The sequence below is a fragment of the Microcaecilia unicolor genome, chromosome 1, assembly GCF_901765095.1.
Source record: "Microcaecilia unicolor chromosome 1, aMicUni1.1, whole genome shotgun sequence".
In the NCBI taxonomy this organism is placed as follows: Eukaryota; Metazoa; Chordata; class Amphibia; order Gymnophiona; family Siphonopidae; genus Microcaecilia; species Microcaecilia unicolor.
Window position 1 is genome coordinate 668,903,493 of NC_044031.1, and position 144,179 is coordinate 669,047,671.

The 144,179-nt window shown below is 44.2% G+C and overlaps 1 protein-coding gene across 1 annotated transcript; it reads right to left on the reverse strand.

Moving 5' to 3' along the window:
* Positions 1 to 1,228: 1,228 nt before the first annotated feature.
* SLC28A1 (solute carrier family 28 member 1) lies at positions 1,229 to 118,980 on the reverse strand. Its single transcript, XM_030190357.1, has 18 exons — positions 118,801 to 118,980; positions 69,944 to 70,023; positions 67,846 to 67,928; positions 60,361 to 60,452; positions 53,783 to 53,972; positions 52,907 to 53,048; positions 48,648 to 48,761; positions 46,173 to 46,250; positions 41,970 to 42,050; positions 32,918 to 32,998; positions 29,297 to 29,422; positions 28,099 to 28,229; positions 27,611 to 27,779; positions 20,569 to 20,766; positions 13,836 to 13,917; positions 13,615 to 13,713; positions 4,374 to 4,485; positions 1,229 to 1,391 (listed from the first exon to the last, which is right to left on the reverse strand). The coding sequence occupies exons 1-18, from the start codon at positions 118,817 to 118,819 to the stop codon at positions 1,280 to 1,282; spliced, it is 1,989 nt and encodes a 662-aa protein (XP_030046217.1). The 5' UTR covers positions 118,820 to 118,980; the 3' UTR covers positions 1,229 to 1,279.
* Positions 118,981 to 144,179: the final 25,199 nt, after the last annotated feature.

Here is a 144,179-nt window from a genome sequence, read left to right on the forward strand (position 1 = left end):
AATAGAGGACTGTATGTAGTTCGAGCTCAACTGACAGACTTCTGAAACGAGGTAACATCATATTCAACCATTGGAAGAGACTTGGGGAAACATAGACTGATTTCTTTACTAAGGATTAAGCAATTCCTAAAAACTGCTGTAAGAGAAACTATTGTATGAGTGAATGTTTGTGTGATAGAATTGTGTTTGTATGTGTTTAAGGTTTTAAATATATGAGCAGCAATTTGAGTGAGATTTTTGTAAAATTATAAGGTAACAAAGTATTTAATAAAGTTTGATGATGTATAGCACAATAGTTGTTGAAGAATTTGTATAAAGAATATACATGAGATAAATTTGTGTGCACGCCACCTCATATTCACTGGGATATCCTAATAATCTGACCTGTTTGCACCCCTTGAGGACCATCAATGAATAACTTTGTATATCCATACGCTTGATTCTTGACACTGTTGCATCCCCTTTAAGTCTTATCCTAGGTCTTGTTCCCTTTATCCTGAATTATTATTTCTTATTTACACATGTTTTGAATATTAGTTCTGCTTCTTTCATTAGAGGCAGGCCCCTTGTTTTTACAAATCTCATTATTTGTTCAGTACCCATGCCTGTTTTATCATTCCCACCATAAGTTATTTCCCTTATCACTTATTTATCCTGTTTGTCTGTCCCCTGATTAGATTGTAAGCTCTGTCAAGCAGGGACTGCCTCTTACATATTCAAGTGTACAGTGCTGTGTACGTTTAGTAGCACTATAGAAATGATAAGTAGTAGCAGTAGTAGTAGTAGTAGTATTTTTCGTGTCTTCTCTTCAGTTATTCATATCTTTAAGCACTGACTTCAATATTCATTAGAAAATGCAGTTTAAGGTGCAGTGAAAGTCTAGTGTTCAGTCTGACAATTTCCCACTTTGTGTTAATTGCTGTGTACTGCTAATTTACATATTCAGAGTGCACAGTTTCAGCACTTTAATCAAAAGCCATAGCAGCCTTAGTTGTTCAGTGTGCATTTTTTGCATACAGTTTATCTGAGCAGGGACTGGGGGGGGGTCTCCTTCAGACATGGTTTTCACTGCTTTCTGTCCATGTAGCAGACCGGTGTGTTGGCTCATTCATAGAGTTGACTAGGTCCAGTAGTATCTCAAGTACAGTGCAAAGCAGAAACTTGATAAAGCTATCTGACCCTTCCCTCCCCTTCCCACCCTCACTCTTCACTCCCACTGGAGATCCAGGCTGCATCTGCTTTTCCATGCACACAGGAGTGGAAGGAGTCAGGGCTGGGATTAGCAGGAAGTGCTGTTGTAGACATCACAGCATCTTTGGAGAACCACAGCACTCTGTGCAAGTCCTTCCCAGCCTCCAGTAAATCCTAGGGTCCCGTTGTGTCGAACAGTGCTGAAAAGAAAGGGAACACACGATAAAACCAAGGGTCTGATCCAAAAGATCTATTTTCTTCAGCACCTATTATAAGCTGGTGGACAGAGCTGCTCTGGATACACTACAGCACTTCCCTCCCATCCTGATTTGGGTTATTTTTATTGCTTACTACAGATTTACAAATAATCCACAATACAGGCCAGTTTATTCTGTGAAGGTTTTGCCAGAGGTACAGGGAAGGAGAGTGATTCATCTGATATCTCACAGAGAGTCAGAGAGAGGAGCCTTGAGCTCCTGTCTCTGACATTTCTTTTCCTCCACCACCTCCCACCTAATAACTGTCAAGTGTTCTTACATGTGAAGGGCGTGGTGGAAAGGATGTGTAATGGCAAAAGAAGATGGTACAGAAGCACCAGGATAAGAACATAAGAATTGCCATGCTGGGTCAGACCACAGGTCTATCTAGCCAGCATCCCGTTTCTAACAGTAGTCAATCCAGGTCACAAGTACCTCTCAAAATCCCTATGCGAAGGGATGCAGGACATACAGAGATGCAATGCATGGCCTCATTTGCATAATTCAGTAGAGGCTGAAAAGAGGGGCCATCTGTGGAAAATAGACACTCAGTGGTAAGGCCTGCCCTGAGTCCAGGACTTAAGAGAACTGAATTGTGCATCAAAGAAGTCCAAAGTGAAGAATTCTTCTAGTTTAATCAGCTTCTACGAAGCCTTTACGAACTTCTCTCTTTTTTCAAACCTATGAGCTGCTGCATCTATGTTGTCATTCTTTATTGCTGGTGGCATATTTATTTAATTTAACTTATATTTTCAAATATGATGGTTTGTGCAGCATATGGATATAGACAGAGGAAGTATAATAACGGAATAACTTTTCATTGGTAGAGTAGTAATTTATTATAAATTGTAATCAGTGTACCATTTGGAGTGGCTGGTTATAGGGACACCCTAGCACTGTTGTATTTATGCAGAGATTTTTTTTTCTCCTGGTAAAGGCCCACTAAAACAGACATCATGTTATGAGTATCTGGTGCTCAACAATCAGAGTTTCTATCTATTTACTTATTTATGACATGTATATCCTACATTAAACATTAATTAGGTTGAAACCTGGGAGCATTTCAAATCTTTTTTTTTCCCTGTGCCTACATCAAAGAAAAAGATGGCATGTGGGAACTTGCTCCTTTTTTTGTGGATTGCAGTGGTATATTATACAAATGCATTTGCCTTTTTAATTACTACTTTTTCACAGCGAGGTATTGAATAATTAGCGAAGGGCTTCCTTCATGCAGAAGTTTTGTCCAGCATCAGTCTAAATATGCCAACATTGTCCAGTTCAGCATACTATTAGCCACCAAGTTCATACAAAGCTAATTATGTTCAGTAGAAAATAAATCTGTTGCCTCAGGCTGCTTGCTATGTGAATATGCCATCACTGTTTCATCACTGCTACCAAGTATTACATATTAAGGACATTTGCTTTAAACTTTGTTTTAATTCATTTATCCTGTCCTTACAGTGGTGGAAGGCTGGTGAAAGCAATCAGCTGCAGAAAAGGTCAGGGACAGTGGTGGCAATTGCCTACTGGGGAAGCCTGGAAAAGCAGCAATGATTGGCTGCAGGGGAAGTCCATAGAGTAACAATAATTGGCTGTTGGGGAAATGAAGAACCGGTGACTGGCTGCAGGGGAAGCCCAGGCCAATGGCTGTGTGCACTTTCTGGTAATTAGGGCTGTGCAGCCCCCAAATTTTAATTCTCTGTGTCATTTCTGGGAATTTTCATTGTTCAATGTGCTTGTTTGTTATGGAGGCAATACTATTAAGAGTACACATTGTTTCATGAAGTGCACACTCTTTCCATACTCTTCTGAAAGAGAGTGCACTTTTTTATGAAGCGAGCACACTATTTTGGAAAGTGTGCAATCTTTCCCAAAAGGGCATGCATGTGTGCACTATTCAGTCATGTACATGGACACCCAAATTCGGCATTCTTTGCAAGTCATGCACACTGTTTTGGAAAGCTCATACTATTAATGAAACCAAAAAAATTTAATTTTTTTCCTCTCATTCTGGGGAAAAATGACATGAATCAACATGGGAAATGTCATTTCAAATGAATGTACGTCCCTAGTGGTCACATGCTGCCAAATGTACAATATGACTGGCTCCTGAATGAGTGAGAAAGGGTGCTCAGCATGTGTATTTCTGCTATAGCAGTCCCAAACCAGCACAATCATTTCCTGTTGGTGGAGCCTGATATCAATTCCTTCCCCTTCTGAGTCATGGCTGCCATTGGTACATGACAGCACTGTGTTAACAGGGGAGAGAATAACAGGAAACATATCCCTCCCAGCCCCTTCCACAGCTCTTCACTTGAAGAGGGATCCTGTCTGATTCCCTCTGGGTCTCACATCTTTCTAGAATCAGCACTGAACACTGGACTCTCAGGATCAGAGTACAGAGTTGCACAGGGACAGAGATTTCACCCATTCCCACCCATCACCAATAGAATCTAATCCATACCCACCCATACCCACTGAGATCCATTTCATTCCATCCCCACAATTAATCTCCTCTATCCCCACCCCTACCAGCAGGAGTCAACACTATTATTTACTTGCTCGCAGCCCTCTGTTTCCTCCCAACCCCAACAGCCTCCAATGTTTTTTTGGATGGTATTCACTATTCAACCAATAAGTGTTCCAAGCCTCATTCTAGTGTTCCAGCTGCCTCTCTGGGCATTCCAAACCTCATTCTGGCACTCCAATTGCCTCTTTCAGTGCATTCCAAGCCTCATTCTGGATTTACTAGAGATTTGATTACACTCCTGCAGAAATCCCATGGCAACTTTTTCTATTCCTGCAGGAATCCCATAATAACTTCTCGAATACCTAAAGGAATTCCCATTCCTGTGCAGCAGGGTCTCACCCATTCTCATGAGGGCAGAGTTTGGGAATGTCACTGGAGTTAACAGTTGAACTTACTTTGCAAACAGCTCTGTGCAGCAGACATAAACGTTGTAGTCAGTGCCATTAAAGAGTGTTGAATTGAAGAAGGAGAGACACTGCACCTGACCCCGGGGAACGTATAGGATGCCTAAGAAGAAAAAGAGAACAGACAATAGGAGCAACATTCAATTACACCAAAGATTGTACTTGTGTTTCTTTGGTGGAAAACTGCCATTAGACAGTGTTACTCCCTTTCAGTCCTCAAGGGATGTGAACAATTGGGTTCTCAGGATATCCTTAAAAATATATCGGATAAATTTGCATACAATTAAGGCAGTCTTCATACAAACCTAACTGATGTTTAATTATTGTGGATATTCTGAAAACCCGATCCGTCTGTGGTCCTCAAGGACTATTGTTGAGTACCACTGCTATAAGACATCCTTTTACGTGCCTAGGGCTGGTTCCAATTGTAGTGAGCTGTGTGTATCATCTGCAAAAATGATTTTGCCTGCCAGAAACATTGTCTGAATATAGTTTGCAGCAGATACACATGAGAAGAAAAGACTAGAATTGATCTGTCTACTAGTACGATCAACGATGTTCCAATTAAAATATTTTAAAAATCTGTGATAAAGTATTTTTCCTATAGTGTGAAAATTTAATGATCTGTCTAGAAAAAAACCTAGCTGTAAGGAAATACTACAGGAACAAGAGGATTTGGTCCCTGAAAAAGCAGGAATGTAAATTAGGGATGATGCTACTGGCCTCTGCACCTCTCCACATTTGACTAGCCAGCAGTGGGACAAGGTGTCAAAAATGTCAAAGAAAAACACACTAAAATTATATATATGAAAAATACATGTACAATTTGGCCGATGTTCAGAAAAGATATACAGTACATTCCCTGGCAGTCAGTGAACATCTATATTATGTGTCTGTAAACTTTTTAATTTTATACAGATTGTATTTGGCTGAAAATATGGCAGAACGACCTGATACTATCCAAAAATGAAAGGCATAGATGGAAGGCCGAGTGAGGGCAGAACAAAAAATTATCCAGAAAGAGGTGACATTCAGCCACTATTCAGATAGCTTATATATATAGTACCAGTGCAGTGACAATGTGACATCTATATTCAGTGCCGATACTGAATAAATATATTAGGTTTGATATTCAAAGTGATTTAAGTGGGTAGGAGAGGCTCCTGTATGCTTAAACTGCATTCTGCAGGTTGCCCATCAATAATCAGCAGCACTTAACCGGGCAGTGCCACTAAATATCAGTACTAAGTGGCCATTTTTAAAGTGGGAAAGAGAGAAACATTGTGAGGATGGAATTGGGGAACAGCTGGATGCCAAGTGGGTGCAAATATTCAGTGACATTGCTCACATAACTAAGCAACTGAATAGGACCATATAATCTGCAGGTCCTATCTTTGGTTGCTTAGCTCTGCGGGTGCCAGCATTTAATATTGGCCGGCGCCCGCATAGCTTCCAAGTAGCGCCAAAGATGAGGATGCTCTCCCCCCCCCCCCCCAACATTGACCGACCCCACTCCTGAACCACTCCTTCACCCACCCACTTGTAGACCCTCACCTGGTGGTCCAATGGGGTTGCCTGAGCAGGAGCAATCCTCATTCCATCTGGTAAAATGGCTGTCCTCTACTGCTAGTACAATTTTATCAAATGGAATTGCTAGTGGCAGGAGTGAGTGGAGATTGCTCCTGCCTGGGTTACCCAACTGGACCACCAGGGATGTAATGTAAGCTCTGGGGAACCCTACAGATGGGTGGGTGAGGGGAATTGGGTGGGGGGGAGATATGATCTCACAGGGAGGGATTGATAAGTCTGATCTCAGGGGGGGGGGGGTGTTGAGAGGAGGGCGTCTGTTTAGGAGGCACGAAGGGGATTCAGAAGTGGCTGGTGAGGGGAAGAAATGGACAGATCCACTTATGTGGGTCCCAGATGATATTCACCTGAGGACCACTTAGATTTTGGGGGTTAGCAGCAGTCCAGTCAGGCCCAGATATTCAATGTTGCTGCTTGTACATGGCCTGGTATTGAATATCTGGGTCTAACTTAGCCAGCGACTGCCGGCTGAATATTGACCAGATTGATTTAAATGCTGGTTGCCAGCTTTTAAATTATTACAGTCACCATAATAGTGAATATTCAGTCTAAATTTACTTGAAAACATAAAACATGAAAACCAGACATGGTCCAATTTTGGCTCAAGCCTGAATCGGGGTAATAACATACAACCATTGGGTTGGCAATGTATAAATATACCAGGAAATATTCAGCCAGTGGTGGTCAGCATGTTTTTAAATGCTGACCACTTCAGGCAGAATGAAGCCTTATCTGGGCCGCTACATTGAATATCTGGGGCCATGTGAGCATGTGCTGGTCACTGGATTTTATGTGGGTCCCGCCAGTATCAAGCTGGCACCTGCGTAAGACACTTATGCGGGCCCTAGCTGAATATTGCCTGGGACCAACATAAGGGAAAGCAGGTCCCCCTCCCTGATTCCATCTTGAATTTGGTTTTCCCACATCCCCTTCCACCCCCCAAAAAAGAACTACATATCCCAGCTACCCCCTTCCACCCCCACTCAAATTTGTAGCTCCTCCATGGCCTACCTTTAAGATCCCTGGTGGTCTAGGGGTCCAACAGACAGAAGTGATGTCCACTGGCTTCTGGCCATCATAGCTCTAGCCTCAAAATGGCTACCACGACTTCTAGTGGCAGCCTCGTGGGGTGTATTCTGTATATGGTTTGAGCAGAGTTTAAGGGGGTAATTCTAGAACTGGTCACCACTATTTTGGTGTCCCAAATCACATGCTATAGAAGCCTATTCCATAACGGAACCAAGGTGTCTAAGCTAACCTGGTATTAGCATACCTATCATCTTAAGTGCCCGCATTTACACCAGCCATAGAGCTAGTGAAAAGGCAGGCACTTAAATATGGCAACAGTGAATAAGTATCATTGTTGTGTGAGTTATATGCATAAATGGGTGTTCCGCCTGTGTCCCGCTGTAGTAGTATTTCCCTGTGTGTCTCACCTTGCGGGCCTTGGCCTGTATAATCCTATGACAGCAAAATGGAGGCTGTACACTCTGACCCACACATCTCTGTGTCAGCAAGAAACAGCTTTGCAGCTTGTGGAAAATTACAGCAGAAGCTCAACACCAAGGACATGCTGTGGGCAAACCAGGCCCCCTTATCTCCCTGAGAGGCTGGCTCCAGCAAGGCGGGTGAGAAACAGAAAATGCATACCAAAATGTAACAACTTGAAGGTCAAGAACAATGGACTGTTCTTGCCAGGCAGTGAGCTGAGGAAGATCCAGATTGGTTCCTGCAGCCACCGGACCAAGAGGTACGGGGAGAGCAGGAACAAAGAAAGGAGTTATTCGGAAGCCTTGGAAGAAGGTGGAGGTGTAAAGAAGACCAGTGAGACCTAATAAGGTCCACCAACTGATGAACTGTGTATATGGAGGAAAGTATCGTGGTTCAGCTGTACCTGCCCTGCGTGACCTGTGACCTCCTTATCTGCTGCAGAGTTCCCTTCCAGCTGCGACTGAGACTCGCTGTGAATCCAGCTTGAGTCTGTGAGGTGTCCCGTGCCAGCTCCCGAGAGAGACGACCCTGAGGTCTAAGCCTGGTGAGAAACACGGTGATTAATTTCCTACTAGTCGGGGGCTAGTTAGAGGTATTTACCTGAGCAGAAGGCTGGTGCTGTCGTACTTGTGATCAGGAGAAGCTGCTAATAACTGTACTACCTCGTAACATAGTGTGACTGATCAGTGGTGTAATTTTATCTGGTAACCAACAAGAATTAGTGTTTAGTAGTGTGACGCTGTTTATGCACATGTAATTTTTTAAGTGAATTTTTTAAGTGAATAAATATAAAACAGTTGGTATCCTCATCCATTCTCCTCACTTTTTTGTTTCATCTTCACGGTGTCGTGAGGATTTTTTACCTCCTTTTTTGCCTTCGCTGTAATTTTTATCAGCCAGTAATTTTGTAATCAGCCAAAGCTTGCAGAGTTCTATTTTGTATACCTTAGCTCTATTTTCTTACCTGACATACTATAATAAATCTAATATATATATCTCAGCCTAAAGTCTCAGCTACAGTTCTTTCTAACAGAAGTATTTGGCTAGGTTCCAAGGTTTCCACCCCTAGACCTAATTCAGGATTATTTGCTTGCAGATAGTTCTGCTTAGGGGAACCTGGACACAGGTAATTTATTATCTGTGATTTATCCTACACCGCCCATATGTACACCCCCTTGCAAACACCTGCTATTTTTTTGATGGTTTTATGTGTTGCTTTTGTTTTTAATTGGTTTGTTTTATTTTTGCTTTGATTCATGTTATTTATTGTCAATATTACTTTGATTTTATTGTAATTTTAATGTTTTTGTTGATATTGTATATAGTCAAGATTATGTATGCATTTATTGGAACCACCCTAAATTGGAATATAGAGCTGGATATATATTTTTAAATAAACAAAAGTATTTAGAGAATAACCCTTAGAATATTGGCATTTATTGCTCCCATATGTGTGCGCACACACACACACACACACACACACACACGCATGCATGCTAGTATTCTAAACATTTAGACACACATAAATGTCTGCACTTCATTTATAGAACTGCTCTTTAAAAGTAGATGTGTATTTCCTACCTTACAATTCAGGACACAGCTTGGCTAAGTGCCACCCTCTGTTTAAACCCCTTTGAATATCAGGGCCTAAAGGGGAACTTACTTCTAGAAATTAGGTGCCGGCATTTACATGTCTCCCTTGTGTGTAAATTCAGTTAGTAACGTGGAGGGGCATAATCGAACGTTGCCGGCGAAATAGATCGCAGGCAATCTTTTTTTGTGGCGGCGCAACAGATGGCCAGAACCGTATTATCGAAAAAGATGGCCGGCCATCTTTTTTTCGATAATACGCTTTAGCCCGGCCATATGCCAGAGTTCGCCAGGTTTGAGATAGCTGGTTTTGTTTTTCAGCGATAATGGAAAAAAATGCTGGCCATCTCAAACCCGGAGAAATCCAAGGCATTTGGTCATGGGAGGAGCCAGCATTTGTAGTGCACTGGTCCCCCTCACATGCCAGGACACCAACCGGGCACCCAAGGGGGCACTTTTAAAAATAAAAACAAAACATTAAAATACCTCCCAGGTGCATAGCTCCCTTACCTTAGTGTGGAAGGGGGTTGGTGACCACTGGAGGACTACAGGAAGGTCATCCCCCATTCCCTCCGGTGGTCATCTGGTGAGTTGGGGCACCTTTTTGAGGCTTGGTCGTGAAAATAAAAGGACCAAGTAAACCCGGCGAAATACTGCTTAATGCCGCTTTTTTTTTCCATTATCCGCGAAAGCCGGCCATCTGGTAGCCACGCCCATGCCCGCTCATGTCCCGCCTTCACTATGCCGCCGACACGCCCCCTTGAACTTTCGCTGACGCGGCGACAGGAAAGCAACGATGGTGTCAAAAAAGCCGCTTTCGATTATACTGATTTCGCCGCTTTTGAGAGATCGCCGGCCATCTCCCGATTTATGTTGGAAAATGGCCAGCGATCATTTTAGAAAATAAGCCTGATAGTCCATCCAGTCTGCCCAACAAGATAAACTCATATGTGCTACTTTTTGTGTATACCTTACCTTGATTTGTATCTGCCATTTTCAGGGCACAGACTGTAGAAGTCTTGCCCAGCACTAGCCCCGCCTCCCAACCACCAGCCACGCCTCCCCCCACCGGCTCTGCATAAGGGTATATTTACTCAGCAGGGTTCTTAAGCACTATTCTGAAAAGGTGCATGTAACATACACTAAAGTTTAGCATGCTAACAGACATTAGTGTGCACTAACTGCCACTTGGACCATACCCAGCATTTAGCATAATCTAAATGTCCATTATCGCAAGCCAAGGTTTAGGGGCCTATGAGCGCCCAAAATAGGCCAATTCAGAACTACCGCCTGCCTACCGTGTGGCCCGGGTGGTAATTTCATTTTTTATGTGCACCAGAAAATATATTTTATTTTCTGGCATGTGGCACTAACCGAGCAGTAATCGGCATTGTACGCGCACAGATGATTACCGCCTGGTTAACGCGTTGAGACCTTACAGCTAATTGAATGGGTGGTGGTAAGGTCTCGGGCCCAAAATGGATGCGCACCATTTTTCCTTTTGCCACACGTCCATTTTTGGCCCAAAAAAAAGGCCTTTTTTGCAGGTGCGCTGAAAAATGGGCCTGCACACACCCAATACACTCGTCTATACCAGCGCAGGCCACTTTTTGGTGCACCTTAGTAAAAGGGCCCCATAGTGTGTAAATGCAAGGGGGGGGGGTGTACACATACGTGGAGCATGGGTGGGGCTCCCACTGATGTGCATAACTTATGGAATCTTGTCAGTTACCTGGGTCCATGCAGCATTTAAGTGCCCACAGTTATGCCAGGTCTATGGCTGGTATACCTCTGTTTGCATAAATATAAGGCGCAACGATACCGGGTTACACTAATATTCTAGACAGAATTTTGGGCGCCCAGATACCGATATAGAATAGGGTCTCACTGCATGGCATTAGGGCAGCTAAATGGAAGCACCAGTAGTAGAATTGCCCCTGTTAAACATTCTTTTTCCTTAAGTCACTGCTGAGGGGATCAGACTGAGTTCACTATTAAACACGGAATAAATAAACCCATTCAGGGAGATCAGCGATTGTCAATGCAACTAATGATGGATTAATGTATGCTAATAGAATTTTGGAGTATGGAGCTATTCTGCATTGAATCCTGGAATACTTTCCCGATATGACACTGTGGTAATGTGGTCAAAGGTATGGCTTGGATTGGGTACAAACTCAGTCAGACACACAGGGTTGCAAGAAAAAGAGAAAATATTTTATTATTTGATACCTTCCCCCCCCCCCCCCCCCCCCCCCATTACTTCACAGGCTTTCATCCAGCACAAGTCCAGTTTCTAATTAGGGCTAGCTCCCATCCTACCTTGCCACTCTTCCCACACAACTCTGATATCAATGAAGCCACACCACTTCCCTGGTTGTCTCCTCAGGTACAACAGCTCAGCTTGCAGTGGAGTCCTCTCCTCTCTGGACCCCTCCTGGAAACATCTGTATCTGTTCAGCCTCAGAACTTTTAGCTCCAGCCTGATCTGAGCCCTGCCCCTCTGACTCAGCATCAGACTCAGCCTTGGCAGACTAGCGCCACCCGCTGCAAAGTGGCTGAACTGTATCATCAGTGAGGGAGTGCTCTTCCCTATACCATCCACTCCTTTGCAGACACAAACAGGGAGAGATGCTATATTAATTTAGATTCATTTAGAACTAAATGCAGACATAACTAATAGATAGAAGGGCCTATGCATGAAGACACTATGCATGAATCAAGTACTGCTTGGCTGATCCTTCTCAGAGCTCAGTGAAAGGATCTCCCTGAGACATACAAAGCTTGAATGCTCTCTTGGGGGAATTCTGTGTAGGTCCTCTGAGAAGGATCAGCCGAGCAGTACCTGGTTCACTGATACAATTCAGCCATCATGCAGCAGGTGGTGCTAGTCTTCCAAGGCTGAGGCTGATGCTGAGTCGGAGGGGCGGGGATCAGTTCAAGCTTGAGCTAAAAGCCCTGAGGCTGAATAGATAAAACAGGAGGGAGGTCCAGCCAGGAGAGGAGAGGCCTGGATGATCAGCGCTAAGCTAGTATTCTATAAATGGTTAGTGGCTGTGCCACATGAACTTTATCTTACCACAACATCACTTTGTATTTGTTTACACTGGAGTCTGTAACGTCTCTCCGGTACTATGTAAGCCACATTGAGCCTACAAATAGGTGGGAAAATGTAGGATATAAATGTAACAAACAAATAAATAAATAAATAAATAAAGGCTGTTCTGTGCAGACCAGTGTTTATAGAATACTAGCTTAATGTGCATTTTGCACATAAATTTGGGCATAAGCATCTATGACTGCCAAAGGCAAATGCTCACACCTAATGCATGGCAGGTAGGCATGTAAATGCAGGTATTGTATAACACCACACCTAAATTCTAGGAATGCCCCTGAGCTGCCCATACCCCTCCCATGGCCACGGCCTCTATGGAGTTGCACAGTATGAAAATTAGGGATACAGGTTATAGAATAAGATTGGCTTCCAATTAAGGAAAAGGGAAGGGGAATTGGATTTGATACATCACCTTTCTGTGGTTACAATCAAAGCAGTTCACATATTATATACAGCTACTTCTGTATTACCTGGGGCAATGGAGGGTTAAGTGACTTGTCCAGAGTCACAAGGCGCTGCAATGGGAATCAAGCCTGGTTTCCCTGGTTCTCAGGCCGCTGCACTAACCATTAGGCTACACCTCCACTAATGATCAATAATTGGTGTTAAGTGCTTGTTAAATGCCAATTATTATTATCACCAGTTTAGCCCATTACTTTGAATGTGGATCTTTGATCAACTAACTTTGGATGACCTATACAGAATTCCCCCCCCCCCCCCCCTGTTGATTTGGATGGATAGGCTGAATAGGCATATAATTCTTTTTCTGCCATCAAGTTCTCTGTTTCTGTGGATTTGGGGGTGTGATTATAGCAAAAAGAGGTACCAATAGTCAACAAAATTAATATTATTTCTAACCAAAAAGAAACCACACATACAATACGCAATGACTTAATGAACATACTCTCAGAAATCCAAAAACACTACAGATTACATAGTAGAATTAGTATCATTCCAAAATGGGTTCTTCACTTTTTAATAACTGTCTAAACCTTGTTGCAGAGAATGAGTGACGTTCTCTACTGACGCCTTGTGTGTATTTCATTTGTGAATTTCTGTTACCACTGCATCAACACTGCAAACCTGGCAGCATGCAGTAGCTAAGAAACCAGCTGCCTAGTAGAACGCACCATCTGTGTATTCTCCCAAATTCCCAAAAAATAAAATTATGGGGATTATTTCCAAAATCCACTAAATCCATATTACATGCATTGGACTTGGAGTGTTTTGGAAATAAGCTCTTCAATTGTTGTATAAGGTTAATATGTATTCTTGATGGCTTCATTATCATTGCTGGACTGCCCCATAGCTATAACAGTGACAAGGTTCCTGGATTCCTGGGCTCCACTCACTGCATTGCATTATCCATGATACCTTCTGACATCCCTCCACCACCATCACACTGTCTCAGTTTCACAAATTCAATAGTCAAAAGTAAAGAGAACATACCTGCAACGCATGCATTGACCATGGAGACACAGGCACCGGTCATGAGGGCATAGGAGACAATCTGCGCAAACTCACTTTTCCGCTGAGGAGCCATAGCAGCTGCACAGAAGAAAACACAATGAAGACAAGACTTCTGGTCTTAGCAGGATACTCCTGCAACCACCTAAGGTAAAGTGACATTTTCCCAGAGAAATAATAATTTTTTTCACTTCTCTACTTACTTAAGCCACCAAGCATGATGCCAATAGAACTGATATTGGCAAATCCACAGAGGGCAAAGGTGGTGATAGTCTCAGCTCTCATCTGGAAGACAAGCAATAAACAGCTTCACACCTAATGAATCAGAGAATGTGGAAGCAGCTAGCTCTAGGTTTTTTATTTCACTCTAATCCAATTCAAATGACTTTGATGCAGTGGCGTACCAGGGGGGGCGGTGGGGGTGGTCCGCCCAGGGTGCACGCCACTGGGGGGTGCCACGGCGCGCGCCTGTGGGCTCTGAGTTCGCTATGCTAACTTCGCTGGTTCGCTGCAGCTCCCTCCCTCTGCCCCGGAACAGGTCACTTCCTGTTCCGGGGCAGAGGGAGCTGCAGCGAACCAGCGAAGTTAGCATAGCGAACTCAGAGCCCACAGGCATGCACCGCGGCACCCCCCCCCCCCCCAGCAGCATGCACCCGGGGGGGGTCATTTCGCCGTGGGGGGGGAGGTGTCATTTCGCAGGGGGGGGGGCGCATCGGCGATCTGCCCCGGGTGTCATCGAGGGTAGGAACGCCACTGCTTCTATAAGCCAGTGAGCAGGAAGGATTTGTATAATTAAACTGTTCTTCTGACTAACTTGTGTTTGCCATCAGTGATTTTACAGACTTTATCCAAAATTGGCCATTCATGGAACAATACGTAGAAACATGGGCTCATTTTCAATGGTGGTGGTCACTGGTTTAACTTAAAAGCCTGCTGCAATGTTTAAATTAATAAATATATTTACCATTGCTATGTATAGCGATGGCACAAAACATATGTGCAATAGTGCTGTCCGATTCAGTCAAAAATGTTTCGATTCAATATGATTTGATTTTTCAGAAAAATTGGTTTTTTGATTCAATTTGATTCGATTTAACTAGATTGAAATAGTGAGGCCCACGTGCTAATATTACAACACAAAGGGTAAAAAAAAAACAGGCAGCAGTAATTGAACAAAGGCAAACTTTAATGTGAGTACGCCATGCTATGTTACATCATGTGAAAAGTGAAATTTGGTGAAGTCCTACATCTTCCAGTTTTTATTAAGAAAAATCATTTTGTCCACTTTGGCTGGCTTCAGACAACTGTGTCTTGCAGCTATGATTTGTCCAGCAGCAGAAGCATGTTCAAAAACAGAATAATCCTTTTTTTTTTTGTTACGTTTGTACACCGCTAAAAGGTAAATGTCTACAAAACAGATGAAGATGTGATTCCATGTGCCCCAAAGAAAGGAGAGTTTAATTCTACTTCCATTTAATTTCAATATATTCTATCACCTGTATAACACCAGGCTTCCCAAGGCAGATTACAACAACAGTTAAGATGAACCCAACAGGAAACAGGATATCCTCACTAAAATCTGAACATCTGTATTGTATAGAACAGTGAAGAAAAATTAGCACAACCAACAGAGTTTATAACTGCTACAATAATTCTTGAAGCTGTTTTAGTGATATTTAATTATTTATTTTCTCTGCCAGCTTTTAGGGCACTGCCTATCCAACTGAAACAGCTTTAGACTCGTTACAGATGAAACAACAATATAAAATGACAACGTGGATGCAGCAGCTCATAAGTTTGCTTGCTTTGTTCTGAGTGAAGGCAATGACGGCTGCGCAGGGGAGTGGGAACAGATCAACGAAATTGGCTTCCTTGCTTACAGTGGACTAGATAGATTCACTTCCACTCCAGTCTATTAAACGTCCTTGGGCAGCTCTTTCTCCCTTCTCCCCCCCCCCCCCCCCCCACCCCACCCCGAGTCTTGCATCTTTCGCCGCTCTCTCCCGTCCGCATGGTCATTTTCACTGTTCTGAAGCGTTTTCCCTCCGGCACCAGCAATTCACAGTCAGCCTTCTGCCAGCATTTGAGCCTCTTCTCAGGCGCGTTCCTGTTTTCCGTAGAGGTGGGACATGCCTGAGGAGAGACTCCGATGCTGGCAGAAGGCTGACTATGTGAATCTCCAGTACTGGAGGGAGAATGCTTCAGGGCAGTGAAAATGACCACGTGGATGGGAGAGAGCGGCGAAAGATGTAAGAGACCTCGGGCACTGCTATGGTAAGCGACAGCAGCTTGGGTGACAGCAGGAGGGAGGGAAGCAGTGGCTTGGGTGACAGCGAGCGAGCGGGCAGGAGGTGGGGAAATCCTGAATCGAGACCCGATTTTTTTACAAAACGAATCGATTGGAATGGATTATTTATTATTATTTACACTGGTTCCAGAGTTCCAATAGTTCAAGCTTTCTTTTGCATACTGTTTAAGCATATTAGGTAACTCAGCATAATTTCACACCGATTATGCAAATAATATCTCTTTCCACATTAGTACACATTTGATGTATTTTTAAATTTGCACACCCTTTTGCATCATGTTATTTGCACAGTTTGTTCTTTATTTAGCATAAATGTCTGCATATATTCTGTGCCTACTTCTTTTGAATTTTTTGTGCATTAATATATTCTTTGTTTACATCATTTTAGACATTACATTTTAACTTTTTGTATATATGTACACAAGTCTTTTACATTTTATTTCTTGTATATATGTGTTAGTTTTATTATTTTTATTTTTATTTGTAGACTCCTGAGGCACGCATCTTGTGTGCCGAAATATGGTTGCCGTGTCGAGTCTTTTAATACGTTTGAAGCATAAAGTGGATTGGTTGAACCAGAGGCTTGCCTAGCTGTCCTTCATTTTCCACTACTGCATTTCCAATCAAACTTCAGTGCTATAAAAAAAATCAGTGCTAAGCATCAAACATATAAATGGCAAGTGACCGACTCACCTGCAAATACGCAGTAGAGACTTCCCTCTCTGTCCCGCCCTCGCGTCAAGATGTGATGACGTCAGAGGGCGGAACAGAGAGGGAAATGGAGTCGGACGTTGCTGCTGCCGCTGCCGCTGGAGCTTGAAAACGAACCTCGCACGCACCAACCTCCACCCCCCCCATCCCAACCGCCGCTCCCGCCCTCCTCCGCATCGAGCCCCCTGCACTGACCTGACAGCGCCTCTCACCTCCGTGTGGAAGCGCTGCAGGCAGTAGCAGAGCGATCTGCTGCTGCCTGCAGCGCTTTCACACGGAGGTGAGAGGCGCTGTCAGGTCAGTGCAGGGGGCCCGGCACGGAGGAGGCAGGGAGCGGCGGCGAGGAGGAAAGCTGGAAATCTCGCCCGTTTTAACGGGCTTAACGGCTAGTGATTCTATAAAGGATATGCGCCCTTAATACAATTGTGTTTAGCAACATGAGGGGAAAAGCAGCCAGAGGGCAGGCAATCCAGCAGAGAACAGCGCTGGAGGAAGGCTTCTGCTGGCCAGGGCTTGGGAATCCCCATCCAGTCAAACCAGAGGCCCCAAAGCCTTGTGTCTGCTCCTCCCCAGCCTCTAAGGGGGGCCCAGCGCCAGAGTTTTCTCTCTCCTGCTCCTAATGCGACGTGTCAGGAGCGGGAGAGAGACAAACTCGGCATCGGGCTCCCCTTGGAGGCCGGACCCGGAGTAATCTTGCCCCCCTGCCTCCCCCTCTTGGTGTCCCTGTCCTTCCTCCACCCCTCCCTTGTACTGATAAATCTGGGAGCTTAGACATATTTTCTACCAGATACTATCCACCAGATTCTGTATAGGTTGCCCAAAGCTGGGTGCACAATTTTTGGTGCAGATCACAGATCTGCATGTAAGCTAGTTAGCTAATTAAGCAATAATCAATTACTGGCATTATCAAGCACTTATTTGGCAGGAATTAGGAGTTATGCACACATCTGCCCTAAACCTTATTCTATAACGTGCACCCCTATATTTCAAAGCACGCAACCCCAAAGAGGATAAGGCTATGGGAGGGGCGTCGGAAGGTCAGGGCTGTTCCTAGAAATTAGGCGCGATTTAACAGAATACCTGCATTTGTATGCCTTACTGCCGTTAGTTGGGTACATGCATTTATACCAGTCTTTGGCAGGCATGAATGCTTGTGCCCCCAAGTTAGACACGAAATGCATGCTGATCTAGTATTCTGTAAAGGCTGCTGTCTAGTTACTTCCACATAGGCGTCATGAGGCCTAAGCACTACAAGGAACATCCAAGTCTCAGACCTCAAGGCTTTCATAGATGTATACTCACCCAGTGGTGTAGCGAGGGTGGCTGCCACCCAGGGCGGTTTGCCGCTGCGCACCCCCCCCCCCCCCGGGTGCAGCATGACAGCCCCCCTCAGCGCATTAAGCCCCGCCCTTGGTGCATCACCCAAGCCCCCCCCCCTTGGCACATCAACCCCCCCCCCCCCTCGGTGCATCACCCAAGCCCCCCCAAGTGCATTCTTGCCTGCCGTGTGCACAGCACTGGGGGGGGGGGGGGTGTCGGTTCCGCTGGTTCCCTGCTCCCTCTGCCCCGGAACAGAAAGTAACCTGTTCCGGGGCAGAGGGAGCAGGGAACCAGCGGAGCCGACATACCCCCCCAGCGGCGTGCACCCAGGGCGGACCGCCCCAACCGCCCCACCCTTGCTACGCCACTGTACTCACCCATCCTCCCAGGGATTTCATGAGTCTTTAGGACTAACCCCCAAATTCTGTATATGGTGCCTTAAGTTGTTCGCACTAATTTTGCCATGCAGCCAAATTGCATGTACAACTTAATTGATTAACAAGCCAATCAGTGCTGATAATTGGTACTTAACCAATTAGCAGCACTAATTGACTTTACTTTGAATTTACGTGCACACCTTTTTATGCGTACTCTATAATGTGGTGCACCTAAATTCTAATGCACACAGTCAAAAAGGGGGTGTGACCATGGGCATGAAATGGGCGTTCCTAAAAACTATGTGCACTGTTATGGAATACACCCGATGTGCGCCTAAGTTAGGCACAGGTATTTCAGCCTGGTTTTAGGTGGTCTAAATGGGTGTACCTACATTTTTGGTGCATGAATACCACATGCGCATACTCTATAAAGTGTGCCTAACTTTAGGTGTAGTTTATAGAACAGCGCCAAAGGCATGGTTTTTCGGCACTAATATTTCAGTGCCATTTATAGAATTTGGCCCTAATTGCATGGGTTCTTGGAATAATGAGTAAACTCAGAAAAGGTGGGAAGTGGGTCCAGAAGCCCATGGCACCTGGCTGGCAGTTTCCAACTAGCTACTTTTTCATTAACGTTAACAGCAAATCTTGGACAACAGAGCACTCTTTACAGAATATTAACTTCTCATGGATCATCCTGGTGCCTAACTTTGGTCACCATTTATTGAATCTCCCCTGATCTGTATAGTGCCTGAAAATACATGTTTAGGGATGTTACAAGGGTAATTCTATAACAGGATGCCTGGTAGGAGCCTGCTCTATATATCAGTTTGAATTTCAATCCTATTGTCTACTTCAAACCAAAATGAGAGACTCCCAGGTCCGCCAAGAGACACAGCTGGGCCCAGGGCAGGACCGATCTCTCCCCCTCCCCTCACACACACTTACTCAGGCCGCACCCTTATCTTCCTGCATCTGCTCCTCTCTTGGTCTGTAGTCTTCTGCTCCTGGGTGCCTGGACAATCGTTCCAGATGCTGGCACACAGGAGCAAGAAAGAGACAAACCCGCCCCTGGCCTGCCCTCGTCTGACGTAGTTCTGCGAGGGCGGGACACAGGGAGGGAAGGAGGGAAGTCCAAAGGGAGGCGATCTGCTGTTGCCTGCTGCAGCGCCTTCACATGGAGGTGAGAGGTGCTGTGAGGGCCCAGTCCAGTGGCAGATGGAGGGGGGGCGAGTGGAGGGGGAGGAGCGGCGGCGACGATGACCTCGACCTCAGGGGGGGCGGCAAGGGTGGGGCCCCGGGGCGCGGAGGATGGCGGGAAGGCTGGGGCTGCAGGAAGCTGTGATTTCAATGCAGGAGGAGGCGACGGTGACCTCGAGGGGGGGGGGGGGTGGCGGCTGAAGGAAAAAAAAAAGAAAGCCAAGTGCTCGTCAGGGACGTCCATAAAGAACGTCCTTCACCCCCCCCCCCCCCCCCCCGCAATAATAAAAACATCCTTTTTGGACGTCCTTCACTTAGCTGAGAGATCAGGAAGTCTCTGAGCCAATCACAGCGTGTTTAGCTCAGCTAACGCATTGTGATTGGCTCAGAGACTTCGAGGTCTCTTAGCTGAGTGAAGCACGTCCAAAAAGGGCGTTTTTATTATTGGGTGGGGTGGACGTCCTCAACTGCACTCTCCGGCATCTTCCTTTCGGGTGGCACAGAGACGTATTTGGAGTGGGTTTTTTTTTTCAGGTGAAGGACATCCAAAAAGGACGTCCCTGACGACATTTTTTTCTTCTGATTTCCCCAACGAGAGGTGTAGACCTCCCGTTAGGTTTTTTCACGGTAGGGGGATCGGAAAACCGTAGTGCATCTCATTATAATAGCCTTGCAATAGCCTTTGGATCATCTGCACTCTTTTTTCGTTAGCTGCTACCGTGATCGGAAAATGGCCTTTAGTGTATGCCAGGGTTTACTACTTGCTCGTTAATGGCTCGTTAAGTTTAGTGCATCTGGAGAAGTTATCAACATGGGCTACCGTGAAGGCGGGTTATTTTACTACAAGTCGTGCTATTTTAGCACAGGGTCTCATTGTATAAAATGAAACCCTGTTCTAAAACAGCACGACTTATGGTAAAATAACCCATTTTAATGGTAGCCCACATTGATAACTTCCCCCTGCATTTGCAGTAGAAAACCAAATGCCCCTCCTGCATTTGCAGCCATCATCTTACTTACCGAAATCCATTGCTTGTCGCCATTTATCCATTCTTCCGCTCCAGAGAGACGTAGTTTCTTGTAACTTGAAAGCTTTTCGTAAGCCACAAACTCATTGAGAATGATCTTTGTGCCTAACATTTCAGCTACCATTTGTGCCTCGTCCCACTGTACACCCATCATAAAGGCCACAGGCATGAAAATATAGGATATGATCAGCTGGTAGAGAAACAATACAAGAATGGAGAAGGGTTAAGAAGAATATAATGATATGCCTAGAGAAAGAAAAAGAAGTACCGGATTAGAAAGGAAAAATGTCTTGAACAAAAGAAATTTCAAAGCAGTTTTATAGTAAGGTGAGATATATCAAGAATTAATATATTTTATGTTTTGCTTTTTTTTGTACTATTTATGTTATTTAATTCATTTTTATGAATATTTCTGCAATTTTTATGGCTTTAACTAAAATAGGATGTGATTAATAATTTGAATAAATTGATGATTTTAAATTCATATTTTAATCTTTGTAAACTGCTTAGATCTAATTAACTCCCCCCCCCCCCCCCTTTTACAAAGTCACACTAGTAGCTGCCGATGCAGTAATGTCGACACAGCCCATTCAAACTGAATGGGCTGTGTTGGCATTGCTGCACGGCACCTGCTAGCATGGCTTTGTAAAAAGGAGGGGGGAAGGGGGTAAGAAAAGTGGTGTATCAAATAAATATAAAATTGAATAAATATCCGAGTAGGCAGCTACAGCAGGAACTTACATAGTAACATAGTAGATGACGGCAGAAAAAAACCTGCATGGTCCATCCAGTCTGCCCAAGACAAACTCATATGTGTATACCTTACCTTGAATTTGTACCTGTCCTTTTCAGGGCACAGACCATATAAGTCTGCCCAGCAGTATTTCCCGCCTCCCAACCACCAGTCCCGCCTCCCATCCCCGGCTCTGGTACAGACCGTATAAGTCTGCCCTCCCCTATCCTCGCCTCCCAACCACCACCCCCTCTTCCCCCCAACTGCTCCGCCAACTTGGAGGAGAATGTGTAAAAAATATGAAGGAAAAGCCTGAATACAACCTGGAAGAACAGAAGTGCAGAGAGAGAGACCTTCATGTCAGTGACCTTGCAAGGATGGATGAGCAGAAAGAAATGTTGATGGGTTTTGCTCCTGCATTAATCCCCATCTCTCTTTCCTCCCTCCGCAGAAAAGGCAAATAAGTGCATATGTTTCAACTTTTTTTTATAAAATCACATATGTGCCTACGTGCTTTTAAAAAGCTACTTCAGGGAAAATAGGGGTAGTTCTCTATAGGTCGCCTAAAGTTATGTGCTGGGATGATGTGCGCTAAGCATGAATTCTGTAATGGCAATTGCAAACGGGATTGTTATTATAGAATACAGTTATATGCCTAACCTTCGGTGCAAGCACTTACACTAGCTCAATGGCTGGTGTAAATGTTCGCACCTAACTGTAGGCCAGTGATCTTCACTAATTTTTAAGTCAGGAGCACTTTGGATACAAATCAGCTGAAGGAGAACCGCCAAATGTCTTCCCATTCAATGTGTGGGTCAATGACATCCATCCCACCTTCAAACTCTTCATTGAGCAAGGAGGTAGGCATTTCCAAATGCAATGTCTTCTATAGAGAAATGCCTTGTCTTTCAATCATGTGGCTCTTCCCGCCCCCCCCCCCCCCCCATCCACTTCCTGCTTTCAGTCACAAGCTTGAAAAGACTGGCAGAGAGTAGGGAAGATAAAAGCAGAATGCTGATGGAGGCCGCCCCAGATGTCTCCAGAAGCCGTCTCATTGGAACCCTGGGCCATGCATTGAAGAGCACTGCTATAGGCAGCAGTGGCGTACCAAGGGGGGGGGCGGGAGGGGCGATCCGCCCCGGGTGCACGCCGCTGGGGGGTGCCGCGGCACGTGCCTGTCGGCTGCGAGTTTGAATCGCTACGCTAAATTCTCTCGTTCGCTGCAGCTCCCTCCCTCTGCCCTGAACAGGTTACTTCCTGTTCCGGGGCAGAGGGAGGGAGCTGCAGCGAACAAGAGAATTTAGCGTAGTGATTCAAACTCGCAGCCGACAGGCGCGCGCCGCGGCACCCCCCCCCCCCCCCCAGTGGCGTGCACCCGGGGGGTGTCATTTCGCTGGGGGGGGCGCTGCACCCGGGGGGCATATCGGCAATCCGCCCCGGGTGTCGTCGACGCTAGGAATGCCACTGATAAGCAGTTAGTTTGAATATCACTGGTCTGTTATAATGCAATCTATGTTTTGTTTTGTTTTTTTATTTTATTTGTCACATTTGTATCCCACATTTTCCCACCTATTTGTAGGCTCAATGTGGCTTACATAGTACCGTAGAGGCCTTTGCAGGCTCCGGTGTGAACAAATACAGGGTGATGTTGTGGTAAGATCAAGTTCATGAAATAATAAACCAGTATAATAACTAATGCAAAAGATGGCTTTTCTTTTTTTTTTCTTCTTATAAATGTTTGCAAAATGTGAAATGCCCTCAGATAGTATATTCACACATTAAGCATCACATATTTTGACGCCTTAAAGTGAATGTGAACTGAGGGTCTCTTTTGCAACGCCGCAATACCGATTCTCGGTGCAGCAAATGAGAGGAAGCCCATTCAATTCCTATGGGCTTCATCTCATTTACCGCACGGGAATTGCTAGCGTGGCTTTGTAAAAGAAGCCCAGAGGCTCTGCCTGGATGCCTGGTGACACTTCAGCCCTACCTTGAACGGCGTGCCGCTGGTGATCCAGTGGTATCTGCAGGGGGAGGGGGGGAAAGACACACAACATGTTCTTTCCTGTCTGGCCCGCTATGCTGCCGCTATTCCTTCTGCCCGGCACCACTGTATTTTAAAAATGGTGACCGAGACTCCCTGCGGAAGTCTTGTGAGACTAGCAAGACCTGTGAGACTACCGTTGGAAGTCTTGGCCACCATTTTGAAAGCACGGCAGGGATGGCAGGCGGGGGTACAGTGGCAGTGCAGCAGGCAGGAAAGAATATGCCCTCTGCAAAGGCCACCAGACCACCAGGGCTCTTTAGGTAGCAGCAGGGGCGTCAGCTGCGGCAGCAAGGATGTGTTGGGCAGCGGCCAGGCAGGGGGCCCAGACCACCCTCAGTCTGCCTCTGAAAGCCCTTAATTTTTTTCATCAGGTCATTTCAATGATATAGTGTGCTGGTGATGCAAACAACTTCAATCAAATATCCAAAGGTTCAAATGTTCAATCAATGATATTCAATGTTCAATAAACAATCAATCACCATCTATCCAATTTAAAATAAAATAGAAAACCATTTATCTTAGTAGTGCTCTCCATGTCATGCTGCTAACGCAAACCAAACTGCTTTTAGGGGATAAACTCCAAGAAGAAGCCTCCTCCCATACTGGGCTGTCTCCAGATGCCCCACCACAGATTTTGTCGCTAAGGACTGTATCAGGGACTCAGGTGGCATCAAACAACTGGAGTAGTCTTCGAGTAGCATGTAAGTGCTAGGCACACCCCTGACCCATCCATGCCTCCCCCAGGTCCATGCCCCCTTTTCAATTGCATGCAATGGATTTTGCATGCACAGTTTGCAGAATCCCGACTAAGTGCAGTTATGTGCGTATCTGCTAATTAGTAACTCAATAGAAAAATAACCTTTAATAAATATGATAAGTAGAGCTGAGGGATCATATTATCTTCAAAAACAGAGTGGAATGAGATTAAAAATAGAGGTAAAAGCCTCAGAACTGTAAGCACAGTAACTGTATAGTGCTCACTCTTTCAATCGTTGACATAAAAAAACCTCCATTAAATCTCTAAATTTTATTTAATTCCAATCTAAATAGTAATGCTTTGTAATGTAGCCAAAATATTTTATAACTTATGCTTTCAATTAAAGGACTTGGCTGTTATTAAATGACTGCTAATTAGTGCCCATTAACACCAATAATAACTAATAATTGATAGTTAAAGCCAATTAGCAGCTAATTATTATATTAGGTTACCTGCACAACTGACACTATTCTATAATTTGTGCTCACAACTCTGTGCACTAAGCTTAAAATTGTGCATGCAAGGTTATAGAATTAGAACATAAGCGTTGCCATACTGGGACAGATCGAAGGCCCTTCAAACCCAGTATCCTGTTTCCAACAGTGACCAATCCAGGTCAAAAGTACCTGGCAAGACCCCAGAACAGTAAAACAGGCTCTATGCTGCTTATCCTTATCCAAGTCCATCTTAATAATGGCTTGTGGACTTTTCTTTTAGTAAATTATCCAAACCTTTCTTAAACCCTGCTAAGCTAATTGCTTTTACCACATTATCTGGCAACAAATTCCAGAGTTTAATTACACATTGAGTGAAGAAATAATTTCTCTGGTTTGTTTTAAATTTACTTATTTGTAGCTTTATTACGTGTCCCTAGTCCTAGTATTTTTGGAAAGAGTAAACAAACAATTACCGCCGGGTTACAGACGCAGAAGCCATTTCCAGGGGTTTTCTTTTTCCCTCAGACATAGTGCTTGCTCGGAGCAGGACTACCACTGGCAGCCATGTTGGGCCAGCGGTAGACCTGAAAGAGTGAGCGATAAGCCCGCGTTGGGCTTACCGTCACTCTGTAAAAGGGCCCCTCACTGATTAGTGCATGATTATCGCGTACGCCCTTACAGCCTACATAACAGTTGGTGTTAAGGGCCCACGTGCTAATGGCCACTTTACAATACGATTGAATGTCCACTCAAAAATTATGAATGGTCTTTACTAACAAAAAAGTGGAAAACAAACATCTAGTAATCATACCTTCAGAAAAACTTCTGAAATCCTCTATACATTAGCATACAAAGGAAAATGATCTCAATAAACCAAGTGGCACTTTTTTCAGAAATTATCTGGTAAACATTCACCACAGGTAATATGTCATCATTGTCAGGTTCTCAGGTTCAGAGCCCGCGGGGCCGGGCTCTGGAGCAAACGTGAGCCCTTGGGCTGCTGACGAGGAGCGACAGCAGCAGGCAAAACCCACCAACCAACGCTGGGCAAGCACACCGGCACCGGCAGGGACTGCAGGCACCATCCAGCGAGCCGGAACACACGGGCTGGAATCCCCCAGACTGGAGGACACAGGACTGGAACACTGGACTGCAATCCCCCAGACTGGAGGACACAGGACTGGAACACACCAGACTGGAACACACACCGGACCGGAACACAATGGACTGGAGCACACTGGACTGGTCCGTACAGCTTCACCTGCGCTTGGCCACTACCCCCCCAAGGGTTGAGCCCTTGGGTTTGAGTGGCCGGCAGGACTTACCGGATACCGGATGACACAGGGACCAGGACTAGAAACAGAAGTACTCCTAAACCTAAACTGATCTAAGTGCTCCCAAGCCCTAAACCAGCAGGAGTGTTCCTAACAGAAACTGACAAAAGGACTTCCTAAGCCCTATACTAAACAGGAGCTCCTAAGCCCTGCTCAACAAAGGGACTTCCTAAGCCCTAAACTAACAGAGCAGGGAACTAGATACACAAGCAAGCAAAGGAGCTTCCTAAGCCCCCACGCTACAGCAGTGCACCACCGTACTAACCTAACCCAGGTGCCACTAAGCACCAAGCTCCAGGAGTACTTCTCACAGCGAACTGAAGTGCCTCTAACAGCACCAAACCCAGAAGTACTTCTAACAGCAAGCTAACAGTGCTTCTAACCATACCCAAAGGGAAAGCAGGGGAGCTACAAGGGAAAGACAGGGAAGCTAAACACAAACACAGGTCAAATGTGCACACTGCACCAACACTAACCTGGACCTAAAGCAAACGCAAGCAGGGAAGCCAAACACAACAGAAGAAGTGCCCACTACACTAACCCTACCACAAGCACGCGCAACCGTTGCAAAGGCTCTGAAGGAAAGAACACTACTTCCTTATCAAGGCCCGACCTGATGATGTCACACTCCCTAGACCCAGGCAGCACCCTGAAACACAGAGAGCACACTGAAACCCGTGAAGCACTTGAAGCCAGTACACCCAAAGAGAGTTAGAGCTAACTCAGTCCACATACACAGCTGTAGTAAAGTGAAACAATTAGCCCCATGCTGCTGGAAGCTGCCAGCACAGAGAGAGAGAGCCAACTTCTCAGAAAGGACAGACAAAAGAAACAGAAACCAGCTACGCTGACCACCAGGAAAAAGGTAAGTTTGAGAGGGGTTATGACCACAATCATAACAATCATTAGTCAAAAAACCTCCGATTTTTTTCAATTACTTTTTTCAATTTTACCAATGTGTCAAACTTCACTCAACGATTATGTCACATAAAGTCTTTTGTGTAGAGCATGAAAAAATAGTTCAAGACCATTAATGGTGAAAATAGAAAATCAGCCATTTTCCGGCCATGGAAAACGTGGCTTTAGCACAAAGGAAAGAACCATGTAAGGGCGTGTTAAGACCACTTTTTGCCCCAGCTTTGTGAAAGGGCCCCACAGAATTATCACTTAGCACGCATCATCCCAGCACCTAACTTTAGGCAATTTATAAAGAATTACCCTCAACTTTGTGTCTATAGAAAAAATGCTTAGTACATCTGGTCTTATGTGCGTTGCAGGAATTCAAGTTCAACCAGATGTTACCGAGGCTTACACTTTTAATCCAATCTGGAATAAAAGTTGAAATAAAACTATACAATTAAATCAGCATTAAATATGGCGATTGCCTGATGAAAGCAAAAGAAGCAGTGGGAGAGGGAAAGAGGCGCAAGAGTTCATCTGTTTACCCATGCCAACCCCCCCTCCCAAACCCCCCCCCCCCCCCCCAAAGAAATAAAAAATGAAAAAAATAAAAGAAGTTTGTATATCTCTCTGCTTCTGGATATATTTCCAAGGGTAGCGGCAAGTGAAGTTTCAAGTTCATTAGCATTTGATATATTGCCTTAGAGAGACCTTTCAGAGTAGTTGACAAAAATCAAAATAGTCTATTCTGAGCTTTGCAAATGTCTGTCTTTAATAATTATTTCATTGTTAATTTCTTTGTTCACTATTGTTCTATATGTGTTACCTGGAGTGTCAGCTGTGGATAGTTCACCATCCCCCCCAGCCAAGAGAAGGCAGAGTTGACGAATGCCAGCAAGGCCATGAACGCAATCAAGTTAGCAGCAATGTTGGCAACAAGTCCTATAGATATGGATGCCCCATTACTGGCGGCCTCCAGAAAATTCTGTTCGTCTCTAGAGGAGAAATAAAAAGCATAAAAGGAACAAATAAGGCAGAAGCTTTGTGGCTCACTACTACTACTACTACTACTATTTAACAATTCTAAAGCGCTACTAGGGTTACGCAGCGCTGTACGGCTCAGTCTTTGAAGTCTACTGGGGAGGTATATAGAGAGGACTAATGAACACTTCACTTAAAGGGAGGATACAATAGAAAGAAAACAGTCCAAAGTAGTCTAGAAGCATTTAAACGTTTTTTTTTTTTTTTTTTAATGAGCTGGAAAAATGAGACCTGAAAGATGAGATGGAGCAAGGCTAGTCAATTACCACATACCCTTTCTCTATTTTAACTCCTTCATCACTCTTAAACTTGGATTCTTCAACTTCTGGATAGACGAGCTTGGACAGGGCAAGGGCACATGGAGCAGCCATCACCGAGGCTGCTATCAGTGAGGAGGCGTCGATCTGAAACACAGGTGCTCATACCTTACAAAATGCAGATTTTCCACATACTCCAGGTACTGACACCATACTATGAATAAACCTCCATCATTAGATACCCAGATCTTATCATCTACAGATCTCACTTCCAGGTGATTACAGGACTACAGCAACTACCCTGTACAGTTCTGATTTCTTATTGTGATAGTGGCTTCCCCAGCTCCTCCCCCATCTCTTCCTCTTTATAAGAAGCAGGAAAGGAGCTTTACGAGTGCTATAAAATCAGCTTTTTTTTTTAACATAAACTGCAATCTGATTTTAGTTTGATAGTGCTGGATGCCTCGCTTGTCCACAAGCCACTGTTAAGCTAATATATGGGCACCATATATAGAATCCGGGAGCTTCTGAATATCAAGCCCGAAGTGTTTAAAGCATTGGTAGGAACACCATTTTCTCAAAGTGTGTAGAAAGTAGGGGGCCCTTTTTCTAAGCAGCAGTAAGCCCACTGTGTGTTTACCGCGTGCCAATCTGGAGCTACTGTGGCCCAACGTAGGCACTGGTGGTAGTTCCACCCCCAGATTTCCAGTGCTAGTGGAAATACTGAAAAAATATTTCCGCAGGGAGTTACCCGGAGGTAATTGTTCAGTGCCGTGCGCTACTTGGTTACCTCCAGGTTAGCACGGGAGCCCTTACCGCCACCTGAATGGGTGGCATTAAGTGCCACCCGCATGGCCACGCAGTAAGAGCAATCTTACTGCATGGTCATGACTTTTTTGTCCTTTTTACTCGCTGTAGTAAAAAGGGCCTCAGCGCATGGCAAAAACAGCCCCCACTGCTACAGCAGGGCCCTTTTTACCACAGCTTAGTAAAAAGACCTCAAGGCGATTTGCAGTAATACAGTGTGCACTGATCACTCATGCAAATGATTCAGTGGACCTACACTACAGTAACATGAAGAAACAACAGTGCAAAGTCTACTCCTGCCTCTTACTTCAATGTCCAGACATGTTCCCGTGATTTGCCGATATTCTCTAACATAACAGGGTATTTTGGTTAGCAAAGCTGTAGTTCTTTTAAGGTGTTTGCCTTACCCCAAAGGAAATGTAAGCTCCCAGCACGCTGCCCGCTATTGTTGCAAAGCCCCCGGTCATCACAGCATGGACCTCCGATTTGGTCATGTCTGCTAAGTAGGGACGGATCAGTAGTGGGGCCTCAGTCTGATTAGACGGGAATGAAACATAAATCCACAGCAAAGATATAGAGAAAGTTCTCAGGACTTCAAATAGAAACATGACAGCAGATAAATCTGGCCATCCTCAGTAACCCTTAGCGCTTCCTTTTTCTAAGAGGAGTTAGGGGTTATATTTAGATTTTATTACATTGATTTTTTTCAATTCATATACTGTATCCTCTGTTGAGCTCCATTCTTTTTACAATTTATAATTTATATTCGCTGTTTCTTCTGAGCGAGTCATGTAATAATGGTTAGCATGTACTGATGTTGTTATGACATTTTATTTGCTGGAAGACCCATTTTATGCAGATAGGACTAGACTCTATATATCACGTCTAAAAAATCGGCACCAAACTGAAATTCTCCTAAGCGTATTCTATAAAGTTTATAAAGAACGCCTTAATTTAGGCAAACTTTATAGAATAAGCCTAAATTTCTGTGCAGTATATAGAATATGCAGAGCGCTGCTCCACATGAGTAAATTTAGTCACGGGAACTTGTGCCAAGTAAAAGTTGGTGTAAATTCTGACACCTAAATTATGCGCAGATCAGGTGTATTCTATAACAACATGCATAGATTTTAGAAATGCCCATGACCCACCCATTCTATGCCCGTGGCCATGCCCAGTTTTCAACTACACAACTTAGAATTTACACATATTACGTTGCAGAATACGCTTAGACAATTCTGCACATAAATTCTAATTAATGCCAATTAGCGCTGATAATTGGTATTAACATCCAATTATCAACACTGATTAGCTTGTTAACCAATTAGCTTATGTGCATTGTTATTGAATATGCTTCGATTCCCATGTGGAAATCTCAGCGCAATATTTAGAATCCCTGGGATAATGGGTACTAACACTATTATTGCATGCTAACTGTTGTTAAATGATCCCTTCAGTTTTTCTTTCCTTGAATAAATTTACTGTCTATATAACCAATTGGATTCTGCCTCTTTTACAATTGACAGCTTTTTAAAACGTTCTCTTAGGCTTCCATGGCTGGTGTCATAGGCATTGTGGTTGTACTGTATCCAAGTAAGTGAAACTGATGTTTCAGTCATTGTGCTGTGGCATTCTTCAAAGTGGTGTGAAGTCTGTGTGGTTGTCTGTATATAGTGGGTCCTCAAACCTGATTGGTTGGAATTTGAAATGGGTGATTTCACTGGAGCAATTTTGCTTCTTCTCGCTTCCAGAATGAAAACTGATCCAATGAAACTGCCCACCTCAAACCTCAGCCAAAGGTCTGAGGATTCACTACATCAAAAGACAGCCTTGTAGTCTTCACACTTGTCTGAAGAAAGTCACAGCATGATGGCTGAAACATTGGTTTCACTTACCTAGACGCAGTATTGCCTGGACAGCCCCAATACGCACATTTCAAATGCTTATTTAGATATCAATCTGCAACTTGTATGTTAAACTTATGAGCCAGTACAAGCAAAACATGGGGTCCATACAACTTCCATAAAAAATTCAAAAGGACTAAAACAAAGGTGGAAGGAAAAATGAACCAAAAAGACACAGGCAAAAACTGAAGTAACTAAAAGGTTTATTTCCAAAATTCACAAGCAGTAGTCCACAAAGCAGTGAAAGGATAAAGCAAGTGACCCTACACAGGCCGGTTTTGGCGTAAAGCTTTCCTCAGGGGTTGCTGATAGATCAAAATGCTTCACAGCTTGTAGGTAAATGCGAACCTAATAAATTAGAAAGCTCCAAACTAGCTTAAGTCTAGTGGATAGCTCGTGACGCTATGTATGTGCTTTCTTTCTATTTGGAGCTTTCGAATTTATTTGGTTCGCATTTACTCACAAGTTGTGAAGCATTTTGATCTATCTTCAGCAACCCCTGAGGAAGGCTTTAAGCTGAAATACAGCTCGTGTTGGGTCACTTGGTTTATCCCTTCACTGCTCTGTGGACTACAGCTTGTGAATTTTGGAAATAAACTTTTTAGATAGTTCAGTTTTTGCCTGTGTCTTTTCGGTACATTTTTCCTTCCACCTTTGTTTTGAAACTTATGAGTCAGTCATTTGCTGTTGCATCTTGTTTTGTTTATTGGAATGCTGTGTAAAAAGCAGTCCTATCTTTTTCTACTGTAATGTAACTGGTTAAGACTGAATATCAGCACTTAACTGGTTAAGTGCTCTCCATCCTTACCCACCTGGAGATTTAATGCTGGTGCCTGGACATGGCACAGCCAGTGGCAATCCTAGGCCGGCTGCCACCCGGGGCAGATCGCTGCTGCGCACCCCCACCCCCGGGTGCAGCGGCATCCGTCCCCCCAGGGTGCAGCATGACACCCCCCCCCCCGGCGCAATGACACCCCCCTCCCCGGTGCACCAAGCCCCCCCCCCAGCACAATGACTCCCCTCCCTGGCGCATCAAGCCCCCCCCCCCGAGTGCATTCTTGGCTGCTGGAGGGTGCAGAGAGCAGCCAGCGCCTGTTGGCTCCACTGGCTCCCTGCTCCCTCTGCCCCGGAATAGGAAGTAACCTTTTCCGGGGCACCAGCAGCGTGCACCCGGGGCGGACCACCCCCACCACCCCGCCCTTGCTACACCACTGGGCCCAGCATTACATATCTGGGCATAAAGCCGGCAGTGGCAAAAAAATTGCAGACCACCACTAGCTAAATATTTAGCCCCAGTATCTGTGGACTTTGCACCTAGGTAAAGCGCTAGAGACCTGCCTCCTTCTGATGTTTCTGGGGCCCTTTTACAAAGCGGTGTTAAGCCCAACATGGGCTTACCACGTGCCAATTCAGAGCTACTGCCAGCCCAACACGAGTGCCGGCGGTAGTTCCAGCCCCAGCATGCACCATTTCCTGCACTGGGAAAAATATGGCTCAATTTTTTTGCATAGTGGTTACCCAACAGTAATGGGGCAGCACCGCGTTCTACCTGGTGACTGCCAGGTTAGCAATGGACCCTTACCGCCATCTCAATGGGTGCTCTCCCCTGCATGTCCACATGGTAAGAGCAATCTTACCACATGGCCATGAATTTTTGCAGCCTTTTTACCCACTGCAGTAAAAAAAAAAAAAGGCCTCAGTGCGTGGCAAAAACGGTCACTGCCGCTACCGCAGGGCCTTTTATGCTGCAGCTTGGTAAAAGGACCCTTCTATGAGGTAGGGAGGTCAGGGGTTTCAGATTTGAGTACACTAACCTCTCACTATCACAGAAGTTGGCTTGAGTCACACACAGTTGAAGAACAGGAAATGAAAGGGATAGAGAAGGACAGATATTCAAACTTCTAGCCCAGGACTTCTTCTGATTCAAACCCCAAAGCTCTGATCAGTTTTGTTGCACCTGATTCATCAGGTTTTATTTTATTGTGCAATATTAGTCAGAGTGCCTGCACACATGGGAACACTGCACTCTTCTTTTATTCAGCACTCTGGATTCTAGAAATCAACTGGCCTTTGTTCCATTTTCAACTGATGCTGTCAGAAGAGCAGATGTATGCGATCAATTACCTGTCCAACGAATATGTTCCCTGCCACACTGAGCGTTTCAGTAGCTGTGGTGCCCATTGTGACTTGCATCAGCCAAGAGATCTGGGGAAAATTGAGGATATTATTTACTGAATAAGGCAGGATGAAGCCCCTCACCTTTTAACTTTTACCTATTTAACCCATTAGTAGACAACCTCTAGGGGCAGACAATTGACAATCTAACTAATGCACCACCAACCAGTCTATAAATAACTGTTTTGGGAAGAGGCTGGAGATCTGGCCTTTCCCACATATCCCCATAAAGAGATTCCAAACTCAAAAGTAGTTCAATATGTTGCTTTACTTTACTTTACTGTCACACTTGAATCCTACATTCAGCCTCTTAAGTTCGATGTGGCTTACAATTATTGTCAAAAATATCAGAAGAAAATAGCTAATACTTCAGTGTGGACCTATAGATAAAGCCAAAAACATAAAAAGGTACATAATACACCCCAGAAACTACAAGAAATTCATCATTTAATAATCTAACAGAGGATTGTACTTGAAGAGGGTAAACTCTTAGGGGCTCATTTTTGAACCAGAAAAACGCCCAAAAAGCAGCACAAAGCAGCATTTGGGTTTTTTGGTTTTTTTTGCTAAAACATCCAAATCACTATTTTTGAAATCCAATTTTAAGGTGTTTTTCTATGCAGTTTGCATGCAGTGTATCCAAATCACAAGGGTATGTGTCAGACGGGATTTCGGCATTCCCACAATTTGGACCTTTTTCTACCATATTGGAACAAAGCAAAAACGTCCAGGGCTAAAAGTTAGATGTTTTGGCCTAGACCTGTTTCAATCACACCTAAGTCAGAAAAAGGTGCCCTAAATGATGAGATGACCACTGGAGGGAATAAGGCATTTTAAGGATTGCTGCTTTTAACTCCTAACCCTTATTCACTTGTTCAGTACCCTTATTTTATCATCCTCACCTTAGTAATTCCCTTATCTCTTATTTGTCCTGTTTGTCTATCCTAATTAGATTGTAAGCTCTGTCGAGCAGGGAGTGTCTCTTCATGTTCAAGTGTACAGCGCTGCGTATGTCTAGTAGCGCTATAGAAATGATAAATAGTAGTAGTAGTAAGGCATGATTTCCCTCTTACTTTCCTAGTGGTCACTGACCCCCTCCCACACCCTAAAGATGTGAAAGGAACAGTACATTCCAGCCTCTAATGACAACTTCAGAGGTTATGGCCACTCCTATTACAGCAGCAAGCAGGTCTCTGAAGTAGCCTAGCAGTGGGTGCAGTGCACTGCAGAGAAGGGAACCCAGGCCCATATCCTACTCTAACTGTTCCACTTGTGGTGGAAAGTGGGAGCCCTCCAAAACCCACCAAAACCCTAATGTACCCACATATAGGGTATGCTGTAAGGGCTATTGTAGCAGTATACAGTTGAGTACAGTTGTTTTGTGGTGGGTTTTGGATATAAGGGAATAATGGTGAGATGTGTACCTGGGACCTTTTATGTGATGTCCACTGCAGTGGCCCCTAGGGTGCCCCACTGCCCTGCTGAGATGTCTGTGTGGCCAGTCTACTAAGAATGCTGCCCCCCTCCCACCCCCCTTAAATCCCACTGGCTTGGTTTTTTGCATTTTTCCCCTTGGATGTTTTTTCCCCCAAAATGGTCCATAAAGATAGATGCACTTAGCACAAAACATTTAGCAAATAGGCAATTTCGAAACAAAAATTCTTTTTTCTTGTTCAAAAATTGTTAAGTTCGCTACTTGATTTTTGGACTTTTTCAGCAAAATGTCCAAAATAAGATTTAGATGTCATATCGAAAATGCCCCTCTTAATCAACTGTTCATTTAACATAAACTTTTTAAACAAAACAGCTTTTAGTTGCTTACAAAACAAGATATAGTTTTCTTGGATCCTAATTTCCATAGGTAACAGATGCCACCATTTGGTAGATTCATAAGAAAACTATGCAGAGTAGATTGACTTTTATACTATTTTCCTGCAAATTGGATACTGTAAAATCATGAATTCTCCTGAATGTAACACTGAGTTTCTGGGGGGACGGGGCAGACATTAAATTGATCAATTTCTTCATGTAGCTCGGGGCTATTTATTTTATTGCATTTGTATCCCACATTTGCGGGCTCAGTGTGGCTTACAATACATTGTAGTGATGGAAGTACAATCTGTTACAACATAATTATGGTTACATTATGAGGCGTTAAAACAAAGTCCAGGTATCGTTAAGGAGTATAAAACAATGGCAAAGAACAACAAAACAATAGAAGAACACCGGATACCATGTAAAATAAGAAAAGCTAAAAAACAGAGTTTAAATATGGAGTGTGCCTCCATTGGCAGCCGGTACAGCTTCATAAGCAGTGGGGTCACCCTCTCATATCTAAAAATTCATTGAGCTGCAGTATTTTGAGCCATCTGAAGTTTTCTTAATAGTGCATCTTTGCATCCCACTTATAGACTATGTTACAGTAGTCGATGTGGGCTATCACCAGCAATTGAACTATAAGACAAAATGTGCTTGAAAATAGGTCCTAATCCATCTACGTTTCCACGACACCTTAAAGATTTTCATAACTACTGCCTGGACTTGCTGTTCAAATGTGAGGTAATTATCTAATAACACCCCTAATACTTTGAAACTAGATTCAACCTTATAAGTAACATCATCAGTCACAAAACTGCTGGTGGTAATAGGCCTAAAAGGGCTGCTTACAACCGAAAATTTAGTTTTGTCTCTATTGAGTTTCAGTATGAAAGTTGTAGCTCATAATTATAATGTATCTAAACCTATTTATTTCAGACAAAATCTCACCAATACTATTGCCACAAGGGATGAAAATCATATCATCATCTGCATAAATGAAAGGGTATAATCCCACAGTGGCCAGTTGTTTTCCCTAATGGTACCATCATGATGTTAAATAGTACAGGCGATATTTCTAATTTCACTTTTTACTGAGTTTTTTTTAATAGTAAACACAAACTGTTGTCCATCTTCTATTTTCACCTTAATGTCTCAATTTCTTCCCATGCAATATGATAACTACAAAACCTTCACTTTATCCCTTAATGCCTCACAGGTACTTTCAAATAACCAATACTTTTGTGGGATGCAAATGAATCACTAAACCTTTAGACTGATTTTGAGAAAAAGTCGCAGAATATACTTGAAAATTGCATGTTTTTCATTGAATATTTTGTAGAATTCATACAATGTCAGACAAACATTTTTATAATTTATAAAAAAAGTGGTCAACTCTAAAACTTTTTAGGCAATGCATGATTTTTGAAAACTATCTTGTGTAAGTTTTAATAATGTGGCATCATTTTGCAAAGGTTTTTGAGCTAGTCCCCCACTTTTACAGGTTTGCCTAGTGGTCTAGTGGGTAGAGCGCCAGTCTTGACATCCTGAGGTGGCTGGTTCCATTCCAACTGCTGCTCCTTGTGATCTTGGGCAAATCACTTAACCCTCCATTGCTTCAGTTACAAACTTAGGGGCCATTTTACAGCCAATGGTAGTCCTGCCCCAAGTGTGAGCTATTTCCAGGAGAAAAAGAAACCCCCAGAAATGGTTTGCACTGACATAACTCAGCGGTAATTGACAGGGCCGCCAAGAGGGGGGAAAAAATTCCCCGGGCCCAGGCCTCTGGAGGGGGGCCCGGTGCCACCGCAGTCTGGCTCGCCCGCCCTCTGTCGCTTCCTGGCATTGAACTTAAGCGCCTCACCTTCAAAAGCGCAGCAAGGCAGACCACTCCTTCCTTCCGTGTCCCGCCCTCACCTGACGTAACTTCTGTGAGGCACTTAAGGTCAGTGCAGAGGGCCCGGGGGTGGAGAGAGAGCCTGGTGGCGGTTGGAGGGGGGCCCCGGGGGCGGCCTTGTCCCGGGCCTGGCCCGGTCTCTTGGCAGCCCTGGTAATTGGGCATGGGTGTGCTGCCCAGTTACTGCCGGGTTAGTATAGGAGCCCTTATTGCCACCTCAAAGAGTTCTCTTGCCATATGTGTCTGGGGTCTTTTTTATCAAGCTGCAGTAAAAAGGGCCCTAGCACATGGGGAAAATAGTGCAGGGCCCTTTTTCCCCGCAACCTGGTAAAAGGACCCACCAGATCGTGAGCCCTCCAGGGAGAGGAAAATAATCTGTGTACTTGAATGTAACTCATCTTGAGCTACTATTGAAAAAGGTGTGAGCTGAGCAAAATCCAAATAGATAGATGTTTTGTGCTGGAATCAGAGCAATTTTCTTTGCTGGCTGTCATTATCGTCTGCATTAGTAATGCTATCTAACTCATCACTTGCATCTTCATTTTCATCATTATCATCCTCATGTTGTCCTAATACAAATAGGCAGATGATCAAAAGCAAACGCGGGCACTAGAGACCATTAGCGTCGTACTAGCATCTATGTTTGCTGCCGCCCAATGATCAGAGTCGGCATGCTAAAAAGGGCATTACCTATTCCTCCCCACTACTCAGCAGGAAGCACGCGAAACAAGGGTGCTGCTCCAGTGGTTAACCTTGTGCCAGCTCAGTGCTGGCATTAGGATTTGCCAGGGCATTGGGGAGGAATGAGGAGACCCTGTCCTGCATGAATGCTTACGGTCCCCTCTACCCCCAATACAAAGGGGTTGGAGGTCAGGTGGACCTCAGACCCACCAACAGCACCCAGCAACCCCTGATACAAGTGGTCTGGGGGTCCAGTGGACCTCCAGGCCCCTACCCCTACACATAGAGAAGCCCCCCAGCTGCATTCTCCTTCCTACCCTAACCCAGTGGTCTAGTGCCCCCCCCAAATCCCCCTTAATAGCTGGAAGCAGGAGGAGGGAGTAAGCACCCCCTCCTCCTCCTCCTCCTTCTGCAAGCACCACCTCAAAATGGCGGTGCCCTGCCTGGTGCCAGGGCCGCCGAGAGGGGGGCAGGGGAGCAAAATTCCCCAAGCCTGGTCTCCAAGGGGGGGGAGCCCGGGCCCAGGACCAGCACTGGCAAGCTTCTTCTTGCTGCCTGCTTCCAGATCTGTCCTCCCCTGCTTTTGCATGCCACCCAGGACCCGGATGATTGCATTAGCACGATATCGCATTAATGCAATCATCCGGGTCTTGACTCCTGGCATGGACAAGAGCAGGAGAGGACAGACCGTAGGAGAAGGCACACAGGAAGCAACTTGCTGGCACTGGGCCCTGTCTCCCCCCCCCCCCCCCTTGAAGGCAAAGACAGAAAGGTAAGGGAGTAGGCAGGCGCGAGCGGCAATGTGAGTGGGGGGCAGTGCGAGTGTGGGAGGGGTAGCTTACAGTGGTCTGGTTCTGCCCTAGGCCCAGCTATGTTTCTCAGTGGCTCTGCCCAGGGTGGGCAGGAAGCAGAGTGCAGCTAGGATGCACTTTTGTGTGTGTGAGGGGTAGGGGGGACTGGAGGTTCACCAGACCTCCATCCCCTTTGTGTCAGGGTTTAACAGATCGGACTAGTTTGACAAATCCAGGCTTTTTTTTTTTTTGACAGCCCGGACCTGTCAAACAACTTCTGCAGGAGGACTGTGCCTTGGGCTAATGCCCACACAATAATCTTCCCGCAGCAGTACCCTGACAATCGAAGCTAACATCATGCATAAGTTTGCATGCTATTAGTTTTGATCATAGGGGCATTATTTCCCTGTGCTGCTCTGGTGCTAATTTTACAGCACTGTTCAGAACAGTGCAGGGAAATTGATCATCTGTCAAAGAGAAAGCTTTCTCAAACTTGTATTCATTGTCTGTTGTTGTTCTAACAACTTTTCATCTGATGGCAAGCTGTTTGAATATTTTTGAGAACTGATGCAAGAATGTCAAATGTGTGTGAACCCTTCAATCTTCTTAAGGCCCGACAAGATGACCAGCAGCCTGTTGTGGCAGAACATATGTCTGTTCACCATTGCAGCCAGCTTCAGCTTCATCTTCAATTCAAAGTGACCCAACTCATCACTGTTTGGCTGAAAACCTATAACCAGTTCAATCAACATAGGCAACTCTACTATTTTCATAGGCTGGTGAGATGATCTACTGTTTGCGTGACAAGGTTTCCAATAGCAAAATCCTGTTCCAGGTTTTGCTGTATCATTTGATTTACTGAGGAATCATCACTTGCATCTTGCTTCCGCTTTTACTTTTTACTTTTAACTGCAAGCATCAGATGAAATTGAGTAAAAGTAGGAAAACTTGGTGAAATTATTCCTTCAGTAAAAGTAAAAGTAACAAATGTTTCCTGTACTTCACAAGTAAAAGTGACCAAACTTTTACTTAAGTACAGTAACTAGTTACATTTACTTAGTTACTATATAATACTGGATCTCATCTTCACAGATATGCAAATTGTGCTGGATACTACAGTTTTTTGCCTATGTATAGCCCCGCTGTATTAACCAATATATATTGGCACCTTTTTCCCTTTGTGCTACTTTCTTAGAAATATAAACATCGCAAATGGTAAAGATAAGTTAAATAATGAATCTCAGCATTGAGTGGTTGTAATGAGGGTAATGGGGCACCTAAGGTGCTAGGAAAGTGCCTATTTAAAGCCTATCCAATAAAGAAAAGAAGGTGCCATCCAACTGGAGTAAATGCTTGTGCCCAGATCACACATGACCACTTAACTATGCACTCAGACCGTGCTCTGCACAAACTTTGCCCTTGTAAACCCACACTCGTAAAATTCGGGCCATCACATCTAGGCGCATTCTTATACTGCTTTGCCAGAAACTGCTCATTGATGTGCGCATTTGTGTAAACGGCTAGACGAGTGAGATTTCCTCACATTCTTGCATCTATCACTAAGCAGTTCCTTACAGAGTTACCCCCAATGTGCTGAGCAACAATATAAAGCCTCTCTCTGGTTATATTGCAGGGCAAGTTATCTATTCACACTTGACCGCAACCTTACCCTCGAGAGCCAAGTAAACTCTGTAATAAAGAAAATGTTCTACTCAATGTGGAAGCTCAAATGACTAAAACCTTTCTTCCCAAGAGAAACCTTTCGAAACCTAATACAATCAATGGTCCTAAGTCATGCAGACTATTGCAACGGAATCTAAGTGGGATGCAAAGAACAACTCACAAAAACACTCCAGACCGCCCAAAATACAGCAGCCAGATTAATATTCAGCAAAACATGATTTGAAAGTGCCAAACCCCTTCGAAAAAAGCTGCAATGGTTCCCATTCAAAGAACTGATCATCTTCAAAATCTGCACTCTAGTCCACAAAATTATATACGGCATAGTTCCAGGATACATGATAGACCTTATAGATCTACCAGTAAGAAACAGAGTTGGATCATCAAGATCATACCTAAACCTTCACTACCCAAATTGCAAAGGACTGAAATACAAAACAACTCACGCATCCGGCTTCTCCTACATAAGTGCACAACTAGGGAATGGCCTCCCAAAAGCGGTGAAAACAATCCATGATCACCTGAACTTCAGGAAATCACTAAAAACCAACCTCTTCAAAAAGGACTACCCCAACGACCCAACGTAAACCTCTTCACCCAGGAACATAACATTACTAATGATCGTACTGTACATCACGCAATCTTCATCCCTTCTGATCCTCTACATATACTTCATTTGATCACTATACAACCTTGTATTTGTTATCAACCGACTGGGCAAGCGCCTTTGACGGTACTATGTAAGCCACATTGAACTTGCAAATAGGTGGGAAAATGTGGGGTACAAATGCAACAAGTAAAATAAAAATAAATAAATTCCTTCTTCTGTTGATGTGTCTGTGTGTTGTGTGCAAGTGTTCTTGGAGTAGTTGTCTTCTATATTCCGACAGAGTTCTTTTCCTTTGACGTTTCTTCTTTGATAGTCCAGGCATCGAGTTATGCACATTTCAGACAACTGATTAAGACATATTTGTTTCAGAATTATGGAAGGAAGTGATTGTGGGGCCCTTTTACTAAGGTGTGTAGGCGCCTACATGCGTCCAACATGCATCAATTTGGAACTACCACCTGGCTACTACGTGCCCCAGGTGGTAATTCCATTTTTTATGTGCATCTGATATGCGCAGCAGCAAATATTTTTTTATTTTCTACCACATGGTGCTAACCGGGTGGTAATCAGCAGTGTATGTGCGCTGATGATTACCACCCAGTTAACACATGAGATCTTACCGCTAAGTCAATGGGTGGTGGTAGGGTCTCAGGCCCAAAATGGATGCATGCCAGTTTTTATTTTGACAAACGTCCATTTTCGGCCAAAAAAAAAAGGCCTTTTTTGCAGGTGCGCTGGAAAATGAACCTGCGTGTGTCCAATACTCATGCCTACAACAGCACAGGCCATTTTATAGCGCACCTTAGTAAAAGGACCCATGTATTAGCTTTGATTTATTATTCATGTTTGTTATTGTACTTCCTAGGTTGTCCAGCTTCTTTGTGTGTTGCCCATATTGAACTGCGAGGTATTGCGGGCTATAAAGATGAAGTGTTATGTTATGTATTTTAGACTGTAAACCACTCTGGTCTTAACTAGGTAAGATGGTATAGTAAATACATGCATAAACATTAACATAAATCTCCCTGATATTCAGCCGGCGGCAGACAGCAGTTTTTTGTACTCCGCCAGCACAGCTTCAGTATTGAATTTCCATTTTTTTAAAAAGCCGGCTAGCACATGACCGGTTAAGTTAATATTCGGACGTAACCAGCCATGGGTTGGCAGATAAAGATAGTTATTAATGTGGTCTTATTTATCCGTTAAACCTGGCCAGTTACATGTGAATATTGGGACGTAACGGGACTCCGCCCCCACAAAACACCCCGATATAGCCAACTTTAAGTTCAGGGCTAACTGATCATTTTCAGTGAGGATGACTGGTTAAGTACTGTTGAAATGACTGGATAGCCATGAACAAGCAAGTTAGCCAGTCAGCGACCATTCCCAGCCAGTTAACTCGTTTTGGATATTGGCCGGAAAAATATGTTTACAGTTCTTCCTTCATGGCTGGGCCTGATGCTACATGCAGTGAAATAATACCTGCATTTGACCACAGAATACTTGTTTTAGATTCAGAGTATGTACCTTGAGGATAATCCACTGCATGAGGCCGAAGTAGTACAGAATGGACATCACACTGCTGAAGAAGACGACGATGGGCAAGGCCTGAGGAGAAAGCAACAGAGCATCGTGAATGAAGAGCAGTAGAGTCACAAGACAGGAAAATCAGCCCCATGCTGATCGCTGGCACATTTGGCACTCATTTCTCAATTAAAATTAATGGGAAAATAAACACAAAACTCCTCAATTTTTAAGGTACTGACTTTTTGACCTGGACATTCAATGCCAGGCCTAATCTGTGCAACCACTGGAAGTTATTGTGCCAGCCAATATTTCGACCAGTGCCCAAATAACACACCGCATAAAATTAGGACAGACTTTTTGCTGTACTAACTCTTATCTGGTTTGTTCTCCTGTTAACAGTCTGAAAATGGCCCTAACAGGATAAACTCCAGCTCTGATCTGACTCCACCCACAGACTGCCCTGTCATTAACTGGATAGAGCTGCGGTGGCCAGTGCTAATATTCAGCCATACTGTCCAATTAAATGTCGCTGAATATTACAGTGGGGCCAAGTAGACTGTCCTGCCTGGTTGTATTATTTTAAATATCAAACCCCAAATGAAAACAAACAAACAAACAGGATAGTGTTCCTACTACAGCCTATAAAATATTAGACTATATTTTCCATTAGTTTACTTTTGGTCTGATCACATCTATGCAAAAAAAACAAAAACCTGTAGCACTCAAAATCAAATCAATGCAATTTTGTCTACGATTTCCTGTGGTGAGGGTAGGGGTGGGGTTATTATAAAATGCAAGCAGTGATTTCCTTGAATTTACTGTAAAAAGCACCCTATGTTTTGTCAAAGTACTTGCTCAATGTACTCCTTATCAATGTATTGATAGGGAACAGCAGCAGCTAACCCAGCACTGAGCTTTTATCCAGAAATGGCTAGTAGCCTTTATTTGCAGCATTTCCTGTAAGCACTGAACTGTGTTAGCTGCTCATGCTGTTTTAGAACAGGACAGGCCCAGCTCTGCTGGTACAGTGGTGTTTACTGCTGATCATGAATTCATCATTAAAGTGTAACACACGGCAGGTTTAAGGAATGAGCCAGGTGAAGCACCAACTCAGGGCGCCAGAGCTCAGAGGCACCAAAGGCCAGCTACACCAGTGCAGCATTGTGGCGAAAGCATGTTTTGCTATCATCACTGCGCTTTCTTCTCTGTATGGTCACCAGCATCATGGCAGGTTGAAACACAAGAGCGAGAACTTCCTGTTCGTGCATTTAAACATGGGGCAGGGGCCAGCAGCCTTCATGGAGGAGGGAGGATAGCACAGCAGCAAGAGCAAAAGAGCTGCTAGAGATAGGGTTACCATATGTCCGGATTTACCCGGACATGTCCTCTTTTTGAGGACATGTCCGGGCGTCCGGACGGGTTTCGCCAGTCCGTCCGTTTGTCCAGATTTCTGGAAAAACGGGCGGGCAGGCGGCGGGCCTATCCTAGCCTCCCCTTCCCTTACTTACTACCTACTGCCCTGCAGTGGCGTAGCTACGTGGGGCCTGAGGGGGCCTGGGACCCATAGAGTTGGCCCTGGCCCCCCTGCCGATGATCCCCTTGAACCCCCTGCCGCCACCAACCCTCCCCCGCCGTCACCACCCGCCCCGCCGCCGCATCAGATACCTTGTTTGCTGGCGGGGGTCCCCGAACCCCGCCAGCCGAAGAGAGTCTTCTTCAGTGCCGGAGTAGCGCCTTCGTTCAACTAAGTTCCTGGTGCGATCAGCTGTTTCTGACGCCTTACGTCCTGCACCTTGCATGTAGCCCCGTGCAGGACGTAAGGTGTCAGAAACAGCTGATCGCACCAGGAACTTCGTTGAACGAAGGTGCTACTCCGGGGCAGAAGAAGACTCTCTTCGGCTGGCGGGGTTAGGGGACCCCCGCCAGCAAACAAGGTATCTGATGCGGTGGCGGGGCGGGCGGCGACGGCGGGGGAGGGTTGGGGGCGGGAAGGGGGCTCAAGGGGGTTGTGGCGGCGGCTCGGGGGGCGGCGGGGGGGCTGCTAAAGAGTGCCCCCCACCTTGGGTTCTGGCCCCCCTCCCGGTGAGGTCTGGCTATGCCCCTGCTGCCCTGGTGGTCTAGTGACCTCTTCGGGGCAGGAAAGAACCCCCTCTTTCCTGCCCAGAGCGCTGCCCTTGCCCTGCATCCTGTTGCTGTGACGGTCTCGGGATTCAAAATGGCCACCGAGAGTTGAACTAGCAATGGTATAAGATATTTGAGGCGTATTTTCTTTCAAAACACTTAGACTTACAAAGTTAGATTTACATAGTACCCTATGGAATTTTGTTAAGTCTAAGTGTTTTGGAAACGAGCCCCACAGAATCATAAAGAGATGGATTTAGTTGAAGGGTAATTCTATAAGTCGGTACCCAATGCTGTGTGCATAGCACCAAATCTATAACAGCATCTTGGTGCTCAATCATGTAAAGGCGCATTATTCCATGTGAATGGAAGACGCAAGTTGGTGCACCTAGGTTTGCCAAGTGATGTGCTTAGTTCATAGCATTCTACAAACTACATAGTAACATAGTAGATGACGGCAGAAAAAGACCTGCACGGTCCATCCAGTCTGCCCAACAAGATAAACTCATATGTGCTACTTTTTGTGTATACCTTACCTTGATTTGTATCTGTCATTTTCAGGGCACATACCGTATAAATCTGCCCAGCACTAACCCTGCCTCCCAACCACCGGCTCTGGCACTGACCGTATAAGTCTGCCCAGCACTATCCCCGCCTCCCAACCAACCCCCACAACCACCTCTGCCACCCAATCTCGGCTAAGCTTCTGATGATCCATTCCCTCAGAACAGGATTCCTTTATGTTTATCCCACGCATGTTTAAATTCCGTTACCGTTTTCCTCTCCACCACCTCCCGTGGGAGAGCATTCCAAGCATCCACCACTCTCTCATCTAACTAGGAGACACACCCATGGCCTACCCATGCTTCGCCCATGTGTACACCCCCCTTGCACTTAGGAATTATCTCCCCGATATTCAGCTTGTGGTACGCAGCTGGTGCTAACCCTGGATATTCAATGACAGACCGTATCCGGTGACTGGCATTGAATATCCGGTGTCAGGTTTGGCTGCAGCAACTTAACCAGCTAAGTGCATATTCAATGCTAGCCACTTAAGTTACTAGCAATTAGTGATAGGCCTGCTGATTAAGTGGCCTATCTTAACTGCTCAATGTAGCCGGTTTAGCGCTGAATATCAGCACTTAGCTGGCAAAGTGCTATTTAACCGGCCAGGAGCTGTTCTTAGCCGGTTAAATAACACTGAACATCAGCCGGTACGGCACTTAGGAGCTGCCTTATAGAATAGCACCTAATACAAATAGGGGTCCTTTTACTTAGGCATACAAGCATTTTTAGCACACGCTAATCATTAGCGCGCACGAAACTTGCTACCGCGCCTTTGTAAAAGACCCTCACATGCTCCTGTCAATTTTCATGGTGTATCTGACATGCATATGTGGCGCCTACTTCTAGATACCACTTTACAGAACAGCCCTTAGGACTTTTTTTTTCCCATTTGAGGAGTAGCCTAGTGGTTAGTGCAGTGGACTTTGATCCTGGGGAACTGAGTTCAATTCCCACTGCAGCTCCTTGTGACTCTGGGCAAGTCACTTATTTGTACCAGGGGCAATGGAGGGTGAATATACTATGTAAACCACTTTGAATGTAGTTGCAAAAATTACAGAAAGGCGGTATATCAAGTCCCATTTCCCTTAACAAATAGTGTCCTAAGTGGGGATCACTGTAAAATGGTGCACCTGAAACTAACTATAAGAACTAACTTTAAAGACCAGCTTTACTAAGTGAGCTCTAAGAAGGAACGTCTCACCTTCATGGCTACAGGCATTAGTGACATTTAATGCTGGTGCTCGCATACTGAACCGGGCAGAAAAGGCCAAATTTAAAGCAGTCCTTGTTTTAGGGGGTTAGGTATGCAGGTACTAGCATTAAATATAGCTGGCACCTACTTAACTTCCAAGTCCACAGATGACCTAAATATTCAAGGCTGGTGCCCGGGTGAGACATGACATTCAATATCCAGGTCTAATTCAGTCCAGAACTGTTGGCAGCTTTACAATGATTGACTGCCACAGGCTGAATATCACCTGCAAAGTAAATAAGTCTTTAACCTCTGTGTCTGACCTGAAAGGCAAACACATTCTGGATGAGTGCAGTCCCAAAGACAAAGCCGGAGCCCACTTTGGTATAGTTCAGGAACACCTGCAAGAAATGACAAACAGATCCATCACACTTAGGAGGCGATATTAGGAGAGTCATGGGTTAAAAAAGAAGGCATTTACGTATCTAAATAACCAAGCACATATAAGAAATGCTACTTATATTTGCATAAATGCAGCACACACCGATTTGAAGGGAGCATAGTCTAGGTGGACCTCAGAAGTATACCTGTATTCCCTGTTATGCAATGGCTTTCTACCAGGGGTGGACTGACCATTCGGGCAGCTGGGCAGTGCTCGAGGGTCCAGAGGCTCTAGGGGGCCCAGAGGCTCTGCCCAGTTGCCTGCCGCCACCGCAGCACATTGCAGCCCTCCCCAGTCCTACCTTGAAGGGTCTGTCGGGACAGGAAGGAATCCGCTACTCTGCATGGTGGTGCTATAGTTTAATAATAACTGCCGAGACTACCGCGGTAAGTCTCGGCAGCCATTTTGAAAAACATTTGCTGTCACTGGGCACAGTAGCGATAGCGGGCAGGAAACAATGGGGTTCTTTCCTGCCCCCAAAGAAGCCACTAGGCCGCTAGACCCTTCAAGGTAGGACCAGAGAGGGCAGCAGTGGTGTGGGAAGGGGCAGCAGCATAGCGGTGGGGCAGTGGGAAGTAGCTGGGGAACCCAATGACCTTTACTGCCCGGGGGGGCCCAATGACCTTTACTGCCTGGGGGCCCTGACCACTGTCAGTACGCCCCTGCTTTCTACCTATGCTTCAAATAATTTCCTCATCGGTATTTACCACCCGCTCCAAGACACACAATTGTCAGCTAACTGCTTATTTGGACCTGGAGGGGTGATTGAGGGAAGAATTATGCTTACCTCTCTGACATTTTAAACCACCTCAAAAAGCACAAATCTTAAGTTTAGGAGCTGGGATCCTTAATTGACTACTATCAGTTACGTACACTAACCTGTAACATTCTGAAACAGCTGTGATGTTGCAATTTCAAATTGGAGAAAAGCTCTCAGAAACCAAAGGAAAATAAAGGAAAATAATCCTTGGTTTTAAACGCTGTTACATTTTTTTTTAATCAGCGTTTAGTTTCTATCATCAGGCTAAAAACTCCAAAAAGCTTTTTTCGTATATTTTTTCAATGCTTTTAAATCAGTGTCCAAATAAAAGTGCAACTCTGTGCAATCTTTTCCAAATTCAAACTGTAGCTTATTTAAAGCTTATCTACAGTGAAACATTTAGTATTAAGACAGCACTTAGCTTTCATTGTTCAGCTAAGTGCTAAGGTATCTGTGACCTGGATTGGCTACTGTTGGAAACAGGATGCTGGGCTTGATGGACCTTTGGTCTATCCCAGTGTGGCAATACTTATGTACAGAACATGACTGTCAAACTGATCACAGGAGTGAAAAAAAGGAATCATGTTACTCAAGCAAGAACATTGGCCACCCATTTCTGCATAATTTTCATATAAAATCCTGACATTGTTATACAAGATTGAAACTATTGGATTACCATTATTCTCATTTAGGCTTCTAATACCATATACTCTACCAGAATATTTCACTCAGGTTAACAAAAACTTCTGGTAGGCCCTTCTTTCTACCACATAGTATTTGATACGACCCACATTTCTATGTTTAGCAAAATGGGACCTAATCTATAGAACGTTTTGGCATTATATTTATGCTTGGAAGCATCATATCAAAGATTTAGGTTAGGCCTCAAGGCATACTTATTTAGAAAGACCTTTGAATGTTTGATATTATGTAGAGCAGAGAAGGACAGTGAGAGCGGAATTCAGATAGGGATACATGACTGATGCATGCTTTCTCACTTTTAATTTCCTCTACAGAATTATGTAACTTTTCATTCTATGTATTTTATTTTAGTTTCAGTATCATATGCTGGGTTTTAAACCGCTTACAAATGAATTTTTTATATGTGGTATATCAAGAAATATAGAACATAAACTTCCAAAAACTGTTCTTCTTTCACATTAAAAAGTATGCTCTTAATACTACTTTGACTTCCAAAAATCATGAGCATATAATCAGATTTTCAGACAGAACTTTGTCAGTTCTTTCAGGACAGGGAGAGCAATGATGATTGTGGGCGGAGGGTAGTGAGGGGAAAATGTATGAGGATCATTATATGGTATAACATAATACAATGTAAGCCTTAATCAGTTTCTCAGGTTTAAACACATTATCATTGTAAATCAGAACTTAAGAGAGTTGATTTTTCAAATCTGCACTGTTTGCAAATCAGTTTCAACTTGTGTGCTGGCCCCTAGTAAATTAGCCTTTTTGGGAGCTCCATAGATGAAATGATTACCTTGGGGCTAGAAGAGAAAGAGTTTTTTTGCTATGAAACATCCCTCCAGACATCCAACACCCAGCTACTGCCTCCTGTGCACACATAACACAGTGTACCTGAATCTGATCTCCAAGAAACTGGAAGGCTTGAAATCCAGCGTCGGTTCTGACAATCAAGATTCCAAGAACAAATTCCAGCCCAAGGCCCCAGCCCACAGCCCGCCAGGACACCTGAAAGATAGAAATGTATGTGTAACAGAGTCCTAAAAGTACTTTTTTGTCCCTCACCAGTGATGTGTGCAGCTTGACAGGCATATAACACTGAAGCTAGCAAGAAAGTATAGGGGGGATTCTATATGTGATGCCTAAAACATTGGCACAGAAAAAGTGTTATTCCATAAGCTGCGCTTTAAGTTAGGTGCGGTTTATAGAATACCACTTAAGCACAGGGATCACACATAAATTTTGGTGCCGCCATTTACAACAATGAAAATGTGGTACACATGCTCATGCCTAAATTTATGTGCATAACTCTAAACCACGCCCACACTCCTCCCTGAAACACTCATGACCCTCCCATTTCCACACCCCATTTTTTGGACCAAGTGTACAATATAGGCATGGATCCCGTGCCTAAATTTACGCATATAAATACTAAAATTAAATTTGTGCCAATAATTGCTTGTTAAAAAGCCAATAATTGGCACTAATTGGCTCATTATTCAATTAAATTGTGTGTGGAAATTGGGCATACGCACAAATTTGCCCACACAGTTTTTGGCAATTTTTTATAGAATTAGGGGGATAGTGTTTTTTCTTGACTTTTCCTGTTAGGAGATGCCTAAGGTTTAGACGAATCAATATAGTGATGGAGAATAGAAAATTCCTAATTCTTTCCTTTTGTGTTCTCACCTAAGAGAAACAACAACCCAGAGTTGGAGAATGGAGTGCCTTGGAGTAGCCCATGAAGTGCTCTGAGCAGAATTTATTTCCGAGTGGATTTCACACCAAATCTGTTGAAATGTGACATTTTGCCTAGAAGTAGTTGATGTTCCAGGGAGGGTTCTGATGTGGAAGAGGTACTGCACCTAGGATAGAGGTGGCAGACATTTCTTCCTTAAGTCTATGTCAAGAGGATTCTCAGAGGAGAAATCACAGGATTGGAAGAGGATCTCATTCTTGTGTAGGGAACCGCCCTGCATTTGTTTGTGGAAAAGAAGTTGTATTCAGGTACCAAGAAAGGCAGCCCTTCATTTGGGAAGAGAGGTCTGAGAATCAGAATAACCCCCTGCTGTTGATGTGCTTTGTTGATAAACCATACTTTTATATTAGGACTTTGTATTTGCAATGGATATTACTAGACAGACATGCGTATTTTAACACACCAGTACCATTTCATGAACAACTCAATGCACTTTAATTTCATCTATTATGACTTCTCTTGGCTGTAGGCAGTATGCCTAGTCCTCGATTCATGAGCTTGGCCATATACTTGATTTTTTTGAGCATGCCCATAGTCAGGCCACCATGATCTTTTTCTTTTCATTTTTAAGGGATTCATCGTGATACTAGTTCAGGTATGGTACGGGAGATTTGATGCAGAGGAATTTGTGAACTATTTAGTATCAGTATTTGGTTTTGGTGAGCATTACAATCCTGTTGTGCCAGTTGATCAGAGGAATTCAGTTTCAGAGGCAGCACTGCTCCAAGGGTTGTGCTAGAAGTACAGCCACACAGGATGCAAATATGCTGTGGAATTTGTTGCTATTCTCCTTGTGGATAGAAGGAAACTATCTGAAGTTTAGAAAGGATTTGAAAACCCTTCTTTCCTGGAGCCATTTGGTAGAGGAACGGAGCACCGATTTTAATTTTAGGAAGAGGCTGTATTTTTATTTGGGATCGTGATTACTACTACTACTACTTATCATTTCTATAGCGCTACTAGACGTACGCAGCGCTTTACACTTGAATATGAAGAGACAGTCCCTGCTCGACAGAGCTTACAATATAATTAGGACAGACAAACAGGACAAACAAGAGATAAGGGAATATTAAAGTGAGGATGATAAAATAAGGGTTCTGAATAAGTGAACAAGGGTTAGGAGTTAAAAGCAGCATCACAAAGGTGGGCTTTTAGCTTAGATTTGAAGACGGTCAGAGATGGAGCTTGATGTACCGGCTCAGGAAGTCTATTCTAGGCATATGGTGCAGCAAGATAAAAGGAACAGAGTCTGGAGTTAGCAGTGGAGGAGAAGGGTGCAGATAAGAGAGATTTACCCAGTGAACGGAGTTCCCGGGGAGGAATGTAGGGAGAGATGAGAGTGGAGAGGTACTGAGGAGCTGCAGAGTGAATGCACTTATAGGTCAATAAGAGGAGTTTGAACTGTATGCGGAAACTGATAGGAAGCCAGTGAAGTGACTTGAGGAGAGGGCTAATATGAGCATAACGACACTGGCGGAATATTAGTCGTGCAGCAGAATTTTGAACAGATTGAAGAGGAGAGAGATGGCTAAGTGGGAGACCTGTTGCAATAGTCTAAACGAGAGGTGATAAGAGCATGGATGAGGGTTCTGGTAGTGTGCTCAGAAAGGAAATGGTGAATTTTGCTGATATTATAGAGAAAGAAACGACAGGTTTTAGCAGTCTGTTGAATATGTGCAGAGAAGGAGAGGAAGGAGTCGAAGATGACCCCAAGGTTACGAGCTGATGAGACAGGAAGGATGAGAGTGTTATCCACAGAAATAGTGAATGGGGGTGAAGGAGAGGTTGGTTTAGGGGGAAAGATAAGAAGCTCAGTCTTGGTCATGTTTAGTTTCAGATGGCGCTGAGACATCCAGGCAACAATGTCAGACAGGCAGGCAGGCTGATACTTTGGTCTGGATTTCCGCTGAGATTTCTGGTGTGGAGAGGTAGATGTGGGAGTCATCAGCGTAAAGATGATACTGAAAACCATGGGATGAGATCAGAGTACCAAGGGAAGAAGTATAGATGGAGAAAAGAAGAGGGTCCAGGACAGATCCCTGAGGTACACCAACTGACAGTGGGATAGAAGTAGAAGAGGATCCACTAAAGGTACGCTGGGAGAGATAAGAAGAAAACCAGGAAAGAACAGAGCCCTGAAATCCAAGTGAGGACAGCGTATCAAGGAGTAGGCTGTGATCAACAGTGTCAAAAGCAGCAGATAGATCGAGAAGGATGAGGATAGAATAGAGACCTTTGGATGTCATGATGTTGTGTATTACAATTTGTGTAAGTTTGTGTGTTCTTTATTTATTATGTTTTTACTGTGGATTATGAAGGTTATAATGTATGTTGTGTTGATCAAGTTTTCTTGCTATGCAGGTTCTAAATCTAATAAATCAATAATTTAAAAATATTATATTTATTGAAATGTTAAATATTTACAAGTATCCACTTGTTACAGAAATATTGAAAAGGGGGAAATGAAAGAATTACATTTTTAAAAAGGAAACAAAAATCATTTACATATGAAACTCCCCAATCACATTAGACCACAATATATAGGGGATGCAGAGAAAGAAGAAAGTGGAGTTTAAAAAAAAAAAGGTAAATTATACAATTAGGATTGGCTTAATGCAAAATACCATAAATCAATCAATCAATTAATTAATGAATTAAATATGGGGTATATATTTGGCCCCACAGCTCCCAGATGTGCTTCTGAGTCTGAGGAGAGAGTGAAGCAAGGGTTACGTGCCTGTTCACAGATCCCACAGAGGTGAAACAAGTTCTTAAAATCTTAATCTAAGCATCCTTAAAGGATATCTGAAATAGGAAAAATTCAATATAGAGTGGGAGAAGCCAGTCTCAGACCTTACTTATGTGTCTTTAGCCCCAATCAGCAACAGATCTTTTGAAAGATGGTAACAAAGGAGTAAGCTGAGAATTATTTGTGACTTTAGCTGATGGCTTCTCATGGGGGCAATTTCTCCACATGGGTTAATTTTGTGTGTGAATCATTGCAGGGGCATAGCCAGACAACAGATTTGGGGTGGGTCTAGGCAAGAAGTGGGTGGGCACCATGTTCTCCCCCTCCCACACCACCAAAAGAAATCTCAGCTGGTGGGGAAAATGCTTCTTTCCAACTTGGCAGTCTGCAGCAGGCATGCGCTGAAAACTGAGCATGTGCAGGTGCCGGTATTGTGAGGGGGAAGTCTTCAGCTGGCAGAGCTTAGGATCCCCAGCAGCTACCGCTAAATGTGTGCTACTGTTGGGTGGGCCTGAGCCATAAGTGGATGGGCCCCAGCCCACCCAGGCCCATCTGTGGCTACTCCACTGAATCATTGTTTAATTTGAAAATGTGGACAGACTTCAAGGCCCCAGCAAGCGGGTTGAGCTTCTGCGTGGCACTCACCGCACGATGGTGCTTGGAGCAGGCAAAAAGGAAGATAACAAACATGCAGACACCTCCAAATGAGATCAGCTGCTCCGGCCTCTTGGCTGTGTCCAGTGCCAGCCATAAGACTAGGCCTACCAGGATTATCACACACAGCACCCTGCACAAGAAGCAATGAGAAGGTACATCAGACTGAGGGCAGTGAGGTCCTACATTAAAGTCCAGAGCATAACAGTGATTCACACAGCTCGGTTACAGTATAACAACCCGCACGTCAACAGTACTGCACAGGAACAGCAAGGGCAGAACCAGAATGTCCATCTTTAGGAACTAGAATTATAAGCAACTACCTATGGTGCCAAGATTTGGAGGTGCTAATTACCAGGACTGAAGGGCATCCAACTTCCACTTGCTTTAGGGTTGCCATGTTCTTCAGTCTCTGGACACACACTTCCACCTGCAGCCTCCCCTCCTCCACCTACAATCTACAACTTCCAGATCAGGGCTGGCCTGAAGCAGCGGTGACAGGGGCGGCCATACACAGGGTCCCCTGTATAATCGAGTCAGTTTTGTAGCTGGCAGCTGACCAAAAGTTAAAGGTTCTTTTCCCTTTCCATTTCCCTCTCTGTCTCCTTATCTTTCCCTCCCCCTCCCCTTGGTAATTGTGCTCCTGAATGCTGATGGTCTATATCTCCTCCGACTCCACGGATGGACAGCCCTTACACCTCATTTGAAATTTTAAATCCCAGGTAGGCCACCAACTGGTATGAACATGGCCCCACAGTTCCTAAGGCTGGCTTTGTTCTGAGTGACCAGAACTCTAAAGTTGCTAAATATGCAAACTGACCTAACTATAAAGACTAGGGGTGCAGGTGTTATGTCATCACAGCTCACCATTTTAACCACCACCAGTTCTTCCTGAAACACTTGCCCGCTGGACTCAGGAATTTCAGTATCTTCTTTCCCCATCGCCTTTTAGCAAAATCATAGCTCAGGAAGAAGACTACCACGCAGGTGATGACGAGCAGCGCGATGGCCCGCTGGAAGTTCAGAACACAAGCGGCGATGAAGTAAGCAGCGAATGCTGAAATGGGAAGGTGAGATTTCACAGCAGTGCCAGAGCTCAAGTACATGCTAAGGGGAGGTCATTTTAGAAGGGGTACGAGACATTAACAGTATTAAAAATCTAGTTTACACATGTAAATGAGCCTATGTAACCTACTAGAGAATGTGGTAAAAGCATTAAGCATAGCAGGGTTTAAAAAAGATTTGGCTAATTTCCTGAAAGTAAAGTTCATAAGTCATTAATAAGATGGACTTGGGAAAATCCACTGCTTATTTCTAGGATAAGCAGCATAAAATCTGTTTTACTCTTTTGGGATCTTGCCAGGTTCTTGTGACCTGGATTGACCACTGTTGGAAATGGGCATGATGGACCTTCGGTGTGTCCCAGTATGGTAATACTTATGTTCTTAGTGCAGTGGACTGGAGAACTGGGTTTGATTCTCACTGCACCTCCTTGTGACTCTGGGCAAGTCACTTAACCTTCCATTGCCCCAGGTACAAAAGCTTACTGTACGTGGAGGGGCATAATCGAATGAAAACGTCTATCTTCTTGGGCGTTTATCTCTGAGAACGGGTCCATGAAGGGGCGGACCGAACCGTATTTTCGAAAAAAATAGACGTCCATGTTTTATTCGACAATTTGTGAGCTGGGCGTTTTTGTTTTTCAGCGATAGTGGAAAATGAAAGCGCCCAACTCAAAAACGAATAAATCCAAGGCATTTGTTCGTGGGAGGGGCCAGGATTCGTAGTGCACTGGTCCCCCTCACATGCCAGGACACCAACCGGGCACCCTAGGGGGCACTTTTACAAAAACAAAAAAAAAGGTAAAAGAGCTCCCAGGTGCATAGCACCCTTCCCTTGTGTGTTGAGCCCCCCAAATCCCCCTCAAAACCCACTGCCCACAAGTCTACACCATTACTATAGCCCTAAGGGGTGAAGGGGGGCACCTACATGTGGGTACAGTGGGTTTGGGGGGGTTGGACGACTAAGCATTAAGCAGCACAATTGTAACAGGTAGGGGGGGATGGGCCTGGGTCCACCTGCCTGAAGTCCACTGCACCCCCTAACAACTGCTCCAGGGACCTGCATACTGCTGCCAGGGAGGTGGGTATGACATTTGAGGGTGAAAATAAAAAGTTGTGAAACATCATGTTTTGTGGTGGGAGGGGGTTAGTGACCACTGGGGGAGTCAGGGGAGGTCATCCCTGATTCCCTCTAGTGGTAATCTGGTCATTTAGGGCACTTTTTGGGGCCTTATTCGTGAAAAAACAGGGTCCAGGAAAAGTGCCCTAAATTCTAGCTACAAACGCATACTTTTTTTCCATTATCGGCGAAAGGCGCCCATCTCTGTTCGGGTGATAACCATGCCCCAGTCCCGCCTTCACCGCGCCTCCGACACACCCCCATCAACTTTGTACGTTTCTGCGATGGAGTGCAGTTGAAAACGTCCAAGTTCGGCTTTCGATTATACCGCGTTATTCGTTTTTGTGAGATAAACGTCCATCTCCCGATTTAGGTCGGAACTTGGGCGTTTTTCTCGTTCGATTATAAGCAGGATTGTGAGCTCCCTAGGGACAGAGAAAATATCTGCATATAGTAAATATAAACAGAAAGGTGGTATATCAAATCTCATTCCTCTTACATATGTAAGTAGGAATTTTTTTAAACGCTCTGCTTATACATGTACATCCATACCACACACAAATTTCAAGGAGACATGTTCTGGGTGGTCTTTGAAAATATAGGCATACGTTCCATTTCATAATGGAAATATAATACCTATCTATATTTCAGAAAATGTTCAAGTCAACAGTGCATAAATGTAAGCTCTGGCACCTGTATGGCAGGAGAGCAGCACTTGAGTTCTGTTGGCAGCGCAGTGGAGGATCTTTCAACACAAGCCTGTACTTAAGCCTTGCCATGTCCAGCCCCCTCCAACAGGAAGTTTGAATCAGAAAGAGAGAGAGAGTGGGGCAAAACAGGCCTTGAGCATGCTGAGTTTACTTTAAGTGCAGTCTTGGCCTGGGAAGAGGTAGTGTGGCAATGGTGGCAGTCCTAACAGGGGAAAAAGGAAAGGGGGGAGGTGCTGGGCATGAGAAGGGTAGAGAAGGGCAGGGTAGATGGTGGACATGGGGAATTAATGAAGGGAAAGCAAGATTCTGGATATGAATGTGGTTAGGGAAAGGAAGGGCAGACAATGGAAAGAATTATGCTGGTCTATGAGGAAGCAGGCAAGGGAAGATGGGGGAGACAGGGGGTAGGGGAGGGAAGGGAAGAGGAGATGCAGAACTATGAGGGGATAGACAAGGGAAGAGGAGATGTTGGAGATAGGTATAGGGAAGGGGAGATGCTGGATTATAGGGGAGGAAATGAAGGGAAGGTAAGATGCTGGACATGAAGGGGGTTAGGAAAGGGAAGGGGAGATGCTGGACGTAGATATAGGGAAGGCAAAAGCAGATACTCGACTATGAGGAAGGGTGGACAAGGGAAGAGAAGATGCTGGACTACAAGGAGTAGGGCCTTGATTTGCCTCTGCAGGAGGATGGGGGGAGGGCATGGCTAAAAGTACACCTAGAGCACAAGATGCTCATGAGCCAACCCTTAAAATATCATATGCAGTCACTATTCAACCATTTACATTTGACACTCATACATTAAAATGATAGAACCTCAAAAATAACCACAGCTAAAAATGGTTCTCCCTGGTGCCCCAACTGTGATGCACTGTTATTTCATAGGTTAAAGAATAATGGCACAGGGCAATATTCCCTTTGATTTGAACTGGAGGGAACTGGGGTGGATTTTATTAAATCTGAGCAGTATTTATTTATTTATTTATTTATTTATTTATTTATTTGGATTTAGTTCACACCTTTTCAGTAGTAGCTGAAGATGAGTTATATTCAGGTACACTAAGTATGTCCCTGTCTCTGGGGAGCTCAAAATCTAATTTTGTATGTGAGGGAATGGAGGGTTAAGTGAACCCAACAGGTCTTAAGGTGGATACTGAATGGGGAGAGTACTTTGAAGCATAGGTGATGTTAAGTTATGCAAAGAATTTAGCTTGAATAAGGATGTCTTGAAGCAGGTGGTGCTTTTTCTTTTTTTATTTCTGAATGATGTGTTTCACTATCAATCACAATTGAACAACCAATTAAATAGAATTAGAGGTAAGACTCCATTCTGTTGATCGACTGATGTTACTCCCCCACCCCCTGTGTTCCAGTGGTGTAGCCAGGCAGCCAATTTTGGGTGGGCCTGAGCCCAAAGTGGGTAGGCACAAAATTTTCTCTGCCCTGCCCTACCCCCACCTCAAAATTTAAATTACACTTGCTCTGAAGGTGGTCAGAACTCCTTTTACCAAGCTTGACAGTAGTTTGTTTCTTATCTACTTGACCCTCGTTGCTGACTTTGCCTGTACCTGGATTACTCTATTGCCTGCTGCCTGCCTATTGACTTTACCTGTGTCTGGATTACTCTCTTGCCTGCTGCCTGCCTACTGACTTTGCCTGTACCTGGATTACTCTCTTGACCTGCTGCCTGCCTACTGACTTTGCCTGTACCTGGATTACTCTCTTGACCTGCTGCCTGCCTACTGACTTTACCTGTGCCTGGATTACTCTCTTGCCTGTTGTTTGCCTATTGACATTGCCTGTACCTGGATTACTCCCCTGCCTGCTGCTTGCCTGTTGACATTGCCTGTTTCTGGATTACTCCCCTGCCTGCTGCCTGCCTATTGACTTTGCCTGTACCTGGATCACTCTCTTGCCTGCTGCCTGCCTGGCTGATACGTTCACCACCCAGCTTCCAGCTCCGTCTCGTAAGTCCTGCAGGCCGCCCGCACCTAGGGGCTCAACCTCTGGGGAACAGCGGTCAGCGCAGGTGAAACCCGGGGTTGTCCAGCCACCAAGCAGAACCTGGTCCGAGTACCGGGCTCAACAGTGCTCTACTTGGTACAAGAACTCACATATCTGACACTATACAGCAAGGGTCAGGACCAATGCTAGCCATAATAGCAAATAGAGGAGAGCCCCCCCTCCCTGAACTCTTCCCCTCTTTGCCTCCCCTCCAATTTCCCCACCTGCCATTTCTATCACACTACAAAGGATGCAGGAGTACATACTATGTGGCAACAATATCAAAATGCTTACTAACCAAACATACTATGATTCAATTTACTGCATCAACATATAATTTTTGTTTAATCTAAAGACAGCGAGTCATCACATATGGCTCTAAAATGAACTATTGGATCTCCTATAGCACACAGCTATTCTAGATCTGAAGCTCTCCAATTTGTCTTAATCATTTGCATCCATTGCAAATCTGCATTTTTTTTTAAAGACCACAAAACAGCGACCAGTTCACTTATCTGAGAATGCAGATTATAGCACTGTAGAGAATTGATCAACACACCAACAGACCCTCACCAAATTCAGAACAAGACATCACAAATTAGAAATAAAAATATTTAGACAAAAATTGAGCTGGGACCCCGAAGAAGTTAAACTTAGCATGTACTATAACACTGGAGAAAGAAAAACAGAAATGCATTTCCTTTTCTACTGAACACAATACAAAGACATTTACTATGCACATTTCCCAAAGCTAACGTACTCCATTTAAGGCATTCAAAATAACATTCTTTTTTTCCTACCTTTGTGGTCTGGACATTTTATTTTTCCATCATATTGGTTCTGGTTTCTCTTGTCTGCTTTCCTGTCTGTCATCTGCTAATTCTCCTTCAAGCGGCTGCTGTCCAATTTTCTTTTCTTCTCTCTCCTGTCTATTCCCTCGCTACACCTGCCTCTAACATATTGATTGTTCCCTTTTAGCTCTTTCCTCTCTTTATTTTTCTTTTCTGCTCTCTGTCAACTCATATTTCACCCTCTGTCACCCTTCTCCTTTTTACTTTTCAGCCATCTATCAAATTTCCATCTTCTCTCACCTACTAGCTCTCCCATTACCCATCTCAAACCTTCACGAGCCCTCCAGTCACTTTCATCTTTAATCTAATCCCCATTTCCATATTTCTACTCTCTGTAATCACTATCCTCTCATTCATTTCCTTGCCACCCCCTCCTGGCCTCTCTCACATGATTCCACCATCCCCTCCACCCTATCCCAGCAGCTGTTCCCTCTTTCTCCCTATCTCCACTCTCTTAGCCTGGCATCTTCTTGACCCTTCTCTCTTCCCTCCTGCTCACTCCTCCATTTCTCCATCTCTCTTCCCTCACTCCCACTGTCCAGAATCTCTACAACACTCCCTTCTGCTCCTTGATCTAACATCTCCCTGCCTCTCATCTACCCTATGTCCAAAATCTTTCCCTCTCTCCTATTGTCCACCATCTCTCTCTTTCCCTCCCTTGTGCCCACAATCTCTCTTCTCCCTCTCTCATGCAGCATTTTCTTCCTTCCTCCTGTCTACTACCTTGTCCAACATTTCTGCCTCTCTCCCTGTGCATCATCTCTCCCTCCCCTCCACCTCTATATCCAACATTTCTCCCTCTCCCTCACCTATCCTCCTCCTCCCCTCCTCTCCACACTTATGCCCAACATTCCTCCCTCTCTCACCCCTTTCACCCTCAATGCAGCATCTCTCCCTCCCCATCCCAATCTCATCCCATCCCAAGTCCAATAATTCTCCCTTTATCACCCCCCCCCACCCATGCAGCATCTCTCCTTTCCTACCCCACCTTACAACTCTCCTTCTTGTATGAATGGGGCACAGGTTCCCTGGCAGCGGCAACAATTCCCACATGCTACCAGTCACTAAGCCGGAAGCTTCCTTTCTGCCACCACATCACACCTAGTCTGAAACAGGAAGTTGCGACAGAGGGGGGCAGGACGTGGCAGAAAGGAAGTTTCTGGCTTAGCAGCAGGCAGCAAGTGGGAATCGCTGCTGTTGCCAGGGAACCCATTCACACAAGAGCGACGTTTAAGGGAGGGAGATGCAGGACCACGGGAGCCCAGCCTGCTCCCTTCCACATCAGCAATGTTAAAGGTGTAGCACTGCTGGGTGGGCCTGAGCCCAAACTAGGTGGGCCCAGTCCCACCCGTGGCTATGTCTCTGCTGTGTTCATAAATTATATAAAACACAGAGCTACGTCAGGTTGGTAGCCAGCTTCCCAAGGGGAGTATTGCTCATGTATTTTTATTAACTTATAAGTACAATTTAAAAAGTGTGATATAAATAAGGGCTGAACTGGTGATGTTAACAACATAGGGGGTCTTTTTCTAAAGATTAGCTCAAATTATCTGCAGCAGAGCCTATTTTATTCCATTTTCTTGTGTAAGAGTCAAAAGCAGATGGTTGAATGGTGACTGCATATGATGTTTTCCTTCATAGTAAGTCTTTCCTAATCACAGCTGAAGCTGTTTCCCTCTCGCTGCTCCTCAGTCTTTACCTGCACAGAGAACAACCGCAATGATGATCTTGATGACCTTGGAGTGAGCTCTGCAGAAAGCTGCTGCTGCTGTGAAGGGCTGAGATACAGCGCTGAAAAGATGAACAAGAAACCTCTCATAACACAAGGGATAAAAGGCATGACACGGCAACCCCAGTCCTACAGCGCTCTACCAAAATGACTCAGCAATATCTGTACTTTTAGATCACACATGTAATTAATAAAAACTAGACAGCATGCTGACACTTAACAACACTCTCTCCGCTACTGACCAAAAAAAATATCCTTCTAAAACCTTTTCTTCTATGGGGTAATTTTAAAAGGTGTTCCCTGGATGAAAAAAAAAAGTTTTATGCCTAGATATGACCTTTCCTAGAATTGTCTGGAGTTTATGCTGTTATTGTTGTGTACATATACACTATCCTCCATTCGATTCTGTATGGGTCGCCCAAAGTTGGACATGCAAATTTGGGCATGGATTACAGATCTGCTTGGAAACTAATTAGCAAATTAGGCATTAACTATCAATAATTGCTGTTAACAGGCACTTCATTGGCAGTAATTAGAAGTTACGTGAAGATCTGCCCTACGCCCTATTCTATAACATGCACATCTACATTTCGTAGCGCACAGTTCCAATGGGAGTGTGGCCATGAGAGGGGCCTGGGCGAGTCAAGGGCAGTCCCAGAATTTAGGCACAATGTTATTCATTGTGTACAATTCTGGAGACCACACCTTCAGAAAGATATAAACAGGATGGAGTCAGTCCAGAGGGCGGCTTCTAAAATGGTCAGTGGTCTTTGTCATAAAGCGCATGGGGACAGACTTAAAAATCTCAATAAGTATTCTTTGCAAGAAAGGCGGGAGAGGGGATATGATAGAGACATTTAAATACTTAGGTGATATAAATGCACAGGAGACGCGTCTCTTTCAATTGAAAGAAAGCTCTGGTACGAGGGGGCATAGGATGAAAGTTAAGGGGGACAGACTCAGGAGTAACGTGAGGAAATACTTCTTCATGGAAAAGGTGGTGAATTCATGGAACAGCCTCCCAGTGGACTTGGTGGAGATGAAAACAGTATCTGAATTCAAGAGAGCTTGGGACAAGTACATAGGATCTCTAAGGGAGTGATAGGAAGAACAGACAGCACGGATGACCAGACTGGATAGGTCATATGATCTTTATCTGCCTACATTTCTCTATGTTTCTATGTTTTAGAATAATGTCATTTACATGCCTAATTGTAGGCATAAGTGCTGGTGCCTAAAGTTAGGTTTGAAATTTGCGTTAAACTAGTCTATATAAATAATTCTCACTTGCAACATTCTGAAGCTCACTCTGTGGGAGGGAAACACTGAAGCCCTGCACTGTTGGTAGGCTAGGCTGTCAGCAACACTCACTCTTACTCATGCACCACTCACTGTCACTCATAGACCCGCCCTCAGCCACGCCCCATCCGCACATAATTCACAACCCCAACGTTCTAAATGAAGCCTCCCGGAAGTGTGAAGCAACGAGATATCCTTTTTGCCCATGACTGTGTGCCCCGCCCTCGCATCACAACTTGATGACGATGAGGGCGGAGCACTGACACTCCACAAAAAGCGATCTCCCCCTGCCCCTCGGCGGCCATTTTTCATACGGAACCCACATCATGGAGCGGACAGGTGCCTGGAGGGGGGTTGGGGGACAGCTGGGTCGCTGACAATGGGTGGCTGCAGGGGGGCCCAGGGGACAGGAGGCTCGCTGGACACCAAAACCTTGCTAGCGCCCGTTTCATCTCTCACAGAAACGGGCCTTTTTTACTAGTATTCTATAAAGGTTGTTCCATACAGAGTGCCCTGTACCGAATACTAGCATAGCACAGATTATCCAAATGCCTAACTTTCTGTGCCATTTCTATATGCACATGTTTATCTGGCCAGGGCAGAGAGGTTCTCAGAGGCAAGGATTGGACCTTTAAGCATACTTTATAAAATATGCACAGATGCACACAAAACATTTTCTGCAAGTAAAGATCTGCAAGTACTTTCCATGGGGTCATTTTCAAAGGGAAAAGTATTGGTGCAACTTATACGTGTGACAGGTATAAGTTAGGGAGCCTGCTATAAATGAATCCTCCCTTAAGTCAAGTGGAAGAATAAAGAAAAATGCACATGTGGAGGGGGATTTTGTAACAGTATGTGTGAAATCCAAGTAGGCATCTATTTTAAATTTATTTTATAAAGACATCTAGAGGGGCATAATTGAACTGGGCGCCCATCTTTAAAGGGCGCCCATCTCTAAGGATGTCCCAGCGAAGGGGCGGGGCATCCCGTATTATCGAAACAAGATGGGCATCCATCTTTCATTTCGATAATACGGTCGGGGACGCCCAAATCTCAACATTTAGGTTGACCTTAGAGATGGGCGACCTCGGTTTTCGGCGATAATGGAAACTGAGGACGCCCATCTCAAAAACGACCAAATCCAAGGCATTTGGTCATGGGAGGAGCCAGCATTCATAGTGCACTGGTCCCCTCATATGCCAGGATACCAACCGGGCACCCTAGGGGGCACTGCAGTAGACATCACAAATTGCTTCCAGCTGCATAGCTCCCTTACCTTATGTGCTGAGCCCCCCAAAACCCACTACCCACAACTCTACACCACTACCATAGCCCTTAGGGATGAAGGGGGCACCTACATGTGGGTACAGTGGGTTTCGGGTGGGTTTTGGAGGGCTCCCATTTACCACCACAAGTGTAACAGGTATGGGGGGATGGGCCTGTGTCCACCTGTCTGAAGTGCACTGCACCCACTAAAAACTGCTCCAGGGACCTGCATATTGCTGTCATGGAGCTGGGTATGACATTTGAGGCTGGCATATAGGCTGGCAAAAAATGTGTTGTATTTTTTTTCTTTTGGGTGGGAGGCGGTTGGTGACCACTGGGGGAGTAAGGGGAGGTCATCCCCGATTCCCTCCGGTGGTCATCTGGTCAGTTCGGGCACCTTTTCAAGGCTTGATCGTGAAAAAAAAGGGGCCAAGAAAAGTCGGCCAAATGCTTGTCAGGGACGCCCTTCTTTATTCCATTATCGGCTGAGGACACCCATCTCTTAACTATGCCCCCTTCCCGCCTTCGGTACACTGCCGACACACCCCCTTGAACTTTGGTCGTCCTTGCGACGGAAAGCAGTTGAGGACACCCAAAATCGGCTTTCCATTATACCGATTTTGGCACCCTTAGGAAAAGAACGCCCATCTCCCGATTTGTGTCGGAAGATGGGCGCCCTTCTCTTTCTAAAATATGCAGGCTAGGCACCTGTCTAGTAGACCAGCAGAAATTGCACCTAGATTGAAGCCACAGACATTTGTATTTGCTTAGGAGCAGTTGTAAATGTTCATGCTTGAAGTGCATTGTGCAATTGCAATTTATAAACAATCCATATAAATTGTGACTCTGCCCCTGAACACGTCTATCTGCAGGTCATGTAAAAATACTAACCTTCTTTGCACATGTGTACTTTTACATGTATAACTCCAGGGTAAGTTTACAAAATCCCCTGTTCACACATAAAAAGGCTTTTATGGACAAGGAAGCAAATCAACTCTGCACTGCTTACTGACTCTATTTCTCCTTTCTCTCTTCCCTATTTAAACTGGTGTTTCTTTCACTGTCTCCCACTACAGTATCCTAATTGTACAGCACTCTGTTGAAATTTCTTGACGAGCAGTCTATTGAGCCAACTACTACTGAGCGGTGATGGTTTCCATCTATCAAGGAAGGGACGAACTGTCTTTCGCAACAGACTGGCCAAAGTACTAAAGAGGGCTTTAAACTAAATTTGCTGAGGATGGGTGAAAAAAGGCCCAAAGTCATTAATAACCCTCAGAAAGGTAAGACATCAAATACCTTTATAGAAAAAGGGGGGGGGGGGGGGGAAGTAAAATCTGGAAATCCTTGTATACCAATGCCCGTAGTATGGGAAACAAATTTCTGGATCTGGAGGCTGCAATGATAGAAGCCAACTTGGATTTAGTGGTGGTCACAGAGACATGGCTCACAGAGAACCATGACTGGGATATAGTTATAAATGGCTATAATCTATTCAGGAAGGACACGGTAGGAAAAAAATTGCAGGACATATGGGATAAGGAAGAAGCAGTGTGCATTAAACTGGAAAGAGGGAGGAGGAATCTAAGAAAATACTCTTTCACAGAAAGGGTGGTGGATGCATTGAATGGCCTCCCAATGGAGGTCGTGGAGACAAGGACTGTGTCAGAATTTTAAAAAGCATGGGACAGGCATGTGGAATCTCTTAGGAAAAGGAGGAGTTAGTGGTTACAGAGGATAATGCCTCTTTAAAATGGTCAGATGCTGAGGCCTATAGCAATCTTTTCAAATCAAATCATAATTTTCTAAATGTTTCAAATTAGAAACATGCTACTTACCAGCATGAATAGCAAGTAAACTAGGTAAATTGACCTGTCTGGAAATTGCCTTCCTTCAGCAGCCAAAAAAAAATGATTCACAAGGTTCCCAAAACACATTACAAAGTGACATTCCTTTAGACATGTTTAGGTTGGAGAAGCAAAGCAGCTTTTCAAAAGCATTTTACCCACTTTCACCTCCTGCCTAAATAGCACATGCAGTGGAGCTACAGGGTATATCCATGTACTTTATAATTACAGAAGCTACTCATAATTGTCCTTAAATAGACATCTGTTTTTTATAGAACTCATGAAAACTGAACACTGTGGTGACTTTACGGGGTGGGGGGGGGGGGGGAGAGAGACAGGGTCATTTACTAAAAGCACATGTTCATAGTATTAGTGTATGCTGTTAGTAGATGAACCCCCCTATGGACAATAATCAAAAGTGCCCCTGTAGATTCAGACTCGCCAGATATTTCTATCTACCGAATATGTAGGAATCGCTAGCGCAGCTTGGTAAAAGAAGCCCTATATGTTCCATCTTTGCTTATACCCTAGGCTGTCTATTAAAATTTTCTATTACATATTGTGTTGACATGATAAGTAGTATACTATGCTATACTTTGTATTGTTATTTGAATATTTTTACTGTTGTAATTGTTTATTGCTTATTTATTCTTACTGTACATCGCCTTGTGTGAATTCTTTCAAAAAGGCATAAATAAATCCTAATGAATAAAATAAAAAATAAAATACTTTGGGATGTAAATTTATAATCAGGACTAGACAAAAAAACTCTCCCTCTAGGACTGGAGTAACTTGGCACACTGCTTGAGCTGCTGTGTGCACTCAGCTAAGTTCTTCTATCAGCTTTTTTATTTAGGTGACTGAGAGGGGCATAATTGAATGGCACGGGCAAAATAGATCACCAGCGATCTATTTTGGCGGCGGTGCAACAGCTGGCCATAACCGTATTATCGAAAAAGATGGCCGGCCATCTTTTCTTTCGATAATACGGTTTGGCCCGGCCAAATGCCAGTGTTCGCCGGGTTTGAGATGGACGGTTTTGTTTTTCAGCAATAATGGAAAAAAATGCCGGTGATCTCAAACCCAGCGAAATCCAAGGCATTTGGTTGTGGGAGGAGCCAGCATTTGTAGTGCACTGGTCCCCCTGACATGCCAGGACACCAACTGGGCACCCTAAGGGGCACTTCTAAAAATTAAAAAAATATATATACAAATACCTCCCAGGTGCATAGCATAGCTCCCTTACTTTGGGTGCTGAGCCCCCCAAATCCCCCCCCCCAAAAAAAAACCCACTCCCCACAACTCTACACCACTACCATAGTCCTTATGGGTGAAGGGGGCACCTACATGTGGGTACAGTGGGTTTTGGGGGGGGGGGTTGGAGGGCTCAACACTTACCACCACAAGTGTAACAGGTAGGGGGGGGGTGGACCTGGGTCTGCCTGCCTGAAATCCACTGCAACCAACAAAAACTGTTCCAGGGACCTGCATACTGCTGTCAGGGAGCTGGGTATGACATTTGAGGCTGGCATACAGACTGGCAAAAAAGGGTTTTATTTTTATTTTTTTAGTTTGGGAGGGGGCTGGTGACCACTGGGGGAGTACGGGGAAGTCACCCCCCATTCCCTCTGGTGGTCATCTGGTCAGTTGGGGCACCTTTTTGAGGCTTGGTCATGAAAATAAAAGGACCAAGTAAACCCGGCAAAATACTGATTAACGCCGCTTTTTTTTCCATTATCCGCGAAAGCCGGCCATCTGGTAGCCACGCCCATGCCCGCCCATGTCCCGCCTTCACTACGCCACCGAACGCCCCCCTTGAACTTTTGCCGGCTTGGCGACGGGAAAGCAGTGATGGTGTCAAAAAAAGCAGCTTTCGATTATACCGATTTCGCCGCTTTTGAGAGATCGCCGGCCATCTCCCGATTTATGTCGGAAGATGCCCAGCGATCACTTTCGAAAATAAGCCTGTGAGACTACCTATCAGTACATTTGCCTTTGCTGGTTCCTTCTGATGCAGAATCCCTAGCCAGGGTGTGGGCATCTACTAGCCAGCCTGAATCATGTGGAGCCGGGCACTGACATTTTTCAAGATGACAAATGCTAGAAGCAGGAATGAGTGGCATTGCTTATACCTCTAGTTAAGGTTCCCATTTTTTTTTCATATTGTTTTGTCAGCCATACAGAAGTCCATTTAACTCTTAAACACTAGATTGGTCAGACTCCTGAGATAGGTGCTTAGGCGTTGAAAGACAGCCTCTATGTCTAGTCTTTTGGTGTATTCCTAATAAACATCACTGACTATCATCTTCTGTGTCTTTCTAATGGTATTTGGAAATGCCAACTCTGCCCTACTCCTTGGTTGATTCATTCCATATAGAAACAATACAAAACTTCATCTCTAATGCAGAATGTAAAACGAAGAAATAGTAATACTCTATGATAGCAAAAGGGCTGTGAATTGAGTACCTTCCAAATAACACATTTTTTGAAGACAACCAATATTGCAATTATAACCTGTGCACAGAAGATACTGCCATAAATCAGCATGTCTTTTACCACAACGGTTTTTTTTTTCAGAAAGTGGCTTACCTTCACTGAATTGCTGTTTGAACCACTCGCAAAGAATTTTGTCTAATGGGAAAAGTTGACTTTCTTATATCTTCTTGATTTGTGAGATTTGCTTCAGAATAATAGTTACATAACTTTTCTTCCCATGCCTTTTGTAAATCATATATAGTTGTTGACCCAAAGCTGTTTCTTACTAACCACTAACTTTATATGCGTCTTCTTTGAAGGAGCATGCAATCCAACAATATTTCCAGAAAGCCATGAGTAAATCAGAGGAACAGGGGGTGGACATTTACAAACCTTGTGGGTTGATGGAGAGGTGGTGGAACTTTGCATGGGCACTGGCCAATTTTGGAACTTCAGATTACGCATCTTTTATTTTTAATTTCCAATTTTTTGAGATTCCAGCCTTTAATTTTGAAGAAAATGTATTTTCACTATATTGTGTGTTTGCTGAAACAAGATTTTAGTGTACCTCAGTAACCGTGAGTTTCTTTTAGTTTCAGATTGGTGGCTAGTCTTCTGGGGCAGTGCTCCATCAGCAGCACTCTCTTCTTCCTATAACGAACACAGTGGTTAGTACAGATGAACTGTTCTTCCAGGATCTTTCTCCTTATGTCATTTCCATTCACTCTGAACATTTTCTCATTCACTTTCTATCTATGTACAGGATATAGCTGTCTTCATGAATACTTTCCATGCTGTTCTCATGAAGTTCTATAGGTATCTCAAGTCTCTGCCCTTCACGTGCCCCCAGAGACTGTGAGAGCTACTTCAACAGCATTCTCAACCCCAACTGGCCTAAGAAACAAAAGTCTGAACTTGGAACGCAATCAAGATCCCCTGTTGGAAGATGATAGGAATAACCATAAGGTTCTCAGGACAATCCTAGTATGGACTAGGGATGGGCAGTCCAATAATTTTCACTTTTTTCATTTCCTGTGTCGTTTGCAGCATTTTTTGTTTTGTTTTGGTTTGTCTTCATTTCCATTTCAGGATCAATGTCGGTAAGAAAGCGTGCTCTTTTGAAATAATGCACCATCTTTGCAATGAGTGTGCACTATTTGCCAAGATGGTGTACTCTTTTCCCAATAATGTGCAAATGTGTAACAGTTTGTGTATATGCGCACTATCAGGGGAAAAGTGCGCATTCTTTCTGAAAGAGTGTACCCTCTAGGGCAGACTATTTACAAAAAGTGTGTACTATTATTGACAAACAAAAAAATGCAAAATATCTTGTGGTTTCTGCTTGTTTTTGTTTGTTAACAACATGTGATGACATGGGATATGTCATTGTGACAATTCTTATCTCATTGCTAATTTCCGATCTTTCCTAGTATGGGCATGACAATATGTGAAAGGAAAAAGAAAGAAGATCATCAAAGAGCTACTCTAATGAATCAGTGATAATGTTTTACATGAAGGATCCGCCTTAAATTCTTAGGATCGGTCTAGTAGGATTTGAGACCAATGACGTTTTGGTTCTTGCAGTGGAGATGCAGCCAAGTAGTTAGAGCAGTGAGATGAAAACCAAGGAAGCCACTGATATTCCTTGAGATCTTGGGCCAATCACTCTGTCCTCCATTGCTTAGATACAAACTTACGGATAGATTTGCTCAAAGGAGTAAGTGCATTACTGTGTGCTAACCTCAGGTCCCATTTTAAGCAATGGAACTTAAACACTCATACCCCCAAATACTAGAAATGGCACTCAAAATGGTGCATGCAAATTTGGGCACACATCCAATTTCTTTGTGCAAGTAACAAGCCAATTAGCACTAATAATTAGGCATTAACAATCAATTATTGGTGCTAATTGGCAACAATTTGAATTTACATGCTAGGCACTATTTTATAAAGATGCGCACATAAATCTTTTAGCATGCAACTGAGAAGGGGCGTGGCCATAGGAGGGGCATGGGCAGGTCAGGGGTGTTCACTACAGTTGCATGCAGTGTTATAGAATACTGGAGATCCATGCCTAATTTAGATGCAAGGATTTACAGCAGGTTTAGTTGTTGTGAATCCTCGTGGATCCTGGCACTAAGTGCTTTTCTATACACAGTGCCCAACTCAGAGCACCGTTTATAGAATAGCACTCAGCGCCCATTTTTTTTGACGCCCAAACTGGATACCATTTTACTGAATCTAGTCCACAGTGAGTGTTGATGGTGTTAGCACATGCTAACATGGTAATAAAATTCAGTAAGTCTAGCCCTTAGATTGTAAACCATCTGGTTATAGACAATACCTACTGTGCCTGAATCACCTTGAGCTGATAAGGAAAAGGTATGGGCTAAATGCAAGTAAATAGGATCCCAGCCCCAATTCTGATTGAACTAGAAAGTGCCCTCCCCCCCCCCCCCCCCCCCCCTCTCCATAGAACAGATTTTCAGAAGAAGAGATGGAGCCTGGAGACAATAATAGTGTGAAGGAAAGCCTGAGATCAAACAGGGAGTTTGGACAGTCTAGATGAACCCTATGCTCATTATGTGCCATCATACTTTCTGCTTTTTTCTGAGGTAACTCTTTGATACACAAAATGCAATGGCCAGAGAGAGGGAGAGATTCACCGTATCATATGCTTTGTTTTCTACACCATATTTTGGATCATTTGTTGCCTTCACTTCTTCCATTTTTATGTCAGTGTCCTCTAAAAAAACAAGCACAAAGAGAAAAACGGCAAATAAGCAAACCTGAAACAATTAACCCCTATCATAATAAAAAGTATACATGTCTATTCAATATAAAAAGCATATAAGTATAAGAAATGAGGGGACCGGTATTCAAAACAATTCAAGCACTGAGCAGGTTGGGAGTGACACTTACCCGCACAGTACCGCTGAATATCCCTTCTAACTGCCATGGCATAGCCTGGTTAGTGCCAGAGCTGACTGGGGCAGAGTCTGAATGGGGAGTTATATGGGCGCTGGCTATATTCAGTGCCACTGTAAAGATTATGCGCTTCTGATCTACTTATCACTATAAACTTGAACTGTGCTGTGGTAGATGGAATAATCTGAAGTCAACAACTCTATGTTTAACAGAGTAATCTAAAGTGAACTACTGTTATGTTCTATCTCTCAGTATTCTTGTATTATTATAGGGGGAAGTGTCATATATTAAGTCACTGGGTAATCTTGTATTTTCACTCACTCAATAGTGAGAACCCTTTTGTGACAGTATATAATCATTGACAAAGCTCCCTTCCTCCCTTTGAGTGCTGATAATCATATATTCAGTGCTGGCACCTGCATACTTAACTGGGCAAATAGAACCACTTAAGGTCCCTTTTACTAAGCCGTGTAGACACCTACGTGCGCCCAATGAGCACCAATTTGAGATTACTGCCTGGCTACCGCGTGGCCCGGGCAGTAATTTCATTTTTGACGCAAGTCCCCTATGCGCGCCGGAAAGTATATTTTTTATTTTCAGGTGTGCGGGACTACTGAGTGGTACAAGGCATTCTATGCGTGTAGATCTTTACCGCCTGGTTAACGTGTCACACCTTACTGCTAAGTCAATGGGTGGCGATAAGGTCTCAGATCCAAAATGGACGCGCCAATTTTCATTTGGCTGCACGTCCATTTTCGGTCAGAATTTTAAAAAGGCATTTTTACAGGTGTGCTGAAAAATGATTCCGCGTTTGTCCACAACACGTGCCTACACTACCGCAGGCCGTTTTCAGGGCACCTTAGTAAAAGGACCCCTTAAATAGCAATCTTAACTTTGCCCATTTACCTATGTGGGTATGGCACTGACTTTCGCTCATATCCGCATAACTTCTGGATGCCATCATAAGTACATAAGTACATAAGTAATGCCATACTGGGAAAAGACCAAGGGTCCATCGAGCCCAGCATCCTGTCCATGACAGCAGCCAATCCAGGCCAAGGGCACCTGGCAAGCTTCCCAAACGTACAAACATTCTATACATGTTATTCCTGGAATTTTGGAGTTTTCCAAGTCCGTTTAGTAGCGGTTTATGGACTTGTCCTTTAGGAAACCGTCCAACCCCTTTTTAAACTCTGCTAAGCTAACCGCCTTCACCACTTTCTCCGGCAACGAATTCCAGAGTTTAATTACAAGTTGGGTGAAGAAAAATTTTCTCCGATTTGTTTTAAATTTACTACACTGTAGTTTCATCGCATGCCCCCTAGTCCTAGTATTTTTGGAAAGTGTGAACAGACGCTTCACATCCACCTGTTCCACTCCACTCATTATTTTATATACCTCTATCATGTCTCCCCTCAGCCGTCTCTTCTCCAAGCTGTATAGCCCTAGCCTCCTTAGTCTTTCTTCATAGGGAAGTCGTCCCATCCCCGCTATCATTTTAGTCGCCCTTCGCTGCACCTTTTCCAATTCTACTATATCTTTCTTGAGATGCGGCGACCAGAATTGAACACAATACTCAAGGTGCGGTCGCACCATGGAGCGATACAACGGCATTATAACATCCTCACACGTGTTTTCCATACCTTTCCTGATAATACCCAACATTCTATTCGCTTTCTTAGCCGCAGCAGCACACTGAGCAGAAGGTTTCAGTGTGTTATCGACGACGACACCCAGATATGCAGTGCCGGTGCCTGGATAGGGCCCAGCACTGAAAATCCAGGTCTATTTTAGCTGGCTGCAGTTAGTATTTGTGACCCGAAATGCGAAAAAGTACAAAACAGAGATAAAGGCTGTAAAAGATTGAAGGGGTAAATTGTTACGGATGAAATGTGGTAAGAAATTTGATCACAGTCTATACAAAACATGCTCAGACTGTAATCTTTAACTTCCTATGGATTACAGAGATATATATGTTTTTGTTATTTTTCAAATGTGTTTTTCTGAAAATAACATACTGCTCAATATTTAGCGCTATTTAACCGGTCAGAACGGATGATGACTGGTGAAATAGCGCTTAACCGGCTATCCGCCGGTATTCAGAAGAGGTTAATTGGCTATCCTCTGCTGAATATTCACAGTTAGTAGCTGGAGGATAACCAGTTATATCATGCGATATAACCGGCTATCCACCTATTTTTAAACGGGGTTTAGCGGTCATATTTGGCCGCGCCAAATCCTGGTATATATTTGGCCGGTTTTAAAAACCCAGATATTCAATGCTGGTCACTGGAAACGGCCCGGCATTGAATATCCGGTTTCAGCGTGGACAGCGGGAGACAACCTGGCAACCCCCAGCGGTCTGAATATCGGGGCCATAATTTCTTGATAAATATTTCTCATTTTTTAAAAGATGTGATTAGTCCATACCTGAGGCTGAAATTGTGCAGGTTTATGCAGCTGATATCCCTCTATCGTGTGCTATAAATAGTTCACATACCCCACTTTTGGTACCTTTTGGCTCAGCGGGTCATATTTTTAAAAATGCTGACTGCCGCCAGCTAAATACTGACTCATAAATAAGAAACAAAAATAAAAAAGAAACAAGCCTGAGAATGAACACAAAACAGGAAGCATTAAAGCCAGGAAGGACAAATTAACATTTTTCTTAATCTGTCTGACACTGATGCTGTTTTAGAAATCCATTAAAAATCCATTAAAACAAAATAATTAAAATGTGAATATTGCATAAATGATACTGTTTAGATTAAATGTTAATGATCTCTTTTCAAAGACTGATTATTATTTCTCTATATGCCATGCCAATAAAACTCTTCCATCCCTATAATACATTTCATAAATACAGAAAATAAGTAAATATCATTTTTTAAAATATAGAACAACTGTGGAGCTGCTTCATGGTACTGATTATTCTCATGCCTTTACAATATTTATATTTATAACAGGAAACTGAAACAAGCCAAGATGGATTATTTTAATAACATAGGGGCCCTTTTAATAAGCTGTGGTAAAAAGTGGCCTGCGGTAGTGTAGGCGCCAGGGGTGTAGCTACGTGGGGCCACAGGGGCATGGGCCCCTGTAGATTTGGCCCTGCCCTCCCCCCCCCCCAACGCCAACCCCTTCGACCCCCACGTAAGTGCAGGACGTCAGACTCACAGAAACAGAAGCCTGCCCTTGCGTAGCCAGACTTCGGCGGTAGGAGGTCCAGAGCCCGAGGTGAGGGGGCACATTTTAGCCCCTCCCGATGCCATTTTTAACCCCCCCCCACCATTTTGACCTCCCTGCCGCCACCACCAACTTTGACCCCCTCTCCAGCGCCAACCCTTTTGACCCCCTCTTCCCCCCGCCAGCAAAGGTACCCGACGGCGGGGGGAAGAGGGGGTCAAAAGGGTTGGCGCTGGAGAGGGGGTCAAAGTTGGTGGTGGCGGCAGGGAGGTCAAAATGGTGGGGGGGGGGGGGTTAAAAATGGCATCGGGAGGGGCTAAAATGTGCCCCCTCACCTCGGGCTCTGGACCTCCTACCGCCGAAGTCTGGCTACGCTCCTGGTAGGCGCGTGTATTGGCTGTGTGCCGGGCTAGTTTTTACCGCATCTACAAAAAAATGGCTTTTTTTTAATGGGATGGGAAAAGGGCCTGCGGTAAAAATGAAACCAGTGTGTGCCCAAAACTGGCCTGAGCCCTTAATGCCACTTTGATCTAGCGGTAAAGGCTCATATGCTACACTTGCGGTGACCGGTCAGTGCACGCCAAGTGCTGATTACCACCAGAACCAGTGTGCGTAGGAGGAAATAAATAAATAATTCATCCACACGTTATAGGCATGCGCCAAATCTGAGATTACCACCAGGAGGGCGCGCTGGCCTGGCGGTAATCTCATTTAGGCACACGCTGCACGTGTGTAGAGCCTACCGCGGCTTAGTATAAGGACCCCCTATATAGGTAAGAAAGTTCCTGATTTTAAAAAAGCTATACTCGTTAGTAAGCAAACTATCAAACTCAAACAGTTTACTTTTAACCAATGAATCAAAACCTTCAGCTGAAGACATAAGTGTCATATTTTAAGGATGAGATAGGGAAGGCAAGGAAAGGGCTACTACTATCAAATTCAGATGTTTTAGATTATATTCAGAGTGCCGAATTGGATAAAGAGGAGGAAGTGCCACCCTTCTATCCTACTCCTCTTTGTTTTCCTTCAGTACGATCATAGGGATTGGTGTTTCTTCATATCACATGGTTGATCTCCTTAATGTAAAATTTCAACATAGATCCCTCCCTACAGTCTGTATTGAAATATCGAGGAATTACTTTTGAAGTGAAATCTTGTCTTCATAACCTTGGTGTGTTGTTTGACTTCAATGTTCTGATGCAGAATCAGGTTGATGAAGTCATTTCAACATCTTTTTTACAACTTCATCTCCTGAGCAGGTTAAAGGGGACAGTGCCATAGTGGATTTTCGGACAGCTGTGCAGAGCCTGGTGCTGACAGGAATTGATTATTGTAATTCATTATATTTAGAAATGTCATCTGCTAGACTCCGGCTCTGCAAATCATCCAGAATGCAGTTGCAAGCTTGATTATAGGAGCATCAAAGGCTACCCATATCACTCTTGTCTTGAAGGAGCTCCACTGACTGACAGTAGTGCAGAGGGTGAACGTCAAAATTTTGTCATTGATTCATCATCGTATATATGCTAGATATTGTCTTAACAGCTTGAACATGCATATTCCAAAATATTCTTTATGATCTGAATCTGCTAAACAATTATGTCTTCCATCTGCGACAGCATCATTATGGTGAGACTCGTACACGTATTTTCTCTATTGCAGGACCTACAATGTGGAATAAGCCTCCTGGGTATTTAAAACTCTGTAAATGCTCAGCAATTTAAAAAACCTTTGAAGACCCATTGCTTTGTGAAGGCCTTCTTGGAAGTATAAGATTCTTTTTTTTTTTTTTGGCTATAACTTTGTATGAAGTGTCAGTTAATGTTTATTTGTGCCTGTATAATTTTAATTATGTATGTTTAATTATGCTTAATTGTAACCCACTTTGGTTAAAGTGGGATAAAAGTGTGTAAACATAAATCTAATATAATAATTTGTACCGTCAATGTTCCATGGCTGGCTGGGCTCGTAACATCCTGACGTAAGTAAGCCTCCAGTGTTCCATTCCGTCTCACTGTCCCGCCCTCGCGTACAGATGAAATAACATCAGAGGAGGGCGGGACACTGAGAGGGAAGGGAATGCTGGAGGCAATGCGAGCCCAGCCTGCCTGCCGCCGCTCCGACCTCAGAGCAGCAAAACTTTTTATTTATTTATTTTTTTTAAATACTTTATTTATTTTTTGAAAATTTACAAGATCTCACTTATAAATGGTAATACAGCCATAAATTTACAAACTACATTGTTTATCACTAAATTAAAAATTACATAGACTCAGAAGGCAAGTTAAACAAACATAATAATACACAATTGCTTCCTTAGACCACCATTCTTAGTGGGGGAGGGGAAAGAAAAAAGAGGAGATTAAATGATAGAATCAAATAGAAAAGAAAATGGCCTGGCTCTATGACCCCAACTTTCAATTCTTACATTTAATAACTCAGCACATCCTACCTGGACATCTTTTTATTTTCAATAAACAATTTAAGCTGGTCTGATTAAAAAAAAACGTATTTGTTACCCAAGTATTTTATACAACATTTGCATGGGTAGGCTAACAAAAATGTAGCCCCCATTGCTTTAACTTCTTCTCTGTAGGCTAGAAAAGCTTTCCTATGTTCCTGTGTTAATCTAGTCACATCCTGGAAGATCCAAATTTTTTGACCACAAAATAATTTATGTGAGTTCTTAAAGAACAATCTTAATAAGGCATTTGAGTCTTGTTCAAATACAAATGTTACTAGGAGCGTCCTACGAGTGGACACCTCTATCATAGAATCTTCCAGGAAAGCTGAAATATCTTGAAGGTTCGAAACCTGGTTGTTATCTGTTGGAGTCACCTTAGTTTGTTTAGTCTCAGGTAGATAGTAAATTTTATTAATCGGTGGAACCGCAGTTTGAGGATAAGCCAAGACTTCAATTAGGTATTTTTTCCAAAGATCCATCGGTGAAATTCCGTATACAATAGGAAAATTTATAAACCGCAAGTTCAACCGTCTGTTATAATTTTCTATCTGTTCCAACTTTAAAGAAGTCCTGGTTTTATCCTTTATTAACGTTTCCGCTACAGATTTCAAAGTTAAGATCTCAGATTTTTGGGCCAATGATTCAGATTTAACATTCTCAAGCGCAGATGTTAAAGAGTCAAATTTACTAACCATTAGAGACGTTTCTTGAGACGTTTTTGTTACTGCAGCCGTTAACTGTTGTAAAGCAGTCCAGATAGTTTGTAGAGTCACCGCTTGGGGAGCAGAAGAAAGCTCCATGATCGTAGTCTCTGCTTCCTGGGGTTGTGTACCGCCCTCTGAGGCCCTCTGGTCGCCGACTTCCGGCTCCGTTGAGACCACCACATGTTCCCGAAGAATAGCAGGACAAAGCGGTGGGGTAAGCACCGGTGGGGATAGAGATGTCTCAATCCCTAATGGGGATGTCGCTCCTCCGACAGCTCCATAAGCAGGATCCCTCTCGCCGGTTACCGCTGGGGTACTCGTGACAAACCGCTGGAGTGTTTGCTGACCAGGGGTAAGTGTTTGGGCCGGTAGCGGTAGACCCTTTACCACCCCCTTTCTCTTTGTATGGGGCATCTGAAAAGCGATGTATAGAAAGTAAATTTCAGCTCAAACTGCAGCGGAGCCTCAAGCCAGAGCCGGCATCTTTGACTCCTCCAGAGCAGCAAATCTTTCACTGCGCCCAACTTTCCCCTGCTTATCCAGCAGCTCTCTAATTCCGCCACTCAGTCCCTTCCCCCTTCCACACTCTCTGTGGTTGGCACCAGCCCCGAACTGGAAGAACCCGGTGCTTCACAGGCAAGGGATCCCCTGCTTATGCTTCTTTGCAGAGACCTGTAAGTGGTGAGGTGACAAAACTTGGGCGTGCTTGACAGACCACACAGCAGTACGGTTTGGACACTGGAGCTGCCATGAAAAAAGGGTGGGAAACCAGCAGCTCACTGACTCCGAGAGCTGCAGAGCACTGAACACCGGCGAACCCGCAGGAGGGCAGCAGCAGTCTGAAACTGCAGCGGAAACTGTCGTGTCTCTCCGGTTCTCTGGTAGCTGTTTCTTTTTTTTTCCTGTAAGAAGCTCTGGTTCCGCTTAGGCGTGTCTGAAGGAACCCCTCTCTAGATGGGGGAGAGGGGGCAGAGGCAATCTGAAAGAGGGGGAAATAAATGGGGGGGAGGGACCTGCATCGCAGAGTGTGCACCCAGGGGGAACTACCCTGACCAACGCGAGCCCCTACTGCAGAAAGAGCAGGCAGTACACAAAGCTGTTCTAGGCTAAGTGCTGCAGGCAACACAGCCTGCCAGCCACCTGATAGAGCATACGGAAGGGATGGGAGGGGAGGGAAGAATCGCTGGATATGGAGGGGAGGGCAGGGGAGAGAGGAAAAATCGCTTAAACTAGAGCCTTCCTAGGGCCCATTTCATTTTTGACGAAACGGGCTTGGTTTCACTAGTAAATAAATAAATAGGACATATCAGAGTGGCCTCCTGCACTATGTCCTGTATTCACAAGACTTCTGTTTCATATATTATATTAAGAACATAAGAATAACCATACTGGGTCAAACCAATGGTCCATCTAGCCCAGAATATTGTTTCCAACAGTGGCTAATCCAGATCACAAATACCTGGCATAAACCCAAAGTACCTGGCAGGTACCAGGGGAGCCAACTTTTCAAAATTATTGGGGGTGCTAAACCGAATGGAAATTACCTCTCCCTGGAAACTGTCAAGGAATTTGTTCAATATTGGGGGTGCTCAAGCACCCACAGAGCCGGCTCCTATGGCAGGTACTACTTGGTGGTTGTATTGAAAAATTGCAGTTACAAGTTTACTTTACAGATATAAAATAAAGGGATGAATTAGCACAAGTTTGAACTTGGGGACAGTAGTGCCAATCACCAAGGTTTAAACTTCTAATTCAAACCTGTTAGTGTTTGTTATCATAGGCACATATATTTTTGTTTATGTTTTAGAGGCAGATGCACTAAACGTTTTTCATCGTTAAATGAGCCCTCAGGGAAGAATTTCCTATCCTTTCCATGCACTTAAGCCTATTTTCCGACGACAGTAGCAGCTAACGAAAACGGAATGGAGATGAGCAATTAGTGTGAAAACCCCATTGAAACGACATGCACTAACCTTTTCCGATTGCCTTTACGCAGGAAAAAGGCAGGAAAACTAACGAGAGGTCTGGACCTCTCGTTAGGACAGCTCTGTGCCAAGAAAAAGTGTTAATTGAAAAAATAAACAAACTTTGAGCCAATCCCAGCGCATTAGCAGAGCTAAAAGCGCTGTGATTGGTCCAAAGAACCTCAGAAAACACATAAAAAAATAAAAATAAAAAAAGGATCGGGAGGGGGCAAGGGCGCTCATCAGGAGCGTCCTGTACGGACGGCCTTGCCCCCCCCCTCCGCTGCTCCCCACTTTCCGCCGCTGAAAAAGCAAACTTCTAGAAGCCCCTGCCCCCCTCCCTTCCTCAGTACTCTGTCACCTGTGCTCCGCCTCCCGACATCCTCCGTCCGTGCCCCGCCCCCTTTTGGGGTCGTCGCCGCCATTCCCCTCCTCCATCGGGCCCCCCTTCCTCTTACCGGGCCCGTGCAGCGCCTCTCTCCTCTGTCCGAAGGCGCTGCACGGGCAAGAAGAACGCTGAATCAGCTGATGCCTGCCTTCGCGATGGGCGTCTTTCTCCTCCTGGGCCCGCCCCTGTCTGATGTAACTTCCTGTTTCCACGAGGGCAGGACACAGGGAGGGAAGGCCCAAAGGGAGGCGACCTCGGGGGGGGGGCGGCCTTGCCCCGGGCCCGGCCCCAGTCTCTTAGCGGCCCTGGTGCAGTCAGTACTTACGTGATTAAATGCTGATATTCAGCACTTTCCCCTGGATTCTATATAGTGCACTTAAATTTAGGTGCTGAAATCGGCATGGATTCTATAACACCACGCATAACTTAATAGGCTTAACAAGCTAATGAGCGCTGATAACAGCACTTAACAGGCAATAATGAGTACTAATTGGCACTGATTAGATTTTAGGCACACAACTCGCTAAGCGTATTCTGTAATGATATGTGTCAAATTTCTAACTTGCACAGGCAAAAAGGAGCATGGTTATAGGTGGGGAAATGGGCGTTTCATGGGAATTCTGAAATTTAGGCACCCAGTTATAGATTATGGCCCAGTTCGCCTAAATTTATGAGCCAGGATGTACGCCATGTTTTAGTTGGTGTAAATGGATGCACACAGATTTAGGCACTGAGGGGTCGTCTACTAAGGCACGCTAACGTTTTTAGTGTGCACTGAAAATAGGCAAGCACTAAACGCTAGATACACTCATAGGAATACATTGGTATCTCTAGCATTTAGCGCGTGCCTATTTTTAGCGTGCGCTAAAAACACTAGTGCACCTTAGTAAAAGACCCCCTAAAATATCAACTAAGCTTATTCTATAATCGGCGCCTAAACCTAAGTGCCGATTATAGAATATGCTTAGTTGGCAGTGGCACTGATTTCAGCGCGTTTTTTAGGCGCCATATATAGAATCTCCTCCTTAATGTAAACCAGACAAATCGGACCACATAAAACTCAGTCCCATCTTTATCCGGTTCTACGTAGATGGTTAAGTGCTGGATATCGCACTTAGCCACATAAGAGATAGCCATCTGCACAAACCCAGATATTCAGTGCTGGTACCTGGATGTGACATAAAAACGGCAGTAGCCAAAAACAACGCTCACTGCCGCCAGCTGAATATTTACTCCATAAAGTTCAATGTGTTTTTACAGGACTGTTCTGTAAAGGGTGATGTTAGGGTGATAATTATTGTTATGTTTTATTATCAAAATCTCAGCAGGGAATTTAGGATCCTGCTTGCCAGTATTCAGCCAGGGGTGGACAGCATTTTTTGTCTGCCGCCAGCATTAAAACTGGAAATTCAATGCTTGACCATGTGCTGGCTTTGACATTTTATTTCTGGTATTTTAAAAGCTGGCTAGTGCATGCCTGGTTAAGTAAATATTCAGACTTACCCATGGCTGCCAAGAGACTGGGCCGTGCCCGAAGCAAGGCTGCCTCCCCCCCGAGGTTGCCGCCACCGCTCCCCCCTCCACCCGACCCCTCCATCCACCACCGGGCCCGGCCCCCTGTATTGAAATCACAGCGCCTCTCTCCTCCGTGTGAAAGCGCTGCAGGCAGCAGCAGATCGCCTCCCTTCGGGCCTCCTTCCCTCCCTGTGTCCCGCCCTCACAGAAGTTATGTTAGACGAGGGCGGGACACAGAGAGGGAAGAAGGCCCGAAGGGAGGCGATCTGCTGCTGCCTGCAGCACTTTCAAACGGAGGTGAGAGGTGCTGTGATTTCAATGCAGGGGGCCTGGCCTGGCGGCAGGCGGTCGATGATGGAGGGCGGGTGGGACTGCGGCGCCGGGCCCCCCTTGGAGGCCCAAGCCTGGGGAATTTTGTCCCCCCTGCCCCCCCTCTCGGCGGCCCTGGACTTACTCAGTCATGGGCTAGCATATAAACATAGGACGGCTATTTATGCAGTCCTACTTATGTGCTAAACATGGCCGGTTAGTTCTTTTTTTTTTTTAATTTGTATATATTTATTGATTTTGTATATTAACAAACATATTGCTTATCAAACAATCAATCACTGACACAATCCAAAATATTCCCCTCCCCTCCCTCTCCCCACCCCTCCCCCCCCCCAAGCAAGTTATACATTTAAGTTTTTATGTCATGTGAGTTAAATTCCGATATTGAGTCCATAACTCTGAGGATTCATTATAACGTCCCAATCTCTTGTCCGTAAGTTTCTCCATTTCACCGATCAAAGATAGCTTCAAGAGCCAGTCCTCTTCTGAGGGTGCCTCTAATTGCTTCCAATGCCTTGCTATGACAGTTTTTGCTGCTGCTAAACACATTCTTTTAAACCGGCTCTGCCATTTAGCTCCTCGTCTATTACCCAATCCAAGCAGACACCATTGAGGTTCACACGGGAATGGCTTCCCCGTGTGGGCTGCTATCTTTGCAGCAACATTTCCCCAGAAGACCTGTATTTTGGCACAGGACCACCAAATATGTAGATAGGTCCCCTCCTCGTCTCCACATCTCCAACACCATTGTGAAGTCCCTGGAAACATAACATGCAATCTGTGTGGGGTATAATACCATCGTGACAAGATTTTAAAAGCATTTTCCTTTATCAGCACACAGGTTGAGGCTTTAGTAACTTCAACTAGAATCGCCTTCCACTCGTGTGCTGTAAATTCCCTTTGCAAATCCCGTTCCCACTGAAGCATATAAGGACATTTCTCAAAGGTCCTACCCCTTAAAAATCTATACAATATAGAGATAGTACCTTTCATTTTCCCCAAGGAGCCCCATAAGTTCTCCAGTCCCTCATACTCCTCCGGATCCGCCTTCAACCACCCTTGTGTTTGTATATAATGTTTAACTTGTATGTAGAAGAATTGTTCAGTGTCTAAAATCCCATTTTGCTCTTTAAGCTCTGCAAAGGGAACCATTTGTCCATCATCCAGTAGATCTCTAAAGCAAATTATCCCCTTCTCTACCCATCTCCTCGCCACCGGATGACCCATCCCTATCTGAAATCCTGGTTCCCCCCCAATGTGTGCATAAGATGAAGTAATAATGTGCAAAAAGTGGGAGTACGACCAAGGGCTCTCAACTCCTGCTGCAGGCAATGGGCACAAAACCTGTGGCTGCAACTGCCTCTGCTGACCTCTTGCTTCTTGCTCAATTTTTCCAACCTCAGGTTCCCTTAACGAGGATGCTTCTCCAGCCCTGCTTGCTCCAGAAGCTGCCAGAAGGGACCCAGACTGACTAGCAAGTGCGAGCAGCGCTCATGACGAATTTTTTCAGAACAGTCTTTTTCAAGACTACCACGCCATTTTTTGAAGAATTAACCTTATCATTCTATAGCAACTCTCCGTGTAAGAGACTGCTGTAAGATTTCCAGAGCATTTTCACCGTCATCACTCTGCAGCACTCTGCACAGCAGACTCCTGATGCAGGCTTGACGGCCGAAACACGACGTGGCGAGTCTTCAAATATCTAATAAAGTTTTTTTAAGAACGTCTTCCAGCGTCTGGTTTCCTTGGTCGTACTCCCACTTTTTGCACATTGTTGTTTTTACCGTGGGGTGTTTGAGTTTTCCACCTCCTGGTGGATCTTCCCTCATAAGATGAAGTAAGCCTGGACCGCCACAATTTACTTCTAACCACTGCCCACAATATTAAGAGGTGTTGCACGAATGGGTTGGAAGTCAATGTTGTGTATGTCCTACGTGGAAAGGAGGCCCAGAGTATTGATTTTAAACAATAGTTCGGCACCATAGATTGATCAAGTTGGGCCACCACTGAAAGCCTGTCTTGGCTCCATGCGGAGATAAACTTTAATTGAGCAGCCCAGTAATACCATTTGAGGTTTGGAACCCCTCGTCCCCCCAAATCCACTGACTTCCATAACAACTTTCTGCTTTGCCTAGGCACTTTGCCCTCCCAAATAAATCTCAAAAGAGCTCTCTGCAATTTCTCCAACTCCCCCTTAGGCACCAATATTGGTAATGTCTGAAAGAAGAATAGTACTCGAGGTAAAATATTCATTCGAACAACTGCTATGCGCCCCCACCACGACAGCCATTTCCCCGTCCATGCTTCCATGTCTGTTCGCACCTGTTGAAAAAGTGGTATATAGTTCAGGTTAAATAATTGTGAAATCTCTATAGGTATCCTGACCCCCAGATATTTAATCTTATCTTGCCGCACACGAAACGGGTATGTTCGCATGAGCTCTTGCATCCAGGCCTGTGTGATGGAAACCCCCAACAGCTCCGATTTGTCATAATTGATCTTAAAGCCTGACATGCGTCCATACTCTGCTAAAGCTACCATCAGATTTGGGAGGGTCAATGCAGGGCTTCCCACAAAAAATAACACGTCGTCCGCAAATAATGCTAATTTATGTTCTACAGTCCCGATTACTATCCCTTTTACATCCGCAGATTCTCGAATCTTCTGCGCTAACGGCAATGGGCAGCCCTGGTGAGTTCCACGTTCTATCTGAAATGTCGACGTGTACCCACCATTGATTTTCAATCGAGCTATTGGCCTTTCATATAACCTATGAAGCCATCCCATTAGACCAGTCCCGACTTCCATATGTTCCATAACTTCCCAAAGATAGGGCCACTCCACCCTATCAAATGCTTTTTCTGCATCCGTACTTAGTAAAGTGACCGGTATAGCCTGTCTCTTAGCCTCCCATATAACATGCAGTGTACAACGTACATTATCCGCTACCTGTCGGCCCTTAACAAACCCAGATTGGTCAGTATGTACTAATTTTGGTAGAATTGCACCTAGCCAATCTGCCAATACTTTAGATAATATTTTTATATCTAAATTGATCAGCGAGATTGGTCTATAGGACCCACATATAGCCGGGTCCCTTCCTGGCTTTAATAGCAGAGATATTCCCGCCTCATGCATACTAATGGGCAATGACTGACCATCAAAACAAGCATTACCCACTCTCATCAACAAAGGTCCCACTTCCCCCGCGAAGAGTTTGTAAAATTTGGCGGAGTAGCCATCCAATCCAGGGGCCTTTCCTCCCTTAAGATTCTTGATGACTCCTGTGATTTCATGAAGACGAAATGGAGCTTCCAGCTTACGGCTCTCCTCGCTAGTCAGTTTGGACAGCCCAAGTCCCTCAAAACTCTGTCGAACCTCAGCAGCTTCCAACCTTAATTCTCTTTTATAGAGCTCTTTATAAAAAGTTAGGAATTGAGTTCTAATTTCGTCATCCATAAGTACATAAGTACATAAGTAGTGCCATACTGGGAAAGACCAAAGGTCCATCTAGCCCAGCATCCTGTCACCGACAGTGGCCAATCCAGGTCAAGGGCACTGTCGGTGACATAGCTGTAACATAGCTGATCCCCTGGGCCTTTAATTTTTGTAATGGTATGATTTCTCTGCCTAGCCTTAAAGCAATTAGCCAGCATTTTCCCTGACTTATTACTATATTCATAAAATTTATGTTGGAGAAGCTTCCTCATAAATTCCACCCGCACTACTTGTAACTTTTCTAGTTCCATCCGGCACCTCCTGAGCTCTTGCAGGTCTTGTGCCAAACCCCCCGCCTGATGTTGTCTTTCCAGATGAACCAGTCTAGATCTCAAATTGAGTTCCGCTGCTTCCCTGGCGCGCTTTCTATGAGCCCCCCACTTTATGAGATGCCCTCGTACTACCACCTTCAGTGCATCCCATAGAGTCCCATCCGAAACCTCCCCCGTGTCATTGCTTGTACAGTAAGACTGGATCACTTTACGAATATCTGCACAAATTCTGTGATCCCCCAGTAATGACTCATTTAATCTCCAGAAGAGGAGCCGATCCTCCTCCCTCCACCCCTTCAGTTCAAGTTCTACTGGAGCATGGTCTGAAATACTAATGGGGCCAATCTCAGAATCTAACACACTATCCCAGAGTGTGTGACTACACCAAATCATATCTATTCTGGTATATGTGGTTTGTGAGTGAGAAAAAAATGTATATGTCTTTTGGCCTGGGTGTCTGAGCCTCCAAACTTCAACTAAATCTAACTGTGAGGTCAACTGTTTTAGTTTTTTACTGTGGGTCACATTTATACTACCTCCTCCTCTAGAATGGTCCATTGGTGACATATATGTATTAAAATCACCTCCTAAAATCATATGACCTTGTTGGAATTGGGAAAGCTCCTCTGTCATCTTATCAAAAAAGTCCCCCTGCCCCATATTCGGAGCATATACATTCACAATGGTCACAGGCTTTCCATATATAAGTCCCTTTACCGCCAAACATCTGCCTAGATCATCTTTATAAATATCATCAATTATAAATGGTATACCCTTCCGAACATAGATTACAAGCCCTCCCACTTTTCCTCCCCTTTTATCAAAATGGGCTATACAATCAGCAAAAGCTTTGTGTTTGAGCAAATGGGCATCACCACTCCTAATATGTGTTTCCTGTAGCATTACTATGTCCCAATGAAGCCGTTGCACCTCTCGAAATACAAGACTGCGTTTTGATGGGGAATTCAACCCATTGACATTCCATGTACCCACTCTTAGCCCCTGACCCCCCCTTCCCCTCCCCTCCCCCCCTGAAGTAGCTGGTATAAAACCTGCCAGCTGATGGTTCTGAGGAAGTAACTCCTCGCCAGAGCAGACTATTATTAGACTGCATATGAAAAACCCAACTGCTATAAACTGTTCCTATCTTTATCCCTCTCTCTTATCGTGTAATACATATTCTTAATATTATTGCTAGCCAACATAAAACATATTTATTAACAGCATTTCAGGAGCGACATGAAACGGTCACCTAATATAAACATATTCAACCAACTGGTTATATAATTAACACTATATGATTGCATCCAGTTCTCACGATCATGTGCTCAAGTCCCGCTCCTCTTTGGAGATCCCCGAGGACCTGATTCCTTTCTGGATCCCACTCTCTGCCATGTAGGTACCATGCGTGACTGATTCATAATTGTAGAGGTTGGTCCAGAAGTTTCTGGTGGCAAATCCTTACAGCCCAGATCCTTCAATATGGTCCACGCTTCTCCTAACCATGACACCCTCCGAGATTGACCTCCAACTGTAAATTGCAATCCGAAGGGAAAAGTCCATCTATATCTAATGCTGGAGTGTTGAAGATACTGAGTAAGATCTTTAAATGCTCTTCTCTGTTGGAGGGTGCCTGATGCCAGATCTTGAAATATCGTAATTTTCTGGTTTTCCCAGAGGACCTCTCCCTTAGCTCTTGCTTTTCTCCAAATCATGTCCTTGATTGTATAACTTGAAAAACAGACGACTATATCTCGAGGTTGGGAGGGTCGCCTGGGTCCCAGGCTTCTATGTACTCTGTCAAATTGGATTGCAGAGTCTCCTTGTTCCTGCTGAGTCTCTCCAATCTCTCCCATAATAAGAGCACATATTTCTCTAATGATTTTAGCACAATCCATATTTTGATCAGTATTCGGTATACCTTTAAATCTGAGATTACGGAGACCACGTGACGCTATGAGCTGAGCAAGACGTGTGGTGCTCTGGCTCCGGGGCCCTCACTCCTTAGACATCCATTTTTGCACTTGCAAGAGGCTCCAAAAGCGGTTTAACAGACGGGAAAGTGCTTATGGACAAGTATATTAATAAATCGCCAGCGGAGATGGCGCAAAGAGCCGCGAAAAGAGAAAAAACTAAGTTGGGAGCACAAGAAGGCAAAATGGCGGACGGGCAAGCAGTGGCGGCAATGTCGATAAGTTTTTCGGAGCAACAATTGATTCAGCTGACCGCGGCCACTAAACAAGCCTGGGAACCGAAGTGGTCCGAGCTCCATGAAAAACTAGATCATTATCAAACAGCGCTAGACGGCCTGGGAATTAGAACAGGAGATTTGGAGGCCCGAATGTCAGCGCTTGAAGATGAGACGCGAGAACACGGGCCTGACATTCAAAGCTTATATCGTAAAATAAAAGAACAAGGAGAAAAACTTGAAGACTTAGAAGGCCGTTCCAGGAGGAATAATGTGCGCATAGTGGGACTGCCGGAGCAATTACCAGAACGGAACTTAAGTACATGGCTAGAAAGTTGGCTGGGAAAAGAATTGGCCCTCACGGACTCGGCAGGATCCCTGGTTATAGAGCGTGCCCACAGGGTAGGGAAGAAACCAGAATCAAATGCTAGACCACGAGTAGTGGTGGCGAAAATTCTTAATTACAAGCACAAGATCGAGATTCTACAGGGCTTCAAAGAACGGAGGGACTTGCTGAAATATGGGGACCGGAACATATTGATTTTCCAGGATTATACAATGGCGGTGCAAGAGCAGCGTAAAAAGTTTCACCCCCTTTGCTCAACTTTAATAGAGAAAAAGATCAAATTTGCGTTGCAGTACCCGGCCAAATTGCGCCTATGTCTTCAAAATAATTGGTACTCTTATTCTTCAGTAGAAGAAGCCCGGAAAGCACTGATAGACAAAAAGCTTCTAGAAGAATCTTGAACTCAATTGCATGCACTTGTAAGTGAAAGAATGAAAGTTCCTTTTGCGGTGAATGTTGTTTATAGGATGTTGGGGAGTGGGGGTCCCAAAGCGAGGGATCGTGGTTCTCGCTTTTTCGTAGGCTAAGCGGCCTGGGAGGAGGCATAGGGAATACTGGAGGCAAAAAGGGAAGAGGGGGGGTATTCGGGGAAGAAGGGGAGAGGGGGGGGAGGGAGGGACATTAAGATATTAATATCTTCACCAGTGACAGGTATGAGGCTGGCAAGGGAACACATTAATTGGCAGTATATAAAAATAAGCGCTTTTGGGTGGCTCGCGCAAGGGAGATTGGCCACAGATAACACTTATAGGCAGCCTTGGAGGTTAGTCATGATTTATTTACCACTACTGACATGCCCACACGAATTATCACATGGAACGTAGGAGGGATATCGTCCCCATGTAAGCGCGCAAAGATATTAACAGCACTCCGCAGGCATGGCGCAGACATTGCTTGCTTGCAGGAAACTCGGCTTTCTGAGGTAGAACATAACAAATTGCAGAGAACATGGGTGGGGGAGGTTCTGGCCAGTTCCTCATCAGGCCGGAAGGGCGGAGTGGTAATTTTATTTAAGAAAGGCCTGTCGTATAAAGCCACATTACTAGACAAAGATCAAGAAGGACATTATTTGTTGGTAAAAATATGGCTCCAGGGGTTAGAGATGAACTTATTAGTGGTGTATGGGCCAAATAGACAAGATCCAGAGTTCTATCAAAAAATACAGCAGTTAATTCTTAAACATGGCGGTTTACCCCTATTGTTGGTAGGAGATTTAAATTTAATTATGGACCCAACTATGGATTGCACTAGCCCTACCTCACAGCACTATCGAGGTAATAGAGGGGACATCTTACCAAGCTTGGTGCAGGTTCTGGACTTGGTGGACACCTGGAGGGCACTTCACCCTACAGAAAAAGATTTTACACATAGGTCTAGAGCCCACGGGACCCAGGCTAGATTAGATTATGCTTTGATAACGCGTAACATGTTTCACAGAGTAACTAAGGTAACGATAGGCCCAGAGGAAATTTCAGACCACGCCCCGCTGTGGCTAGACTTAGAAACGAATACAGAGGGGCTTGGAGAACGGAGATGGCGGTTCCCAGCTTATTTATATAAGGACCAACACTTTCAGAAGTATCTTTCAGATAAGTGGGAAGAATATGCAACACATAATGCCCAGCATGAGGACCAGGCCTCCCTGTACTGGTCTGCCTCTAAGGCAGTTTTGCGAGGAGACATCATTGCATATGTGGTAAACATGAAAAAGAGAGCTGCGGCCAGCATCCTGGGGCTAGAAACACAATTGCAGGTAGCCCGGAGGGCCCATGCTAGGCACCCATCGGCACAGACACTTGAGACCTTAAAAGCGACACAGGTGTCCCTCAATACGTTATTGCATGAAAGAGAAACACACTCTCAGTGGTACAGGAAATATAAATTAGAGCGGTTTGGGAATAGACCGGGCCGGTTGATGACCAGGATAATAAAAGCTGGAGGGGGCACGCGGGCAATAGACTCGCTGAGGGACGCCCAAGGGAAAATAACCAATCAACCTGCAGAGATCGTTCAAGTACTGGCCAAACATTTCGCCCAGCTGTACACCAGGGAACATCTAGGGAGCCCTCAAGACATAGAGCAGTATCTGACACAGGCCAGGCTCCCAAAATTAACAGAGACAGAGAGGCAGGCGCTGAATGACCCACTGACAATGAAAGAATTGCAGGCAGCTGTGAACAAATTAAAACTGTATTCAGCGCCTGGGCCTGACGGGTACTCTGGAGAATACTTCAAGCTATTATCATTGAAAGCTAAAGGGGCATTGTTAGAATACTATGATGAAGCCATAGAAAAAGGGGTCCTCCCGCGATATGCTAATACCTCCACTATCACACTTATCCCGAAGCCCAATAAACCAAAGGAGAAGGCCGAGTCCTATAGGCCAATATCACTTCTAAACGTAGATACAAAATTAATGGCAAAAATTTTGGCGGAGCGATTAGCTTTAGTTCTGCCTGGACTGATTGGGCCGGATCAAGTGGGGTTTGTCAGAGATCGGTCCTCCTCATGGAATGTTAGGAAGGCGCTCTTGGGTATGGCCAGTTGTCAAGAAAGAGGGGACCCGGCAGTGCTGTTGAGTCTAGATGCGGACAAAGCATTTGACAGAGTAAGCTGGGATTTCCTCTTTCAAACTTTACAACACATGGGACTTGGAGACTGGTTTCAGAAAGCTGTTAAAACACTGTATAATCAGCCCAGGGCAACTATAGTAGCAAATGGGGTTTGCAGTACAGAGTTTGACATAGAACGAGGCACGCGTCAAGGGTGCCCTTTGTCTCCCCTCCTGTTTGTACTTTCCTTAGAACCTCTACTGCAGCATATAAATCAAGCGGAAGCGGTGAGGGGGGTAGAAGTGGCAGGGCACCACCTTAAAACAGTGGCATATGCGGATGACCTGCTGATAATGGTTTCTGATGTCCGAAGCTCTCTCAGGCCACTGTTGGAGTTGTTAGAGCAGTATGGGAGAGTGGCGGGATTTACCTTAAATTTGAACAAGTCCCAAGCCTTAATACTAACATCGGACCTGTCAACAAAAGAAATTACAGGGCTGCCAATCCCAGCGGCAGACGGAGTGTTGAAATATTTGGGTGTGTTGATTCCGGCGGAGTTGGATCAGTTATACACAATTAACATTCGTCAGTTGCTGAGAGACACAAGGCAGAAACTGCAGGGGTGGGTGTCCCTCCCACTGAACCTTTGGGGTAAGATAGCAATGTACAATATGTTTATAATACCAAAATGGCTATATATCTTTCAATTATTGCCATTGTCATTAAAAGTCAGCGATGAATGTAAACTGAATCGAATGCTGAGACGCTTTTTGTGGAATGGGAAGAAAGCACGTATATCTTTGCAAGTTATGTACACACCAACTGAGTATGGAGGGATGGGACTAATCAGTGTAAAGAACATTACCGTGGCAAGTAGTATGCGCCACATAAGGGATTGGTTCTGCCGGACATCATATTACTCAAATACAGATTTGGAGCTGCAACTTCTGCCGAAGGCGCATTTTAGTAACTGCTTACATACAGGAGGAGCGGAGATCCCAAGAATTCTGAAATTAACAGGGATTATGAGTTCTGCAAAAGCAGCTTGGAGATGGATATGTCGCCTACATTGTTTCTCTGCAAAAGTAACACCGTTTTTGTCGGTGGCAGGTAACCCGGAGTTTCAGCCGGGGTGCCTTTACCCAGCCTTCACTCGTTGGAAACAAAAAGGGATTATATATTTGTCGCATGTCCTGACCGTGGAGGGAAGGCCTAAAACGTTCCAAGAACTGGAAGAGGAATATACAATATCTAAAATAGATAATTTTCATTACATGCAGCTGAGACATTACCTCCAGTCTCTACCCTGGACAGACTTAACGGAAGATGTCCAAGAGGAGTTATCGTCAGCCTTTTCTTTGGGGGCACAGGTAAAGGTGCCCCTGGCGTACCACCACCGTCATATAAAAGACACGATATCTGAAATGGATTACAAACGATTGGCGGAGAGCTGGGAGAAGGACTTGTTGATTACTCTAAAGCCAGATCAACTTAGAGAACACATAATATCTATCCGACAGCGATCGGTTTATGCGGCCCAATGGGACATACAATATAAAATAGCTCTGAGGATATATATAGCACCAAGGAGGGCATTCCATATGGGAGTGTCCCCCTGGGGCGAATGCCCGAAATGCAAAGCAGAAGGAGCAACATTGGGCCATATGCTGTGGTCATGCAGAGGTATCAGAGTTTTTTGGGAGTCCCTGATGGCCCAAATTTCAACTTTATGGAAGGTACGCTGGAAAAGTGATGCCAGGTTGTTGCTGGGTCGTTGGTCGGTGCCACAGCGGAGCCCAAGGGGAATGAAGGCCTTTGTGGAAAAATCCATCATAATAGCAAAACAATGCATTCTGGCTGAGTGGATTACAAATAGATATCCCACTATACAGGGGTGGAGACTGCGGATGATACACCTAACACGGATTGAGAGGATGGACATAAAACAATGGCCCTCGGAAAGAGGTGAGAAATGGACAAACTGTTGGAGCCTATTCACGGACACCTTGACGCCAACCGCACGAAGCCGCATCTTAAACAGATAGTTGTGTAACCAGCACTGGTGGACAGAATGAGTGTAAAAGGTTGAGTTCATGAAGGGGTTGAAGGGGGAAGGTAGGGTGGGAAGGGAGGGATCAGGGAACGACTCTGACCCAATTGGAATCTCACTTAGAGGTGTAAGACTAACGAGTCAAGTCTGGGTAAGGGGAGTTGGGAGTAAAGTTTGAAAACAAATGACTTTCAAGTTATATGGTTATGTATGCACGTGACATGATGATTAGTGAAATGTTAAACTTGATATGTTACTGACTAATAAAAAATGATTTAAACATAAATCTGAGATTACTTCGCCGTGAGCGATTTTCCAAGTCCTCCAGGTCCAGTTCCAGTTTAGCCTTATCCTCTTTCAGGGAATGAAGTTCTGACTTTAACTCTTGTACCTCGCTCCCCACGTGCTCCAGCTCACCCTCTGCCTGCTCCATTCTATGTCCGATTTCCCGCATATCTTTCTGTAAGTCAGTGACTGCATCCTTGATCGTCTTGCGAACAGCTGACATCTCCGCTTTCAGGGCCTTAAACCATCGAGCGACTTCCTTCTTGGTGATCTCCGTGTCGCTTTCATGTTGCTCTATGAGGCCCTCCGTCTCCGACTCGGAGTCTGCAGCTGCCATTTTGGCGCGTGTCATGTGCGATATGCTGCCGGAGTTCGCTGCTCCGTCGCGTTTCTCCGCCGTGAATTTAAACTTGTCTAGTTTTTTTCAGGTCGCCATAAGCTTGTGCTGGCCGCTATGTTCCTTATCTGGAGGCCGGATTTTCAGGGGGTTTTTCGCCATTTTCACCGTCGCTCTAGTGGAGCTCCGGAATCATGCGTCCATCCCCGACGCTGACGTCACTTCCTCCCATGGCCGGTTAGTTCTTAATATCGAGAGCTAACCGGACTCCACCCCTGAAGTGCCTTTGGAACACCCCCGACATAGCCAGCTTCCACTTCAGCACTAACAGGTCATTTCAGTACCAGTAACCAGTTAAGTGCCACTGAAAATGACCGGATAGCTGCATACAAGCGAGTTAACAGGTTGGCAGCATTTCTCCACCAGTTAATTTGCTTTGATATGGGCTGACTGAAAATTAATTGGAGAGGAAGGGGTGCAAGGTTGAAAGTTTGGCAAGGGTGCCTAATATCTTTGCTCCAGTCCTGCCCTCACTAGCTCTTCCTGTTAAACAACATCCAGAAGTTATCAAGTCATCTAGATCCAACCCAAAGAGGGTGATCTAGGCATGGTTTTGCTCTATTGCCTGCATGGAGATGTGGTCCTCCTTCTCAAAAGGGCATCAAGACTATTTCTTCCCGAGGTAAATCAAGGACTGATGAGTTTCTGTTAAAACTGCCACTGCAATGTCTTCATTCCTGCCAGGTTGAGTTTCCTGCATGGTAACCTGCAGCTTCTGCTGAGTCATTAAGCCAGGCTGTGGATTCATGATGGTGTAATAAAACATTATATAGTTCACATCCTTGCGGTGAAACCTCTCATATTCAGCCAGACTGAGGCATTTCCCTTTTGTGTTATATGTGAAATCCAGTACAGATATTAAGCTGGCTCTCCAGTTACATATATAAAGCGCTGGCATAGAGGACATTCAGTCAAACAGGCCAATGAAGTGAAATATACTGTTTTGGGATCTTGCCAGGTACTTGTGACCTGGACTGGCCACGGTTGGAAACAGGATGCTGGGCTTGATGTACCTTCAGTCTGTCCCAGTATGGCAACACTTATGTACTTATTATGTGCTCAGCCCCAAGTGCTCTCAACAGAGAACCACCTACCAACCCATCATTGCACATATGGTGTAAGAACAGTCAGTTAATGAAAATTGCTTTTGTCCTTATAGTTTGGGAACAGGCTGTTATTAAAAATCACTTTTTGTCCATGCAATAATATTGAAAAAACCCAAGCTGTCAAAGTGATTGAAAATTCCCTGCTGCCCTTGTATTCTGTGTAAGCTGTGGTTTCATGTAGATATAACAAAGTTATCAGAGAGAGCTGAACCACTCCTGGTTTAGCGGCATTACATGCCTGTACTTTGATTTCCAATGATTTTCCTAAGAAAATCAATTCTATAAGACCATGTACGTATGTAATGGGGCAAGAGCAAGACAGAATCAGCCTCTTCGAGTAGTCCTGAGTAAAGTGGCAACCTTAGTGTTGTCATTTCTAGCATTAAGATTTAGGACCCCTTTTATTAAGGCTCATAGACGCCTACACGCGTCCAATGCAACTCAATTTGAAACTACCACCTGGCCCAGGCGGTAATTCCATTTTTTACGCGCGTCCGATATGCACGGCAGAAAATATTTTTTATTTTCTACCACATGGCACTAACCAGACGGTAATCGGCAGTGTACGCGCGCTGATGATTACCGCCAGGTTAATGCGTGAGACCCTACCGCTAAGTCAATGGGTGGTGGTAAGGTCTCAGGCCCAAAATGAACATGCACCAATTTTTATTTTGCCACACGTCCATTTTTTGCCCAAAAAAGGGCCTTTTTTGCAGGTATGCTGACAAATGGACCTGCGCGCATCCAATACACATGTCTACACCAGCGTAGGCCACTTTTCAGCACATCTTAGTAAAAGGACCCCCTTAAAGGATTCCTGTTTCAGATTATGTCTACCTAAAGAAACAAAGATTCCCCCCCCACACACACACACACATACATCCCCCTACACACACACACACACACACACACACACACACACCTTCCTTCCAGTTTACTTTAATTCTATCATTGTAGTGATAGTTACGGTCTCTCTTTTTGATATTAGACACCAGGGCTCCTTCAGTAATCCTGCAAACATGGGACATAAAGAAGGCCAATAGATACTGTAATTGTGCATTGACTTTGGCTCTGCCTTCTCCATGGGCTTTGTGCTCTTCCTCTGCAGCATGTTAAGCCAGTGAGCAGAAGACCTTGAGTCAGGAAACAACCTTTGCTCCCTCTGCATGGCAGTGGACACAGGCCACTAGACCAACCAGCCTAGGTGATATTTTAAGAGAAAGGTAGGCTTGACTTGAGTTCCATCTAGCTGTTTATCCATAAGGGAAACCCCAAGAGGAAGGGAGCCAATCATACGAGTATGTATAGCATCTATCAACTTACTACAAAGGAGGTGCATATTTCATGCGCTAACACTTTATGCTGCTCTGAACAAAAGAATGCTATATCCAAAATATGAGGATAAGAAATGTTCAACCAATCCAATGGTGTAAAGAGAGTGGGAAGTGGACCAATGACTCCAGGGAAACGGGATATAGGATTCAGAAGTACCACTTTTATTGAATGACTCATTCAATAAAGTGGAACTTCTGAATCCTATATCCCGTTTCCCTGGAGTCATTGGTCCACTTCCTACTCTCTTTACACTGTTATATTTGTGTGGGAGTTAGTGTTCATCCACCTAGGTGGATTACTTTCTCCTCAACCAATCCAATCACCTATCTAAAACAACACCCTCTGGTGCATTAAAATATCATTAGAAAATCAATGACTTTTGATAGCATGACATTTGTCCATGATTAGGCAGGCAATTAGCTGTTCTCTGATACTATGCCAGCAAATTCCACAAAATGCCTTGATAAACTAACCTGGTGTATGTATTAAACTTTACAGATATTGTAAAGAGTATGTAGGACAGGTCCCAAAGGAACCCTGGGATAGGCCAGAATACCCCCGTTATAGGCAGGCATTCCCCAGGAAAAAACTAGAAATAAAGAACTACAACTCCCAGCATGCCCCAAGGGAGACCGGGGATAAGAGAAACTATGTGCATTCCCAGGAGTCTCCAGAGGAGGGCCGCAGGGGAAGGAATAAGGCTGATTCTCCAACCTGGTGGAAGAGGTGGTGGAACAGGTGGGTGGAGAAAGAAGAGCCACCAAAGAGCTTTAATGAAAGAAAGGGGGAGCAGCTGGGAGAAGGGCGGGGCGAGGAGAATATGGATTGGGCTCCTGAGGAGAGAGAGGCGGAGAGTGAGCCTTGCCCTATGGAGTTGACTGAACCGGAGAACACCCTGGAAGAGCCGATGGACTTTTCGGCTCTGGCTCAGCGAAAGCCAAGGAAGTAGCGGGGCCAAGCCGGGTCAAGCGGGAGGAGGTCAGGTAGGAGTATGACTGACCAAGAGGGTGGGACCCTAGGCTTTGAGCCCGCGCAGAGCCACTGTGTTTTGAAAGCCTGGCTAAACTGAGCTGTATTTTGAAAGCTTGGCTAGACCTGAACTGTGTTTTGAAAGCCTGGCTAAACTGAGCTGTGCTTTTGCAAGCTTGGCTAGAACTGAACTGTGTTTTGAAAGCCTGGCTAAATTGAGCTGTGTTTTGGAAAGCTTGGCTAGAACTGAACTGTATTTTGAAGCTTGGCTAGGAATGAACTGTGTTTTGAAAGCCTGGCTAAACTGAGCTGTGTTTTGGAAGCTTGGCCTAAAACTGAACTGTGTTTTTTTGAAAGCCTAGCTGGACTGAGCTATGTTTTTTGAAGCTTGGCTAGAACTGAACTGTGTTTTGAAAGCCTAGCTGGACTGAGCTGTGTTTTGTAAAGCTTGACTAAAAGTGAACTGGGTTTTGGAAAAACCCGCTACACTGAACAGGGTATTTGTTTTCTTTTTTTTTTATTATTTGCTGCCACTCTTCCCCAGGAGGGAGGGAGAGGAAGCAGCTGTGGAGGCCTGGACTGGGAAACTAACCGGATTGAGAAAGGTGAATGATAACCGTGCTTTGTTTTGTGTTTTGGTGCCACAACTGAGGGAAGGAGGGAAGCCCCTCCTAGGCAATAAAAAGCTTCATTGTTCTGAGGGAAAAAGGAGCAGTACTGGAAGGTGTTCTTCTGGCTGTGGAGAGCTGCAACCACTGAGAAAAGAGGATCCACTTTACAATATGCTCTGAAGTAATCCAGTCATGAGGCGTAGCTGGCTAATAAAAATATTGAAATGGCTTCCTATAGATTGCATCTATCATGCAAATGGAATTCCAATGCTCATACAGCTCCAATACTCGAAAGAAAATGTTATTCATTTTTAATATTCACTTCCATAAATTTGATACCACATCCATTTCAACACTTCTGCTTCCAGACCACTAACGGAAGGGATTTCATTTACTGACATCTTCCACTTTATACAATAGATTTCTAACCTCCAGTTGCTGGAGATTTCTTGCTTCACTCTGCCCTGCTTGTAGCCTTCTTGCAACTTATTGTGCTCCAAAAATTAATTAATACAAAATGAAAGTCAAAATAAAAAGCATCTAAAAATATAATGCTAATAATGACCGTATTTAATGATGTAGCAGATATGTGGGTTATTTATTTTTGCTTTATTTTGCAAATGTAGAAGAGAGTTTAGGTGTAGGAGTTAGTGAATGAAATGTGACTGAGAATGGACATTATAGAGATTTATTAGGGATATGCATTCATTTGCACTTTTGTTTTATTATTGTGCCTTAAAATATTTAGAGCTTGTTAAGTTGATTTAACGCTTGCTAAACTACAAATGAATGCATGTTATGTGAAACAAATTTTTAAAAAAGAGACCAAAATCTGGGAAAATGTTCAAAAATGACTCAACAATGAGTCATTCACGTCCCCTAATATTTATAAAATAATGAATGGGGTGGAATGGTTATATAGGGAATGGTTTAACCTTTAAAACAATGTACTAACCCCACCAAAAAAAGAACACACCCTCTACGTACAAGCGAAGACAAAACAAGAAAAGTGTTACGAGTGTGGAGAGGATCGCCCTTGTGTTTATTTGCTGAGAATACCCGTGTGATATCATTTGTTTTTTCCAGCAAAGTTTGTGTACTTGCACCATTTGGAAAACAGAGCTTGTGCTGTATTACAGTTGTTGTGACCCCTGAAGAGGGTGGTACACCTGTGGAAACATGGCCCCATGTTGGGTCAGTTTACAACTGTTGGTGCTCAACAAAGACTCTTCTTCTACCCTTTTTGGCTGCAGAGTCTTTCTGGTCCACCTCTACTTTCCTTGTTTTGTCTTTAACCTTTTAAACAATACAACAATAAGAAGTCATTTCATGAAACTAATTATCAGATTGAAAATGATAGTAGAATATATTTTTTTTCATGCAGAGCATAAATAAGTTACGAAATCTGTTTCTGAAGTATGTGGTCACGGCAGCTAACATAAGAGTTCAAAAGAGGTTTGAAGAAATTCCTGGAAGAAGAATTTGTAACAAATTATTAGCATGATAGATTTGGGAAAGCCATTAGATAACTCTTGAAAAGAACTTTAGGAAATTGATCTGCTTTTTGGGATTTGTCAGGCAGTGGCATAGCCACAGGGGGCCTTGGAGGCCTGGTTCCCCCCCCCCCCCCCCCCCCCCCCCAATTTGGGTTTGGCTGCAGTGATATTTGCCGCTGTGCTGCCTGCCCTGCTTTCTCCCTCCCCCGGGCGCATGCTCGTTTTTAGTGAAATTGAGCATGCGGGCCGGGGCAGGAAAGTAGGGCAGGCATTGCGGTGATGAATATCGCCACAGGAAAGCTCCTTCTGGCGGGGCTTGGGGACCCCCACCAGCCCAGGTATGTGGGGTTGTGGCAGGGGTCAAGAGTGGTGGAGAGGCAGGACAAAATGTCCTCCCCCCACACACTTTGGGCTCATGTCCCCTCCCCTCTACAACCCAGAGCTGCCAAGGGGTCCCAATTTTTGAGAGGGAGATTTTAGTACACGCCCATAGCTCCGCCCCATTTTGCACTGGCTCCACCCACTCTACATGGCCCCGCCCCCTGGCACACCTCAAACCCATGGCCATTTCAGAAAATATTTTATTTACTAGCCTAATACCCTTTTCAATTAGCTTTCAGAGGCCAAAACCTCCTGCCTCAGGTCAGTATAATGCTGTTTATGGTATCCTCTCCTGACCTGAGGAAGGAAGTATTGGTCTCTGAAAGCTAATCAAAAATGTTTCAAAATCAGTGAAGGTATCACCTTATTTTCTATTTTCTGTTTTATTTGCATTTATTAAACTTTATTAACATCTACCATATTTGTTTATCCTAAATTAAAAATAAAATTATTTTCTTTACCTTTGTTTTATGGCCATTTACTTTTTCTAATTGTGTTGCTCCCAGTCGCTTGATTCTGCTTTCCTTCATCTTCTCTTAACTCTTTTGCCAGGGTTTCCTGGCCATTTGTCATTTTTCTCTCCTTTTTGTTTTCTTCAATATTTTTCTGCCTCTCTCTCTGTCCAGATTTAATTCATTCTTACTATCCATTCTTTAATTTCCTTCTTTTTACTTCATCTACCTGTGGCTTTTCATCTTTTCCTCACCCTTGTTCTCCCCATGCCCCTTCCTCTTATTCTCCAGCCTTTCACTACTCCTCTTTTCCATCCAGCAGCTCTCCTCTTTCGCTCCCCATCCTTCCAGTGTCTCCCCTCTTTCTTTCTTTCTGCATCCTTCCATCCAGCATCTCCTCTTTCTCCCTACCCTTCCATCCAGCATCTTCCCTCTTTCTCTCCCCATCCTTCCACCCATCTACCCTCTCTCCTGATCCTTCCATTTAATGTGTTTCTCTCCCCCTCCATCCAGTGTCTCTCTATCTCTCCACCCTTTTCTGTTCAGTGCCCCTTCTCTCTCCACATCCTTCCAGTTTCTCCCCTTTCTCTCGGCATCCTTTCATCCATCTCCCCTCTTTCTCTCCCCATCCTTCCATCCATCTACCCCCTTCTCCCGATCCTTCCATCCAGTCTCTCTCTCTCTCTCTCTCTCTATCCCCTTCTTTCCATCCAGTGTCTCTCTCTCTACCCTTTTACATTCATCATGTTCCCCCTCTTTTTCCCCCATCCTTCAATGTCTCTTCTGTTTCTCTCCATACCCTTCCTTCCAGCATCTTCCCTCTTTCTGATCTCTGCCATTATCCCCCCTTTCTCCCCTATTTTTTCATGGAGGCATTAGAAGGTCATATTGCATACATACACCTAGAGCCATTGCTGGATTGGGGCGGGGGGAAGGGCAGAAACATTCTAGCTGGAACCTTACATTGTGGATCTCACAAACTGCTAGATTTTTAAAAAATAACATATTTTGAGTTATGCTATATTTAACTCTACACTCACATGGATACGTACGGAAAAATCAAGCTCCAATTTCCAAGATTCTGGGCCCTATCAGGAGGAATCGTTTCCTCTTCTTCTGAGTGGATCTAGCCACATCAAGAAAAATTCTAACTTGAAGGTTAGAGAACATGCTCTCTCTATGCCTAAAAAATACTATACAATACAATACAAAAAATTATATTCCGCAACATACCATTATTGGATCCTTGCAGATTACAATCTTAGGGGCCCTTTAACTAAGCCACTTTGGCGCCTACGTGCGCACAGCATGAGTCAATTTGGAACTACCACCCGGCTACCGTGTGGCCTGGGCGGTAAGTTTTTACACGTGTCTGCTATGTGCACCAGAAAATATATTTTATTTTCCAGCATGCGGTACTAACCGGGCGGTAATTGGCATTGTATGCACATAGATGATTACAGTGCGGTTAACACGTGAGACCGTACCGCTAAGTGAATGGGTGGCGGTAAGGTCTCAGATCCAAAATGGACATGTGCCAATTTTTATTTTGCCACACATCCATTTTCAGTCAAAAAAAAGGGCATTTTTTATAGGCGCGCTGAAAAACGGATCTGCACACGTCCAAAACACGCACCTACACTAGCACATGCCATTTTTCAGTGCACCTTAGTACCCAAATCTCGGCCCAGTTTAAGAATAAAAGTAGCAGTCATTGTAGCAGAAGAGACCTGAATCTTTCTCAAGCTGTCTAACAAGCTGAAAGAAACTTGAGACTGTTCAGACTGTATGCTAGCTGTAGAATCCCTCCTTGGTGATAGTACATAGAAAGCTCAAGAGATGGGGGGGAACAGAGGCAGAAAATATTTTAGGAATCTCCTGAAGATATTTAAAAACAGCTCTTTAGCCAATATTCTGTTAGACTCACGTAAAGCTAATAAACCAAACGTTCTTGGCAGTTTACTGAGTTCTCCAATTTTCTATATATGATTGTATTATCTTCAGTAAACATGACTTCACCCTGAATCAACTTATCCATAAGTACATAAGTGTTGCCATACTGGGAGATACTGAAGGTCCATGAAGTCTAGCATCCTGTTTCCAACAGTGGCCAATCCAGGTCACACGTACCTGGCAAGATCCCAAAACAGTACACTACATTTTATACTGCTTATCCTAGAAATAAGCAGTGGATTTTCCCCAAGTCATCTTAACAACAGCTTATAGATTTTTCTTTAAGGAAGTTATCCAAACCCTTTTTAAACCCCGCTAAGCTAACTGCTTTTTACCACATTCTCTGGCAACGAATTCCAGAGTTTAATTACACATTGAGTGAAGAAATATTTTCTCTAATTTGTTTTAAATTTACTACTTTGTAGCTTCATTATGTGCCCCCCTAGTCCTAGTATTTTTGGAAAGAGTAAACAAGCGATTCACATCTACCCATTCCACTCCACTCCACTCATTTTATAGACCTCTAACATATCTCCCCTCAGCTGTCTTTTCTCCAAGCTGAAGATTCCTAGCCGCTTTAGCCTTTCCTCATAGGGAATTCGTCCCATCCCCTTTATCATTTTCATCGCCCTTCTCTGTACCTTTTCTAATTCCACTATATCCACCTTGCCCTCTAAAGAATTTAGTCTAGTCTTACACTGCAATAATTCAGACTTATGAGCCAACACACAAATACTTGGCATCTGTTAAGAAAGCTGCAGTAGTTGTCACGAGAGGGCCTTACTCATTTTTTCAATAGCTGCCTAAATGGATTCCAGTGAAAAGATAAGATGAAATTCTAACCTAAGAGAAACTCCCACAGCAGTTCTAATAGCTTCCAGGAGAGCCCTCTGATCTTATGGTCCTGCTGTTAATGATACAGAGGTCACACTACCTGGCACTGTTGAGATGATGCACCTAGCAGGCACAAAGACCATCATGGATTCTATGATTACAGCAGGCACACACTCAGAAATATCATCAAACAGCACTTGCACACATGACTCTTGAGTAAAGTGGTGTGGTAGCTGTGTTAGTCCACTTTTAAAGGTAATAAATAGAAATAAATCAAAACATAGAAAAGAAAATAAGATGGTACCTTTATTATTGGACTAAATACATTTTTGATTAGCTTTCGAAGGTAACCCTTCTTCTTCAGATCAGAAATAAGCAAATGTTGACAAATATCAAAATATATCAGTGAAACACAAAAGCATTCCCAATGACAGTCTCACATCTGAGCCTTAGCACATCTCAAGAAGGGTGATGAAGAAAGGACAAAAAAAATACATCCAACACTTGAATTTTGTTACTCCTTCTCTGACATCCTTCTTGGTAAAGCATCACCACCTCTATCTACATCTCCCACATTGACATCATTACTTGCAGAGCTCATGAGGACTCTGAAGTAACTAATAACGAGGAATTTATTCACTCTTTTAGACTCTTATTTCTGCAAGAGTCTGGTAAGTTACAGATGGCATACTTGAATGGTAGAAATAAAAATATTTGTCAGTTTTTGGTCTTAATTATGAACACTATTATAGAGAAACTCCCTGGGATGTTTGAAAGATGGCCACACTAGACTGGTGGACCAGGTGTGAAAGAAACAGATTATCTGAATCTGATCATGTGGAAAGGACTATGCAGTAACAGTTCTAAAAGAACCATGTTTCAGGTCAGTGGATCTGGTGCTAGTGGAGAGTATGGTAGTAGTAGGAAGAAAACATAGGAACTATGGTCGCCATGAAGTGCAGGACTACAATAGCAATGACCAGCTAAGAAGGTTGGCATGAAGGAAGGTTATGGAACTGTGAGATGAGATACTAGACAAGGAAAAAAATTCTTAGGTAAGGAGTGACAAGGATATGTATTAGATCTCTTAAGTCAGCCATAAGAGTTGGAGCCTTAAGAAGGAAGAAGAATGAGGACCAGTGCAAGTGGAGTTGATAAGTGATGGTTGCACAAGCTTCTCTCCTAGATAGGTTGATTTAAAGGGTGAGTCCAGAAAATAGGAACAGTGAAAGCTAATTTTAATAGCAGAATTTCTGTTCTTGTAGAACAAGAGAATTTACTGGAGAAGAGCCAGCGTAGACTTAGCAAAGGGAGGGCATGCCCTACACTTTATTAGATTTCTATAAAGGTGTAAATAAGCATGTAGATAAGGTTGAACTAGTCAATATGATTTATTTGCATTTTCATAATGCATACAAAAAGGTCAATCAGAGGAGAAGGGGTGTGCACATGAAAACATTTCCAGAGAAACATAGAAAATGACAGCATAGAAAATGACCATCCAGCTTATTTTCGAATGAGAAAGACGCCCATATTTCGACCCAAATCGGGAGATGGGCGTCTTTCTCCCGTGGGCGTCCAAATCGGTATAATCGAAAGATGATTTTGGGCATCTTCAACTGCAATCTGTCGCGGAAACGGCCAAAGTTGACGGGGGCGTGTCGGAGGTGTGGTGAAGGCAGGACTGGGGTGTGTTTATTGGCTGAGAAGAGATGGGCGTCCTCGGCTGATAATCGAAAAAAGAAAGGCGTTTTTAGCGCGAATTTGGGTCACTTTTTTTGGACCTTTTTTTCCACGAATAAGTCCCAAAAAAGTGCCCTAAATGACCAGATGACCACCAGAGGGAATCGGGGATGACCACCCCTGATTCCCCCAGTGGTCATTAACCCCCTCCCACCCATGCCAGCCTCAAATGTCATACCCAGCTCCATCACAGCAGTATGCAGGTCCCTGGAGCAGTTGTTAGTAGGTGCAGTGGACTTCAGCCAGGTGGACCCAGGCCCATCCCCCCCCACCTGTCACACTTGTGGTGGTAAATGGGAGCGCTCCAAACCGCCCCCAAAACCCACTGTACCCACATCTAGGTGCCCGCCTTCAGCCATAAGGGCTATGGTAATGGTGTAGAGTTGTGGGCAGTGGGTTTTGGGGGGGTGGATTTGAGGGGCTCAGCACCCAAAGGAAGGGAGCTATGGACTTGGGAGTTATTTTACTTTTTTTTTTTTTACTTGTTACAAGTGCCCCCTAGGGTGCCCGGTTGGGGTCCTGAGATGTGAGGGGGACCAGTGCACTACGAATCCTGGCCCCTCCCACGAACCAATGCCTTGGATTTAGTCATTTTTTAGCTGGGCGCCTTCAGTTTCCATTATCGCTGAAAAACGAAACCGCCCAGCTCAAATCCGCACAAATCCGATGCATTTGCCGGGCACAAACCATATTATCGGAAAAAAGATGGACGCCCATTTTTTTCAAAACTACGGGTTGTCCCGCCACTTCACGTACCCATTCTCGGAGATAGACGCCCATGGAGATGGGCGTTCGCGTTCGATTATGCCCCTCCATATGTCCTATCCAGTTTGCCCATCCATATACCATCTAAGTTCCCTTTCTTTCCTTTAGATATCCTCTGTGCTTCTCCCATGCTGTCTTAAATTCACATGTGGAGGGGCATAATCGAACGGAAACGCCTATCTCCATGGGCGTTTATCTCCGAGAACGGGTCCATGAAGGGGCGGGCCGAACCATATTTTCGAAAAAATGGACGTTTTTGAGCTGGGCTTTTATTTTTTTTTAGCGATAATGGAAACTAAAAACGCCCAGCTCAAAAACGTCCTAATCCGAGCCATTTGGTCGTGGGAGGGGCCAGGATTGGTAGTACACTCGCCCCCCTGATATGCCAGGACACCAACTGGGCACCCTAGGTCAGTGCGGTGGACTTCAGAAAAAGCTCCCACATGCATAGCTCCCTTACCACGGGTGCTGAGCTCCCAACCCCCTCCCCCAAAACCCACTACCCACAAATGTACAACACTATCATAGCTCTTAGGGGTGAAGGGGGCACCTACATGTGGGTACAGTGGGTTTTGCAGGCCTCCCATTTACCAGCACAAGTGTTACAGGTAGGGGGGGGATGGGCCTGGGTCTGCATGGCTGAAGTGCACTGCGGTACCCACTAAAAGTGCTCCAGGGACCTACATACACGCAGGCCTCTAGGACTGGTTGCTGCTATATAACATTGGCACACCAGTTGACACCTGAAGACTAATCTCTCCAAAAACGTCCTTTATTGGAATAACCGCGTTTACTCATAGTTAACTGCAGATCAGAGGTTGTGCCCCACTGGCAACAAGTCTCCCTGGTACTGAGATGAGCAGTAGGTCAGAGCTGGCAGAATACTATACAATGCCCTCTGTCAGCCACATTCAAGGGAAGAACTAAGTTGTCTAACGTGGCTAACACAGGAAAGGGAACTAATACTGGCTTACAAAAATGGCCACTACCGCATGGACTACAACAGGAAACACAACAGGGCACACTCTGACCCAGTAGGCAGGGGGAAAAGCACCATGGGAGAAGAGCCTACCAACTACCAACATCATGAGACTGTAACACAAGCTAATGAAATCACTGAGCCCAATACCCTACACCTACCACAATGCAATGCTGATGTGACCCTGTACTGCACCCGAGAGCCACATCTGACCCAGGGAAACACTGTCACAGGATCGAACACATTCTGCTGTCATGGAGGTGGGTACGGCATTTGAGGCTGGTATACAGGCTGGAAAAAAAGTTTTTAAAGTGGGGGTTTTTTGGTGGGAGGAGGTTAGTGACCACTGGGGGAGTCCGGGGAGGTCATCCCCGATTCCCTCCAGTGGTCATCTGGGCAGTTGGAGCACTTTTTTGGGACTTGTTCGTGAAAAAAAGGGTCCAAAAAAAGTGACCCAAAATCGTGGTAAAAATGCCTTTTTTTTTTCCGATTATCAGCTAAAGACGCCCATCTCTCCTCGGCTGATAACCACGCCCCAGTTCCGCCTCCACCACACCTCCGACACGCCCCCGTCAACTTTATTCGTTTCCGCGACAGAGTGCAGTTGGAAACGTCCAAAATCGGCTTTCGATTATACCGATTTGGGCGCCTTTGCGAGACAAACGTCTATCTCCCGATTTAGGTCGCACTATAGGCGTTTTTCTCTTTCGAAAATAAGCTGGATAGTCTTCATCTCCACCATTTCCACTCAGATGCCATTCCATGTATCCATCACCTTTTCCTTAAAGAAGTGTTTCCTTAGGTTATTCTCGATTCTGTCCCCTTTCACCTTCATCATGTGCCGCTCATTCCAGAGCTTCCTTTCAATTGAAAAAGACTCTCCTCCTGTGCATTTATGCCATGAAAAGTTTTAATTATCATTATCATATCTCCTGCCTTTTTTCAAAAGTATATACATTGAGGTCTTTAAATCTGTTCCTATATGCTGTATGATGAAGACCACCATCCATTTTAGTAGCTGCTCTCTAGAGTGACTCCATTCTATTTATATCCTTTTGAAGGTCATTTTGTTTTCTTTTGTTTTGTTTTGTTTTTTTTTTTTCATTTAATTTTCTTTTTTTGTTTTGTTTGATGTTTATTTTAGTATGTTTTTTAAAACAAAATAAACATCAAAGTGAGAAAATACTGAAAGACAACAATAAACGAAAATAAAGAAACCTCCACCTTCCAAAAAATCCCAGCATGGCCATTGACTCCCCCTCACTCTGGGCTTCCACTTTGCCCTCCCTCCCCACAAGCTGCTCCAGACCCAACATAACCCATTTGTTGGGGGGGTTATCATAGCCACAATGAGGGAGATGCGATCCCAAGTTGTTCTTGTTTCATCAGGTCTCCTTTTCAAAATGCAGAGCTGCCAAGCTACCTAGTTCCAAAAGAGAGCTTTTAGGCCAGTTCTGGCTTTCTATGATGTATTATGGGACCTACGGCACAGATTTTAGTAGGTATAAATCCCCCTTTGCTTTGAGATGTATGTTCAAAACCAGAATTAGCCAATAAGTCTCCCTCTGGAACTGGGTAATGTGGAAGCTCTGAAAACGGAATCATTCAGCCCTAAAACTAGCAGCATTTTCTTAATGGCAATGTTACAGCATGATGCTGTACAAGAAAATAGTTCTGGCCTCAGGCCAACTGGTGCCATTTTGAAAACAGCCCCCAGCAGGACAGGCATAGGCGCCCCGTATAAGAGGCTTGGGGAGGCTATGCCTCCCCAGCCACAGCAGGATGGATCAGCTGTTTCTATAAAAATGCTAAATAGTAGTAGTAGTAGTTCTCCTGCGAGTCCTGCTGCTCTGGGGGGTTTAAATAGCATCAGCTGCAGTGAAAGCCGTCTCTAGCCTTGTGTATAACCAGTTGTAATTTGATTATCTTACTGCTGGGAGAGCAGAGCAGGGGGGTTGGCTGGAGGTGTCCTGGGTGCACATGAGCAGTTCACACCAAAGAGACTTGCACTGACCCCTGAAATTTTAAAGTGCTAAAAATAAGTTTTAAAAGTATTTGCATTAAATCTAATTGCAGAATTTAGGTGCTAGGAAGTGGGATTGGTATGCTATGTACTCAAATTTGCTCAAGCCATATGCAAATTAGTCCATTTTTGGGAGGTTCTCATTTGCATATTTATGGGTAAAAATTGTTGGAAATGTTTACAGCCTTAATGTTAGGGCATGGCTCTGATCAAAAATGTGAACTTTGATCCAAAAACGAAGGGTTTAGCTAGTGTTTTTGACTAAAAATTCCCATTAGAATGTCTGTATGTTAATCTGCATTCAAATAGAGCTCTCTGATTGGATGAGCAGCTCCTGTTAGAAAATCTGCCCGGGAACAGAGAGGAGAGGAGAGAATCAATGGGTGGGTGGGTGTGGATGGCTGGAGGGGGAGCAGGGGAGCGAGGACAAGAAATGAAGAAGAAAGGCAGAAAGTAAAGAAATAAATGGAAAGGAAGCCCTGGAAACGGAGTTAAGAGGACAGATAGCAGCAGAATCGGATACTGGGCCAGCATGATCAGAAAAACAAAGTCACCAGACAACAAAGGTAGAAAAGATAATTTTATTTTCATTATAGTGTTTGGAATATGTCCACTTTGAGAATCAGGTGCTCAACATTAAATGTTTATATTTATTTACTTATGTATGGCATTTTATCCCACATTAAACATGAATTAGGATGTTTTGTGGCTCTGCATGAGAATTGTGATATTATGATCCTTGTTTCATATTGTTGACGGTCTACATTTTCTGTATGGGTGGTATATTGGTGTATTAGGTTCTGCCCAGTGTAATATTTATGGTACAGTAAGGTTCTGAGTGTGTTTTGCACAAAGTTGTGCATAGTGTTTTGTAGTTGAGCGATTGTGGTTAGTATAAGCTTTGAGCAACCACTTTATTCTTTGACATATGATGCATATCTAATATCTAAATTTAATAAAAGGTATTAATTATGACTTATTTTTATTTATTTATTTTTTTCTGTGTGTTATCAGACAATTATGGATTTAAGCTCCACCCCTGGCCCCACCCCTAACCCCACCCCCTTTAGCCTTCCCAAACAGTTGGGCCACCGACCGCCTATGAGGACAGGACAATTATGGATTGCTCCTGCCTAAAATTATTATAGTAACCCCAAACCTCTCTCTAGCAGTTAAAACTGATAATCCTCTCCAGTTTCTGATCAAAGAGAAATACAGTAGGGCTTCTCCAGCAGGAAAAAGGAGGTGATAAGGCCTCTGCATAAATCTCAGGCAACTCCATTTAGAGTACTGTGTACAGTTCTGGAGACTGCACCTTCAAAAAGATATAAACGGATAGAATTGATCCAGGGGGTGACTACTAAAATGGTCAGTGGTCTTTGTCATAAAGCATATAGGGACAGACTTAAAGATCTCAATATGTATACTTTGGAAGAAAGGTGGGAGAGGGGAGATAAATGCACAGGAGGCAAATCCCTTTCAAATGAAAGAAAGCGCTGGAATGAGGGGGCATAAGATGAAGGTGAAAGGAGAGAGACTCAAAAATAATCTAAGGAATTATTTATTTATGGAAAAGTGGTGCAAATAAACACGGGAATCCTCCAACTGCATTGCTGCTAGTGGGGGGGGGGGGGGGGGTTCAATATTATGTTTACAATTGCTAGGGACAAGCAGATACCCTAGAGTCCAGCAGAGCTTGCCTGTCCCTCACTCTTGAAAATGTGATAGTGAAACAGCACCCCCCATTGGCAGCAATGCGGTTGGAGAATCCCCACTCTTCTTAGAGGGAACAGTGCATTCAGCAGCACCAGAACAATACCAAACAAATAGGAACATAGTAACATAGTAGATGACGGCAGAAAAAGACCTGCACGGTCCATCCAGTCTGCCCAACAAGATAACTCATATTTGCTGCTTTTTGTGTATACCCTACTTTGATTTGTACCTGTGCTCTTCAGGGCACAGACCGTATAAGTCTGCCCAGCACTATCCCCGCCTCCCAACCACCTGCCCCTCCTCCCAACCACCGGCTCTGGCACAGACCGTATAAGTCTGCCCAGCACTATCCTCACCTCCCAACCACCAGCCCTGCCTCCCAACCACCGGCTCTGGCACAGACCGTATAAGTCTGTCCAGCACTATCCCCGCCTCCCAACCACCAGTCCCGCTGCCCACCACCGGCTCTGGCACAGACCGTACAAGTCTGTCCAGCACTATCCCCGCCTCCCAACCACCAGCCCCGCCTCCCTATCTTGACTAAGCTCCTGAGGATCCATTCCTTCGGCACAGGATTCCTTTATGCTTATCCCACGCATGTTTGAATTCCGTTACCATTTTCATTTCCACCACCTCCCGCGGGAGGGCATTCCAAGCATCCACTACTCTCTCCGTGAAAAAAATACTTCCTGATATTTTTCTTGAGCCTGCCCCCCTTCAATCTCATTTCATGTCCTCTCGTTCTACCACCTTCCCATCTCCGGAAAAGGTTCGTTTGAAGATTAATACCTTTCAAATATTTGAACGTCTGTATCACATCACCCCTGTTTCTCCTTTCCTCCAGAGTATACATGTTTAGTTCAGCAAGTCTCTCCTCATACGTCTTGTAACGCAAATCCCATACCATTCTCGTAGCTTTTCTTTGCACCGCTTCAATTCTTTTTACATCCTTAACAAGATACGGCCTCCAAAACTGAACACAATACTCCAGGTGTGGCCTCACCAACGACTTATACAGGGGCATCAACACCCCCTTTCTTCTGCTGGTCACACCTCTCTCTATACAGCCTAACAACCTTCTAGCTACGGCCACCGCCTTGTCACACTGTTTCGTCGCCTTCAAATCCTCAGATACTATCACCCCAAGATCCCTCTCTCCGCCCGTACCTATCAGACTCTCCCCGCCTAACACATACGTCTCCCGTGGATTTCTATTCCCTAAGTGCATCACTTTGCATTTCTTCGCATTGAATTTTAATTGCCAAACCTTAGACCATTCTTCTAGCTTCCTCAGATCCTTTTTCATGTTTTCCTCTCCTTCCGTGGTGTCCACTCTGTTACAGATCTTAGTATCATCCGCAAATAGGCAAACTTTACCTTCTAACCCTTCGGCAATGTCACTCACAAATATATTGAACAGAATCGGCCCCAGCACCGATCCCTGAGGCACTCCACTACTCACCTTTCCTTCCTCCGAGCGAATTCCATTCACCACCACCCTCTGGCGTCTGTCCGTCAACCAGTTCCTAATCCAGTTCACCACTTCAGGTCCTATCTTCAGCCCCTCCAGTTTATTTAAGAGCCTCCTGTGGAGAACCGTGTCAAAAGCTTTGCTGAAATCTAAGTAGATTACGTCCATAGCTCGTTCCTGATTCAATTCTCCTGTCACCCAATCAAAGAACTCAATGAGATTCATTTGGCATGATTTCCCTTTGGTAAAACCATGTTGTCTTGGATCTTGCAACTTATTGGCTTCCAGAAAATTCACTATCCTTTCCTTCAGCATCGCTTCCATTACTTTTCCAATAACCGAAGTGAGGCTTACCGGCCTGTAGTTTCCAGCTTCTTCCCTATCACCACTTTTGTGAAGAGGGACCACCTCCGCCGTTCTCCAATCCCTCGGAACCTTTCCCGTCTGCAAGGATATATTAAACAAATCTTTAAGAGGACCCGCCAAAACCTCTCTGAGCTCCCTCAATATCCTGAGATGGATCCCGTCCGGTCCCATGGCTTTGTCCACCTTTAGCTTTTCAAGTTGTTGATACACACTTTCTTCCGTGAACGGTGCTCTATCCACTTCATTCTCAATTGTATTATTTCCAGTCCATCGCGGTCCTTCTCCAGGATTTTCCTCTGTGAAAACAGAACAAAAGTATCTATTTAGCAAATTTGCTTTTTCTTCATCATTATCCACATAGCGGTTCGCAGTATCTTTTAGTCTCACAATTCCCTTTTTATTCATTCTCCTTTCACTAATATACCTGAAGAAATTTTTGTCACCCCTCCTTACATTTCTAGCCATTTGTTCTTCCGCTTGCGCTTTTGCTAGTCATATCTCTCTCTTGGCTTCTTTCATTTTCATCCGGTAATCCTCCATGTGTTCCTTTTCTTGAGTTTTTCTGTATTTCTGGAACGCCAACTCTTTAGCCTTTATTTTCTCAACCACTTGCTTGGAGAACCATATCGGTTTCCTTTTTCTCTTGCTTTTATTTACTTTCCTTACATAAAGGTTTGTGGCCCTATTTATAGCTTCTTTCAGCCTGGACCACTGTCCTTCCACTTCTCGTATTTCCTCCCAGCCCATCATCTCCTTCCTCAGGTATTCTCCCATTTTACTAAAGTCAGCACGCTTGAAATCCAGGACTTTGAGTTTTGAGTGGCCGCTCTCCACTTTAGCTGTCATATCAAACCAAACCATTTGATGGTCACTGCTGCCCAGGTGGGCACCCACTCGGATATTTGACACGCTATCTCCATTTGTGAGCACCATATCCAGTGTCGCTCCCTCCCTCGTGGGTTCCATCACCATTTGTCTGAGCAAAACACTTTGGAAAGCATCCACGATCCCTCTACTTCTTTCCGATTCCGCAGAGGGAACCTTCCAATCTACATCCGGCAGATTGAAATCTCCCAGCAACAGCACCTCTCTCTTGCTTCCCAACTTTTGAATATCTGCGATCAGGTCTTTATCTAATTCCTCCAATTGTGTCGGAGGTCTGTAGACAACACCCACGTGGACAGAGGTTCTATCATCTCTTTTTAAGGTGATCCATATCGCTTCTTTCTTTCCCCAGGTCCCTGTCATTTCAGTCGCAGTGATATCATTCCTCACATACAGAGCTACTCCGCCACCTTTACGACCCTCTCTATCCTTCCTAAATAAATTATAGCCTGGTATGTTTGCATCCCATTCATGGGAACCATTTAGCCACGTCTCTGTGATTGCAACAACATCCAAGACTGCCTCCAACATCAGGGCCATGATTGCATTTTTCTAGTTGGCTTGGAGAACTAATTGGAGCAGAAGGAGAACCTTGCAGGATAGGACAACACATTTATTTGCTTTCAATTCAAAAGTGAGAGTTCTGGATAGGCCAAGGCTCAGCCTCCAGGAAACATAGAAATATAGAAACATAGAAAAATGAAGGCAGATAAAGATCCAACTTGCCATCCATGCCGTCTACTACCCCTTCCTCTCCCTTAGAGATCCTATGTATTTGTCCCAAGCTTTCTTGATTTGACACCACCTCTACTGGGAAGGAAGTCCATGCACCACTCTTTCCATAAAGAAACATTTCCTTAGATTATTTCTCAGTCTCTCCCCTTTCACTTTCATCCTATGCCCCCTCATTCCAGGGGAATATGTAAATGGAGCTCAGCTTAGAGGGAACAGTGGCTGAATGTACAGTGGTGAGAAGTACTCAGGTAAAATAGGTCCCTATTCCAAAAGAATTCATGGATACCTGAAGGAACGGGAGATGTATTCTGCTTCAGATCACAAAGGAAGAATTCAATAACAGAGTGCCAACATTTTAGGTGACATTTTTGCATGGGAAGTGAGCCTATTCTATAAGAACACTTTCGTGCTTTTTATTAGAGAATATTAGCATAAATAGGCATTGGTGTACCTATATATAGATGTGTAAGTTTACACCAGGTCTATGGGTGCACTTAAATGTGTCATTCATGCATGTAACTTACATTGTTCTGTAAGTAGCCCATGTAAATGACAATTCTGCCTATGACACACCCATGGCCCTTCCCTGTGAAAGCCCTCTACGAAGTGTGTACTAAGTCATTCTTGCACCTAATTATAGAAATGCAGTTAGACATGCAATTGCCATTTACACACCCAGGTTTACACTCACATGAATGACAGTGTTCTATAAATTTAAGTGTGCAAATGATGCTTAGATTTAGTCAACCTGTTATAGAATAAGGGGGAACCAACGCCAGTGGCAGAGGCAGGATTAAACCCTGAGGCTCCATTGTTTATTGTTTAGGAAAGAATTGCTATACCACTGTCACAAAACACCTAGCCACCCGCCTGGGGTTACCCTGCGGCCACTTAGAGGGTCTATCCACAGTACAGCTCAGGTCCATCTGCACCTGTCGCTCATGCTCTACACTAGCATCCTCCTCCCAATGACTGGGTCTCAACCGCCTCTGGGCGAGTCTCCCACTCTCAAATTATCCCCAGTGATTTCTAGGTTACTGGATCCACACTCCCAGTGGTCCCACAGTTCCCAGAAAGCACTCACAGATCCAACACACAAACCACCAGGATTCTTTATCAGTCCAGACAAATAGGGCGAACAAACAAATATGTTTATTCTCAGAACTTGAACAGTGGACAGAAAATGTGCAATCAGAAAACAGTAACAAGTACAGTAACTGAAAAATCGATCAATTAGAAACCTAACTAAACAAAATTCTGTAAATGGAGCCCAAATTTAGGTGCCGAACAAAATATGCGCTAAACGTTATTCTATAAATGGTGCTCAGATTTGCATGCCATTTATAGAATAGCGCTTAGTGCTGGAATCCATGTAAATCCTCACATCTAAATTAGGCACGAATCCACCATTTTCCAAAATAACTGTGTGCAAATGCTAGACATGCCCCTGACCCACCCATGCCCCTCCCATGGACACGCCTCCTTTTCAAATCCACAAGTAAAAATTTATACACGCATCTTTATAGAATACCGACTAAAAAGATGAGCGTGTAAATTCAGGGACCCTTTTACAAAGGCGCATAAGGACTTATACGTGTCCAGCGAATACCAAATTGGCATTAATGCCTGGCTACTGCATGCCCCAGGCGGTAGCTCTGAATTTGGCATGTGCCAAAAACACGTGGTAGAAAATATTTTCTATTTTCTACTGCATGGCGCTTACCCAGCGGTAAGCTGCGTGCCTACCGCTCAGATAGCGCATGAGACCTTACCGCTAAGTCAATGGGTGGTGGTAAGGTCTCAGGCCAAAAATGGACGTGCACTGGTTTTTATTTTGCCACATGTCCATTTTCCAGCCCTTAAAATAAGGCCCTTTTTTCCAGGATGCGGTAAAAATTGGCCTGGTTCGCACCCAAAATATACGCTTGCACTGCCGCAGGCCATTTTTTGCCATGGCTTAATAAAAGGGCCCCTCAAATTGTTTCTAATTAGTACCAATAAATTTCAGCTTTTCTAAAATGGTGCAACTGTATGCATGCCTCCAAGTGGAGTGGAGGAGTGGCCTAGTGGTTAGAGCACCAGTCTTGTAATCCAGAGGTGGCCACTTCAAATCCTATAGCTGCTCCTTGTGATTTGGGGCAAGTCATTTAATCCTCCATTTCCTCAGGTACAGACTTAGATTGTGAGCCCTCCTGGGACAGAGAAATATCCAGTGTACCTGAATGTAACTCACCAAGCTACTACTGAAAAAGGTGTGAGCAAAATCTAAAGAAGTACACTAAAGCATGTATTTATATGTGTGCTATACATTGACATTCCCAGGGGCAAAGCTGCATTCTGTGTGTTCTTTGTAAAATATGCATATAGACATCCTCTGGACTCTAGAAAGGTCACCCAAATTTGGGCACTGATCCCAGATTGGCACCTGAAATAATTAATTATTGGGCTCTAATGATTGAATTATTGGAGCAAATAAGTAATTATGATTTGTGCACTGATCTGGCTAACAAGGGGCACCTAAATTGGATTGTATACAACTCAAAAAAATGTGTGGCCATGGGAGGGGCAAAGGTGTCCAGGGGTGTTCTCAAAAGATGCACGCAGTGTTACAGAATATCGGGGATCCGCACCCAATTTGCATGCCAAACACCAGGTTTCAGTTGGCGCAAGTCCTCATGCCCAAACCTGAGAGCTGAAATTGGTGCCCAAAGTTGAGCAATGAATTTGGTGCTCAACAGTATTCTATAGAGTGCCCATCCAAAAACGCCCTTATAGAATAGCATCGGGCACTAAATTTCCATTGCTGTTTATAGAATCTGACCCACAGAGTATCCACACACACATTTGCGACTGCTGCAGAGCAGGTGTAGATGTGAATGTTTGAATTTGCACACTACTGGGGGTAGGTGCTGGGTGCTTATTTTATAAAAACACATCAATCAGCTTTATCTGATGTGAGACTCAAGAGGTAATGCATCAACTTGGGAATGATCTGAAGACATTATACAAATGAAAAGTTAGAGCCGAGCTTCATGGAGTTACACTTATAATTCTATATAGGTTTGCTAAAAGTTAGGTGCCAAAACAGTGGGCACTAAGCATTCTACAATGGCAAATTTGCATGCCAAATTTGCCATTAGACTACCAGCATAAGTCCACAGAAATATGTCTAAATTTAGATACGACCGTTTCCTTGTCTATGGAAGGTGTGCATGGGCATGCCTAAATTTGGCACCTTGCACACATAATAAGAACATATGAACTTAGCAGTTGCTGAACTGGGTCAGACCGATGGTCCATCTATCCCAGTATCCTGCGTCTATCAGTGGCCAATCCAGGTCACAAGTACCTGGCAAAAACCCAAATAGTAGCAAGGCCAACTTTAATAACAGTGTATGGACTTTTCCTCCAGGAATTTGTCCAAACCTTTTTTAACTGCACTCTAGAATACTCATAACATCCATGATATGCCCATGTTCCTCCCATGTGAACACCCCCTTTTGCTAGAACACTTAAGTGACAAGTTATAGAATAACGCCTAAGTGCATTTATTTGCAAAAACGCCATTTCACCCCCATTTTGGTGTGCAACTCCCATTTTTGCATGGAAGTTATGTGTCAAAATGACACCTAACATTCAGCATACTATATAGAATTAGAGGGACTGAGTATATGAAGCCTTTAATCAATACGCATAAAATAAGTGCACTAATCATATTTTTTTAGGTTATTCCCCTCACCCCTACCCCAAGCTAAACATGCCTTAAAAATGTTCTTCTTTTTACTCAGCATATGATTGAGACATAGAATTTGTTGCTGGAGGATGTGATGAAGGCATTTAGTACAGCTGCATTTAAAAGGGGTTGGGAGACGTTCCTGGAGGAAAAGTCCATAAACCATTATTATTTAGGAAGACCTGGGAAAGAATATCCCTGAGAAGTGAACATTAACAGTGAATGTGAGATCATAGTCCACATACCGTGGTTTAGGAGTGAGGTTCATTACTGTTATTGTATCCGCAAAACTAACCCATTCTGAAACACTACCCTCGGAGAAACAAGGAACAAATCTGCAAGATTTGCAGAGCAGCCACTGTTGGAAATGGGATGTTGGGCTCACCCAATATGAAGTTTCTTATGTCCTTAACACATCCTTTAAATGTAGCTAAAAGTCCATGTTATGGAACAATCCACATACTATTAGCTGAATTGAACGAGGGTAATTTTCATATGGCCAAGTAATGCCAGTACATTGCTATGTACCCACGTTACCACCTCCCGCGGGAGGGCATTCCAAGCATCCACCACCCTCTCCGTGAAAAAATACTTCCTGACATCTTTTTTGAGTCTGCCCCCCTTCAATCTCATTTCATGTCCTCTCGTTCTACCGCCTTCCCATCTCCGGAAAAGATTTTTTTGCGGATTAATACCTTTCAAGTATTTGAACGTCTGTATCATATCACCCCTGTTCCTCCTTTCCTCCAGGGCATACATGTTCAGGTCAGCAAGTCTTTGGTCATGCGTCTTGGAACGCAAATGCCATACCATTCTCGTAGCTTTTCTTTGCACCGCTTCCATATTTTTAACATCCTTCACAAGGTACGGCCTCCAAAACTGAACACAATACTCCAGGTGGGGCCTTACCAACGACTTGTACAGGGGCATCAACACTTCCTTTCTTCTGCTGATCACACCTCTCTCTATACAGCCTAGCAACCTTCTCGCTACGGCCACCGCCCTGTCACACTGAGGATCTGAAGGCGACGAAACAGTGTGACAGGGCGGTGGCCGTAGCGAGAAGGTTGCTAGGCTTTATAGAGAGAGGTGTGATCAGCAGAAGAAAGGAAGTGTTGATGCCCCTGTACAAGTCGTTGGTAAGGCCCCACCTGGAGTATTGTGTTCAGTTTTGGAGGCCATACCTTGTGAAGGATGTTAAAAAAATGGAAGCGGTGCAAAGAAAAGCTACGAGAATGGTATGGCATTTGCGTTCCAAGACGTATGACCAAAGACTTGCTGACCTGAACATGTATACCCTGGAGGAAAGGAGGAACAGGGGTGATATGATACAGACGTTCAAATACTTGAAAGGTATTAATCCGCAAAAAAATCTTTTCCGGAGATGGGAAGGCGGTAGAACGAGAGGACATGAAATGAGATTGAAGGGGGGCAGACTCAAAAAAGATGTCAGGAAGTATTTTTTCACGGAGAGGGTGGTGGATGCTTGGAATGCCCTCCCGCGGGAGGTGGTGGAGATGAAAACGGTAATGGAATTCAAACATGCGTGGGATATGCATAAAGGAATCCTGTGCAGCAGGAATGGATCCTCAGAAGCTTAGCTGAAATTGGGTGGCGGAGCAGGTGGGGGAAAGAGGGGTTGGTGGTTGGGAGGCTAGGATAGGGGAGGGCAGACTTATACGGTCTGTACCAGAGCCGGTGATGGGAGACGAGACTGGTGGTTGGGAGGCGGGAAATACTACTGGGCAGACTTATACGGTCTGTGCCCTGAAAAAGACAGGTACAAATTCAAGATATGAGTTTATCTTGGGCAGACTAGATGGACCATGCAGGTCTTTTTCTGCCGTCATCTACTATGTTACTATGTTACCACTGAAAAAAAGGATTTAGGCGTCATTATGGATAATACAATGAAATCCTCAGCTCACTGTGTAGCAGCAGTCAAAAAGGTAATTCAAATGTTGACAGTTATCCAGAAAGGAAGAGATAACAAAGTTATGTCAAACTATCAATCCATGGTGTCACCACACGTCGAGTATTGTGTGCAGCTCTGGTCACTGATGATCAAAAAAGATATATCAGAACTGGACCAGGTACAGAGAAGAGCAATCAAAAGTATAAAGGAGATGAAACAACTCTCTTAGAACAGGTTAGAGCTCTTCAGCTTGGAGAAACTGACTGAGAAGGGTTATGACAAAAGTTTATAAAATAACGAGTGAGGTGGAACAATTAAATAGGGAACAGTTGTTCAACCTGTCAAACAACACAAAAAGAAGAGGACATGCCAAGAAACTAACAACCATCAGACGGAAAACAAACTGAAGAAAGTATTTTTTTTCACTCAGCACATAATTGAGCTGTAAAATCTGTTGCCAGAGAATGTGTTCAAAGCAACTGACATAGCCAAGCTTCAAAAGAGTTTTGGACAAGTTCCTAGAGGAAAAGTCTATGAAAATTGAGAGCCAGGTTGACTTAGAAAAGCCATTGCTTGCAAATAAGCTTTAACAAAGTGATCTACTGTTTGGGATCTGCCGGATCCTTGTGACTCAGACTAGCCACTGTTGGATCTGGGATGCTGGGCTCGATGGATCTTGATCTGGCTCAGCTTTTCTTGTATTCTTACAGTATGTGTAAATGTGTGCAGGTACTTTTCTCGGGACAACTTTTAAAGTGAAAGTAGGGATAGACTTTCATTTTGAAAATCCAGCAAAGTTTCAGAGTGAAAAGTACACGTGCATTTTTCACCCATGTGAACAGTTTTAAAGTTGCCCCCTAAATCTTTAACAATGACTATAGAAGTGCCCAGTATTTTATGTGCATTCAAATTCCCACTTAGACACACAACTCTTGTCTTTGAGAAATTTAGCCTCTACTGTTTGCATAAGAAAATAAGGTTTTCATACTCATCGTGCTTCCTTCCATATGTCTGGCAGGCTCTGTCAGTTGTAAGTTTTACAATCCTGCTTCTTTTATGCAAGAAGGCTTGAAATCAGACAGTGTTTCCCTCAGACTCCCCTCTGCTTTGCACAATTCCGTGGCACACGTTGTCAAAGGAGAGCAAGGTCCAAAGTGTCTTTGAGACAGATGCACCATCACTTTGACCAGCTCCAATTATCCTTGAGACTTTCAATGCTTTCCTCCACCCACCTCCAACCCCCATTCTCAGAAAACCTATTGAGGGTTGTTACATGCTAGCTGCAATCACACGTTTCTCGTACAAGAAGATAAGCAAGAGCTGAAACAGTCATTTCCTCCTTGCACATGGCCCAAGTGAGCAGTTCCTCCTTCTAAGTCTTGGCTTTGGCAGCATACCTGGGAACCTTTGTGTTTTGTTCACCCTTAGATTAGCGAGAGAGGAATCATTTATCACAGTATGTTTGTGTGTGTGTGTGTGGTGGGGAGGAGTTTGCTCTCACAGCTTTCAGGTATACAGGAAAGGTATAGGTAGGTGCCACTATCAAGATTTATTTATTTATTTATTTATTTATTTATTTTTATTTATTTGTTATATTTGTATCCCACATTTTCCCACCTATTTGCAGGCTCAGTGTGGCTTACATAGTGCCGGAGATGCGATTGCAGACTCCGGTGTAAACAAATACAGAGCGATGTTGCGATAAGATAAAGTTCATGTGGTACAGACACATAGGGGCATCGTACACGGAAGAATTGTGTTGTGTCCATACCGTATTTTGGTTTTGTTGTGTTGCAGCGGTCAGGCATTTATGTTGGGTTGGTAGGGTATGCCTTTTTAAACAAATAAGTTTTTAGTGTTCTCCGGAAGTGTAGGTGGTCGTAAGTAGTTTTCAAGGCTTTTGGAAGTGCATTCCACAATTGTGTGCTTATGTAGGAAAAACTGGATGCGTAAGTTGATTTATATTTGAGTCCTGTGCAGCTTGGGTAGTGCAGGTTTAGGTACGTTCGTGTTGATTTTGAAATATTTCTAGTTGGTAGGTCAATCAGGTCTGTCATGTATCCCGGGGCTTCACCATAGATAATTTTGTGAACCATTGTGCATATTTGGAAAGCAATATGTTCTTTGATTGGGAGCCAGTGTAGTTTTTCGCGGAGGAGTTTTGCGCTATCAAATCGGGTTTTTCAGAAGGTAAGCCTGGCTGCCGTATTCTGAGCGGTCTGAAGTTTCTTCAGTGTTTGTTATACCTGCTCTGTTGGCACTGGTGCTAGGCCATTACTACTACTACTACTAACATTTCTAAAGCGCTACTAGGGTTATACAGTGCTGTACAATTTAAACATAGAAGGACAGTCCCTGCTCAAAGAGCTTACAATCTAAAAGACAAGAGAACAATCTAAAGACAAGTGTACAATCTAGAGGACAAGTGAACAGTTAATCTAATAGGGTGGATAGATTGGGGCATTCTATATTTCTCAAGTGGTTAGGCGCCGAAGGCAGCATTGAAGAGGTGAGTTTTAAGCAGAGATTTGAAGATGGGTATGGAGGGGGCATGGCGTATGGGTAAAGGAAGATTGTTCCAGGCATAGGGTGAGGCAAGGCAGAATGAGCGGAGCCTGGAGTTGGCAGTGGTGGAGAAGGGTACAGAGAGAAGGGCTTTGTCCTGTGAGCGGAGGTTACGGGCGGGAACATAGGGGGAGATGAGGGTGGAGAGGTAGTGAGGAGCCGCAAACTGAGTGCATTTGTAGGTAAGGAGGAGGAGCTTGAATTGTATGCGATATCTGATCGGAAGCCAATGAAGTGATTTGAGGAGAGGGGTGATATGAGTATATCGGTTCTGGCGGAATATAAGACGTGCGGCAGTGTTCTGAACGGATTGAAGGGGGGATAGATGGCTAAGTGGGAGGCCGGTGAGGAGTAAGTTGCAGTAATCGAGGTGAGAGGTAATGAGAGCGTGGACGAGAGTTCTGGTGGTGTGCTCAGAGAGGAAAGGGCGAATTTTGCTGATGTTGAAGAGGAAGAAGCGACAGGTCTTGGCAGTCTGTTGGATATGCGCAGAGAAGGAGAGGGAGGAGTCGAAGATGACTCCGAGGTTGCGGGCAGATGGGACGGGGAGGATGAGGGTGTTATCAACTGAGATAGAGAGTGGAGGAAGAGAAGAAGTGGGTTTAGGAGGAAAGACGAGGAGCTCGGTCTTGGACATGTTCAGTTTAAGGTGACGGTTGGACATCCATGCCGCAATGTCGGATAAACAGGCCTCTCCCTGTTCCCTGCTACTTACCTCCTTGTGAGTCCTTTTCTACTAATGAAAAGCATCAGGCACCCGCATCGCATTTTTTTCTGGCATCAGAGGCCTTGATCTATGTTTATTTGATTGGGAAGTGAGAAAAGAAACTGTCTCCCAAAAAATAAGATCCACCTCTAAATCACAACCCTCAAAAGGCATATGTTATTATATTTAAATTTAAGTGTACATAATGAGGACGGAAAAAGCCTCAGAACCTGTATAGAGAAAAACTGTTAGCTCAAAGACTAAAAAAAGGGTAATAACTTCATTGGCTTAAAAAATCCTGTCATATCATGGCCCTTTTATCAAACGGCAGTAAAAGGTTGCTGCAAGCTGAGGCCACCTTTACTGGTGCCGGTAAAAAGGCCTTTTTTTAAGAGCCAGTAAATAGCCGTGTGGTAATAAAAAAATTGCCGCACAGCCATTTACTGCTGGAGCCCTTACCGTCTCTTATTTAGGAGGTGGTTAGGGCTGTGGCCAGTGGCGTAGCCACAGGTGAGCCTGGGTGGGCCAGGACCCATCCACTTAGGGCTCAGGCCCACCCAACAGTAGCACACGTTTAGTGGTAGCTGGTGGGGATCCCAAGCGCCACCAGCTGAAGACTTCCGCCTGATGGTAGCGAAAACACTACTTTCCACGATACTGGCACCTGCGCTTGCTCTGTTTTCAGTGCATGCCTGCTGCAGACTGCCAAGATGGAAAGAAGCGTTTTCTCAACAGCTGAGATATGTTTTGGGTGGTTGTTGAGGGGAGAGAACACTTGGTGCCCACCCACTTCTTGCCTAGGCCCACCCAAAATTTGTTGTCTGGCTACGCCCCTGGCTGTGGCAGCATCTTGTGTTAATCAGGCAGCGCACAGCACTGCCTGATTACCACTGGGCACACCCTCTGATGCTTGAAAATTCAAAGATGTTTTCTAGCACAGGAAATGGCATGTTGGAAAAAACAGAACAACCGCCAAGCTCCTGGGCGAGCCTGGTGGTAGGTCCAATTTGCCGGCCCTTGTACTAAGCCTCGTAAGTGTCTATGCGCACCCAACGCGTGACAAAATGGTGTTACCGCCTAGCTACTGCATGGCTCTTGCGGTAATTTCATCGCAGCATGTATCAGACATGCGACAAGTGGCATTTGACACGTGTAGATCATTATTGACCGGTTACCGCGTGAGACTTTACCCCTAGGTCAATGGCTGGCAGTAAGGTCACAGACCCAAAATGGAAGCGCGGCAATTTTGATTTTGCCGCACGTCCATTTTCGGCAAAAATTTTAAAAGGCCTTTTTTTATATAGGCACGCTGAAAAATGGATCGGCACGTGCCCAAAACCCGTGCCTACACTACCGCAAGCCATTTTTCAGTGCACCTTAGTAAAAGGACCCCTAAATGTGGTAAATGCAAAACTTGTGAGTTGACATTGGAATTATATGAGTAGTTCATACATCCTACACCTAGGTACAAATTTAAACTGAAACATGAAACCACTTGCACTACAGATTTTGTTATTTAGTTTAGTTTATTTGGCCTTGATGTACTGCCCTTCAAATAATATCAGAGTGGTTTATAATAATACATGAAAATATATCAAGGATTTTTGTCATCATTTGTCTCTGTCCAAAATTATATGTGGGGCAGACCACCAGACAATTTAGAATGAAAATTAATGAACACAGGAGTTGTATAACTTGCAAAAAATTGGACGAACCTTTAGTACAGCATTGTGAACTAAAAGGGCATTTGTTCACTGCACTGAGATAAGTGCATAAGTATTGTCACACTGGGACAGATCAAAGGTCCATCAAGCCGCGCATCCTGTTTCCAACAATGGCCAATCCAGGTCACAAATACCTGGCAAGATCCCGGAAAAGCTCAGTACATTTTATGCTGCTTATCCCAGAAATAAGCAGTGGATTTTCTCCAAGTCCATTTTAATAATGGTCTATGGACTTTTCCTTTAGGAAGCCGTCCAAACCTTTTTTTAATTGTTTTGTAATTGGCCATATTTCTGCATCTAGGTATGGCAGAGACAGAAGGACTGCTCTTTTACACCATGAGCAGGAATGGATTTACAGATTAAACACTGAAGAACCTGCGGATTTAAACACTAAAGTTGAATTGCATCAATTCTTCTAAAAAAAAAAGTATTTTTTGATCAAAATAAAAATTTTATCAACTTTATAAATTACTAGTAAAAAAGGCCCATTTCTGACACAAATGAAACAGGCGCTAGCAAGGTTTTCCTCGGCTCCCCTGCAGCCACCCATGTCCAGCGACCCTCCTCTCCCCCTGTGCCCACTGCAGCCACCCATGTCCAGCGACCCTCCTCTCTCCCCTGCCCCCCTCCAGCCACCCATGTCCAGCGACCCTCCTCTCTCCCCTGCCCCCTCCAGCCACCCATGTCCAGCGACCCTCCTCTCTCCGCTGCCCCCCCTCCAGCCACCCATGTCCAGCGACCCTCCTCTCTCCGCTGCCCCCCCTCCAGCCACCCATGTCCAGCGACCCTCCTCTGGACATGGATCAGCTGTGAGGCATGTTGTTTTTTCCCCTGGGTTCTGAAGTTGACATCATAATGGCTACGGTGATGTTAGCCTGATCTACGGAGCCTAGCAGACCAACTCGGAATGAGCCACGGTCCCAGGCAAGTCAGAACGTTGGAGGTGAGAATTATTATATAGGATTAGCGGAGAAAGCAGAAGTGACATGGCAATTGGGCACAAAATACTATTTTTAAACTGTACAGCGCTGCGTAACCCTAGTAGCGCTCTAGAAATTTTAAGTAGTAGTAGTAGTAGTAAGTGATGTCATTTTGACCTTACCCACTAAGATAAATGAGTAATGGTGGCCATCTTTGTAGAGCCTGTGAGCATGTTCTTAGCATGCCAATTATAGTAAGTTTATTAATATGGAAGGCATTGAGATTATGAATGATTTTGAATGATTATTTTGGAGGTTGATAACAATTTGTTTTATTCTAGATGTTCAGTCCTGTATACCCTGTTGCAGCCTTTAGCGAAATGCTTACCAACGTTGGTGGGACCAACTCAATCTTTTTAATCTATTCAGTTAAGTTTTAAAAAATGTTTTGCACTTATTGCCAAATGTAGTGCTACATAAAAGTGTGATAACAGACTTTATCTATGGAAAAAGAAAATATAAAAAATGCTATGAGGAAGTTTTTTTTTTTAGCCAGTGAAGTAATAACCCTTTTTAGTCTATGAACTAACAATTTTGCTCTAGAGGAAGTTCTGATACTTTTTCTTTCTTCACTGTGTACTCTTAAATTTAAATATAATAGCATAGGACTTTTTTGAGTTCTGATTCAAAGGTGAAACTTGTTTATTACGGGACAGTTATTCTGGTTTCACAGCTCTTCTTTCTTCACTATTAAAGGGAGAAAAGAAAACCCAGATGTGTGAGGGAAGGTGGGGGCTCTTTGAAAATGCAATGCCATTGAGGCAATTCTATAACCCAGCATCTCAAGTTAGGTGCTTTAGTTCATTTTAGTTTATTAAAACTTAATATACTGCATTTTAAAAAATCAAAGTGGTTTTCAATCATTAAAATCATGAAGCATGAACGGAACTACAACTAGATAAACTACAAAGGAGAAAATAGAAAAGAAAGAAAGAACAATGTTAGGTCAGGAAAAGCTGTGGAAACCCAGTCGCCACGGCCCAAGAAGCAGACAGCCCGTTACGCTAAAATCAATCAGATTAAGCCACAGAGAATAGATGAGTCTTCAGAGCTACCTTAAAAAGTGAATAAGGCTGTTCAGTTCAAAGCACAAAAGGAAGGGAGTTCCATAAGGATGGGCTAAGAAAAAAGAATGCTGAATGACAAGTACATTGAAATCTAGTAGGAGTAAAAGCAGGAATAGAAAGTTGTTGACTGGTAGAAAAATGCAGGGCGCGTGACAGGGTATACGGAATGATCAAAGTAGATATAAGGTGGTGTCTGTGAAAAAAGAACTTTGTGAGTTAAAGAATTTTATATTGTGTGTGGAAAGGGATAGGAAACCAATGATACTGTTTAAGAAGCAGTGTAATATGATCAAAATTAAGCACCAATTCTATAATGGCATTTCGGCATCAAGATTCCATTATTATTATTATTTGTTACATTTGTATCCCACATTTTCCCACATATTTGCAGGCTCAATGTGGCTTACATAATACCGTGAAGGCATTCGCCAAATCCGGTAAGGGATAGGTACAAAATGTTGTATTGGGATAGGGAAGATATAGAATACTAGTCCAAGCTGGCATTGTACTTACATTTAGGTGCTACCACTTATGCAAGCTCTATGGCCGGCATAAGTTGGTGCGCCTCAGTGTCCCAAGCAGTGCACGTAACGTGTGGAGGGGCATAATCGAACGGGGCACCCAGGTTTTCCTGAGGACGTCCTCGCAGGACGTCCTGGCGAAGGGGCGGGGAAACCCGTATTATTGAAACAAGATGGGTATCCATCTTTTGTTTCGATAATACGGTCGGGGACGCCCAAATCTCAACATTTAGGTCGACCTTAGAGATGGTCGTCCCTGTTTTTTGGCGATAATGGAAACCGAGGACGCCCATCTCAGAAACGACCAAATCCAAGCCATTTGGTTGTGGGAGGAGCCAGCATTCAAAGTGCACTGGTCCCTCTCACATGCCAGGACACCCTAGGGGGCACTGCAGTGGACTTCAGAAATTGCTCCCAGGTGCATAGCTCTCTAACCTTGGGTGCTGAGCCCCCCAAAACCCACTACCCACAACTGTATAACACTACCCTAGCCCTTAGGGGTGAAGGGGGGCACCTACATGTCGGTACAGTGGGTTTCTGGTGGGTTTTGAATGGCTCACATTTACCACCACAAGTGTAACAGGTAGGGGGGGATGGGCCTGGGTCCGCTTGCCTGAAGTGCACTGCACCCACTAAAACTGCTCCAGGGACCTGCATACTGCTGTCAGGGAGCTGGGGATGACATTTGAGGCTGGCATAGAGGCTGTAAAAAATATTTTTAAAGTCTTTTTTAGGGTGGGAGGGGGTTAGTGACCACTGGGGGAGTAAGGGGAGGTCATCCCCGATTCCCTCCGGTGGTCATCTGGTCAGTTCGGGCATCTTTTTGAGGCTTGGTCGCATGAAAAAATGGACCAAGTAAAGTCGGCCAAGTGCTCGTGAGGGACGCCCTTCTTTTTTCCATTATCGGCCGAGGACGCCCATTGTTAAGCATGCCCCAGTCCTGCCTTCGCTATGTTTCCGACACGCTCCGGTGAACTTTGGTCGTCCCCGTGATGGAAAGCAGTTGAGGGTACCCAAAATAGGCTTTCGATTATGCCGATTTGGGTGACCCTGTCAGAACTACGCCCATCTCTCAATTTGTGTCGAAAGATGGGCGCTCTCTCTTTTGAAAATAAGCCTGTTCTAAATATGCTATCCCCTGGATTCTATATATGGTACCCAAATTTGCATGTCCAAATTTGGGTGTGATACCGAGATGTGTGCACAAATTAATTGGTTAATGAGCTCTTAACTATCAATAACTGGTGTCAACAACCAAATATTCAAATATTCCAACAATAAAACCTTTAACAAAAAGGAGGAACTAATCAGGTGGATATATATGAGAATAAAGTCCTCAGCATTCAACGTAATAGCACTAACCTAGTGCAAAGGCAATCATGCAATAGAGGTCTGAAAAAAAACCCACCTACTTAGGCATTTAAATCGTTGCTATACTTGCACATCCTTGGACTTTAATTCACGTGAATCACCCCTCTTTGTGAACATAAGTGTACATAATGTGCAAAACCTGGTCCAATGTAAATCAATATAAATCAATACTTAAATAAATACGAAAGTCTGAAATAGCACTGCAATCACCACTTACCTTAATGTCATGGCAGCTCAAAATCTCACAGCTCAACATGGTGCCTTGTTTTACATCTTCCTCAGGAGCCGACTATGTAGCAGGTCTGACTTACAAGTTTACACTTCTCTAATGTGGGCTTAACTGCCACTTCTTGGAGTCACCTTCTTGGAAGATTTCTGCATTACGTGTCCAATGGCATCAACAACGTCAACCACTGAAAACCAAAAATAACTATAGAGGTGGACTGCCATCGATGCTCTGATATAGAGGAGGTGGATGAAGAGGAACCGCCCATGCAAGAAGATGGTGAGTCAAAGTCCTAGCCCAAGGGACTAGGGCCAGCCAACAAACCCTGGATGTTCTTCACCAAGACCAATCACCATTCTCCGGAGGTTGAGCCCCCAGGTGCGGGCAGCTGGTTGGACTAAGCACCACCAGGAAAAAAGACCGGTCCGAAGAGCTGAAACAGACAGCGGTAGTCGAAACCGGGGTCAGGAATCAACTTGGCAGGAACAGGAACAGGAGTTAGGAATAGACTTGTCAGTAACAGGGACTGGAGTCATGAACAGCGATGATCCACTGTCTGTAGCAAGAACACACAGGAATGCAGGCAAGATCCGGAGAACGGAGACTCACAGCTGAAACTAGGTAAGCAGACAGGGTCCGGGAGCTTCAGGGAATCCTATAAAGGAAAACGCCAGCACAATCCAAGGAGAACTTGAAATCCGGACAGCAATGCTTTGCCAAAGCCCCGAGTGCCTCTGGACGCCAGTAGTTAAAGAGACACAGGGGTGTGGCACGAATCTGCTGGAGACATCAAAAGCGGCGAAGGCAACGCACTGTCAGTGCCCTCGAAGACTCACTCTCCCACTCCAGAACCACGTTGCTGGGACGGCACCCCGCGGTCCAGCTGAACTTGCCGAACGTGATGACACTGGGATCCCTGCTGGATCCTCAGACAAGGTGCCCCTTCATAGAGCTGCCAGATGAGGAACATGACAACATGGATGTGTTCATTCAGAGCAATCCAATTTAGTGCCACAACATGATCATTTACCATGCCAATATATGATGTACAAGAAACAGTTCGAACTACCCTATTTCTGATGTTGGGACCCCTGGTATAAGCAATACCTGAACCCGTATTTGGAGAGTTTAATTGGTGGATGTGATATTTCTCCCCATTCAGAATTATTTTTTGTGGGAACTATCAAATATTGACATTAATTAGCACTCATTAAAATTTCCACATGCATCTGGCTGTGCACTATTCTATAAAGCCTAAATTCCATAGCGCACATCCCAAAAAGGGTCATCATGGCCATGTGACCTGGGCATGTCAGGGCTGTTCCAAAAGGTTATGTGTGTAATTATAGGATACTGGATAAGCATGCCTAACTCTGGCGCCAGCATTTATACCAGGTTTAGAAGGTGTAAATCTGGCACCCAAATTTAGGCATGGAAATTGTGCCCTTTATAGCATAGTGCTTAGCACTGAATTTTTTCCAGAACCCACTTTTGAGCACCATTTACAGAATTCTTTGTGAGTGTAAGGGGCCCTTTACTAAGCTGTGTGTCTACGTGCACCCAACACGCGCCAAAATGGAGTTACCACCCAGCTACCGCATGGCTCTTGCGGTAATTTCATTTTTGGTGTGCATCCGATACGTGCATCCAAAAAATATTTTTTATTTTTGGACGCATGTATCGGATGCGCGCCAAGTGGCATTTGACGGGCGTAGGTCATTTTTGCCCAGTTACCGTATGAGACTTTACCACTAGGTCAATGGCTGGTGGTAAGGTCTCGGACCCAAAATGGACGTGTGGCAGTTTTGATTTTGCTGCACGTCCATTTTCAGCAAAAATTTTAAAAAGGCGTTTTTTACAGGCGCACTGAAAAATGGATCGGCATGCACCCAAAACCCGTGCCTACACTACTGCAAGCCATTTTTCAACGTGTCTTTGTAAAAGGACCCCTAAGTTCGCACCACTCCCATGGCCTGTCGATGCTCCGTCCATGTGTACAACTCCCTTGCACTTACATGCATCCTGTAGAATAGTGTGCAGTGCATTTGTATGCATAGGTGGTGCTAATTGGTGTATTTATGTGTGCAAGGTGCATGTAACCATTTACAGAATTGCCTTTTATATCTTTAATGACTTGAAAGTGTCATCCAACTTGCTCCCTTAAAGGCACAGGTCCTCCTGGGCTGAGGCGAGAACAGATTCATTGGAGTATTGGCAGAGACTCATGTGCCAGTGCCAGGACTTAGTGACACCACTATCCGATATTATGTGCACCAGAAAGTTCTTTATTATACCCCCTAAATCTTTTCACCTCCTCTTGTACCAGTGTATTGCTTGTGTTTAACTCACACCTTTCCAGTGATTTCTCAAGGTGAGTTGCATTCAGCTACAGTAGGTATTTCCCTGTACACAGAAGGCTTACAATATGAACATATTTTTAGTGAACCCAACACTAGATTAATTGATGAATAACAAACCATTATTATTATTATTAACATTTGTATAGCGCTACCAGACGCACGCAGCGCTGAACACCTGACACAGAGAGACAGTCCCTGCTCGATAGAGCTTACAATCTAAAAATACAGACAGACAAGACAATTAAGGGCGAGGAAAATACTGGGTGAGAAGGAACAAGAATAGGGGAATTGAGTAGTGGTTAGGAGCCAAAAGCAGTGGTGAAAAGGTGGGTTTTCAGCATAGATTTGAAAACAGGTAGAGATGGAGCTAGGCGTACAGGCTCAGGAAGTCCATTCCAGGCATAAGGTGCTGCAAGGGAAAAGGAACGAAGCCTGGAATTAGCAGTGGAGAAGAAAAGGGGGATGACAAGAGAGATTTGTCCAGTGAGCGGAGTTTATGGGGAGGAATGTAGGGAGAGATGAGAGAGGAGAGGTAATGGGGGGCTGCAGAATGGATGCATTTAAAGGTCAGTAAGAGAAGTTTGAACTGTACGCGGAAGCGGACAGGGAGCCAGTGAAGTGACTTGAGGAGTGGGCTAGCGTGGGTAAAATGATTTTGGCGGAAAATAAGTCGTGCTGCAGAATTTTGGAAGACTGGAGAGGAGAGAGATAGCTGAGCGGAAGACCAGTGAGAAGCAAATTGCAGTAATCCAAGCAAGAGGTGACAAGGGTTTGGATAAGGGTTCTGGTAGCGTATTCAGAGAGGAAGGGGCAAATTTTGCTAATGTTGTAGACAAAGAAGCAACAGGTTTTGGCCATCTGCTGGATGTTAGCAGAAAAGGAGAGGGAGGAATCAAAGATGACTCCTAGGTTGCGAGCAGATGAGACAGGGAGGATGAGGGTGCCATCTACTGAAATAGAGAATGGGGGGAGGGGCGAGGTGGGCTTGAGGGGAAAGACAATAAGCTCAGTTTTGGCCATGTTCAGTTTCAGGTGGTGGTGTGACATCCAGGCAGCTATGTCGGTCAAGCAGGCTGAAACTTTGGCCTGGGTTTCAGCAGTAATGGCAGGTGTGGAGAGGTAGAGCTGAGTGTCGTCGGCATAAAGATGGTACTGGAAACCGTGAGATGAGATCAGAGAGCCCAGGGAAGAAGTGTAAATGGAAAAAAAGAAGGGGGCCAAGGACAGATCCCTGAGGAACTCCAACTGAGAATAGGACAGGGGTGGAGGATGATCCACCAGAATATACTCTGAAAGTACGGTGGGAGAGATAAGAGGAGAACCAGGAAAGAACAGAGCCATGAAATCCAAACGAGGACAGTGTGGCAAGACTATGATTGACAGTGTCAAAAGCAGTGTCAAAAAGCTTAATTGTGACCTATTATCTCTTGTTATATAATATAAAGACCTCCGTGATGACTCTTTTCACATAGGTATCACTTTCCCCAAGACTCGCCTACCTCTTCATTGGTCTTATTTTATTCTACCATAAACGTATCTTGTTTTCTCTTAGGAATCCCGACGAGGATACCGGCGTGGGGTATATTGGATTGCAAGAAGCACAATAAATTATAAAATTGATGAATTCCCCTGATGAAGCCTGTGGTGAAACGGATCCTCGTCGGGATTCCTAAGAGAAAGCTAAGTGCTTCTGTTGTTCCCGCTGCATGAGTTTGTTTACTAAAAAGAGAAATTTCTTTGAAAAGGCAGTGATTGAAGAAAGTGTTATTCTGGAAAGTGTTCTTGCAATGCATATGGTATAAAAAAAAAGTGACTCCATTTAGCTTTTCATAAACATTTAGATTTCATCAGACAGTTGTTGTTGCTTATTGGCAAAGTTTGCATTGCACAGAAATGGAAAGATCCAGCATTGCCCTCCAAACATTTCTGGTTAGATAAAGTTTGGAGAATTGCCAGATTGGAAAGACTAGTCTGGCTACAGAAATGTAAACCCTGGTGATACTCTCTTCTTTGGACCCTATCTTTCGGGCTCCTACTCCTACACTCCCTTAACTTAGCCCATTGATAGGATTTACATATAAATTTTTCTTTTACTACATGCTATATGTTTTAAAATATATACCTGTACTGTTTTGTGAATTATGCTTTCCTTCCTGACCTTCTTGGAGTATATTTCTTCTATCTGCTCTTTCTTTTCTGTCTGTTACTATTGGTTCCTATATATACGGAATTGGTTATTGATTATATTTTGCAGCCTTTCTGAAAATGCTTGTACAATTTATAATGTTCATTATTTAATGTATTTTTGAGCTGCTGCATCGTTATTATCCTGGTTATTATGATAATAAATAAAATTATTTGAAAATAAAAAATTTGGAGATTTTGGCCAGTGATTGGTCATAAGGCGCTGTGGATAAAATAAGCAGTATGTTGCTACCACAGCTGAAGAACCTTTGACTGCTGAGACGTTTTTCCTCCAGATAAAAGTTTTAAAAACTGGGTGTTTTTGAGAGGTTGTAAGTCATTATAGGGCCCTTTTTCAAAGGCACATAAGGGCTTATGCGCATGCAGCGTGAATCAAATCAGCATTACCGCCCGGCTAGCACATGTGCCTGACGGTAATTCTGAGTTTGGTGCACACCAAGAACCCACGGTAAAAAATAATTTTCTATTTTCTACCATGGACTCATTCCCGGCGGCACTCGGCATTATGGACTCAGGCCGTAAGTAGATGCGTGCTAGTTTTAATTTTGCCGCACCACACATCCATTTCCCACCCCCCACCCCCAAAATAAACTTTTTTCCAGACGTGGTGGAGAAATGGTCCAGTACGCATCCAATACACAAGCCCACACTACCGCAGGCCACTTTTGCCGCTCCTTTGTAAAAGGGCCCTACGAAGAATCTAAGTGAAAGATTTACATCAGAGTTGTTTTCTTCTTTCCACATTTGGAGTATAATATAATAGAAGTGACATATAGTCGTACTTTCTGGCCCTATAAAAGAGCCTAATAGCCATATTCTGGTCTGTTTGAAGACATTTCAAGGATGACCGTGGGAGACCTGCATAGACTACATTGCAGTAGTCCAAATGTGAGGTGTCAGTAGCATGTAAGATGGTTTTCTGATCCAAAACATTTAGAAGATCTCATACAGTGTATAGTGCCGGGATCTGTGCTCAACTTTGGATGCAAGGATTTACACCAGCTGAAACCAGGTGTATATCCCAGTGCGCAAGTTGAGTTCAGATCCGCACTATTCTATAATACTGGGCATAGCTTAAGGGAACACACTAGACCTGCCCATGTCCCTTCCATCGTTACGCCCCCCTTTGCAGATCCACACAGAAACATTTAGGTGCAAATTCTACAAATGGGTGTGTTTTCATGTGGATCTGCCATTTCTGCCCCATTTCGGCACCTTGAATCCATTAGAATGCTTTTCTGTGTGCATTATTCAGTGCAGAAGTAGTGCCTAATGTTAAGCGCCTTTTTTACAGGCGCACTGAAAAATGGATTGGCGCACTCCCAAAACCCATATGTAGAATCCATATGTAGAATCCCCCCATAACTGTATGGATAGTACATGTTAAGTCTGTAAATGTGGGTACCTAGATTTTTATCCAGTCAGACCTCTTCACTAGCCAGGTGATCTGGGGGTGGAGCTTAGATGGGTGCCTAGATTTTTATCCAGTCAGACCTCCTCATCACAATCCGGGTGGGGTGGTCTGGAGGTAGAGCTTGGGTAGGTGCCTAGATTTCTATCCAGTCAGACCTCCTCACTATCAAGGTGATCTGGGGGGTGGAGCTTAGATGGGTGCCTAGATTTTTATCCAGTCAGACCTCCTTATCACTATTCGGGGGTGGTCTGGGGTGGAGCTTGGGTGGGTAAATGTGGATGCCAAGATTTTTATCCAGTCAGACCATCACAATCTGGGTGGTCTGGAGGTGGAGATTGGGTAGATCTGGGACTTACCCAGTTAGTGGCAATATTCCACCTGTTAACCGGGTAACTGCCTGGATGAAGTTAGGACAGAAAAAAGGCTACGATAATTTTATCCAGTTACCTATCCATGTACCAGTGTGAGTATCCAAACTCTATCTGATAGAGTTTGTGTACTATTTAACAATTTTGTTGGGCAATAAACTTTGTACATACACCTTATGACCTCTGCCTTGAGCTCCTTTGTGGAAGTCCATTGGTCCTTCCCTCTCTGTTTTGTTTGGTTTTTACCTTCAAAGGGTATCTGCCTTTTTCTTTGCTCCAGTCTGAGTAATGCCAGTACCCGGATAAGTAGGACAGGAAGTAGGTGAAAGTATGCTCGTCTCCAAAACCTTTAATGGACGAAGGAACTAACTAGCTATTCACACACACAAGGACTAACCCCAGCTGCATATACTGTAGTAGGACTTGCTTATCCATGCCTACTTGAGCTGAGATCATTTTCCTGCACTTTCTCTGACTCTACGTGCAAGTTAGTCATTCCAGTTATTTTATCTTATCTGTCAGTACGTTCCACCTCCGCTTTTACCCTATGCTGACTATTTAATGTGCATGGTATTGACATTGGAAGTAGCATATTAAGCCATGAACGAGTATTATTATTTGAATATGTTTACTGCTGTAATTGGTTATTGCTTATGTTTGGCTTATTCTTGCTGTACACCACATGGGGTGAACTTCTTTAAAACATAGGTAAATACCATGTAAAGAAATGATACTATCTTCAGGTGAGATACTAAAAATAGAAAACAGATCCGAAGGCTTAGGGATTGTGTTAGACTCTAATATGACCTTCAAATATTAGATTAATGACCTAACCAGAAGCACTTTCTTTAATTTCCATCAGTTGCAAATTATTCGGTCTCCTTTAGATGCTGAAAGTTTCAGAATTATTTTACTTCCACAACTGGATAATTGTAAATTCTACATATAATTCTGTTTCCCTTAAGCTACAAAGGAAATTGCAATTACTACAGAATATTGCTGCAAAACTGAATTTTCAGCTAGAAAATTTTGAAAGAGCAACACCACTTTTAAATCGACTTCACTGACTTACAGTAAATTTGCGCATTTATTTTAAAATAGTATGTTTGGTTTTTAAAATTATTTATGGTCATGTTGAAGATCTAGGGTGATAACTCACATTTCCCATTAATCGATCTAATTCAAGAAGAACAAAAAGGCTGGATCTAGATTTCCCTTCAGTGAAAAACATTCGGTTGAAATCAGTTTGGGAGCAAACGTTTCTACATCAGAGTGCTAAAATTTGGAATGATGTTCCCTCCCAAATCTGGCACTTAAAAGGTGTTCATTTTCATCTTACTTGAATTTTAGAAAAGCATTAAAGATATATTTATTCTATAAATAATGAGTTAATTATCAATGCAAACTTTTTAATTGAAATGGCTTGTACTTCCCTTACTTTAAAGGTCATCATTATTGTGATCCGCTTTGCTTTCAAATGAGATAAAAGTGGAATAGAAGACTGAGGGGCCCTTTTACTAAGCTGCGTAAGCGTCTACATGCATCCAACGTGCGCCAAAATGGAGTTACCGGCCAGCTACCGCATGGCTCTTGTGGTAATTTCGTTTTTTGGTGCATGTCCAAAAATAATTTGTATTTTCAGACACACGTTTCGGACATGCGCCAAGTAGCATTTGATGTGCATGGGTCATTACTACCCGGTTACCGTGTGAGTCTTTACCACCAGGTCAATGGCTGGTGGTACATTTGCAGACCCAAAATGAACACATGGAATTTTGATTTTCAGCAAAAATTTTAAAAAGGCCTTTTTTACAGACGCACTGAAAAATGGATCGGCGCACGCCCAAAACCCATGCCTACACTACTGCAAGCCATTTTTCAGTGCACCTTAGTAAAAGAACCCCCTCAGAGCCCTGTTTACTAAGCCGCACTATAGGCACGAAAATGTTTGTGTGTGCTAAAAATTAGCGTGCATTAACACTAGAGACACCCATAGGAATATAATGGGTGTCTCTATCACTAGCACACACTAAAAGCACGTCTACATTGTGGTTTAGTAACCAGGGCCCTCAGTATAGTATAAATAAATAAATAAATAAATACACCTATACCCAGATATTCAGTGCCAAACACTATCTGGATATCAGTGCTGAATATCTCAGTATAAAAAAAACATGGCAGCTGTCATTTTAAAAAATGCTGACTGCCGTGGGCTGAATATTACTCTTAAACGTTTGAGCCCCACAACTGTACCTCATGTTACTGCTGAGGCACTACCAGGCCCCTCTGCTACTCTTCTGACGCTTGCCTGCTTCCCACCACCCACCAGATGTGTACCTAGTCCTCTTCTGCTTGTGGTGATCAGCACTGGGTGGGGGAGGGGTCTGTCAGTGTATGTGTGGCATGAGTGAAGGTGCTAGGGGTGCAGAAGAAGAGTAGAGAGCTGGGGGGTCTGTGTGCTAGAGAGAAGCAGGAAGAGGAAAGAGAAGTAGGTATCTGTGTGATGGGAGGAGGGGGAGTGTATGTGGGCAGCATGAGGAAAGAGAGCTGGGTGTCTGTGTTCTGGTTGGGGGAGAGCAGGGGAGATATGTGCAGGTGGGGAGGAGAAAAATAGCTGGGGAGATGTATGGGGGGATTCAGCTATGGGTAGTGGTCATTGAGAGAAAGTTTTGGTGTAGGGGAGTATGATGTGGAAGCATTTGGCAGGAGGTGTGGGTGGGTGTATGCTGTGGGAGTATTTGGGAAGTGGCTATTGACAGAGAGTGATAGAGGGTTTATAGTATAAGTACATAAGTATTTCCACACTGGGACAGACCAAAGGTCCATCAAGCCACGCATCCTGTTTCCAACAGTGGCCAATCCATAAGTACATAAGTACATAAGTAATGCCACACTGGGAAAAGACCAAGGGTCCATCGAGCCCAGCATCTTGTCCACGACAGTGGCCAATCCAGGCCAAGGGCATCTGGCAAGCTTCCCAAACGTACAAACATTCTATACATGTTATTCCTGGAATTGTGGATTTTTCCCAAGTCCATTTAGTAGCGGTTTATGGACTTGCCCTTTAGGAAACCATCTAACCCCTTTTAAACTCTGCCAAGCTAACCGCCTTCACCACGTTCTCTGGCAACGAATTCCAGAGTTTAATTATGCGTTGGGTGAAGAAAAATTTTCTCCGATTTGTTTTAAATTTACTACACTGGAGTTTCATCGCATGCCCCCTAGTCCTAGTATTTTTGGAAAGCGTGAACAGACGCTTCACATCCACCTGTTCCACTCCACTCATTAATTTATAAACCTTTATCATGTCTCCCCTCAGCCGTCTCTTCTCCAAGCTGAAAAGCCCTAGCCTCCTTAGTCTTTCTTCATAGGGAAGTCATCCCATCCCCGCTATCATTTTCGTCGCCCTTCGCTGCATCTTTTCCAATTCCACTATATCTTTCTTGAGATGCGGCGACCAGAATTGAACACAATACTCAAGGTGCGGTCACACCATGGAGCGATATAACAGCATTATAACATCCTCACACCTGTTTTCCATACCTTTCCTAATAATACCCAACATTCTATTCACTTTCCGAGCTGCAGCAGCACACTGAGCAGAAGGTTTCAGTGTATTATCGACGACGACACCCAGATCCCTTTCTTGGTCCGTAACTCCTAACGTGGAACCTTGCATGACATAGCTATAATTCGGGTTCTTTTTTCCCACATGCATCACCTTGCACTTGCTCACATTAAACGTCATCTGCCATTTAGCCGCCCAGTCTCCCAGTCTCGTAGGTCCTTCTGTAATTTTTCACAATCCTGTCGCGAGTTAACGACTTTGAATAACTTTGTGTTATCAGCAAATTTAATTACCTCGCTAGTTACTCCCATCTCTAAATCATTTATAAATATATTAAAAAGCAGCGGTCCTAGCACAGACCCCTGAGGAACCCCACTAACTACCCTTCTCCATTGTGAATACTACCCATTTATCCCCACTCTGTTTCCTATCCTTCAACCAGTTTTTAATCCACAATAGGACTTTTCCTTCTATCCCATGACCTTCCAATTTCCTCTGTAGCCTTTCATGAGGTACCTTGTCAAACGCCTTTTGAAAATCCAGATACACAATATCAACCGGCTCCCCTTTGTCCACATGTTTGTTTACTCCTTCAAAGAATTGAAGTAAATTGGTCAGGCAAGATTTCCCCACACAAAAGCCGTGCTGACTTGGTCTCAGTAATCCATGTCCTCGGATGTGCTCTGTAATTTTGTTTTTAATAATAGCCTCTACCATTTTCCCCAGCACCGACGTCAGACTCACCGGTCTATAATTTCCCGGATCTTCCCTGGAACCTTTTTTAAAAATGGGCGTTATATTGGCCACCCTCCAATCTTCCGGTACCACGCTCAATTTTAAGGATAAATTGCATATCACTAGCAGTAGCTCCGCAAGCTCATTTTTCAGTTCTATCAGTACTCTAGGATGAATATCATCCGGTCCAGGAGATTTGCTACTCTTCAGTTTGCTGAACTGCCCCATTACGTCCTCCAGGTTTACCGTGAAGTCAGTAAGTTTCTCCGACTCGTCCGCTTGAAATATCATTTCCGACACCGGTATCCCACCCAAATCTTCCTCGGTGAAGACCGAAGCAAAGAATTCATGATCACTGTTATCAAGTGGCCCCAGTACCATAACGTCCCTCACCAGACCATGCGCTCCACTAAGGACCAAGTCTAGAATTTTTCCTTCTCTCGTCGGCTCCTGCACCAGCTGCTCCATAAAGCTGTCCTTGATTTCATCAAGGAATTGTACCTCTCTAGCGTGTCCCGATGTTACATTTACCCAGTCTATATTTGGATAATTGAAGTCACCCATTATTATCACATTGCCTATTTTGTTTGCGTCTCTGATTTCTTTTATCATTTCTGCGTCTACCTGGTAAGATCCCCAAAATGTTCAATACATTTTATGCTGCTTATCCCAGAAATAGCAGTGAATTTTCCCCAAGACAATCTAATAGTGGTCTATGGACTTTTCCTTTAGGGAGCTGTCCAGACCTTTTTGAAACCCTGCTAAGCTAACCGCCTTTACCACATTCTCTGGCAACGAATTCCAGAGTTTAATTACACGTTGAGTGAAGAAACATTTTCTCCAATTCGTATTAAATTTACTACTTTGTAGCTTCATGCATAGTATGGAGGGGTATTTTGGGGACAGTAATGGAGAGTGAGCTATGGGGGGAGAGTGGTATGCTAGAGAGGGGAGTGGTTGAGAGAGATCTATGGGTGTGTGCGAAGGCAAGGATTTTAAGAGAGTACTATGGGAGGAGGTTGAGAGAGAGCTGTGGGGATGTCTGTGTGCTCAGGGCAGGGGTTAAAAAAGAGAAGGATAGAGAGAAGTGTGGGGGGGGGGGGGTCTTGCTGCTGTACAAGGAGAGAGAGAAAGAAAACTGAGGCATGTCCATGCTGGAAAGGGGCAGATGATACAGGGGATTGAATCTGCCAGAAGTCATGGAGGAGGGAAATTACGTCTAGGAAAGGGTTTAAGTTAGCTGAACAGTGAGACCGCAGAGGGGGGATTGAGCCTGTCAGGCCTAGGTTAAGAAGGAGCACGCCTTGATGATGGAATTCTATACAAAAACAAAAATGCAAATAGAGTGCAGAATGTTACAGAATTTTTTGCTCAGAATTGAAAACATAAGAATAGCCATACTGGGTCAGACCAATGGTCCATCTAGCTCAGTATCCTGTTTCCAAACAGTGGCCAATCCAGGTCACAAGTACCTGGCAGAACTCCAAATAGTAGCAACATTCCATGCTACCAATCCCAGGGCAAGCAGTGGCTTCCCCATGTCTGTCTCAATAGCAGACTATGGACTTTTCCTCCAGGAACTTGTCCAAACATTTTTCAAACCCAGACATGCTAACTGCTGTTACTACATCCTCCAGCAAAGAGTTCCAGAGCTTAACTATTTGTTGAGTGAATAAATATTTCCTCCTATTTGAATTAAAAGTATTTCCATGTAGCTTCATTGAGTATCCCCTAGTCTTTCCACTTTTTGAAAAAGAAAAAAATCTATTCACTTCTACTCGATCTACACCACTCACCTTAATTATATCTTCCCGCAGCCATCGCTTTTACAAGCTGAAGTGCCCTAACCTCTTTAGCATTTGCTCATATGAGAGGACTCCCTTTCCCTTTATCATTTTGATTGCTTTTCTTTGAACCTTCTCTAATTCTGCTATATCTTTTTTAGAAATACGGCCACCAGAACTGATCGCAATACTCAAGGTGAGATCACACCATGGAGCGATACAGAGGCATTATAGTATTCTTGGTCTTATTTACCATTGCTTTCCGAATAATTCCTAGCATCCTGTTTGCTTTTTTGGCCACTGCCACACTGGGCAGAAGATTTCAGCATATTGTCTACAGCAACACTTAGATCTTTTTCTTAGATTCTGACCCCCCCCCCCAAGGCGAACCCTAGCATCAGGTAAATATGATTCAGATTATTCTTCCCAATGTGCATCACTTTGCATTAGTCCACTTTAAATATCATCTGCCATTTGGATGCCCAGTCTTCCAATTTCCTAAGGTTCTCCTGCAATTTTTCACAGTCTGCATGTGCTTTTACTACTACTACTACTACTTATCATTTCTAAAGCGCTACTGGACGTACGCAGCACTGTACACTTGAACATGAAGAGACAGTCCCTGCTCAACAGAGCTTACAATCTAATTAGGACAGACAAACAGGACAAACAAGAGATAAGGGAATATTAAAGTGAGGATGATAAAATAAGGGTTCTGAACAAGTGAATAAGGGTTAGGAGTTAAAAGCAGCATCACAAAGGTGGGCTTTTAGCTTAGATTTGAAGATGGCCAGAGTTGGAGCTTGACGTACTGGCTCAGGAAGTCTATTCTAGGCATATGGTGCAGCAAGATAAAGGGAACGAAGTCTGGAGTTAGCAGTGGAGGAGAAGGGTGCAGATAAGAGAGATTTACCCAGTGAACGGAGTTCCCGGGGAGGAATGTAGGGAGAGATGAGAGTGGAGAGGTACTGAGGAGCTGCAGAGTGAATGCACATATAGGTCAATAAGAGGAGTTTGAACTGTATGCGGAAACGGATAAGAAGCCAGTGAAGTGACTTGAGAAGAGGGCTAATATGAGCATAACGACACTGGCGGAAGGGAAAATTAGGTTCTTACCTTGGTAATTTTCTTTCCTTTAGTCACAGCAGATGAATCCATCAACCAATGGGCTGCATCCGCCCACCAGCAGGCGGAGACAGAGAGCACCGAAAAACCACAGAGACCCTGGACGGCCAGGCCCCTCCGCCCTCAGCATATGAAACTCCCAAAGCAGAGTGAGAAAGAAAGGTAAAATAACGTGAACTTTCCTCACAGTGAACAAATGCCCCAGAACCGGAGTAATAACCAACAAAGGAGGGACATTCTCAACCTCAAAACAGGTTGACACCCAATTGACGCCTCATGCTCCCAGTGTCTTGAAGTCTCGAAGCAGCCATGCTTATTGATACTCCCGATGCTGGTGTGAAATTTGTCGATGCCAAAGCCTCCAACCTCGATGCCAATACCGACATTAAAGAACCGGACCTGGCTCCAAAAATCTTTTCGCGTTGAGCCTCCCAGGAAAACCTGGGTCCTCTTCATACGAAGACAGAGAACACAGTTAGAAGGGCTATGGTTGGATCCAAGACACTGCAGACACCAAGAATGGGTGTTTTATCACGAGATGGTTTAACAACCTTGAATAGTTTTGTGTCATCTGCAAATTTAATCATTTATTGTTCCGATTTCTGGATCATTTATAAATATGTTAAATAGCATTGGTCCCAGTACATATCCCTGCGGCACTCCACTATTTACCCTCCTCCATTGAGAAAAATGACCATTTAACTCTGTTTTCTGTCAAATAATCAATTCCTAAGGACATTGCCTCCTACCCTATGACTTTTTAACTTTCTCAGGAGTCTCTCATGAGGAACTGTGTCAAAAGCTTTCTGAAAATCTGTTCCCCCAGGAATAATTCCTGCACAAGACAAGTAGTGGTTTACAATGTTTCTGGTTGGGTGATTACTCCTTGATTCATATAGAATGTATTCAAGGACCAGCATCTGAAGAACAGTGAGCTCATGGAAGTTTGTGCTATCTTCAAACAGCAGTTCGTTAGTCCTGATTGCTACATTTCTATTGAACATGTTTGGACTATCATGGTTGGTTACATCAATATGTATCTGTTCAGCAATGAAAAAAAACATTGCTATTTTAATAAAATGATGTTATTAAAAAGCATTGCATTACTTGGGTTTCTTACAAAATAAGAAAGTTATAAGTGAAATTGATTGTTGTTGGGTACTGACTCCTGGTTTTCCTTACATTGCGAAATGCTGAGCTCTCCTACGTTACATATCACGTTAAGAGGCACAAACCTGCTTTACTCCTCTGAAGGACAATTCTATAAGGTCCGCGTAAAGTTAGGCACCAATAACGCACACATATTTATAGAATAATGATATTTGCATGTGCGATTGGGGCCAATGATTGACAGGTAAGCAGTAGGGGCCGGATCCTATATATGGTGCCTAAAATAATTGGGCAGTAAACATTTCTGCCTAAGTGCATTCTATAAGTGGTGCCTACATTTAGGTGCAGTATATAGGATACGCTTAGTTGATATCCCAGCACATAAAACTATGCGCATTCATTTACACCAATGAAAATGTGGCGTAAATCCCTGCACGTGGATTTACGTGCCCTGGGTCATATTCTATAACTATGCACATAAATTTTGGAATGCCCATGAAATGCCCATTTTTCCACCCGTAGCCTTTTAAATTGCGCACATTAGAATTTAAATGCAGTTCATTACAGAATATGCTTATAGAGCTATGTGCGTAAATTCTAATCATTGCCAATTAGTGCTCATAAGTGCTGCTATCAATGCTGATTAGCTTGTTAAGCCAATTAAGTTACACGCATTGATATATAATATGCCTGGATTTTGGCGCAGATCTCCAGGCATGCTATATAGAATCTGGCCCTAGGTGCTATTCTATAAAATGTGTGCTTAAGTTCTTTACCACCTAATCTATAAAAGTCACCCAAAATTGTGAATGCAAATTAATTTAATAACAAGCCAATTAGTGCCAATAATTGGCTTGTTAACAAAGAATTATTGGCACTAAATATATTTAATCAGAACTTACATGCCTAAATTTTATGTGCGAGTAAAAACAAAAGGGGTGGGGAAATGAGAGGGTCACGGGTAGAACTAGGGCGTTCCTAGCATTTATGTGTGTTGTTTTAGAATAATGGGGATGCACACCTAATTTAGGTGCATACATTTGCACCAAATTTCAGTTGGTGCAAGTGGCCACACCTAAAGTTAGGCACGAGTCACAGGCATAAGCACTATCCTATAAGCTGTGCCTAACTTTAAGCACGATTTATAGAATAGCACTTTTTTGGGTGACAATCTTTTAGGCGCCATATATAGAATCTAGCCTTTAGTGTGCAACTGCATGAAGTGTTAACATGGGTGGAGCATGGATGGACATGTCATTGGCATTTCGTCAAGTGATGTGTGTAACTTACAGAATAATATATATTGCATGTATAGCATAGTGCACTTAGACGCACTTTCTAACACCTGCTATTGAGTTAACATAACCGGTCACGCTTATATTTTGGTACACCAATGCCGCCTTATGCCTGTATTCTATAGCAGCTTAGGTGTACCTAAGCACTGTTTCTAGACTAGGTACTAAGTGTGGCTTTTTTGTGACACCTAATTTAGGGGTCATTTTATAAAGGCATACTAGCATTTTTAGCATGCACTAAAAATAAAGATGCGCTAAATGCTAGAGACACCCATAGGAATATATGGATGTCTCTAGCATTTAGCATGCACTAAAAACACTAGCCAGCTTATTTTCAAAAGAGATCGCCGGCCATCTTCCGACACAAATCGGGAGATGGCCGGCCATCTCCTAAACCCGGCCAAATCGGTATAATCGAAAGCCGATTTTGGCCAGCGTCAACTGGTTTCCGTCACGGAGCTGGCCAAACTTCAAGGGGGCGTGTTGCTAGGGTAGCGAAGGTGGGACGGGGCAGGACGGTGGCATGCTCACGAGATAGCCGGCTTCGCCCGATAATGGAAAAAAGAAAGCCAGCCCTGACGAGCATTTCACCGGCTTCACTTGGTCCCTTTTTTTTCAGGACCAATCTTCAAAAAGGTGACCCAACTGACCAAATGACCAACGGAGGGAATCAGGAATGACCTCCCCTTACTCCCCCAGTGGTCACCAACAACCTCCCACCCAAAAAAACCCCAAACCTTTTTTTGCCAGCCTCAAATGTCATACCCAGCTCCCTGACAGCAGTATGCAGGTCCCTGGAGCAGTATTTAGTGGGTGGTGCAGTGCACTTCAGGCAGCTGGATCCAGACCCATCCCCCCTACCTGTTACACTTGTGGTGGTAAATGTTAAGCCCTCCAAACCCCCCCCAAAACCCACTGTACCCAAATGTAGGTGCCCCCCCTTCATCCCTAAGGGCTATAGTAGTGGTGTAGAGTTGTGGGGAGTGGGCTTTGGGAGGGATTTGAGGGGCTCAGCACCCAAGGTAAGGGAGCTATGCACCTGGGAGCTATTTTTGAAGTCCACTGCAGTGCCCCCTAGGGTGCCCGGTTGGTGTCCTGGCATGTGAGGGGGACCAGTGCACTACAAATGCTGACTCCTCCCACGACCAAATGCCTTGGATTTCGCCGGGTTTGAGATCACCAGCATTAGTTTCCATTATCGGCGAAAACCGATGCCAGCCATCTCAAACCCAGCCATCTCTGA

Bases quoted from the DNA above. Each gene is read 5' to 3' on its own strand.
- SLC28A1 (XM_030190357.1), bottom strand. The intron at 60,453-67,845 runs GTACACTAAAAT...TCATCTTTTCAG, and splicing joins AGAAACTCACGGTTACTGAG to CGCTGTATCTCAGCCCTTCA. The intron at 42,051-46,172 runs GTCAGACACAGA...CTTTCTCCTCAG, and splicing joins AGAATGTGTTTGCCTTTCAG to GCCTTGCCCATCGTCGTCTT.